The sequence below is a fragment of the Serinus canaria genome, chromosome 5 (assembly GCF_022539315.1).
Source record: "Serinus canaria isolate serCan28SL12 chromosome 5, serCan2020, whole genome shotgun sequence".
Classification (NCBI taxonomy): domain Eukaryota; kingdom Metazoa; phylum Chordata; class Aves; order Passeriformes; family Fringillidae; genus Serinus; species Serinus canaria.
Window position 1 is genome coordinate 45,864,032 of NC_066319.1, and position 111,238 is coordinate 45,975,269.

Genomic DNA, 111,238 nt, shown 5'->3' on the forward strand with positions numbered 1-111,238 from the left:
CAAACACAGCAGAAGGTGATCACTACACAAGGAAGTATCTTCTCCCACTGTGAAAGAGCAAGGGCTCTGAGGGGGGGCAGTGCCTTCCTCTCTTGTCTACACAGCCAGACAGACTACAGAGGCATAAACAAACTGAAGAGCTTGCCCAAAGTCATCCAGGAAGGGTGTAGCAGATGAAAAAGCTGACCTCCTGCTAACTCACACCCCTATTCCCACAGCAGTGAAAGCTGCACTGTGGGATATGTTTAAATTGTCTCGCTCAAACTGAAACACACTACTTTTAAAAACACAGATAAATATAAATTACACCATTGAAGCTGGAAACAAAAGCTGTTACAAGCTCAGGCTCTAAATTGGTGTGTAACTCACCTGATGCAGTGCTCTGCCATGCAGCTGTAGGGACACCAGTGGCACTGCATGGTCAGAGCAGCACCCAACCAGAGCTCCCTTCTGCTCACTGCAATGGGCAACAGTGCTCTGAGGACACCCAGACACAGTGAGTCTGGAAACAGAATCTTGTACAGGGAACTCCAAGATGTGTTGTTCATGTCCAAACTGGTGGAAAGCAGAGTGGCATAAGCACAGAAAAAAAATAGAAAAAATTACCCAAAACAGGGAGAAGACACAAGAATATTTAGAAAACTTGGAAATACTCCAGGAGTACCCCTGGCTAACATCAGAAACAGTATCAAAAATAACACCCCATTCCAAACACAGGCAAAGGGTTCTTCAGGTACAACAGGCTACCAAACGGCAGAGGCCTTCCTCTGGCAGGGCCTCTGGCAAATCAGAGATCTAAAATTATCTGCAGGGTAAGAAACATCGCTGAGTTTCTGAGGAGGGAAGCAGCAAAAGAAAATAGGAAGTTCTTGGATATGGTCATGAAAGGCTGCAACAAGCAGAGAACTGTCCTCTGCAGGCTCCCCGTGCTGCTTGGAGGATGTCAGAGGTCAGGCAGCACCTGGCTGAACAGGCAAGGCACAGTCTCCTGGAAGAACAGCCAGAGGCTGAACACCCTCTGCAATTTTAAGAAATATGAATGACTGGTGTCAAATTTATTAGGACTACTGGGAATAGTCCCTCTTCTGATTACTTCTTCTTGTTTGCGGTTTAATTTTTTTTTATTTTGTACTAATTTAATCTTTATTATTTATTTTAAAATACATATATAACATTTTTTTAGAAAATCACCCAGACTGGGACCTTAAGGAAGGGAAATAAAAACATTTGTTTCAATACCTCTTAATCCAAAATTATGTGCCCTTGGATACTGCAACACTTTTATTGAAGAACTTATAAAACATGGTATTAAGAAAATGAAATGCAGTAACTTCCTTAGAAGTATGTGCACTGTTCTTCAGTAAAAAGCAATGGGGCATTATACTGGGCTACTTGCCTTCCCTGAGAGACTGTCTAGGGCAGAGATCATGTGGTACCCAGTTCTCACTGGTGGCTGCAGGGAAAGAATTCCATCTTCTGCAGGGTCCAGGCTGCAGTTGTCTTGTCATGCTGATATGTGTACATGCCCAAAGATGTGTTACACCAATGCTGGATACAGATGGACAGATTATCCAGAAAGCACTGGGTATTGCCAAGCCTGGACCTTGCTCATCAGACACAATACAGGTCTATCAGAGCAGGCTAAAAGGCAGCACCTCACCCATGCAGCTGGTAAATTACACCTTGCAAGTGGACCAGAAACAATGACTTCCACAAATCTCCCTCTCAGAAAATTATAGAGGAAAATGAACTCCAGAAAAATCCTGGGTTTGTTTCTTTTTCATCCAGACATTCTATTTTCTTTGTCTCAGCATGCAGATGCTGAAAAGCAGGTAACTAAAATAATGGGATTTAGGGGCTTGGGCTGTCTGCCCTCATCACTTCCAAGGAGGCAGAGCCATGTGTTGCCACCTCCATCACACACAGCCACAGCATGTTGGCAATATTTAACATTCTCAAAATGAAAAGAAATAACATTTTTTGTAGCCTTTTATGTCCATGAATTATACAGTAGTTATTAAAGCTGACAAACAGCTATTACTCGCTGCAAGTAGCAATTCTAGCTTTTCACTCACTTTGGTCAAATCATTTTAATGCATGTGATGATTAAGTAACACTGTTGAACTGAATTGCTCCTGGCTTGTGTATGTCAAAACCAGAAGCAGCTAGATTCAAAAAGAATGGAGCTAAACTGGTGTTATAAATGCCACAGATGCCACGGAAATGCAGCAAATGCAGCAGGAAGGAGGTAATCTAGACCATTTCCTTATCCATTGAGGAAAGATAGACTAGCTCCTCTAGTGCTTTAGATTCTCTTAAATTGCCATTAAGGAAGATTCTGCCTTGCCTCTTGCAATGTCTCCATTCCATGGCCAGGGCTGCTCTTAAGAAGCTTGCAGTAATATAAAAATATTTTCCTTCCATGTTTCCAATTAATTTATCTTTTTATTGCCCTTCTGTGAATGTACATGAAAACAGACTATTGCTACCTTTCTCAGTAGCAATCATTTAAATGTCTGAGGATTAATCATGCTGTCCCTCTTAGATTTTTGCAGATTAAGCAACCCCACTTTTCCAGTGTTTTTTGTAGATCATGTTTTCCAGGCCTCTGCTCACCCACACTGGTCTCATTTCCAGTCATCAGCATCCCTCTTTAAGCACATTCCAGCAGAGGCCCTTTCTGGCAGTGTCAGCCTTGATTCCAAGTACCTGATCTATGCCTTGCCTATGAGGGTCAACTTTCTGATGAAATTTGATTTAAATCCTTTCAAGCACCCATTTTGGTGAGGAAAAGAGGAAAACAAGTACCTTCTCTCTTTTGCAGTGACAAGCCACAGAGACATTCCCATTTTCTACAAGTAACTTGCTAATGCTCTTCCTGGTGCCACCCTAGAATCACTGCTGGGCAGCTTTTACACTGTCTGGCAGGGTGGCTGTGCAACAGAACACGTCACTTGTTTCAGAGGTTTCACTGCAGCCAGGCATCTTGCTTTATCCAGCTGTTCTTCTGCTATTTTCCTTTGCTTCTGCTCCTGTTCCCATCTGCTCTGTACCATGTGTTATTTTTAACCTTTCCCTCAAGTTAGAAGGGCAACAGGTTGTTCACAGGAACATGTGACCAGCAGGAAATCCTCTCTGTCCTCACTATGCTGGTGTTTTCCAAGCTCCTTCAAAATTTAAATTCAAAAGCACTCAAAATGTCCTACTTTTGCCCACCTCAGTAGAGGCAGAAACCTGGAAGGGCAGCAAGGACTCAATAAGCTAGACAGGGACAGCAAGCCATTCCCACAGGGTTGGGGTTTTTTGCCAGGTAACATATGCCTCTCTACATGTTCCATTTACACTGAAAATGCAATTTAACAATCTTTTGCACCTAGACTGCAAAGAGACAGAGAGACAGAGACTTCATTTTGCACACTAGAAATGGGCTGATAGGGGTGAACTTGACAACCAAGTAATACCAAGTATGGTGGCTACATGTGGATTACCAGTCATCATCTGCAGAGGATTAAGGGCCTGTAGAGGATCAGCTGGCCTGTCCTAGAGTGCTCTGTGGTACAGCTGCAAGCACCCAGTTCTTCCCTTTGCCTATAAAGGCAGAAATGCCTCACTCTTATAGAGGAGGGAAGAGTGAGGTGGTATGAGCATCCCACAGCTATCCAGGAGGTCTGCCTGTTTCTGTTGGCAAGACTCAACAGCACAGATGCAGACACAAAGGAAGTGGAGAATGTAGAAATTTCTATGCCAAGATTATCAGAATGAATAAAAAAGTTTTTTCAAAATCTCGGCGTCAAGGGCAGTGAAATTATTGGTAGGCATTACAGCTGCTCCAGAATCCAGACTAAAATACCTCTGCTCTTGTTATCTACAGAAGACTGAATTAATTCTTCCCCAGTTATGGTGCCCCTAGAGACACAGGCTTTGGTTTCAAGGACCCCTGGATGATTTTGGATGTGTTGGTACACTATAAACGTATGCATGAACTTCCATTCAACTATGGAAAAGAAGGCTGGTCACAGGTAAGTGGAGTTCATCAAGAGGGACAGCCATGTGGGCTTCATCTCCTGTGCTGCTCCTCTTCCCCCTATTAACATGGATGTGGGAATTTTAGCTTGAGATGAATTGTAGTCATAAGGTAGTCCATACACCAGTGCCCCAATGCAGTGAGGAAGTGGGGCCTAAATGCCCTTCAACCAGTACTTCCAGGACAAAATAGTCCCCAATCTTCTATCAAGGTATGAATGTTCATAGTTCCTCAGATAATGGTGTTTGCCATGAAACACTGCTACAGACATCATGCTAAAAACAACAGACAGGAGTCACTGTTCACTTTTTGCTTACCTTCTCACATTCAGTTTTAGATTCCATTCTAAGCATATGGTCCTTTTCCAGATAAATCCTGTGAAACAGATATAACCTGAGAGTTTAACATGTGAAAGGAACATTTCTTCTGATTTTACTTATAAAAATTCATGTGGATGAAATTTGATACAATAAAGCCTTGTTGGTATCTGTTTTCATTGATTTGCCTGATTACATAAGGAGAGAACAAGCACATGTTCATATAGAGCAGGGTGGGAATTCAGGATCTGCCAAATGGGACTGTGTTACCATTGATATGGCTGATTAAATAAACAAGGAAAAGGATCTGTGTTCATGGGAGCTAAGTGTAGGTAACAGAACTGGGCTTCAGGAATTCCAAGTTTTTTTCAATCAAAGAAGCCAAAATAAGCAAGGAAGGAAATTCTAAAACAATGAAAATGATGTGGAAACTTGTACTGTTGAAAATACTGAAGACTAAATAGAAACAATATTGCCTCAATATGCAAACAGTGACATGGATCTTCTTAAATGTATCATTCTATGAGTGTTTTTAAGTGTTGGCTATTTCCCACAGAGAATAAAGATAATACTCTGGGGTGAAGAACAGAAAGATGTCTAGTGCTGGCAAGAAGTCACAAAGGAAGGAAATTTGCTGGAATTGGCCAGATTGTAACTGGTTGCACTATCTGAACTGTAGGACAGGACCTAGCAAGAAGGTTCCTTCAAACACTTGATGCAAACAATTTTCTACCAGCACACCATGTGGTGGTTGTTGGAAGAAGAACTTTTAAGAGCACACCAAAACACTAAAAATATACTGTTCCCCATCAAACATACATAACCCCACCTCATCTAAGCCTCAGCTATCCAGAAGCAAGATGCCACTGTGTAGAAACACGAGACAAAACAGCAATAGCAGAGGGATCCTCCTGCCACTGAAGGTACCAAAGCTGCGCTCTGGAGTGCACACAATGGTTCCCTCACTGGATGCTGCTTTAAACTTTTTGTGCTCCAACTGATCTAAAGCTACTCTGCATGGAGAAGGACCAACTGTCTCAAAAAGCTGGGAGGCATGATGGAAACAGAGTACATAAACTGCACAGTCCTGCTTACACGATGCTCTTAATACACTTCCTAAATTCTGCCATACATCATTTACTGAAGGACCAAAAATGCTGTGAGCAAGCTCAAGAGACTGAGATAATTTAAGGTTACCAACTTAAGCTTAATTTTAGTTAAATCCCAACTAAACTGACACAAGGTCTATCCTGTACAGTTTGTGCCTCTCTGTTTTCTCTATCTGCCTTTTCACAGAATCACAGAATATACTGGATTGGAAGAGACTCATAAGGAATTGAGTCCAATTCCCTGCTCCTTGCAGGACTATCTAACACTCAGTCACATGAGTATCATTCAGATGCTCCTTGAACTCTGACAGGCTTTTACAATCAGTGAGAAAGCAGTCCTTGTTCAGAGGATTGCAGGGGTAAAAAAAGGTCACAAGATTTTTCCTTCACATAAATTTTCCTGATTTGCATGATTTCTTTTACTTTCACTTATAAATAGCTATATGGGTCCTGCAGGGGCCCACTCAAACTGATTGGGAGTTTTCCATCCTGTAGAAGGCTGAAATACTGCAGCTGAACATCCTCAGCAGCTCTAAAACACACTTATCTGTAGATTAGGTATTTTGTAGGCTCATAGTGCACACAAATGCAAGCCATGTTTTGCATGATTAGAGAAAAAAATTATCTTGCAAAGGTGCAAGGAAGAAATGTTTCATGGGTTTAACAAGAATGGGATAATTTTGGTTAGAGAAAGAGGACATAGGTTTCCAAATCACATAACCTCCAAAATACCCTGCCAAATAGTAAAACAATCACAGCAGTAGCCCTGTGAAACACTCACCTCAGTTCTTCAGACATACTTTTCCACTTCTTGCAGAAAACTCCCTCTTCCCTCCAATGCAAGTCTCTAGAGATGCCTCAGCAGTCCACTGGCAAGTTGTGCTTCTCCATCTGGAATATCCTTCTCAAACTCTCATGTTCTTCCTTAGCAGCATGTTCCCAAACAAAAACGGTACTTTTCTTGCCATTAGTGCATCTTGCACTTCCAGACCACTCAACAACTGCAAAAATGAGCTGATCTTTGACTTGTGAAAAGGGGGTGCTTTCTGTTCAAGTGTGGAATCCAAAGGCAGTCAACACATGATGTTGGAGAGGAAGCAGGAAAATTTTATACTTTTATCTGATGATGTTTTCTCAAAGCAGAGGCTGTTAAGCTCTCTTATATGATAAATCAAAATCATTATAACACTATGATATTCTATTAATCTATTTCATTTCATTAGAGCCTGGTGCAACAAATCTCACAAACAGCTTCATTTTCCCTTTCCTATGCACTCTCTCCTTTAGCAGAGTTTCAGATAAATCACAGGGGGTCACTCACTGCAGAGGGAGCTGGGCTGCTTTTGGTTTCCCTCATGCATTCAGCTTTTCACAGGATCTGAGATCTGTCAATGCTCAGATCTGCTGCTCTTTTTCATTCTGGTATGCAACACACACATCACACACTTTGGCACGGTCTCACCACCAGAGCCACATAATCCTCAGTTATGATAATCTTTGGATAAAAATGTTCAAGTATTTTAACTACAACTGATTAGAACATCTGGGAATGATGAGCTGACAGTTTCCATGGCATTCTGTGTTATGTTTTGGACATGTTTTACATTCCTAGTTTCTGTGGAATAACCACATTTTCATAGTCCTGTTCCCAGGAGAAAACCAGTTTTGCTTCCCTACCATGACATCCTAACCCCCCCCAAGAGTCAATAAATAAACTGTCTCTTCCATGTTTCAGCTGAGAGAGGCACAAGTACTCTTCCACTGGGGCCCCTTACTCATCCATGTTACTCTAATGGGATTCTTCAAAATCCTTCAAATCTGAACTAACCTCAGCTTTCTGCCACACTTCACCAACTCACATTTCTGTCTCTAGGACACAGGTTAGCCTTTTAAGGACTTTCCTACTGGAGAAGCTATTGAACAGCAGCCCTTTATTTCCTACTGTTCTCTTCATACTTTCAATAAAAATCCTTGTAGCTGGAAAAAGACCATTTTGTTTTGCAAAACTTGCCATAGCTTCTCCCAGTAACTTTAAACTCCTGTCAGTACTCTATTAAATCATAATTTTTTTCACCCTTTACCACTTGATGCCATTCTCTCCTAGTTCATACGGCAGCCTCCAGCACCAGCCTTCAACAAAGACCTTCACAGCCCAGTTTAATTCTCCAGTCTAGCAGCCCTTCAAAACAATAACTTCATTTGTTATTTCCAGTAACTGAATTATCTCACTCTGCACTGTTACATCGGGTTAATTCTGCCTGGTACTGGTGATTTGTAAAAATATTCCCAAATTTTCCACCTTGTCTTGAACATTTTCAGTGCTGTTGGGATCTGATATTCCATGATTGTGATGGGCAGGGAAGCAAATTTTAGGACAAACTTTTTTGGTGGAATCTACAACTGATTCCACACTCCATTTCCCCCTTCACCAAAAAATGCAAATCCATAATCAAATGCTCTCTGGACAGCTGGGTTCATGTTCAACCAGAAAAAGAAATTAAATTTGTTGTTCTTTGTACATCAATTTAATATCCAGGCTGTAATCCTTTCACATGAACTAACAATTTCTGTGTAAATGTCTTCCATGTTCTGTGTTAAAGTCATTTACCTGTAGCTGAGCTAGTATGTTCCCAAATGTCTGGACAATCAGAAATAATTTCTGACCACATGCTGATTTTTACAGTATCATTAACACTTAGAACTTTCTTCATTATAGAAAGAAAAAATTAAATTCTATTTTATCAAATTCTTCTTCTGGTGGTTTTAACCTATGAACTCAATTAACTGAAATCAGGAAAGGTCTGCTCACTTCACAATCAGGTCCTAAGTCCGAGAACAGCGGAAGAATATCTAACGGGAAAAAGGTTTCGGTGGCACGCTACCAGTGTAAGTGACCTCAGCTTTTTGGCAAAGGACCTTCTCTGTCACTGCAGAGCACGCAGCCCCGGCACCTATTCCCACAGCAGCCATTTATTTCAATTCAAACGCACACCGTCATTTGTTTCCTTGAGTCAAACAGCTTCACTGACTTCAGCGGCTGAGCCCACAGTCACAGCCCTTCGGCTTTCTTGGAAAAGTGCTGCCGGCTCAGCTGCCTCCTCGGGATGGATCCCCTCGAAACCCGTCCTTTAATAAAAACTCCATCTCGAGAATTAGCGAGCCACTGAACGCTTGAAGAGCTGAATCCAGAACCACTCGCAGCAGCACTTAGCACACAATTAGCAACCTTCAGAGAGCACACCCTTCCCTCCTGTCAGGAAATATCAGCAAAGACAGTGTGCCGAAGGCTGTGGCGCCGGGAGATCCCCTTTCCCCGGTGTCCCAGAGGCCGCGGCGGCGGCTGTGGCCGCAGCTCGCTGTGCCCCTCCCGCAGCCGGGCCCGGCCGCACCCGCTGCACTGAAACCGCTGCGAGCAAGGGTCGGGCAGCTCCGCGCCATCCTTCACCCTCCCAGGAACACCTCCCCCACAGTTTCCGCCACCTCACGGCACCTCCACCTGCACAAACCCGGGAGTCTGTGTCTCTCTAAACACAATCGCTTTCTGCCCCTGAGGCACAAAGCGCGTTTTAAGCCACCGCTGGCTCCGGGCGCCTGAGGAGGCCGAGGCGCAGCAGCCCTGGAGCTGAGGGCAGGCCCGGCCCTTCCCTTCCCGCCCGGCCCACTCCGACCCGGCTGGGGCACGGCCCGGAACAGCTCAGCACCGACGAACCGAGCAGGTGGCAAAATCACCGCACCTGCCACGGCAGGGCAGGCACCTCTACCAAAACCTCCCTTAACATCCCCAGACAGGCCCGAGGGCCACAGACAGCACTGTGTGCTTCACAACAGCTGTTCCATGATAGAACCTCTGTATTTAGAATTATCCCACGTCTGAATGGCACTGCAAATGTACTCGGTACTTTTTAATTCAAGCTCACTAGAACTGAGAAGATAAAGAATTGTAAATAACTCAGAAACTGTCAACTAAGGTGTGCCACTGGGCAGGTATTCCTAGCAAAAGCAGATCTACAGTAACTAACAAGTCACAGATCACTTCCTCAGCAGCCCCAGCCTCCAGGTGTCCTCCAAAAAGGAGCTGAAACAAGGGGGAACACCAGTCTCAAACCTTTAGTGGTCTGGCCAAGAATCCATTTTGAGATAAAATTTATGGAAGAAGAATGTCAGTTTACTAAAAACATTCACTATGTTCTAAAATTGACATATAGCACACATTAATTTTAAATTTGTTGCAAAACTATAGTTCACAATTAAAACAAGAGAAGGCAGAAAGGGTTTTTTGCCATTCTCTCCATGTTGAAAGATGAATAATTTCTCACTTTCATAAGGCATCCTGAGAGTTAAGTACAAACCAGATTGTATAAGATGCAAGCTTGGTCCAAAATGACAACATGTTTGCCCTTGTCTGAAGTGGTTGGAGAAACAAAAATCAAACAGACCAATTATAGAGTGAATTGTAAGTCACTTATTTTTGCATGTTCAACCATTCTGTAGTCTTCAGTGAGAAGGTTTCAATTAAACAGCAAGACTTCTGGTACACCTTTTATATTACAAAAACAAATACAACTTCACCACATAGACATGAAAATCAATACTGAGGCTTGTGCAGAGCTGTTGCAGACAGATCTCCAGCACTGTGAATCACGTTTTTGGGGGTTTTTATTTTTCCAAGGACAAAAAGTAGAACATCAATCTATTTTACTTAAATCTTTATTATAAACAATTTTGTAGTTTTCAGAATGGTATTGCTACATATTAGGCAACAAAAACATCAAATGAATCAGTTTTATCTTTTACTAAATTAAATCAGAACCAGCAAAACAAGTATTTTGTTTAAGGATTTAGTCTATTGCAAGAAGAACAGCTTTACAAACATGGAATTAAAGATACACATTTGATCATATATACATAAGCAGCTGATGACAGTCTGGACAGAAACATACAAAGAACTTCTTTGCACATAAATAGATTTTTTTAAAGTATATTTCTTTCACATGTGTACAAAATTATTTTGCTTTCTATACCCAGAAAAGTTCTTGGAGACAAACAAGGATTTCTAAGAGACAAAAGCCCACACAGGATGTGGGCTGTCATGCACACAAGAATGTAATAATACAATTTACACAGCATTCTTATACAGTACTTGAGCTTCTTATATACATACTTACAAGACACTTTTGTACACGAGATGCCACCTTTGCAATTGAAATGGCACCTCCCCTGAAAGGCTGCATTAGTTCCAGTGTTTGTATAAAAGATAAAACAAGTTTCAAAAGGCAGCACCACTCTGCAGTCAGGGATCCACTGAGCTGCAGCTATAGTGAAGGCAGTGGGGTAATTATGCTGGCTTCTGTGTTTACACAGCCCAAGTGGGAAAGGTTGAGATATGACCCTTGAAGTCTATACAATACCTTCTACAAGATGAGTCTGTGGCTAGAAAAATAGATTTTACCAGCTCCACGGCTAAAGCCACACAGTTTTGCTCTTCATCTCTATGCTATTTAAGTCAAGCATTTGCTTCTGTCTTTGTGGGAGAAGTTTGGCTTTCACATGACCTTTTCAGTATGGATATTTACTGATGGTTGGGCTGAGTTTAGCACACACAGGACCTGTGAAACATTTCTTTAATGCATGCAGAATGGGTGCACAGTGCAGCAATGACAGGGGACCCTGCTAAGCTTCTGCTGGACTGGGGAATGCTCAGAACCTGTGAAAAACAGGTGCCAAGCTTGCTGTGAGATTAGGTCAGGCTTCCACTTTGTTTTAGGCACAACAGTGTCAGAAGGACTGGGATTTTGCTACTTGATTTTCTTTATCACACTTTGTCCAACTAGGAAACAGTACCCAGAGAAAATTCAGAGCAACCTACAGGTGATGCCTTTTAAGACCTGACAGTGTCTAGATAAATGGTACCTGGACATCAGCCATACCAAACACACATATTACAGCTACACCTGTGGCTTACACACAGCCATACTCATACCAAACAGTCTGCTGATCCCCCTGGGGGTCAGGAGACCCAGGAGTGCTGTTGGAGCTGCTTCTTCTCACAGGCTCCTCTACAGCCCCAGAGCTGCTTTCCAACAGCTTACCCTGGCACTTGGTAAGTAGGGCATCACCCTGGCCTTGTCCTGGGGAAGTATTTGCCTCAGTGCTGCTGCAAACAGCTCTGGCAGGGGCCTCCTCAGTACGAGGTGCTGACTTGGGTTTGACTTTTGAGGGAGTATGGGATGCAGAGGAGTAGAGCTGCCCAGCGTTCACACACTCTTGCTGCTGGACATTCAGACTGCTGGTGGATGCAGTGGGTGAGGCAGAGAACTGATGGAAGGAGAGTGGCCTCTCATCTTTTGGTGGGACCAGGGAAAGGCGCCTCGCTTCAAGCTGCCGACTGCGGGAATCGGCACCTTGCACGGAACCTGCCACCTTTGCGGACTGCGGCCTCTCTCTTAAGGGTGCCTGGGAGCTCATTGGCACAGAAGCCCTGGTGCTCTGGCAGACAGTGTCCTTGCCCCCATGCAGCTCTGCTCCTGACTTCTGAGGGCTCTCCTGCCTGTAGGCCTCTGGGCCAGCAGCCCTGAGCAGGTCTGCAGAGGCCAAGCTGAATGCCCTGTTCAGTGATGTACTCCTCCTGCTCACGGTTCCAGGCTGCTGAGGCTGTGCCATCTGCCGCACCCCGCTGGCAGACTGGTGCTGTGCCGGGTGAGGAAGCTTAAGGGACCCCTGGGGGTTTGCCAGAGCATCAGGTTCAACTTGTCTGAGGTTTGGCTTCATGTAATTGTCAGGCTTAGACGTTCTTCCTTCTTCACCAGGCACGGCCATCTTCACAGTTGGAGCAACAAGACTAGTGGGCATCTTAGCAGCCTCCTTTCTGGATGGCTGAACCAGCAAGTTTCCAGTAGCTGAAGGCTCATTTGCTTTCCTAAAATAATCGCCAAGCAAGTCATCTCTGTTTGTGGAGGTGTCCTGGTGTGAGAAAATATGCACGTCACATTAAAGACAACACATTTTGTTTAAAGAATCATGCAGAACTCTGTATTCACAAAATCTTCCTTCCCACTTAATTTAAACCAAACACAATAACAGATTTTACATAGTGGAAACAGAAGAGATGAATGTTTAAAATGGGTATAAATCCAACTCAAGGAATAATGTGCTTATTGTAATTAGACTGTGACAACCTTGCTTGCCAGGTTAATTGTCATAATTTTAAAATAATTTTGGTTGCAACCTGGACAGCAGCTCTTTTGCTTCCTTTCACATCAGCCACTGTCACTTTAATATCAATATCATATTGATGACATCAGACATTTGTATCAATGATATTGAATATATCTGTCATAATCCAGAATACAGTTCATCTGGATAACTCTCTACTGTAACTTCAGGAATGTAACAGAAGTTAATACCTTGGGGAGATGTGCTAGCATTACAAAAAATGTCATTCCTTCTTCATTGATTCCCTTCACCTCTCCCATTCAATATACTATGGTTGCTAAGAGCTGCATGTACAATACAATGAAATGTACAAAAATCATTACAAAACTTGTTTGCCTACAATGAACTTGGAAATTTCAAGTCGGACAATTAACCTGGCAGTAAAAGAAAATACACAGTGAGTATTTTATGGGGATGGTCCATGCAATCCAAAAATGGTGATGTTTGATCAGCTGCCATTGTACTATTAGTAAAAGACATGCTCAGAACAGTTAAGGGACATGCTGTCATTACAAACAACAATGCTAAACAAGCTCATGAAATTTACTTCTTTACTCTTCTCTAGGGAGCATGTTTAAAGCTTAATACGCTCATTTCACTAGTGTTCCAAGTATTTCTTCCAGTCAAAAACCTCATTTTCCACAAGCAAACACCATCAATGGCAATAGTACAGTGTGAAAATTTCTAAGCTCAACTAAGTGTTAAAGTGTTAAGGTTATTTTTAACTTTATTTAAACAGCTGTTACGGACATTAGCATTACAGAATGACGAGTCCTCCGAAAACACATGTGTTCAAACAAACGCTGCAAATACTTTATCAGCAATTAATGCAAGTGATCTGGCAGCCTTTAAAGTAACAACTAGCAGTTACAGTATGCTTCTATAGGTATTAATATGCTAGCAAAAGCTGTGGTAAGTCAGGAGCTGTTGCCTTCGTAATAAGAACAATGGATACCCTGGGGATATAGAATGAAGCAGATCTCCTATTTCCCCTGCCTGTTCTGTGCCTCATGCTGCTGGGATATGAAACACTGAGGACCGATTCGAGTGACTGCGAATGTTCCTGATGAATGGAAGGACATAGGGAGTAGCAAGAGGGATACAGTGCATCAGCTTCTAACAGAAATTGGTGTAATGAAATCATTTCACTCTCATTTAAACTGCGCCGATGCTGAAAAGGAACAGGATGACAGAAAGAATGAAAATGGACATGGTCAGGTAGTTACAGACATACAAAAGTAATAATTTTAAACATCTCAATGCTAAGAATTGTACTCAGGGTAATGAGGGAGTAGGAGGTATATTTCAACATTACTGTAAAAATTCAAGGACCAGAATTTACTGATGCCACAAAATGGCACAGCTCTGCTGATTTCAATACTTTTACCAAGGCATTCATAAAACAGAAATCTCCATTTACTTACACTATCAATTAACTGGTTTTAAGACATTAACCTGTTCAATAGTGCACTGCCTCACTATTGTACAGCATGTCTGAGCAGTGAAAGACAAATGCCATCTTGAAAACAAACATTTAGTTCCTGAAAAAAGCACTTCAATGAGTGACATATTCTTGCAGTCACTGAACCAACAGGGCAGTGTCAGTCAACACACAAACATGGTGAAAGTATCAAAAACTTCCCTCTGCAAGAAGAGCCTTTCTCAAACACAATGATATTTTCAGATTATGAGACGGTTTTAACAACTGCATATTTTGCACTTTAGCTGAAAATTATTTTAGGTTTCATTCCTAATTATAGATTTAGCAGCTGAAAATTACACAGAAAACTTACCAGTTTATAAATAAAGATACCTGGAGCTGATGATACGAAACCTTGACCACAATTATTTGCTAGCAAAAAGCCTCAGCAGTCCAATACACAGTACTTGCAGTGAATTATCTGACTTGCCAAAGCTGATAAACAAAAATAAATTAGCAGAGTGCTATATGAAAGCTAATTTTACCTTAGTTATTGAAACTCTCTCATTTGTTTTACAAGATTTGACAGTACTTGAGTATATGAACAAGGATCATCTTGTCTTTCTCTGTTTCCCTATGCCCTCATCCTCCTAAATCAGCTTTAAACAGTTTTTTGACATCTGAAATGGGCTCTCTAGCTCTATTTACTTACACTTGGTAGAGACAGCCTGTTGCTCTCTTCCAAGAACTCTTCCAAAGTTACCATCTCACTGCCAGGCGAGGCAGATCGCTGCCTGCCTGTGTGAGAATGGGATGGATTGCTCCTCTGAGGTATATCACAGGACATCAAACCATTCCTGTGGGAGGAGGACTCATGCCTGCTGCCAGGGCTTAAGAAAGCAGCAGAAGAATGAAGAGAATACATATCTCGGAGCAAGACTGGTGCCTCTCTGCTTGGCACCATATCTTCACTGCTGAGGCTCTCAGTCCTACCATGGATATGGTCTAAGGAACCTGAGGAGAAGCATAAATACCATTAATGACAATGCTCTGACATAATTTCAGTAGATTTCACACTCAGGTGGGAATTTATCATCCAGGGCTGTTTCCACACAGATTGGGTGGCATTTTTTATCTTCATTTTTTTTCCCTACAGAGCTTTGAAAAATCAGGACTACTAAATATCTTACAGCACCTTAAACAAGCACAATTACTTCACCAAAGAATAAAAATAGCATTGGGGCTAATAAGCCTTATTTTAGTAAGATAATATTGGGGTGCCTCTTTACAACCTGTGTGTCACTGAACAATCTCTCAGTCTTGGCTGTGTGATCTGAGAGTTAGAACCTGACAGTGGAAAAGCAGAAAGCAGATTGTTCCACAGTATCAGGTCTCTTGGCATCCTTCAAGGATGCACAATTTGCAAAAGCAAATCTTCAGAGCACACTGATTCCATACACAAGCTGTGTGCAGAGTAAGAACCACAGAGATCTCTTGTTGTAGAGAGTCTGAGAGTGGCCTGATATTTCCCACAATACGATGCCAGTCAGACTGAAGCAAAACTCGACTGTCTGCCTTAAAAGCCACCCCTTGCCAGAATCAATCTCGGTAAAGCACTTCTTGCCAGCAGTTTTGATTCCCAAGACAGCCATGTCCAGATTGCATAATCACTACCATTTCAAAACAAGTCTTCAAAATTAATTGGAAGGAAAATGGCATTTTACACACAGTTTCATGGAATTTCACTTCCTATTTGTGACAACTCAGCTGTAAAAGCTTTACCTTTCAAATTGAGAGGTGAACTACTGCTGGAAGCGTTCCTACTGCTCTCTAAACTGTTTGGCCTGGACACTGAAAAACACAAATCAAACATTGAACAAACAGATCTTAAGTTCCTCTGATTCTCTAAAAGACTTGGCTACAGTCTCTCTTCTGAAAATAGGACCTGTGCAACTAAATCAGTTAGAAAACATTAACAACATAATTCGCACAGGATGCCAAAATCTGGACAGAGTAGAAAACATTTTCATTTTTCAAGTTGTTTAGGATCCATCTTGTTTATCTCATTTTTTGCACAAAGAAATACGTTTTGGGTTTTTACAGTAACTATAAAGTAATGCAGATACTGAAAAAGTTCAACAGTAAGTTGCTGTCTCTTTTTCAGTTTTCTTTGGAAGGAGCTGGTGGCCAGCTTGCAAATTCAGTTTTCTGCAGTCTCTAAGCAGGCACTGCTGCTGCTTCAACAGCGTTCCCACTGTGCATCCACAAGCCCCACACCAAATTTCTCTTACTGCTGATTCACTCCCTTAAGGAAGGAATTAAACATTCTCCAGAAAAATCAACGACTAATCTGTAGGACATGCATTAAAAGGTCTGTTGGTGGTGGAAAGCAACTTGCCTCAATGCCAGCATTGTTTTGAAAATTCATTTTGGCAAAATATGCATTGAAAGCTTCAACAGAAAACCAGAAGCAGTTAGAATCCCATTCCCAAAATGGTGCTGAATTACTACATCTCCTTCTGTAATATAAATGCAACTAAACCACTCTGGGACAGCTCATGTGGATGCAATGAAACAAGTCTTAATGCAGATGTTTAGAGCACTCACACATGCTACAAGCTTACCGTGCCGTCTGGTGCTTGCAAACTCCACCTCTGGGGACTGTTCACACAGATTATCTTCTGAATTATAGCCTGGAAAAGAACATAGAACTTAAAAGGCCAATTGAACACAGAATCAATTGGCCTTTTAGAACTTAAAAGGCCAATACATAGAACTTAAAAGGCCAATTGAACACTTAATCCTTCAGGTCTGTCTCCAACACATTCTAGCAGTGTAGAAGACTGAGGTGATCCATAGGGTTTTATAGGCCCATCTTCTAAGCATGGGGTAGGGAACCACTGAAGAACTGACACTCAAATACGCTCTGCCAAGTTGATGACACTACATGAGTGAGTAAACCCCACACCTCATCAATTAAACCATTCAGACGATAAAGTAGGAGTAAAAATATCAGTGCTCTGCTCTTGCACTCCAATGGCACTAGAAGCCTTGCAGGAACTGTGAAGCAGCCTGCCTGGCATTACCAGCTGCTGTATCAAATGCACACCCACCTTTTGGCCTGCTCTGGAGCCGGGAGATGGGGGTGGAAGTGTGCACGTGAATGGCTGAGGTTGAGTAAGTCCTGGGACCCATTTCCACACAGCTGGCTTTTGTTGCAGAGTCTGCTGAGATTTCAGCATTATCATTGCTGCCTCCGTGATGGGAATTCCTTTTTTGCTTTAGGTCCATTAGCACTGGTGGGGAGAAAAGTAAATGAATAAGACTCAATGAAAAATAGCATTAGGGGATTTGTATTTATCTGCCTATACAAACATGACAAACAGGCACAAAGAAACTGCACAACAGAGGCGCTAATTTGGCAAGCTTTTCCATAAACAGTGCAATAGCGGATAGGAAATTTCTGCCACCAGCTTGTCAATCATGTGTGCTCTCTGTAAAGTGTGGGAGTGACAAGGGCTGCTTAGTGCCAGTGGGAGGGTTGATATTATACATGCAACAATTACTGTGAAAGGAGGAAGAAAAGGAGCAAAGACATGAATCCAGAAAAGATAAGTGAGGTGTGAAATTCCCATAACATTATTCCTCGTAGGTGCATTTTATAAGAACTTACTGAAGTAATAAAATAGAATAGGGAAAGAGTGACAGTAGTCATGCTCTTACTCAAAGAAAAATAATGCTGATTTGAAAATTATCTATCATGATCTGTGCACTAAGCTAACCGCTTTCAGGTTTATATCTTTGCTGTGGATAAGAGCTCAGTCTTTACAAGGCTGAAACTCTGCTCTTACGATGTCCTGGTGCAATGATTTTTGAGTGGAGTTCCTGGGATCTTAGCAGGAGAATAACAAACAATGTCTGCTAGAATATTATTTAGATTAAGAATCTGAAAAATTATTTTCTACTGATGAAGCATGTTAATTAATTTCTTGTAACGTCAATGCAATGCTTTAAGGCACACACAGAACAAAATTTAAACAATTTACTGCTGAAAACACACCTAATGAGATGCAGGATTCTAGACTTTATATATTTCTACAGAAGACTCGATTAAGTAACAGAAACTAAATGTTGAAAATGCAGCAGAGTGCAGCAGTCAAAATAAACAACTTGCAGAGACAATGGACAGACAGTTCAAAGCACAGAGGAGCTGTGAAGTTGTATTAGAGAAATGGACCAATGCGCTGTCATCTTAGGTGGCCCCTGGAAGCTGACTTCATTCAGGAACAGTATTTCCTCCCTAGGTCTGCATGGGCTCTACAGACTGGGCCAGCACTTGCACTCAGAATTGAAACATATGCCACGCCTGCAGGGGCAACTAGTGCCTAAAGCTTCAAACGCAAAGCTCTATTTCTAATTGACTTCGTAGATACACCTAACACCTTCCATGGATGTAAAAAGTATTAATTGCCCCGGAGACTAACACTCTCCACAAATCCCCAGATGGCAACAAAAACCAGGCTGTTCTGCCAGAGTCCATGATTGTGCCACTGGGGACAGTTCTCAGAGTGAGAAGGGAAACAAGATCTTTTGGCCTTTGCTGAGCCCCCAGTAGCACACTGCCCGTGCTGCATCCAATTCTCTAACAGGTGGGGACTGGACCTGCACATTCATTTCAGAAGCCACAAGGTCATGAAGATTAGGCAACAAGAATTCTGGGCAATGGATTAATGAAGGTTATTCCCAGCCTTAAGAGAACAAATCTACATTCTTCTTCCAAAAAATCTGTTGAAATTGAAGCAGAAGGAACTGAAGTGTCAGCTCAATTCAAGATGAACTTCCTTAATTAGAAGTACAAAACCTTGCTAAATATCAGGTCTGAATGTGAGCATCAAGACACTTGGCTGAGAATAATTTTTCCAGTATCTTCCATTCAAAGCAAGACTACTTAAAAGCAGAAAAAGGTGTTATAAAACCTTCCTTTTTGAAATAGTTTAGTAGCACAGACTATTGGAAAAATCTCTGGCTCTTGAGACTGTATTTTTATTTTAGTAGGACTACCACACTGTAGAAAGCATAGCAACAGCAAATCAGTTCAACACTTTAACTGGACACAATGCAAGTAAATGACTGCAAGGAAATACTGAAGCAAATAGCAACTTCACTTACTGACAACATGCACCACAGCCAATATACATACGCAAACTGTATGCCATGAGGTCCCCTAAAGTGTGCTGCATTGAAGAAATGATCCACAGTGTGCAATAGTGATTCATCTTCTACAGGAAAAATTAAGTCCATGTTCACTAATCTTTGCTTGTATTTAGAGTATTGTATAGACGTGCTGAGTGTCTCTATCAATGTGTGTGTTCTTTTATGGCATGTGAGGTTTTTTTAAAATTTTTTTTTAATATTTGTCAGAAATAAATGAAGATAAATGTTACAGAGAAGGTGTTAGAAAACTCCCAGTTCCGGGAAAGAAAGAATTTCATTAGGAGAGGATGGGATGTCGGAAGAAGCCCAGAACCGGAGCCGATTAGGGAAAGACTGATGATTCGATGGAGACTTAGGAGACTTTTCTTTATCCTTGCTTTTGCTTCTCAAAAAGGCAATCTTTTTGCGCTGTGCAGCTAAATTGTTATCACCCAGGTATCCCAAAAAGAAGAAGAAAAAAAAAGTAAAAAAAAAAAGCCTTATAAATAAAACTTAAAATGTCTTAACAGATTAAAGACTACACAACCAGTAAAAACAGAAAAGGGTAAAACAATGACCAACACCTATAATGGAGGACTGATGAATGCATAGCTAAACACATCTAATCTGACTCAGATTAAGGCATAGATTAACACATAGACACAATATTTAAGCAAGTCCACTAAGAAATTATTGTTAGATCATTCAAAATATTTTTGCTTTATAATATAAAATTAATGTTACTCAGTGATAACACACCCAAATTTCCTAGATGTCTCCTAGGCTTTAGTACCTAGGAGAGGTGAGCCTCATCTCCACTCAAGTGTGGTTCACGAAACATCAAAATGAATGAAGCCCCAAAGACCTTCTGTTGTCTCTGGCACTCTACAAGGGCCTTGTTCTGTGGCAACCCAAGCTCAACTTCCCATGCTGAACTTGGGATGCATGTTAAACACCTGGAATCATATGGATGATCTTATTCCATAAAACATCTCTTTTTACTTTAAGTGAATAAATGACCTCAAAGAATTAGAGCAGAGAAAGGGTTTTACCTAATCAAAACAAAACCTCTGGACAGACAGGTACTTGCAGTAGTTTATAATAAGAGTTCTTTTCTCAGCTACTCCCCTTCTGTTTCCCACCCCCCCACAATTGGAAGACAGGAATTATTATTCAAATATCAATTTCAAAATTGCTTCTTGGAAAGTATTCCTAGAGTATAACAATCTACATATAGAAGCTGACAGAATTATCTCAATGGAATAAACAGAGCCTGGGACATAATATATTACCTTTAATAAGGGCGAAGAGTATTTCTTTTGAGAAACTTTTAAATTTCCCATAATTAGGAACACCTGATTTAATGTATAAACTAACTTAACAGAAAATCATTCCATCTTCCTTACATATTCCTTAGTGTCAAAAAAATAATTTCATCATTTTATAAATTAAAATATTTCCTAGATTGATTCTAAATCAAAATATGGTATTGTCTCCAAAATCACCACATTATGATAAACTGGTTATTTACAATAAATGGGTTATTTGTTCTGCACGTGCACCACCTGCTGGCAGTGGCTGTCAGCCAGCTCATACGCCTCAAAGCCTGAACCACACACTATTCCATAATCCAGCTTTAAATGCTTTGCTGCAAAACCCCAGTAAATGAAGTGTTAGCACCAATTTATTCAGTAACAATGCATTATGCAATACATCTGGGCAAACAGAGGCTGAAGGGAGAAGTAGCAGATAAAAGGAAGAAAGCAAACTAAAACAAAAACAAACCTATTATCTTCTAGAGTTTACTCAAATTTCTAGCTTAGGGTTTTATGTATACTAAAACTTCTATTGTACTAAAAAAATATCCAACCAAACAAACCCAAAACCAACCAAACAAAAGAACACTAAAAAACCCTAAAACAAACAAAAAAGGACATAAAATATAATGTGACTGGGCATTAATATATCCTATATATTAAATCTTCTAAAAAAAATTTCAGCTCATGAATTTAGGTTGGGGATTCCTTACCTTTGTTTGAAGAACACCCAGGGCTCTCTCTCTCTTCCACAGGATTTGATCCTTGAGAGGTATTATCCTGAGCCTCGTGTTGATGCTTCAATTTTTGGGAAGCAGATGGAGAGTTTACCATCTCTGGGGATTCAGAATGCCATGTGGAGCTTTCTGCTGCTGGTTTCAACCGCTCCCTTGGAGTCTCCTTCTTTGGCTTGATAAATTTGACTAAGGCTCTGGCTCCAATCCAGGGGTTTTTCCTGATAAAGCAGGTTTTGTGAATGGAATTCAGAAAATGCTACAAGAAATACTCCCCAAAGAAGTTTACAGCTGTGCTAAAGACATCAAGCCATCCTACATTTTTTGTTTACTATCACAAATTGGTTCAAGAAATGCACCATGAATTTCACAGCACTTGAGATCCATTTCCCTAGTGAAGTCAAATTTGCTTTTACAGAAATATTTCTTCAGCATAAGAAATGTGAGAAAGACAACTGTTCCCTCTGCTAGAAATCTAAACTACACATATGGGCCACATAAGACATTCTTACAGTGTGACAAACTCCACTACAGGAACACACTGAGGAAGAAAAATGAAAGCTGCTTTGAAGCTTCTTTGCTAAGGTTATCAGTCAGAACTATGTACAGTGGAATTAATTTGGCTCTTTTTTGTTGTTTTTAGTATAATTTTAAAGTCCTTCTCTCCAACAGACTCGTTATCCCTTGCTTTGAAAGAGCAGCTCTGAAAGCTCCTAGTGCTGCTTAGTCACCATACTGGGAGCAAAGTGGTTCTTTCCCAATTATTTTGGGAGGTTCAGATTCTTGTATTCATACAGAGGGTCCCACATGAGGCCCTGTACTCTACATTAGCACAACCTGCTGCTTCAGGGAATATTTTGCAGAGTAAGAGGGAAGACACAAGTGGAGACAACACCACCCTTACTTCAGGTGAAGTTTCTGTTATACCCAGTTATGGAAAGCCCTTTCTTGCCTTCATTGATCTGTACAGCAGAACTGAATCCATGAGGAACTTACTTTTTTGGAGCAGGATCATAGAACTTGTACTGGTCCATTATCTTCTCTTCAAGTTTTTCCTTATGTCTTCTTAAGGCATTCAATTTATCACTGTGAGGAGGGAAAGCATATTCTGAGTCATCTGTATGAAATTAGGCATAGTCAAAAAACTGAAGACCAAAAGCCACCAAGAGAAGAAAGAGACTGAAATATCTTCCTATCCTGAACCTTCAGGATTCACAGTCTGTGTGGAGAGAGCAAATGCAAAAGCCTACCAACCATGCTGATGGGTGATTTTTGTGCAATAAACCATGAAAGGTGAAAAAACAACAGTAGATGGTAGTGCAAGATTGCTAACCAATATCTCAGATTTTGTTTGGTGGGTGTTAAGACTAACTGTGGCTCTTACCGATTATTTTGTTAACCTACACAGGAAAGTTGGCAAATCCTATTTTCATTCAAGTAGTAAGGCAAGTATATCTCCATCATAGACCAGTCAGACACCAGGATAAACAGATCAGAGAACATCTGAACTGTATTCAACCTATTTCAGCAAACAATTTCTAACACTTCAACCACATAAGGCAGTACTGCTATAAAACTCAACTCAGTAACTCCCACATCATCCCAATATGCTTAAACTAAAATTCTTGGGATAAGAACATTTTTCTTCCTTCTTTCACACCTACAAGGGAAATTCACTGCAGTGAAAACAGGATTCTTTGTAAACACACAGCATCTTTAAATAGGATATCTCACTTCAACGTGCCAACCTGGGCATGAAGGACACAGCAATGTATGTTGATGTCTGTATCCTTAAAAACAACATCAGAGCAGGTATTTCTTGAAATGCAAATGAAAAAAGCAAGAATATTTGCTATTCTTCAGGAACCTAAATACAAAATAACTCTCATAAGACTATATTTTTGTTGCAACTTGGCTGTTTTCCACAACCTTAAAACTCTTTCCTAGCCTCCTCTTCTTTGAGAAGTACCACTGGGTTTAGCTTTCCATCTTTGCTAGCTGTATTTTCCACATGGGTTCATCTGTATTATTTGAAAAGAGCTGTGTTTGCCCAGGTGTTTTGTGAGCAACCCTTTGCAGTAAGGCAATGTGGAAACATTTTGTGCTCTCTTCCATTATTCTTATCTCCTACCAAACATCCCCTTTTCCAATAGATATCAAGAAGACCTATCATTCCACTGCCTGCTCTTCTAGTCCTGATAGATTATTTGTATTTTGTATTTGTCTAGATTACTTAAGGTTTCACAATTCAAATCTCTTTTATCTTACATGTACTGTTTCTGCTCTTCATGATACTGCTCCTTGCTCTCCATGTTCTGCTCCAACAACATCTGATTCTGCTGGCTCAGCATCTGAATCTGACTCAGGAGATGATGGTTTTCTTCTTCCAGATTTCCCTTTAGACGGGACAGGAGCTATTAAACAAGACAAATTAATCTTTCCTCTTCATCTGGCTTCCCAGGAGTGCACCATAGTCAAGATAACACAATAGCATGGCAACCTAAAATAAAAACTATACACTTCAGACTATATGGGGGTGTTGTTACACAGTCTGACCTTCTATGTACAGCCTGTCCAAAGCTTCACACCATGTATGGCAGCTCTCTAACCCAAAAGCAGCAGTAGCTGGGTATACACAGCTACTCACCTCACAGTGGTTATCCAGCTTGGTCAGAGAGATATCCATGGATTGGTGCTGTTCTTTCAGCTCATCATAGCGAGCTTGCCAGCGATTCAACTCCAGCTGAGAGTTGTTCAAGGAAGTTTTCAGCTCTTTAGTGTGTGAATGGAGCCCTTCATACTCTGCCTTTAGTTGGCTGTGCAAGAAATTCACCCTAAACAGGAAGAAGACAGCCTATGAAGGACACTTCACAGAAATGACCTCACATTCAAAGACCACACCATCAGTCTGCAGCTCTCACTAAATCATAGTTCCAAAGAGTAATTCCTAAGGACATTTTTTATTCTAAGCATTTAATAAAATCTGAAGAAGTAGTGGTAACATTACAAAAAAGTTCAAATTTACAAAATAACTGAAAGGAAAATACATGAAAAATAAAAATGCTATTTCTTCATTATGTAAGAAACATACCACAAATTTCTGAGGCACAATGTATTTAAGAGCATTGGGATATAAAGACAGCTCTATTTGGCACAAGTAAAGAAAATTCACATGCTATTTTTTTTATCCTGATGCATGAAATATAAGCATTTAAATGTCGTGAAGTGTCAAACACTGTGGTGTTCTAAGAAGATACTGTGGCATTCTTTTACACTTTTAGGTAAATCTAAAAATGTCTACAAATCATGAAGGCATAACTTTAAATAACTAAATCAACAGATTAAATTCTGTATCTGCTAACAGATAAGCCTGGCTCTCTGCCAGCCTCTCTCTCTCTGCAATCAACGTTATGCAACATCTTTGTCCCTAAGAAAATAAATTAGGAACAGCAAACTTGAGAAAACCTCTTGAGAGCCCTGTACTGTTCCCAAGTACACTTGAACAATTGTGGCTCAACTTAAAATGTGATTTTCAAATGTGATTCAACCTGACATTGGCTCCTATTTGTACTAAAGAGATTCTCAGAACACCTTTGTAGTATGAACAAGGCTACAGGGAGGACTTTGGGTGTGGCTCTCAAAAGGGGCTCTGTTCTAAGTTAACAGTTACCCACTGATCAAGAGTCTCTGAGACTGCTTTTAATAACAGGAATGGCAATTTTCTCTGGGCAGCAGAAAATAAACAATGGTAACTCCTAGAGCTAAAATCATATTGTGTAAAAACCACAAACCAGTGCTCCTCAAGGGGAAAAAAGCCAGTATAATTTGGGGGCTTAGGCATTTGTAGTTCTGCCTAAAGGCAAGTGCTTGGAAACAATTCACTGCAGAAAATGCTTTTGAACTGAATCAACCACATGTGGAAGTTTATTTTGTATGAGCAAAGGTCCCAGGTCTGAAGCACCAATTAACAGTATTGTAAAAATTACCAAAAGTAAAGTAAAAGTAAAAATAAAGTAAAAAATTACCAAATCAACAAATACAAAATAGAGAAAAAAGAACAGACACATTATATGAAGGTATTTCAGAGCTAATAAAACACGTCCATGTTTTGCATAATTAACTTTTAATTGATATATATAACAATTTAGCAAAGGAACCATACCTATCCAGTTCCTCCCTCAGCTTCTGATTTTCCCCAGTGGTTATTGCATTTGATCTTCTCTCTTGTTGCAGAACCTCTCTCTCAGTTTTTAAAACTAATTCCAACTCTTCCAATTCTGCTTTGTGTTTTGTTAAACTGTTGTATCTGCAAAAGGAAGAATAGCATACACTCAGCTTTCATTTAAACATTTTTCTTCCTCTGGGTTAATATTTTTCATAGGTAATATCACAATGATTAGAAAGCATCTTTTTTTCTGGCTTTATTTATTTCATACACATTTATGTGGTTAAACAACAGAGAAGACTTTAGGAAAAAAAAAGAAAAAGAAAAGCATATTTTCAGGAAACTGAAACACAATTGTCAGAATCTTACTTCAATTTCAAATTCTGGTCATTTAGTAAAAGCATGAGATTCTGCAAAATAAGTGGAAACTACACCACTAACAAGAATCCCAGTCACAAATAACTGACAGTGGCAAGAGTCAAAAACCTGACTAGTAGCTCCCAAAAAGCAACAGGAAAACAGTGCAATGAGCAAGGGTTTGTTAGGTATTACCTGTGCATATAACCTAATCCATATTAGGTTATAAGCACAGGTAATAGCATCCTGCACATCTACTAATCTCTTGCATATTTCAGACAGATGATGAGGTACCAGTGAGTTGACAGCAAAACACCTTTAAGCAGAGACTGACTCACCTGCTTGAGTTGCTCTATTCGCTCATTAGTGAAAAAACCAAGAGCAAAACCAGTGTTCACATCCAGGCTTCCACTATTATTTGGTTTAATTTTGATTTTAATTTTGATCTCTGGAATGCTAAAGTAATTGAGGTGTGGAACAACTTCCCTGATATTTAGCACAGACACAGATGAGGCAGGCTCAGCCTCCCTGAGGTGCTACACCACCTGCATCCAGAAAACTGAGAAGAACGGGGTGGACTGACATCACTTCACAAGGCAGCAAGCTACTCCCAGATCTTTTTTCCCCTCTGGTGGCTTCTGTCAGAATCTGTGCCCAGACACACCAGCAGAGACCACTGGGGCCATTGGTGCAATCAATATCAAAAGTCATCAGCACAATTTTGGTCACTGTAATAAAAGGGTAATGCCCCAAACTATCACGTACATCTGTATCAAAAATGGAGAAATACTCTTCCAAGCACTTTTAAAAGACAATCTAGGCCGAAAATGCAGCATTGCTTATAAAGCCAAAGAGAACAATCATCTTTCTGTGACTCTCATGCCAGCAGAGATGAATGCAGAGCAGTTACTCTGCAGTCATGAAAACTTCAAAACAAAACCAAAACCAGCAGACAGCACCAAATACACTTACTCCTGCCAACTTGTTTTTCTTTCAGGCTACCATTCCATTCATCCCAGGGTCAAATTACAGCCTGTCCCAAATTCCAGTCCATTGAAGGGCCACACAGGAAAGTACCTGTCTCCCAGACAAAAGCTGCTTTATGCTACTCATTCCCAGTAACAGCAGTAGAGTTTAATTAACCTTATTTATTTGTTTTCTCGCTCCATTCAGCTCTGGGACATTTCAAGTTCAATGTCCATACAACAAATGGAAGAATCTGAAAGCAGAGGAAGGTTTCACATCCAGCTCCAAGAAGCATTTTAGACAAACTGTGTGCCAATGCAGAGTCTGAGAAGACAAACTCCAGTCAGTCCTTTGGCAGAGATTACCATGGCTGTCTCTGCAGAAATTGCACTGTAAATTCTTTTTCTGTCTCTCTATGATAGGGCTACTCTGTTCATTTTTATCCAAGACCTCTATGTTTTAAAGAGGGCTCCTTAGAGAGAACCAGGATACTGGTCCGGTGTTACCAGCCAGGCCCAGCACCACAGGCTGCCACATTGAGCCTGAGGTAGACCACAGCTGCTCCCCTAGCTGTTAGGTGAAAGGTAGGAAAGAGGAGAGAGACTGTCTGCAAAAATGGAAATGACTGTTCATGTCCGATGAAATGATTTTGCTCTAATGAAATCCTCAGGCAAAATCTTCTTGTAGTAGAGATTCAGCCTGCAGTCTACAATTTGAGCACAATCTGTGTGACCTGACAAGCTCTACCACCAGGGACCAGGTTACCTTTCCTGCAGATTATTCAACACTCATGTTCACTTCACTTTTTATAGCATCAGGCTTTTAGACAGAAGAGTTTCAAAAAGATTTTCTTATACATGCATATAGAATTCATTTTGGCTCTGACACAATCCATTCCTAGGACTGAGGAAATGTAGTCCTCTTTACTTCCTTTGGCTTTTATTATTTCTCCTGCTTTTTGAGGAGAAATACTATGGGTAGATATTTGTGACTGAGACAACTTTGAAAATGCTCAGCTATCATAAAAAGTGTGACAAAGGAACCCAGAAAAATAACTACCAGGCAGCATTGGTAGCATAATAATACAACTCCCTGCAATATATAACCCTACAAAGCAGGGATTCTTTTTCCAGTGTGTCTGCAGGATTAGACTTCTCCAGCCACAAAGAAATGCTCAGAGATCTGTTGATCATCTGTAGCTACAAAATTATTACCTTCCCCTAGTAACATGCAATATGTAAAGAAGTTTCAAAAAAGCAGAAGAAGCCAGCCTGTGTTCACTGAGACTGTCAGACAGACACCTCAAAGTCCAAAAACTGCTATTAATGGTAAATGACCCTAACATACTAACTCTCCTCTTCTTGCTGAGCCAAACCCACACATCTGTGTTTTGCTGGGCTATGACAGACCATTTCACTGCAGTTACAAACAACCCATTATTAAATCCCCACTGCAGTGTTAATATGTGCAGACAGAAGCAAAAGAGGTTTAATGACGTTTACTCAGGTGCAGAAAATATTCTGTGGTTAGAATGCAGTGGAATGAACTACATAAACTTTTGGGACCTTGGCTGTACATGTTACTGGATGTGCACCAACTAACTAAAGTTGCTGTGGATCTTCCTACTCAAGCTGCAGTCAAAGGTTTGTGTGGAAGTGTAATCCTGCCTTAAGCAAGAGAACTCTGATTACAATGCTGTCACCAGCTGAGGAAAACCAATCACCTTGGAGATGTGACATGCAAAACCCATCTCCTAAACACCACACAACAAAACTTCTTGGTTGCACTGAGCTGCTCTGGGGAAAATTTAGCAGGTGGTGCATTCTAGCTGAACTTGAAAGTGAAATATTCCATCTTAGCAGTCAAATACCTTAGTTAAAAAGAAGAGGTGTAAGAAAACTTTTCTTATGTTACTCTTTCTCCCTTCTGCTTCCTCAATAGCACATGATGGAGGGAGAACAAATATGCACTAAAAAAGTAGCTTGTGGCTTTTTTCCTGACAGCCAAATGGAGCCCTTGGACAAATCACCTTGATAAGCATCTTTTAAGACTGATCTGCTGAGGAGGATACTGCACACTTAGTACTGCCAAACTCGACTTGTTTTGAATATTGAGAAGGCCACCATCTGCTCCCCTGCAACACCTCTCACTAGGAGTCACATCTCAGAAAGAGAGTCCAAACTCTCTTTCTCTCTGTTAATGATTACAGTGGTGACCCAAGCACCTACCTCTACAGATAACCTATTCTTTTGAAAAACACTTTTTCCTTAGGCTAGAGCTGCTTAGTGTTTGGTACTCATCAAGCAAAGAAAGAACACAGCAAATTGCCTTAACACACTGCAGTGTAGTAATCTCAAGCAAAGCCTGAATCAATGAGAACCATTAATCAGTCTGAGAAAGACTTGGTAAGCAGGAACAGTGTCTGTGTAATCACTTACAGCTCATTTAGTTGACAGCCAAGCAGCTGTCCTGTCACACAGCCTCAGTGGATATTTTAATCACAATAGTTTACTTCTGTACTTTATAAAAATCTACCACACATTGTATTTGCCAGCTCCATAGTCTTTTGGGAAGAAAAGTTTGGCACCAGTTTTCAGTCTACTATCAAGGATCACTACTCAGCTGCTCTGAACCCAATTAATGATCTTGCATAGAAATTAAATCTAAATAAAAGTGTTTTGAGGAAAATCACTGAAAAATATAAGAGACGTCTGAGAGGTAGGCAGAGCAGCATTTTTATAGTAGTACATTATGTATATTGTTCAATCCATGCACAATTGTCAGAAAATGACAGTGACTAGAGACTAAACAACTAACAGCTTACTGATTTCCTAATTCAACTGAAGGGCCTGAAGCAAAAGCTATAGATTATGAAACAAGAAAATTAATAATACATCATTATCTCATAGTCAATATAGCTTCCTTCAGAGAGCCTCCTTTGACATGACATGGATGTCGCAAGGTTCAATGACTGAAATTTCTCAAGATACACGCTAATCACACATAGGAGACCTGCAGACTTTATGGTTAGGAGAGAGACTCCACACAGTAGAACTGGAGAATGTGTTTAAGGCTGTATGTCACTATACCACAAATCCTTAAATGTAGTAGAAGCATTTAAGTTACTTCTGACAAAGCATCCAAGATCTAAGCCCATGTTTGCTGAATATCACCAGAGTCACCTCTGTTCTGCCACCTTTAGAGCTTTGCAAATATTTTCATCTAATATCCCAATGACAATAGGAATAACTAGGCACTTTTTAAGGGCAACAACTTTGTAATTTCTGTTTGTAATTGGAGACAAGATTTAAGGCTAAAATTGTAACATAGGCACATTCTCGCTACACTATACCCCTGAGCAGCGAGCATACCTCTCACGCAGACCTTTGTGCTCCAGATCCAGGGTTTTGTGTAATGTTTTCAGGCAGCTGTGCTGATTTATTAGCTTTTCATACTCTGCAGACTGCCGTTCATGCAGTGAAGCAAGGTGTTCATGGTCCTGAAGCAATGATTCATACTCAGCTTTCAGCTGCTCCTTCTGTTTCAGTAGATTTTCATTCTCGTTCTCCTTGGCTGTCTGCTGATTTTGCAGTAAAGCATTCTGGGCCGTCAGTGAAGCACTCTGGGAGCTGAGAGTTGAATTTTCTACCTGAAGTTTTGCAAGTACAAAGTATTACTTATTCACATCTACTGGTACATATAACAAACATTTTCTAGCAGCTTCCATCCATATAGAGTTAGTCAAGAATGCCTACACTGCCTTGCTGACTTAAGACATCGATGTACAATTTGGCATCATTTTGGGATTACTGCTGGCAGTATGCACCACATAAAGTTATACTGTCAGTAGTATGAAAATTATCACAATAACCTCTAAATTGAAAATACACTGTTTTACTAGAAGCTCTTGAGCCCAAAGACAAAGATGATCACAACTCAACTGCATCTCTGACAATCATGATCAGAGTCAAAAGTTATCCTGTATTTGTGTACAAGTAATGAAATTCAAGTTCACCCAAACTCAGAAACATTAACTGCACCACTGTGTATGTGAGCAGTACTCCTAACAAGTCTGGTTTCAGTAGAGAGATGGTGCACTGATTTTATATAAGTCAATTACAGATGGGAAACAGTTAATGAGAACAAAAAACCCCCATCTCTCCATCTCTGAACATGCAAGAGGAAAACCTTGAAAAGTGAAAGTCTAGCAAGAGAAATAGAGTTAATCCAATGTTGTCCTTTGAAACTCGTCTTCTTCTCAAAGTGAGTTTTATTTTTAAGTCAAGTAATTTTTAAGAGTATATTTTCCACTGGCAACTTTGACATTTTGTCTGAAAGTCTGAAAACTGTTATTGGATCTCATTGCTACAACACCTAAGGGGAGCTGACTTGTGTCTTCTTTCCATTTCTGCTGAGCTCTTTTCACAAGCATAGCATTAACACAAAAAAGAAAAGCTTTTTTTTTTATTTCAGAAGTGTAGCTTCTGGAATAACACATTTGGATTTTGTTGTATTAATTTTAATTTATTGTCTCTAAATAACCACCTTCTTGCTGAATGCAGCTACCAGCCATTAGCTACAGACCCAATTCCCCTTCTAGCTTGGAGGAATTCAGACCTCAAATGGAGCTCCACCTCCTGGCCTTCATCTTTCCATCAGCCTACCATCACAAACATTTCATTATTGGCTGTCATCTCCTCCACACTACTGTAATCAAATCCAACCTCCTGGCACAGAGGCACAAGGATGTTCTAACCTGGAGTTTGGCTGTCTGTGTCTGCAGGGCAGTGTTATGCTCTTGAAGGAAGACATTTTGCTTCTGTAGTGTCAGGATCTGATTGTTGAAGGAGACATTCTGTGATTCCAAATGCTTTAGCTGTTCCTTAAGCAGCTGCTTCTCAGTATGCAGGGCTGCATTCTGAAAGAGAGATGGCATTGAAGGGGTGACAGGAAGAAAAGAAAGAGCTGTCCTGATTATCTGGAGTCCTATCACAGATGAGAACCAATTAATGATGATCATTCTGCAACAAAGGCATAAAAAAACCTCTTTGCAGCATTAAACGAAGGTAGGACAGATGTTAACACACAGGATTACTCTTTGCAAAGATGGAACAAGATGGACACAAGACACATGAAGCATTTAAGTCCCATGCAGTCATAAGAGACACCCAAGGAATCTGGTAGACTTGGGTGCTCCAGAAAACCTACCAGACTCCTTTAAGCTCAAAAATCCAGTTTCCACCAACCCACTCAAGAGCACAAGAGAAGTCTATGAGCTAAGAGGAAACAGGGGAAGGCTTACATTCCTTTCCAGTTCAATGGCCCTGTCCTTCAATTTCAGCAGCTCTGTAGTGGCCTCTTGGTGCCCCGTTTCCAATTTCTCATTCATTTGCTGGTTGGCAATGAGCTTCTCTGCTGAATTCCTCAGTGACTTCTGAGCATACTGCCCATCCTGCTGAGTCTGCTTGAGTGCATCAAAGTCCTTCTTTACCTACAAAATCAACAAGCAACAACCTTCAACACTGAGGGAACTGGAATAATGCATTAATCATGATGGGATATCTCACTCCTCTCTTGCACTGTACAGACTTTCAGAGAACCAACAACCAGTACCCCACTTCACAGAGAAGGAAGCTGAGGCACAGTTGGAAGAATCCACATCTCTTGGCCTCCAGTCAGGTGCCTCTAGACTCAAGCTCACTGTCACCTAACAAACAGGCTGTTCTTAGGGGAGATGTTTCACCTGCAGTCTTTCTCAGCCCATGTTTCCACTAAACAAGGCAGAAAAACACAGCCATGCCAATGAAAAAAAATCATGGGAAAACAGAGCTACAAAGAGCAGTTATCCAAGAAAAACCCTCCTGATGTGCCCCTAGCCCAAAATTATTTTTATGTATTTAGTATCATTACATAGAAAGGGACAAAAAAAATGGCTGTCCAGTGAAAAAAAGGCTCTTAGGAAGGATGTGTATAGGGAAGGGCAATGAGAAAAACAAACCTGTTCTTCAATTAAAAAAAAAAAAAAAATCAAACCTCAAACAAAAAAATCCCCAAACATGTGAATGTGCAGAACTGCAATGTGAAAAATTAAAATTCACTTAAGCTCTTACCATATTTAGATCATTCTGTAACTGCTGGTTCAAGTTCAGAAAGTCTTTCACTTGAGCTTCCAGCATTGCAATCTTCTCCTCTTTCACAGCTAGAGTTGATTTTAGTGCTGATTCAGTTTTGCTTTCCAGAACCTTGTATTTTCTGAAAAATATGATAATAGCTTTCTGACATCTGCCACTAGGATATGAGCCACCATCTAAACAGCAGACTTCACCTTCACCCATTCCCAATCTCACTGCATGTTAAATTATACATGCCTGCCTCTTCAGGAAAATTATTTCCTCTACTGCTGCAGATTGCTACTGATATATTATAGCTGGGGAATTCACTTATGGAAAATCCAATCAATTTTAATAGAGATTAACACCAGCATAGTTCTACAGAAATATCAAAGAGTTACATAACTTGAAAGAAAATAAGTTTCTCTCTTTTCCCCATAATTACACTTACATTCTCATGAATTAAATTCCCATAATTACAGAAAACTCTTTGTATGGCTCTTTTGTAGATTCTTAACAAGGAGGAAGAGCCACAGTTTAAAGACTGCTACAAGATGGGGAGGTTTCTCTAAGGAGGTCTTACCAAGAAGCCAATATACACACAGATTGTTGGGATTTTCTGTTCATTGCTATAGAACTTACAAAGGAATTCCTTGCCGTCAGATATTTTTTAGGCAACATCTGTGTTTATATTAACAGGTATCTAGATCACCAATTAGATGAAGTAATGACAGACACTGTTTAATAGACACCATTCTACATGAAGAGAAATACACACTGAAATAGCTACCCAGCTACTCTGCTGGGGAGTACAGAGGAACTGTAGTAACACTGGTATAGTATGGAGACAGAAAGTGACATTTCTTCCTTCCACTCAAGAAAATGTTTTGCAAAACTTACAGTATGCTGCCAAGCTTGCCTTAGAAAAATGTGGTTTGTGTCCAAAACTGTTAAGGGTAATGGCAAGGAGGAAGATGAGAACCAAAAAGAAAGGCAAAGGGCTTCAGTTAGGCTGAGTCAAAAGAATGACTAGAAGAGCTCAGTTTCCTTACGTGTCACCATTGCCATTATCATCCTCCAGCAGCAGCTCTTTGTTCAATCCCATCTTCTCCAGCTCCTGGCTCAGTTTGTCCAGCTCACTAGACAACTTTTGACTCTTCAGCTTCTCCAGGACCAAATCCTGAAACAGCATTAACACAATTAGCTGCTATGCAAAGGGTGGTGGTAATTATCCAGCACTATACGTTTTTTTAAGAGTACTGAAAAATTCATTGGAAAAAATCCTAGTTTCAAGTAGGTCAGCTATAATTCTTCATCAGTGACAGCTGAGTGCAGAATTAAACTGATTGGTTTTATTTATAGGTCATTTGAAATAAATCTGCAGAACGCTTCTTTTGGCCTTTGTCTCACTCACTGTACTGAGCTACTTCTGCCAACACTGGCTTTGTGCCTGCCTGCTGAAGGAGTGAATGTGCAGGCTAGGAGACACCACCTCATCTCTGTGCCACACAAGGATGTGTGCAGGGCAGGGGACACCAGCAGGGGGAGTTTCCACCTCTCAGCTAGGACAAAAAGCCCTGCCAGCACTGGTACACACACACAGGAGCAACAAGACTTCAGTAGGGAAGTCTCCTGAGTTACTGTGGCTATGATGTTATTACCAAGGGACTTGGTAACAGGGTCAGCAGTGAACAATGCACTGAGTTTCTTACATATGGTAAATTACTGCCCAAAATTTCAGAAGTGCAACTACACTGTAGAATAAGAGACAGGACAGCTCTGGACATGAGAGCTTGGTCACTCATTCTGGTATCTCCTGATGCAGCCTGGTTTCATTTAGGTTTCTTTGGGAAGAAACTAAAGCAGACCCCAGCAAGGAAGTCATGCAAGGAGATGACCTGGTGGTGCTGTATCAGAAGGTTTATTGGGACAATGCTTTGCTGTCATGCCAGTAAAGTGCTCTATGTGGAAATGGCCTGGAGACACATAGTGCCACCTGCATTTCTAAAAAGGACAGATTATTTATGGTGCATAGCTAAGTGTGAAGATCCCTACTATTCAAAATTCTCTGAAATACGAATGCACCATAGAGAGCTACATTGCTTGTGTTTCTCCTAAAAGTTTTCTTAGACACATGAAGAACTAAAAAGCTACTGAAGAACTTTAAATTAAAAAAAATTATCCTGAATATCAAACAGAATTAAAAAAAAATTATAAAAATACTATGTCAATTTGTAGGTATTCAATAGTCCTCTGACACCAAAAATTGTGAGTGAGTGCCAGTCCAGTGATCTGTACACAGATCATCAACATCCATGAACTCCTTCTGCAGGATCCATAGAAAGTAACTACAGAAAAGAAGATGGGCTACTGTATAGGTGTGCACCACTGGAAATCTGCAAAATTCTGAGAACGGAAAGATTATAGAGGAGCCTTCTCAGAAATTATTTTGTTTTAATAAATTTTAAGGAAAGTCAGATAGAAACATAACTTGGGACTGTGTCAAGTGTTTCTGACAGACTTTTATTTCTCCTCCTCAAAATTATACTAATGCTTCAAAAATTGAAATAAAACTAAACCTTGAGGTAAGCAATTGTTTACTGTATTAATCTTGCTAAACTCATCTATTTCACTGAGCTACTGCAGCACAACCCTTTTTCATTTTAACAGTCCTTCACAGAAAATCTGGTGGTGGCAGGACAACAGCAGCCAGGACAGGCAAGGAGAGCAAACTGCAATAATGTCAATCTGCTCATAGGCCACTTATAAGAGTGTCAGGCTCTAGCACACACATCCTCAGACTGCCAATGTCCTAATGCTTGGCACAGGGAGAGATTACTGCTGCTTAGCATGCTCTCATCCAGCAGGGAAGCATTTAGGGAAAGATGCTGTAAGGTAGCTATAAAGCAAAATCCTGGTGCAGCTGGTTTAGGTTGGTCATTTGGGATGGTTTTGTCTCTTTCAGAACAGGGATGTCTATGTGTCCTCAGCAAGTGCTAGAAATTTCTAGACCTGAGAGTCCATCTCCCCTGCTGGAGCTCTCAAGTTAGCAAACAATTTTGTAGTCATTAGAGAAAGCATCAAAGTGTTTGGTACCACATAAGAGCTGTTGTAAAATTTTATTCTGCTTTAAAAATTATGTAATTTAGAGACTGTACTGTGGACACTGCACAACTGCACCAAGTGCACAACTGCACCAAGTGCAGTTCTTGGCATGCTCCACTTTCCAAGTCAACACTTTTGAGTGACTGTTGTTAGGGCTGTGAAGATCTCCTGTGGGACAGATATATCCCTTTAGTACTTCACTGAGCTGAAAAAAAAAATAGCAGCATTGAACCCAGTAGAATTAACTTGCTTACCTCTCTCAGTGTAGCTAGTGTTCTCTTATCAATTGTAACTTGCTTTAGGAGGTCTTTATTGTCCTTTTCAAACTCTTTCAGTTTACAAGATGACTCTCTGAATCGAGCAATTTCCTTTTCTAGTGTCTTGTTTTCCTTCTCAGCGACTGCTAGCTTTACTGTACTGTCGTCCAAAATGGCATCTTTCAGCTCCACTTGCTGCCAAAGCCGTTTCGTTTCTTTCTCTAGCATTTTTTTGTCTTTTTCCAGCTGAGACATTCCTTGTTCTAGGGCTTTGTTTTCCTTTTCTAAGCTCTCTAGCCGTTTGGCAGAAACCTTTAGCTCTTCAAGGTTCCTCTGGAGGACCTGATTTTCACTCTCCATTCCTTGAACTTCTTTTTCTAATTCCTGGATCTTTTTACTGCTGCTCTCCACAATTTGCTGAAGTCTCTGGTTTTCAGAACTGATACTCTGATAGCTTAGCTCCAGCCTCTCTGATTTCTTGTTCATTGCTTTTAACATTTCCACATTCTTTCTTAAGTCCTCTTTCTCCCTCTCCAAATCTCTATTTTCTGCTTCTATTTGCGCCATTTTTGTGCTAGTAAATCTCATGGTCTCTACCACTCTTCTAAGTTCCAGATTTTCTTCATCCAATTGCTTGTTGTCCCTTTCCAGGTCACTAAGACGGATAGAAATATTTTGTAATGTGTCCAAGGATTTTCTTAATTTCCTATTTTCCACTTCCAGATCACCATTCTCTTGCTCAAGAACTTCCACTTTTTCTGTCACTATTTTCATCACTGCTGCCTTTTTTGTGAGCTGTTCATTCTCCCTCTCCAGCCGGTGGAGCTCTTTTTCCATTTCTTCCACTCTTTCCACTTTTTCTCTAACCTGGTCAAAATCCTTTTGCAATTGTTTCTTCTCAAATTCCAGCTTGCTCAGTTTGCTACTTGTCTCAGTTACTGTTTCATGAAGGATTTTGTTCTCTTTTTCAATATCTTTCACTCTTGCCTCACTGCTCACTTGTGATCTTTCTCTCAGGGATAAGACAACTTGATTAAGGTGATCGTTTTCCTGTTTAAGGTCCTTTATCTACAGAAACAGTTGAGCAAATGTTATTCATCTACTTACAAGTGTGGTACAAATTAGTCCTAAAGCAGAGAGATAACCGTTAACAAAATCATATCCATTTAATCCAAGACAAATTTCTCAGTAAATTATTGACTTGGTAACCAAGAACCCAAACTATTAAAAAATTTATTTTAATAAATTTAAAACTGCTACATTCCTGCTACTATCCAAGAAGACTGGGGCAAAAGGAGAAAGCAGACAGAGGACATTCATAGAATGCCTTAGAGAAGATGCTTTGTTACAAATCCTTTTAAAAGAGGGTATCTTTCAATTTAGGTTTACCTTCATCTTGGGGACCTGAAGACTGAAATTATCCCTGGTAAGGTGCCAGGAACCTCAGAATACTTGAAAATGTAGAGCAGTTAGAGATGCCATTAAAGACACACTTCCTCTAAGGACAGTACACTTACCCCACTGGTAAAATTTCAGCTGATGGAATTGTAATTTAGACTGCAATTTGCATTTGGTTATTATTCTAGACAACTTCCACACAAATCAAAAGGGCCTAGACTTGAAAAAACCACAAACTACTTTTTTTTTTAACAACTGGGAATAATTCTGGTTTTACTTCCTGCCCTACCTTCAAACCATCTATTAATTCCTGCCACAAAGAGTCTGTATTAGTTCTAACTCAAATATAAGACTTGGTTGGTAAAGTGCAGCTTCCCAGGGAGAAGTCTGGGTAAAAATTCTTCAAGATGAAAAGAACTACACAAATTAGACATTTTGCTATTTAATTTTCACCTCACCAAAACTTAAGAGTAGACTTTAATACAGGTTGAGACTATTCAGACCAGTCTCTAATGATCTGTGTCTGTATTTTTTCATTTGTCAAATCAGTACAGATGATACTTTCACAAACCTGTAATAGGAGAGTTTTCAGGCATTGCACATGAACTGCAGCACAGTGGTAAAAGCTGAAGGACAATTAAAATATCAATCCAGAAGACATTAAGTACTTTCTCAGCATCTCTTTTAATAGAGCAAAAAGGCTGGGTGGCTAAAGACCCTCAACCAAACCAATCATGCCAAGCAGGCGGTGGAAGACCAACCTTCAGCAACAAAATGGGGATTTATTTGCACATCCTAAAACCAGTTGGTATTCCATTTAGTAAAATCCAAGGGCTTTTTTCCCTTAAGGGGGAATGTCTATTCATATAATAGCCTGAAGATGCCCTTACAAGAGCAGGAATCAGCGAAACATGCTGGGCTTTTACACTTGAAGATTTTAACCTAGATTTGAACAATCTCAACCTGCACTTAATAGCACAAATTGCCTTATCTCCCTGAGAGAACCAGATGCTGTAAATGGCATCACTGAATTACCATCACTGAGCACATGTTGCTCTATTACATTTGAGAAGTTCGCACCTGTCTGTCTTTGTCGGCTTTTAGAGTCTCCATGACAACTTGTAGCTGCTCTTTATCTTTTATCAGCTCCTCACTCAAGGTTTCCAAATCTTGATTGCTTTGCTTCTCTTTTTCAATTTGATTTTGCAACTTCTCAATCTGTGTGAAGAGAAAACACCAAAACACATCAACCACAGCTGGACACAAGGACTGTCTGCACTTTAGGTCATTCTGAAGACCAGAGAGAAATGAGATGGGGACTATGGCTAAAAGATTAAATCCCTCTCTCCTGCAGTTACCAGTCTCAGAGGAGGAAATGGACTGTCTTGTTTTTCTCACAGTGCTAAGAATCTTCTTCATGCCTTTTAAGATCAGAGCATATAAGGCACAGCAGTAAGAAATGCTTAGTTCACCTGCCTGCAGAATGCCCTGTTGTGCTCCTGCCAACAGGGATTAAGTTTCTGGTGCCCCCCTCCTGAGGAACCTGCCTCCTCCTAGCCTCTCCATCACTTATGGTCTTACTCTACCAGTTAATGCAGGCAGTTATTAAGACACTTCAGTGAGCAACAGCACTAAAAGACCAAAATAACAACCTAAAACAGGAACAGAGGAAAAACACTGAATCACTGGAGTGATCAAGTTCATGTTCCCACTCCCTGTGTTCTGTTCTGCTTTCTCTTTTCCCGAGCAGGTGACAATACCACATTGGAAAGATTTGTGAATAAGGCTCCAGTCCTACAACAAACAAAGTTTTCTTATTATTCATTTTGAAAGTTGTACTTGTAATGCATGAGAAGCAGAAAAGCAGTAGCTCTTCAGTACTTAGAACAAGAGGTTCTGGGAACTGTACTTCCCAAGTCAGGAAATAATTCCTTTTTAAACTTGCAAAGTACTATGAGCACCTACAGCTCTGCACAAGTATCAGCTCATTTTTGTTTTGGTATTATCAACTCTGCCAACAGTGAAAATGTCAATGAAAGGGGTATTAAACCTAATTCTTACAAGTGGGAAATAGCTGGAGGCTGGGCTCAGCCTATGTCAACATGCCCCTCATTACAGGAAGTGTTTAAACAAGCAGGGGCTGCCCAGATTGGAGATAAGGAGGGCTCAGCAGCCAGAAATGTAACCATGTGGAGGTTCACTGGTCTCAAAGGAGCTGTTCAGAGAAAGCTGCAACAAACTCAGTAGCTCAGCAATAGCTGATCTTCATCTGCACTTCCCAGAAAACTGGAGGCAAGTAAGACATTACTATTTACAGCTCTTTTCAGTAAGTCAGAAAGGCACAGACAACAGAGAGGTACTTGGACTGCTACTACTTGAGGGTGCCTGAAAGGAGGGTTTTCTATTATCAGCTCCTCTGAAAACCCTGCAAAAAGGAAAAAAAAAATGTACATAACTTCTTTATAGCATCTCCTCTGGTACTACCAGAATAATCCTGTTTTAGCTACATGATCCCACCAACCACTAGATCAGCAGATAAACAAGCATAGTCAAACAACAATTTTTGAAAGTCTCAGACAGTGGATGAAATCTCAGCTCAGTTAAACAACTTCAGGGAGACAGGGTTTTACTGTAGCTATCTCAGGAAAGTTACCAAAAGAACCCCAAAGACACAGAACAGTTGAGAAAAATACTTTATCTCTTGTCCTCTGACTTACACATGCTTGACTTTAACACTCCTGCAGAGCTCTTGCACTCTCCCCTGCCCACTGTAGCAAACATTTTGTAACAAATCAGAGACTTTGCCTATTATTTCCCCTGGCACACCTTACTGCATTCTAGCTGGGGGGAATCACAACTGTTGGCACCAATACAGTAACAGGAGGTGTCCATAGGAATCTGCCTGGGGTAAAGCCAGAGGTTGATCACAGTTGTTCAAGTGACTTAAATTGAAGCACACCACAGGTATCTGCTGAGTGCCTTCTATGCCTCCACCTCCAGTTTTAGGCATGTAAATTAGAGCTGGAGTGAATTACTTATACACAACAGGTCATAAATGGAAGTGTGGAAGGAAAGTTAGAGTAAACTGAATCTTTGCAGTTTTCCTTTTTCACAAAATAAAGAAAAAAAAAACCAGAACTGATCTCAACTTAGCAAATGAATCTCTGCAGAAGATGGAATGATCCAGTGCTGGACACTGCTCTCCCTAGCAAAGAAATGGGCTTGTTACAATCTAGGAATCCACAAGCAGTATTTCATATATAGGTGCTTTCTCCCCTTGTCCTTTAAGGGATTCAGCTAGCTCACAGGCAAGCCAAACAGAACTGAAATCCTGGCATCAATTTCTCACACACACAAGTGTAAGTAATGGGAAAAGGAGAAATGAGCCTTATATTCTGGATAATTTATGAATAGTAGGAATGTGGAAAAATCCAACATGAAAATGTTTTATACTTTAGAGTAGGAAGCATCCTTTTTTCCCAGCAGCATTTGGCTCAATTCATCAGAACTGAGGAATCAAGTAACTAGCCAGACAAAAATAAGGCTGGTAGTTGGAGGTGAACTGAGCAGTGCATTTCACAAGGACGTGGACTGAGCTGGCATTTGAGCTAAATGTGATCAAAGTTAATAACAGAGTGCAACACATGTACATGTAAGTAAATTTACGAAGTGATTACCTACATGTTTGTTACAAAGATGGAAAGACCTGAGGTCTTTACAGAAAGAATTTATAACATCTAAGAGGACAAAAAAAGAAAAAGTAGGTCCAGGACTCTGGACAGCAAGAAAGACATTTAGAATATACTAACCTGAATTCACCTGTGTAATTTATTTGACTTACATGTAAAAATTGTTTAACTTTCAAAAAACAAAAATAGTTCAAATGTGACCATGGCTTCCTTTCTGTGAGACAACAGAGAGGGACACAATCAACAGTACAATCTGACAGGGGCAAAGAGGCACTGAAAACCAGCTTTAATTTAACAGGAACAGTCACTTTTTCTTAGTGTGATGCACATAAGCAGGCAGTGAAGTAGAAGGCATTAAATAAAATTATTAGAATTCAATTGCATTAGAATACAATTAAATAGAGAACCAAAATCATGGTCAGTCTTATGGGGGATCATAAGTGAACTCCCTGAAAACTCTCATCATTCAGGAATGCTGCACAGCCCTTTGTGCACTGTGTTTAAAAAAACTAAGAGCTCCATTTGCACCTGTGAGCAAATTACCTTTTTGCTAAGCTGCTGATTTTCCTTTTCCAGTTCCACAAACTTGAGGCTGCTCTCTCTGGAGGTCAAGGAGGCATCTCTCAGCTCTTGGATTGTGTTCTGCAAGCTCTGATTATCCTTCTCTAGCTTCAGTATTCGACTCGAAGCACACTCATTCAACTCAAACACAAAAGACTTTCTGGCTGTTGAAACATGAGAAGCAGAAGGTGGCACCAATCAATTCACCAGTGTCTCCTGAGGTGCACAAGATCCACTTGTATGAAGATTATTGCAGTCAGTCTTGCAATTTCAGCTTGACTGCTAAGCAAATACTTGGTTAAAACCAGAACCCATTTTCACAGAAAACCATTAATACCTTCAATAAATATCTGAACAGCCAGCCATCTAAAAAGTTGCTTACTTTCTTAACTCATCTAAAATTTGCTTTAGTCATGTTGAGAGCATGTCTAATGTTACTAAAAAAATATAGTGTGATACCATCTCAGACTTTCATCACAGAAATAAACTGAGGCAGAAAGTAAACTCCTGCTAAATTTTTGCTAAAACAGCAAGGTGGTGCACTTCCAAGAGCTAGTGAAAACTCAGGTATTCAATCACATTCAGTCATAGAAAAAAATCTTACAAAAGAGAATTCCAGTGCTTATCTTTATAGCTTCTTCATCAAGAGTATGCTGAAGCACAGAGAATAATTCACTACAAGTTATCCAGGCACGGGACACCCATCATAATGCTGATCTGAGAAGTGTCTCATGTTGACATCTCAGAACTAAATTTATTCAAGTCTTGCAACAGAGATGTTTTACTCAATGCTTGTAGATCAAAAGCCTCACTACTTCTCAGCCACAAATCCATCACCTGAGCCTCACTGCTCTGGTAATTTCTCTGCCCAGCATTTGAATAATTACAAGGGCAACCTTCTTGTATACATGAAATAATTGCTACCCATCACCTCAAAACCACATTTCATATGAAATTTACTTTAGCACTGTCTTTAAACCTAAGAAAATTAGTAAGCCCTTCTAAATAAGCACTACAGCACACTGAGTACTTTAAGCTGGCAACTTTCTGAGATTGGTAAAATTCTGTTTGTCCCTTTTGTAGAGCATCACCTGGATGCTTTGGTCAAGTGAATACTCAAATACTTAACATTTACTAACTAAATATTCCAGTTGAGTCTGTTCTGAAGTGAAGTCCACCTAAATTACTTTTTTCCATGCTTATTTTCTAAATTATTTTAATAAAAAATACCAAACTAGCTGGTAAAACCTTCTATCCACCAGCCTTGCATATTCAACTTGATATCCAGGAACGGGAGATTTTCCAGAAGAGTTTTGCAGTCTGACTCTATTTGTACAAACAAGCTGCATTCAGAACAGCAACATGGATTGAAATAAAACTTCTTACAGAGAATTACTGTAAAGTCAGAACAGCACTTGCATGAAATAAAAGTTCAAAGTTAAATGTTCTTAAAAAAAAAAAAAATCCGCTTCCTTCACCATTTTATTTTCCTACTGAATACAAATTTATGGATGTTCTCAGTTCCTCATTCTTTTTCTTTGGTTAATCAGAGAGCTTCTGAAGCTCCAGTGCTAAAATGCTACACATCAGTGCAGTGCTTGCTAACTCACGCAAATTTCTAAAGTTATGTTTGATAGAAATCAGTAATAAGAGGTAACTAGCATTCTTCCTTCTATTACATCAACAGTGAAAGCAAATCAGGAAGGGAACAAAATGTGGTATTTTAAACGGGCCATAAAATTTAGGTATTTTTACATTTTCCTGAATTACTCTTGATCAAAATTTTTAAAGTTTTGAGGGAACTGTGTTTTTCCCCCACTAACACAATGAGCAATATTGTTGATTACACAGAAGGAGTAATAGAGTGACAATTATTTCTCAGGCTAACATAACCTGCTCTGCAAGATTATTATTTAGAAGTAACAATTAACTAGCCATTAATATTAGTGAAGAGAACTCGGATCCTGGACAGCAAGAAGATTGCAGAATTGGTGTCAGCCACACACACAGCCGTTTTACAAAACAAAGCTATTCTAGACAGTTTCACTGAAAACTTAACATCTGCTTACTCTAATTTATTCCATTGTCTTCAAGTTCAACTGTTCCTGGCTCACAAGGCCAAACATGCAAGTCTTAGCAAAATAGGGTGAATACTCAATACTCAAAGCTGCATGTTGAATTAGAGGAAATAGCTTGTATTTCCCAAGTTCCACTTAGAATCATTATTTAGGCTGGTGTAATAGAAGAAACGTTAAACACAGGAACCAATGCTAAAACCTGTCCAGTGAAGAAAGAATAAGCTATGTTTGTGATAGCTACGGAAATCAAATCAACCACTCAAAGAAAAAAAATCAGCCAGTTATTTTAACTGCACACATTTTTCACTATCTTGTAAAAATAAATGACTTCAGCATACATTACTTCCTGGGACTTAAAGACCACATAACTGTCTGTATTAACTGTACTAAAGAATACTAAAGATGACAGACTCCACCCAACCATTCAGTTAGAAATATTCAATGTGACATTTCTGCTGTGTCATTTACAAAGCTTTATTTTTTAATTTTTATTAAAGTATAATACTTAAAAGTCCTTCTCTCAGTGATGAACATAACACAAGGAAAACATTTTGAAGCTTTCAAAAGAGAGTTAAAGGAAGAGGAATACATTTTAGAAGCTCAAAAAAATGAAGGTCAAAGTCAAGTGGCTGAATGAGAGAAGCTTTCCAATCTTGGATTCAACTTCTGTCCCCATCTCAGTCAACCAATCTGTTTATTCTGAAACAGACCACAAAGACCATAGCTACCCCAGGTGGTACTCACTATCTGCAAGATCAGTGCTTTTAGACAGTTGTTCTAGTTCCCAGCCTAGGTGTGCAGACTCATTCATGCTCTGTTTCTGTGCAATCTCCAAGACCATGTTCTCCTCCAGCAGCTCTTCAATCCTCTTCTTGTCTGTGTCCCGGTCCTGTGCAAGACACACGTGAATGAAGAGTGCTCAGCTCATCTCTAAGACTGCAGGCTGAGCTGCTACAAGCACAGTCTATGTTGAGGGTGGAAGAATCTCCTTAAACACTGGGGTTTTATAATGAAATACATCTTCAGGATTAAATGTCTGCTGTGGGCTACCTGTATGAGCCCCAGAAAGCAAAGCCCAACTGGCCCTGTTCAGCACCAGCTCTGGTCCACAATACACTTGGAGAGAGGGGAATGGCAGCAGGAACTCACTGGGAGATGACAGGGCCACTACAAGCCAGGACTAGTATGGCAGACTGGATTCAAGATGTCTCCAGAGCTAAGCTCTTCAAAACCATGCAGCATCATGGTCTGACACACTGGAAGTTCTTCAGATAGAACCTTGAATTCTGCAGAGCTTCAACTCGTCTCATCAAACTTTATGGATCAGCAAGTAACACCTGCCTCATAATTTGAATTCTAACTCCTGAAAACAGACCTGGAAAATGAATCTATTGTTGCTTCTTGTGACTATTTGGGCCATTTGCTTTTGTGCTAACTGAAATGCTGCCTCAGTGGTTCTCAGCTTTTCAGAAACCAAAACTCAAAAATTCATCAAGTCACCAGAAAAGCATGCAAAATCTCCAGCAACTTTGGAGAAGCTGAGCATGACATGACCTTTATAATATCCTGAATCATAGAATCGTAACATGGCTTGGGATGGAAGGGACACTAAAGATGCTGCAGTTCTTGCCAAGGGAAGTGACACTTCCAACTAGACCACATTGCTCAAAGCTCTGTCCAACCTGGCCTTTAACACTTCTAGGGATGAGGCATCTACAACTTCTCTGGGAAACCTCTTTCAGTGCCTCAACACCTTCGCAGTAAAGAATTTCTTCTTCCTACTATCTAATCTAAACCTACACTCTTTTAGTTTGAAGCCATCCCCTCTGTCCTATCACCACATGCCCTTGTAAAATGTCTTCTTAAAATGTCTTCCACCATCTTTCTTTCACGCTCTCTCCAGGAGCTTGGTGCCATCTGCAAATCCACTGACAGTACACTTGACCCCTTTGACAATATCATAAATGAAGATATTAAGTAACATTGGTCCCAGTATGGATCCCTGAGGGACACCCCTTGTCACTGATGTACATTGAGATTCAGTAATCCCACACAGCACCCTCCACATTTTTATTTCCAACAGAACCTGTTGAAAATCCTCTATAGATAAACCACAAGAATTCAAGTCATGGTGGGATACAAGGAGGACTGTTAAGTAACATACAAGAGATAAAAGAGTATTTATTATTTCTAGTGGGATTTGAGGAGGACTGTTAAGTAAAATACAAGAGATAAAAGAGTATTTATTATTTCTAGTGGGTTGCTTTTTTGTTTGTAGACAATAGTCTCCCACTTATTACCTTTCCTTATTTATGAAGCAATAAAACTCAAAAAATAAAATATCTCTGATTTACACATAAAGAAATTCTAGAATTTTGTGTCTTTTACAGTGGTAATGGATTCCTAAAGACTCTGCAATGGCTGGGGATTTTGTTCCCAACGAGAAAGACTATTTACTAGAGTAGATTTAATTTCCTAATCTAAAAGATTTCTACTTAAACAGATTTTAGTATCTCAATTAACAAAATGTATGAAAGCAGACTGTATTATAAAATTGTGATGTACCTTCTGCATAAAAAACCCTCAGTCTCATACAGTGTAACAATGGCAATAACTACACTGTTAACATTACACTATTTCAAGAAATCATGCACAGAAAGTTTAATCTAAAAACCTCTTCAAAAGCACTATTGATTTATTTGCCTGTCTTTACCAGTTTCTGTGACTTGATTTTGTAATGTAAAGATAAAAATGGAAGTTTAAAAAATTAGCATAATGAAAAAGAAAGTGCATACCAGCTCTACATCATGAAGTTTGGATTTCAACTGCAAATTTTCTTTCTCTAATTCATGCAGCTTATCACCACGAGCTCTTGCTATGTTCAGCTGTTCTTCTAGCATGGCTTTTGTTTCAATTAATACAATATTGTCTTCTCTTAATTCCTAGGAAAAAAAGTAACATTATTAATTTCTTACTGACTTTTCATAGACCAAGGGATTTTAATAAAGTGACACTGGAAAAAAACAAGAAGAAAATCTGACATGTTTGCTTCATAGCAAGACTTTTACTTAATATTTTAATGAGAGATGATAGTATTTTTTATTACCTTTCAGTCACTATGCAAGTAAATCTATATTTCTTAGGGTTTTTTTCCTGAATTTTACAACATTAACAGAGCTTCTTTTGCTTTATATGAGGCTAGAGCAAGAAGTGCACACAAAAAAGCAACTGTTCAATTCCACTGCTGTAATTCCTTTGCCAATTGATCATAGTTCCTTCTTTTCCCAGCTTCAAAATAGATTACTTACTTTCAAGGGATGGGGAACAGTATCCATCAATACATTCAAGATCCACATTCCTGTTTCAGTACACTCATGTGCAAATGTCTGTTTAATAAAGTTTGTCTCTCTCTCTCTCTCATGAACAGAATTTTAATTCACTTGAACAGCAGAAGTTGTTTTATACTAAACACTTTATCACTTAACACTCCCTGCCACTTCCCCACTAAACACATGAGCGTGAACTGCACAAGCCATGTCACTTATTCATTAGAGCTTTGGGATCTGGTTTTAGTGAGTAGAAGTTTAATTTATTCCTTTGTGGTAGCCAACAGCATTAGAAACAGGTGAATTATACTGCACTGCAACTGTTCCTTGCAAATGACAAATCAAATGGAACTCTATTCATTCAAGTATCTTTTTCTGGAAACATGAAATATACAAAGCATGAAATCTGGCCATGAAATGTTGGTCATGTTTTAAACACATTTATCAAAAATGTCTCATTTTAAGCTAATACCTCACTGCTAGCTTTTACTTTGGTTGAGCCTCAGATAAGTCTCGAGTCCAAGACACGTTCTATGACAGGAATTCATCAGCATTTCAAGATTAAATGGATACAGTAGGGAATGTTCCCCAGATGAGTTACAACTGGGCAAGAAGTAGATTGATTCTCTACAGAAACTTATCATTCTCTCTCCATCCACCCTGCTGTTCCAATGAAATATAAAAAACCAGAAAATGTGCAAACAGGACAAACTTCTAGACAAGTTTATTCCTGGATAATTGACTTCAAATGTGATGTCTCTGCTGACACAATGTTCATGTCTGGTCTCTCAGACCACAAACATCCAAACTAAGTAGATTCCTGAAAGATCACCAGGCATGAGCAAATCACTTTCACAACTTAATCAGTAACTATCTTCTCAGTTTTTGGGGTGTAATCAGCCTTAAGCAGCCTTATATAAGCTCATTTATTTAAAAAGCAAACAGAAAAGAAGGAAAAAAAAGAAAGAAGACAGATTTCAAGAATGATTTAAGAGTGTCTGATGACAGCCACTTCCCCTGCCTTTTGGTACTACAGGGGGCCATAATTTAAGAGCCTTCCATAATCATAGTTGTTTGTTGCAGCTTGACTGAATAAGGCATAATATGGAAAGTCTACCTTATGCAGTGCCATACTGTCCTTGATCTCTCAGTGGGTCAGCTACCAACTTGCAAATCATGAGAGAAAATATTTCCCTACTATAGTAGCATTAAAAGGACAGTATGTCAGTGCTTGTGAAGAGATTCATCTTCAATTAAAATGTCTGAGTATGCAAGTAACTAAAATAACAATACTGAAACACTAAGGTTACAGAACCTGCATTTTGGGCCAAGTCTGATCTAACAGGGTCACTTCAGGGTGGGCAAACTTAAAAGGCTGACACTGAACAGATGACAGACCAGAAAAAGTACATGGCACAAAAACTGCTGGGTGTTATGGAAGCTGCCAGAATATCTGTAATGAAACAGCAATGTGCCAAGAGTTTACTTTGCTAGATCACCACACTAAATCTGGACCACAGCCCTAAGAACTGAAGTGGTGTCTGACCTCAAAGACATGACCTCATAACTATCCTTAAAACTGCCTACTAAGCAAGAACTAGTTATTTTAGTGTCTCATCAAGAGCCAAACTATGTGCCAAGTACATACACATACGCAGGCTCTGGTACAAACCACAAACCAGTAGGAGCTGCACTATATGGAAAACTGAAGCACTTTCCACTGAGCACCCAGGATGGGCAGTCATGCCAGTTCAAAGTAGTTCTGATGAAATATTAAATTAATAACCAGGTGGAAATGCTTGCTGGGATGAGGTAGACATTGCTCACTCTCAGATCTGGGGTTGTCTTAATACTGAAAAATTCATATAATTTAAATAATTAGTCCATGGGAGCTTTCCATGAGAAGAAAAGCTGTCCTAACTAACACATGTCAGCACTAACATCTCCCAGAAGTTGCTGGAATAACACAGCTGACCTAAAAATCTAACTGGCTACAAATCACACTTGTTAGACAGTCAGCAGGTGGTCGTCATGGGGTGGTGCTGCTTCCACTGGAATTAAAGCTAATTTTTAATCAAATTAACAAATTCAAATATAAAAATAACCAAATATATAATTCAAATATAAAAAACAACCAACATTATTTTATAACTATAAGGTTATTTTAAAATCAGCACGAAAAACAGCTGGCTGTGGATTTTTTTTTTTTTGTTTAATACAGTGGGTATAACTCAGCTTTTGCACTTTCTAAAATGGATTACATATTGTGATTTGATGACCTATCAACTGCAACTTGAAATAGCTTTAAGAATGTGCACTGTGCATTCAGATGGTTACAATTAACTCTGTGGATAAGTGGTTGCACAATCAGGGTGTGTTGTCATTGGGGAACATTTTAAGAAACTAAAGTAGCAATAAGATTGTTTAAATCTGAAAAAAAAGAACTTTCACATGCATCTGGCCCAATTCAAACCCTTGCCATCAGTCTGTTTAGAAGCTGTTGCTACTGAGCCATAACGCAGTTAACATTTTGTGACAATCAAACACTGAACACTCATATGACAACATACAAGACATGCTTTTGCTTTTACTTTCTTTTTAATTGACAAGAGACTCCTCCCATCATCCTGCATAGAAATTTTATTATGATGAGAAAGAGAAAAACTGAGCAAGGCATACTGCTTGGCCTTAGAAAATAATCTCATCTCAAGGAACAATGAAAGGTTCAGTGGAGATGACCCTGGAAGGGAGCTTAGCACTGCAGAGAAGCACCTCCATGGTCCTGCACTGAGCTGCTCCTTCACATTCACACTCGTGACCTCGTTAAGCAACCCCCGCAGGAAGGCTCCAGAGGACATTAATGTTCCTTGAATGATGGTTCAATTAAAATGTCACTCCTGAACAATTTGCCAAGAGACAGAGAGAAGGGAAACACCACACAAGTCTTAAAAATGTTACACTGACATACAGATTCCAACCTTTTGCACACCTCCTGCAATACCAGGAAGGAAAAGATTTTAAGGGCTCATTTAATAGCTTTCTGCATTGATGCACAACATTAAATCCTCTTTTTTTTCTCACCTACCAATCTTGACAACCCTGTCAAGACCCTAGGAGCCCTAAGGTATCACATTACCACAGAAAAGCAGCTGATGCTGAACACAACTACATTTTCACTGCATGCCCTGGATGATTTGCTCAGGTCTTAAGGGTTAGAGCTTAGCAAGCCATTGGCAACCAGTAAATGCCATGAAATGAATAATCACTGTACTGTCTAGAGGTAAAAATCTCTACCATGTTATATCCCTGAACAAATCTAAGCAGAGACTATACTGACCCCAGACATTAATTCTTCTTTCAGAGGGGCAGAGGACTTGAGTCAGATTTGATAGAAAACTGAGGCCCCATGGAAAGCTGGATATTGGCTAGTATGCACAATCTTTGTGCTACTCTATGACCATAAAAACACAGAACAGGGCCCTGTGGAATCCTCTGAATGCACCAGCCTGACACCAATGGAGTTTGCCTGCTGCTCAATGCTGTCAGTCCATGGTTGGATTCAAAACCTGATCAATGAAGCAAGAGGGGGTGGTGAGAATGTGAAACTCGCTGTCTGTTCTAAACCACACAGCTGTGCAATCCTGCTGCCTGTTAGAAAAGCTCAGCTGCTACAAAAGTGACTTTTGCTAAAGGCCACACTACGGCTCCAAATTAGACATGCACCAGATCAATGGGAAAATATTCCTGGTCCCACTACTGTATCTGTGCTGGTTTTGGCTGGGGTAGGCCAAATGGCTAGTATGGGGCTGTGTTTTACATTTGGCTGAACACAGTGTTAATAGAGAGATGTTTTTGTTATTGCTGAGTAGAGCTCACACAGAGCAAAAGCCTTTTTTGCTTTCTGTGCTGCCAGGATGGCAAGGAAGTTGGGGGTGCATGGGAAACTGGGAGGAGACACAGCCAGGACAGGTGACTCTAACTGACCAAAGGGATATTCCAGCCCATATGGCATCATGCTCAGTACATAAAGTGGGAAGAAGAGGAAGGAAGGGGAGGACATTTGGAGTGACTGTGTTTCACTTTCCAAGTCACCATTACATGTGATGGGGCTCTGCTCTCCTGGAGATGGCTGAAAAACCTGCCTGCCCATGGGAACCAGTGAATTAATTCCTTAGTGTGCTTTGCTTGTGAGTGTGGCTTTTGCTTTCCCTACTAAAACATCTTTATCTAAATCCACAAGTTTTCCAGCATTTACCCTTCCAATTCGCTCTCTAATCTCACTGGTGGGGAGTGAGTGAGTGGCTGTGAGGGGCTTGGCTGCTGGCTGGGGTTAAACCATGACAGTATTGCAGGGAGGTATCCCTGGAGAGCCAGCACTAATCTTTGACATTCTGCAGTTCCACCAAAAACTGACAGGATGGAAGAGAGAGCAAGGAGAGTTAGAAGAAATTCGACACTAATATGAAGGTCTCTTATAACTGAATGCTATGTTAAGCAAGATTAGCAGTGCAGGACATGCAGACAGCAGTCCAGGAAACTGCTGGCTCTGGGACAATCAAGAAAGCTACTCCCTTGATCGCAAATGAAGGGGACACAAAAACTCCTCTCTGAGCTCCAGGTAAATGATCTGAGCAGCAGGTAAAGCTAAGCACCCCTAGTGCACAGCCAGAAGGGGAAACATCAGGATGGCTCACTGATAGCCAGTGTGCCAGGGCACAGCATGACTGATTTGCCAGCTTGAGGGAGGAAAACAGAGAGAGGCAGAGCTTCATTCTTCCTAATGCAAACTGGGAATTACCGAGAGGCAAGACAGGCTTTTACAGTCTATTACTACATTTAATAACCATCCATTTTAGTGAACCTATTCATAAGAAACAGCAGCTAGCTGGCCCCTTAGGTTAAAGAAGGGGAAAAAAAATAACCTACAAAGTAGAGTTTATAGAGCAGAAAAATAAGGTCTGTGCTCTCAGCCAGAGGTCTGGCAACATCACTCTTCTACCTCAGACGTGGAATGTTATCTAATTATAGTGAGGCTGTCAATTACTAAACCTCCATTTGGTTCAGCAGTCTGGATATTTATTTGATCTTGGCTGAAGTGTTATGTATATGGATTACTGAGACTTTTGGTGTGAATTCCTCAAAGAACTGAAAGAACAGAAAGAGAAGTCCTTCCTAAATTTAACATCAGCCATGCTGAGCCAATGAGTTTGGCCAGATGATCTTGAAGGTCTTTTGCAACCTAATTCAATTAATAATTCCTGGATGGGCATAGCTGCAGGTGACTAAGCAACTGACATTACTACTGGAACAAAGCCACACACTTCTCATTGACATACCCCATTCATGACACTAGGGAGGATCCAAAATTTTTCTCCTTTCTTCTACAAGTAACATTCACAAAAAGGGGTTCCTAGAATTTGTCACCTGAGGTCATCCTTATAAATTTTAACAATTGCATCTGCTCCAAAACCCTAAGGAAAAACACCCAGAAATTCACTTAACTAATTTATAAATGCTATTTAAAATGTTTGACTGAGGAACAACTTTGGAACAGAGGGAATTTACCTAAAGCTAAACTAAAGATCTGCACTCTAGCAAAAGCATCCAGAAAAGGTCTGTCCTGTTTAGCCACATAATGCTGAACTAAGCAGAGTTCTTTAAAACTAATGGCCATTTATTTTGTGTGCACCAAGTACTTCCTCTACTGAAAGAAGTTTTAATAATGCTCAGTCAATAGCTACAATGCATGTTATGAAACTTCTACTTGCTCTGATGTTCTGCTACAGTCAGCTCAATGACAAATGACACATGAACCAGTAACACAACAAAAGCCAAACATTAAGGATTACTCAGCAAACCTTTCTCCTAATTTTCACTTGCCTCCATGCGAGCTTTGTAGAACTCCACATCGTGAAGTTTCTCTTTGCACCGAACCAGCTCCATCTCGAGCCTCTCCACGCGGTTTGCCCTCTCTCTCAGAGAATCCAGCTCATCTCTGTAGGCTCGGGCAGAGCGAGCATCTGAGGCAAGGTGCATGTTCTGCGAGGGATAAGCACGGAGAAAAACCTAACTTAACACTTTAAAGTGTGTGCTCTAAACTTTATTTTTTTTGTACTTACTTACTGATTGTAAGCATAAATAAATAGCATTCCTCTGGTTAAGGAGTAAGAATTCTCCTAGTAGCCAGTAAATTCTTTACAAGACCAAGAGGTTCTTCAGCCTCTTGGACCTCTGACATTACTAATGCCTCATGCTGCATAAGCTTCAGGCACTACTAGGCTATTGGCAAGCTGAACAGATGAGACTGCTCTCAACAATTAAGTGGGAAGCATAGCACTGCTATGCCACTACCATAATCTTTAAACAGCTTGCTGGACTAAGTTGATTTCCTCATTATAAAACAGACATAGTAGTAATTTTAGCCTCACACTGAAACAGGATTTTTTTTTTAAATAAGGAAAATTGTCACAGTAAAACGAGCCCATCTCACCTCTTGCTTTATTTTTTGCAGCTCTAGGGTGAGCTGCTCAACTTCATGCTTAGAATCTGCAAGCTGCTCAGACTTCTCTTCCCTGAAAAGGATTAGAAAAATCTTAGTAATTTTTTTCTTTCCTAAAACAATATTGATTATATGGACATTGCCAGGAATCTGTAAAGAAGAGAAACATCTCCCAGCATATTCTTTGTTATGACAGCTTCATCATTTTCTCATGGTACTAGACACATATCTTGGATCCAAATTTGCAACCCTGTTTTTATACTAAGTTCCTGTGTTCAAACCTCATAGGTGCACTGGCTGTCATAGATAGCTTCCACTTTAAGTGAAAAAGCAGAGCTAGCAGCTGGTATTTTGAATGGGGGAAGAGAGAGATGAGACACAAAAAGAAGAATGGAAGTAGCCTTCACTCTACAGCTAAAGGCCAATTATGAAAGAAAAGATACACACTACTAGCTTCCTACTGCTCTGACTTGAAAGGTGTGATTCTGAGAGTGCCTATGGAAGCCAGTGTATTGGAGCTCCTGCACTTTCAGGATGTACAAGACTTAATATGCAAGTCTCTCTAGAAGCACAAAATAATGGTGACTTACAGCTCCTGACGGATTCTTCTCAATTTAGCCTTTGTGTCTGCCAACTCAACTGCAAGGTGCTGCTTTTCTTCATTAGAAAGAGGGTTTGCAGGGTTTGGTGAAGAATCTGGACTTGGTACTTTCACAGGGCTTGGTGGTTGCTGAGACTGCAGATAATCTCTTTCTTGAGTGAGATCTACAATCACCTGGAAATATAGAAGACTATGTAGTTCCAAGAGATAAATAGTGTATTTATACATTGTTTTAAAAATACCTAAAAATTATTTTTAGATTTGGGAAATTACTCATCTGGCATGACAGAGAATTCAAATGACAGCCAGGAGCGAAGGTTTCACAGAAAAGGAAAGGAATCTCCACTATGCTCCAACCAATAACATTCCCCTTCCAAAGCTCAAAATAAGTAGTCTGTTTCCCTTGAAGAATTCATAAAAGCCTTAACTTTTATGAATTAACTAACACAATCGCAGCCAAAAGCATGACAGAAGATTAACAGGCAAAAGAAGAGGAGAAGGTTTCTCCAGAGATCTGAAGGGAAAGGAACTGATGAATCGAAAAAACTAGAGAAGACATTGGAGCCCAATGGCTAGATACCAACAGAGAGACTAACAAGCACTGCCTGAATGACTGGACAGACATGAGAGACATTTGGTCTCCCCTTCATGGAGACACTGCTCAACTGCTCTTTACAATCATTTCACCTCATCTTAGTGCTTACGCAAGAATCAACGGAAAAGTTGAAAAATCTTTCTACAATTTTTCAGAGGTGTAGTAGAAAGGTCCAGAAGAAATAGAAACCTAGTGCACAAACAAGACAACAAGAGAAGGAATGGAGGCTACATCTGCTGCTTCTCATGAGCTCTATATGGGAGAGATATGTCCTCATACTTCTGTGCATTCATCTCTCTCATCAATGAGCCTCCTGAGGTGGAAAACCATATTCCTGGAGAGAGACTCTAGTTCTTCTGGGGCCATATCTGGGAGCTCCAGCCACTGCAAGTCAAAGACATTCTCCTGATTGTGAGTCACCTAGGAATAGGAACAAAAAAGTATGTATTTTCACTGGCTGAGCTGAAAATTTGTTCACTGTATATGCAGCATCCCTCCCTTTTTTCTACCCATAAATTAAAAAACATATCCATTTTACCGAATCCAGCCTGGAAATAATAAATGCAACTACTTCAACTGTAACACTACCCAGAAATTGTTGGTATTTGCATTTTTTATAATTATTACATCTGATTTTAAAAAGTGATCAGATAAATATTAAGATCAATAGCATGCGCACTCACATATTAGAAGTGTGCAGCTGTCCTACTGACCCAGAAGTGATTTCCACACAGAAGGGACTTATTCCACACTGAACATTACTGAGAAGAATCCCTGATGTCAATGAATTTGCAGTTTGCAGCTGATACAGCTGGGAGGAGTTGTATCAGCTGCAGAAATACCTCTGGTTGCTGCCAGCAGTGCATCTTTCAACTGTTACCCTACCTAAATTGATTTACTCTGAATCATTTAGCAGAAACATCAGGCACGTCTCTCAAGCTCAGTTAATGACTGTTCCAGCTTTTGTTACAACCATGTGCTTAGCTCATCACAATTTTTTTTCTTTCCTAAAAAATGAACTATTTTTTAAATGTTAATAAAAAAAGTTCCTGTCTTAAGACTTTTCCTATTGGTTCCTCAAATTTGAGTGTACCAGGCTTTCTACACCTGCATGCACTGACACCTGGGCACAGTCAGCACACATTCCCAGTGAGGGGCACCTCCACTTGGCTCACCAAAGTAAGAGACTTTCTGTATTCTTTGGTAAGTCATTCTTTCTTCTGAAGCCTCAGAAAGCCAAGAATGTTTGTCATTGGATCAAACACCTTTTTAAACAGATCATATGTCCAATTTCAGCTCTTCAAGATCATCTAGCTCGGAGGTCACTGTCTGAAGCAAGTCACTGGGCAGACTGTGCCTTCTCCCACAGGGCTTGGGGAATGTGCAGCTTCTAAGACACACATACGTTTTGTCACTATTCCACATGGATCCTTACAACAACTCCTTCTGTATACCTTTAAGTAGCAAGCAAGGCATTTACCACGCCATCTCTTTAAAAGACCACTGACCCAAGTAATGATCCCAACACTAATAATGTTCATCTTACAGTTTGAGTGCAGCAGCATATTTCATTTTCTTTTTTGTGAAGTTTATATATCCATTATGAAACTCCAAGCATTAGCATTTTATAGCCAAAAAAAATCCTGTTAAGTCAAGGAAGGGAGAGATAGAACACCAAAATAGACAATACTAAGAATCCTACCTCTTGAATGTGTGACACAATGGCAGCTTGGGTTTCAATATCCAGTTGCTTTATTCTGTCAATAAACTCTTCTTTTCTTTCACACTGTTAAAAGAAAGCACACCCTGAAACAGTGCTACATACCCTAAAACTTACTGCTACGTTTTTCATTTAAATTAAAAAAAACCACCAAACTCAAACAACCTACACTGCTAATAAAAAACTGCTCAAGATTTACACTTTATCACACTAGAAGGTATAACACTTCACTGCTCCATATGGAACATGAACCAAATTATGCATTAAATTATTTAAACTTTTTAGTCAGTAAAATCAAGGCTAACTTAAATGGCTGATTTTGCTCTTTAAAACAAGTTTCAACATGCAATGTGATCAAGAGGTGGGGAAACAGCCAAAGGAAATCATCACAGCTTCATTAATGGAGCTGCACAAATGTAAACCTTCATTTACACGGCATCATTTAACCTGCCTGCCTTGCTGTTTGCATTTGGTTTTGGCAATGAAAAGAGATGCATCACTTTAGATACGATTTACATCAACACCCAATATTGTTTGTTGAAATAAATCAACATATGCTTTAGATAAAAACCAGGAAACATTCTGGATAAAAATGAGTGACATTTCAGACAAACAGATTTTAGTAAATCTTTTACTTAAAGCTTTAGAAGAGGCAGACATCTGCTATCTCTATATCTGTGATAGTGCACTAAGAATGTTATTGCCTTCTTGTAACAACACTGCACTGTGAAGAACTTAAGCAGTATTTAAAAGGATGTTTTTAAACTCATTTACAGTGCCCTTCTGGGGCCTGGTTCTGAGACTCAACCATTTACTCTCTTGGGAAGATCCTCAGACCAGCAAATGAGGACTGAGGATGCTCAGCAGCCAAAACAATCCTTTGTGTTGCAATGCAACACTAACATAGTTCAGAGCAGCAATACACAGACAGCTTTACCCTGACATAATTGAGCTGACATAGCTGAGCAGGGTAAGTGTCCCAAAGGCATGGCAAAAACACAAGGCAGACCTACAAACAAGGTCAATTATCAGCAAAGACCTTCCTGCAACGCAGCCATTGTTTACTGCCTTGGAGGTCTGGTGGGCAGAACACTGATTTCTTTATCTGGTAACTGCTATGCATTTCTCCAGAGTTTCCCATATACATTGTCTCTCTATTTATTTAAACAAATGTCACATCAAGATCCCCACACTAATAAACAAAGTCTCTATTAATCTGGTATTTTTGACACATAATATTAAATCAAAATATTGTGCAAATAAAATCATGATTCGTTAAACAAATGTTTAGACTTGTTAAACTATTTGTTTGGCATTAACATGTACTGTTCCACTTTGTATTTTAAAACAGTAAGAAAATAAACAAACAACAATCTTGATATCAAGAACACTGTTCAAAACTTATCTTGTCCCACTGTGTTATGGAAGTGAAAAAGTACACATCCTGTGTCTGATTAAGCACTGGCAACAAATTGAGGTTGCTGTTATCACACAATGTGCTTCCTCTCCCCTGCATTTCTTTCCTTCACATACTGTGTTTCTCACAATTTAGCCATTGAGCTCAAAATCTGTTCATACAGTACTGATCTTTGGGAAGATTTTCTCATTCCCGGAAAAAAAACAGATTTAAAAAAATCTTAATTTCCATGAATTATCACCTGCACAGCACATCCCAGAACCAACAACAACAGCTTCTTGATTTCATCCATACTTTTACCTGGAGAGGAAAAAAAGTCATCAGTACATACACATAACAGATAACTACTTGCAAGTGATCCTCTCCAAAATATGTGCCTAAAACAAAAAGATCTTTAAATACGTGCCTGAACAATATATATATGCCTGTTATGAAGTTACCATATTTTCTATGCAGCAGTACAGTTCTTAGGGATTAGTTTAAAATCCAGCAAGACATTTTTCCCTTGATGTGCTTCCCTCACCTATAATTTTCTAAGGCTTTTCCGATCAATATATCACACAAAAAAAAATACTTTAAATAGTTCAACACATATGACACCAGTGCTTGTCTCTTGTGTTTGTGATTAACAAGGGTGCAAAAAACCCCAACAAACTACCAACAGCTCTCCCCCCTCCAAAAAACCCCATCAAAATAAAACAAAAACACCATGGGTGAGGCAAAGGAAGGTTACTCACAAAGAACTTGCCCTAAATTCTTCTGTAAAACAGTTGCCACTCAGACTTCCCAAAGCTGAATACTATTCTGTGCATATAAATTCTCTCTGAGAGATAGATGTTGCAGCAAATAAGTTCTGTCCATTCTGCATCAAAGCCTGTTCACACTTTGAAGCTAAACCCCATGTGGTAAGAGGGCAGAGAATGAGGGATGGCTGACCATATGCTGGGAGGCCTGGGGAGAGGAGACACAGCCCTGCTGCTGTAGGGAATCCTGCTGTGACCAGCAGCCCTGCCTGCCATTTCCTACTGTTAGGAGAGGGAAAGCCTCAAGTTCCTCAAGGGGAACTGGTGCAGCTTAGAACCAGCTTGTTTCAACAAAATTTATGTGGATTGTTGGATGGTGAAGGAAATTATGCATGTCAAGGTTAGACAAAGGGCAAGACAAAGAGGGCAAAAGGAAGGCAAGGAGTTTCAATGAGAAAATAAAACATCTTTACACAGCCAGGTTCAAGAAAAGTCTGTCCTCATCCATACTGGGGGAAGATGAAGAAAGAGAAACAAAGAAACAAAACAGGCCACATGCCTGTTTTGTTTGTGTCATCCCTACACATTTGCATTCTTCCTGAGTGTGTAATTGTGGGACTAACGCTGTAGTTTTATACCCCGATTTAATTGCTCAATTGCTCCTATCAGTAAATAGATACTAATTTCTGAGTGCAACTGTGCTCCTCCACCAACACCATGCCCTTGTGAGGCTGCCCTGGCAGAAAGTCAGAGGTATGTGTGCAGGACCCAAGGCCAGGGAAGGGGAGTTAATCTGACTCATCAATTAAACTGCCACAGCCCCACAGCTGCACAAAGGCACTGACCTAAATTACCACAGGGGCTCCTGCCATTCCCACAGCCTTGCAAGCCAGCACAGCCAAGTGCAGGCAGCTTAGGAAGTAACTTGTTTCCTTATTTCCAGGCACACAAACGTCCTAAACCACTCTTTAAACATACCTACAAAATTTTCAACAACTTTTAGGTAAGTTCATCTTTATAATGACTCAAGAATGCCCTACAAAAATCATCAGTAGACTGTATGAATGAGCACTACAATTCTCAATATCCAGGCCTTGCATTAGTAACCACTAAGATTTTGCAAGCAGAAATTCTTCTCTTCAACAGAAACAGTCATCTTTAAGACAGGCTAGCTCACACTTCACCCTGTAAATACAAGCTTATACCCCTGCAGAATATTTGAAAACTGGTTTTGGAAGACATACAATCATTCTTACTCTTCTCCCTGTATGAAGAAGCACACGAAGCTTCCTCTTTCCTGGAAAGCTACAATTTAATATACTAATTCCACTTCAGTCTGTGAAAGTCTGATTGCTCTGTAGAATCCTCAGTAACACAATCTTAAGCATAGACAATGACACAGAATCCTTCACCAACAGCAAAAAAAAAAAAAAAGAAAAAGAAATCAGTTGCTTCATGAGCAGTTCCTTTGAGGGCCCTACTGGGACACTACTAGTTTGGTCAGAAGGTATTTTTTCAAGAAACTGAGTTCTCAGTAGTTTCAGCACATTCTACATCAGCTTTGAAGCAAAGCAGACCAGGTACTAAATGCAGAACATGCCTGTAGGACACAAAAATCAAGTCATTAAGTTATGGAGACTAAGTGATGTGAGCATCTCTCATTGACCTAAACTTACTCAGGCAGAACATCTCCATGGAGAGATTGAAGGAGTCAGACTGCTTGCTCTGGATCATGCCAGACACAAGATCTAACCCTTGTGCGCTCTGGGCACTTTCATCTGTCAACCATAAATTCCAATCTGTGCACCATAGCATCCCAATTCTCCTTGGGGTGAACACAGTGACATGACATCACTCATTTTAGGAAACATCAGGGCAACTTCCCTACTGTGACAGCACCTATACCATCCTAAAGACATGTGAGCTACTTGAAGCCATTCAAACCACCCTACCTCTCTGCACCAAGGCTCTGCTATTTTCTCAGTGAGATAACAGATGGTTATTGGTGTTGCTGCATGACCCTGTGAGGTGAAACACCTTTGGCTATTACAGCAAAGTAACTTACTAAGGTCAACCCTGGTCTCCCAACAGGGTCTGACCTTGCCTGGAAATAGCCCTTTGAGTGACACCTTACCCCACTCCTGTCCTCCCATGAGGAAGTGAAGTGGAGGCAGACATGGCAATCCACAGCAGGGATGGACAATCTGGACAGCTTGGACAAGCTCTTTTATAGAAAAGACTGAGAAATTAAGACTTGAGATAATCATGAATTATTAGTTTCTTAATGCTTTAAACACAGCATTTGGCAGTCTGTTCTCTCCCCTAGCAGCTTGCAGTGAAAATTTAGCGGTCAGGATTATTTTCCTAGGTTTCCTTTTCAATGATTTTTTCTATGCTTGCAGACAAGCTACATCACATAATAAAAATGAGCCTGTACTACCCACTAGAAGTACTTCTAAGGCTTGAAGGTCCACTGAGCAGATATACCAGCCACACAAGTGTTTCAGAAGATCGTATGTGATTGAAAGTTCCATTCCTTGGGCTTTCATTCAGAAGTTATTTCCCATGAGGAGGAGACAGTTTGTTGACATAAAGGCACTCCCAGATCAGTCATTCTCAAGCTAGGTTTGAATAACATTTTAAAGCCTTGTAGAATAACACTATTTACAGAAGATTCTTAGCAAAAATAGGGTATGAGTATGAGAAACCTCTCTACCAACCTAAAGTGCTTTGGAGAGAGTTTTCAATTAAACTTCAAAACAAGCCAGGAAGGGATTAATTACCCCTCTGCCCTTTCATCTCACCCACAGGAGAGCTGAGCTACCACACACTTCAGTGGAATGCCCAGGTTGACAAAGTGAGTCAGAAGCACTTCTATGAGTGCCTCTACTACTTCTACATTCCAGACAGTGCCTCTGTCCTGCAATGAATGCTAAAGAAAAGCAAGTGACCTTCATCCCCGATTCAATCATGCCTTCTAAACAGCTCCTGTGTTTTTCAAAAAGCTTGATTTGCGTCCATTTATAACATGGTAAAGTTCCTTGTGCAACCTCATAAGCAGGAATGTCCTGGCTCCCCTATGCTGGCTCGCTGGGATGACACAAATCCTTCCCAGACAGCTGGGAAGAAAGTCTGCTGAGTCTACTCATGCTTATCAGCTGATCTTACCAAGACACTGTCCTCCTTCGACCCAGGACGCAAAGATTTCAGTCTAGGGTAGCTCCTTGCAGAGAGGTACCCGCAAGAAAAATGGACAAGAGTCAAACTATCTCTTAAACAGAAACATGCTAATTAAGAAATAAACACTTTTCTTTTATTCCTTTTCTTAAAATTCCAGGGCAGTTACTCTCAGGCCTCGTGTTTGTGCTGCAAGGGAGCCAGCCAGCCACCTGGAGCATTTGCAGAAAGCCCATCTGCTCCCAGCCGTGAGAGAGAGCCAGCAGGTTTCCTGGAAAATAAAGGAAGGGAAAGCCCAGACACCACTTGTGCAGCCTGGGAGCCTCCCTGTGCCAGAGCCAGAAGATCCCTCTGCTCACATGGGGCTGGAGGCTGGGAAACAGATGGCAGGACTCAGGGAGAAGGCGGGCACAGGGATTAGGAGATGCAACAACAAAAAAAGGAGGATCAAGGTACAGAGAGAACACAAACAATGATAAAAATGAGGGGGGATGGGAAGATATCAGAGGAAATGGGAACAAGAAGGTCCAAGCAAGTGCAATTCTGGGCATGTCCTACCTGTTTCTCCATACTTCTACTCTGGTGTTACTCCATCCAGCACAGGAGAGGGAGCGCTGAGGGTGGCACACATGGCAGCTGGAGGGTGTGCAGAGAATGTGGGGAGGGTGAAACATGCAAGTGCTGTTTTTCCCAACTCCAGCAAGATCCTCAGTGAGAAAAGTTTGAATTCTAAATTTACACTATTGAGGCAGTGTTTTACTATAAACTTGGTATTTTATGAACCATTGTGCCTCTGGAGGACTGTGGAACAAAATGAGGAAGGAAACCATACATGAAACATACCCAAGTGAGAGTAGACTTTTACAATTCTAATGAAAACTAGATTCCTATAGGCACCTGTTAGCAGGGACTTTGGGGTCCTCTCATGCCCAAACTTAACATGTGATTTGAAAAGCATATGTAAATAAGTTTTTTGAAGGGAAAGAAATGAGCCTATTTTAGGCAAGTAAAACCTCATTTCCTTCCTTGATCCTAAACAAGCTAAAATCTCTCCCCCCTCACGATTATGACTGTTCCAGAAGATTAACTGCCATACGTTTCCAAGTACACCCATTAGCTGGGTAAAACTAAGCATGTCTAGAAATAGAGAAATGTTAAAATAAATCTAAATGGAGGTTCACAACCATTACTGATATTCCCCATGTGGCCACATGAATGAGTGGCCATTTATAAGGCATGCTAAAACCAGACACAATATGAAGAAGTGATTACAGCAATGTCATATATGATAAGCAGGCTGATGATTCTCTTATTGAACACAGGGGGATTTGTGGTGCAGTAATGAATTGAAAAAGCTGTTCAGCAAGAAAAAGAATTGAGAAGAGACAGAAATTAAGAGGAAATTTAATGGTAGTAGCTGTCTACCACACAGTGCAGTGAAGAGAATAAATCCTCTGACATGAGCTGCACCATTCCGCAAGTCAAATTCCTGGGAAAAATTTTTTTTAATCCTTTAATTAAACTTTCAAGTTTATTTTTAGCTCCCTATATTCTAGAAAAGAGTCAAGCCTTCATCTTCTAACAAATATTTCTGCTATTTTTATGCCTTTAGACAAATAAAGTAGGCAAATTTGCCATGACTTGGAACCAAACTTACAAAGCAAGTAAATAAAGCTCATAAACCCAGCAGACGTGTACCTTTTCCTATGCAAAAGCCCAAGTACTACTTTATTTTTTGTGATGGCAGTTCTGTTTTTCCAATAATCTCATGTTCAAAGCAGAGCAGCAGAAGCACTCAGCAGTCCCAACTGGTGAGTGCCAAACAGAAGCTAAATAGCAAGAACAGCATTCACAGCCTCAGCGCTGTTCAGATTATCATTTAATGCCTGTAACATCCTTTTGGCTGTGTTTTAGAAGGCAAAAGTAAAATTCCTGAAAAGTGTGCATAGCAAAACATCTCATGGGCTTGTTACAAGAAATAAGTCACTGAAATTGTACACAGTGCATCACATCTAATGGCTCTCTGGTCTTGGACCTGTGGAGACAATACAGTCATTAAGAGCCTTCCCAGCTCAAACAGTACAAAGCAATCCTGGATTTGTTCCAGGAATGTGACCGTGGGATGGGATCTTCTTCCTCTGATCAAGAGGGACCTTTCAGTGAGATAACTTAGCTACAGGATTGGGAAGACAAAACTGGGGTTTCATCACTGCCTCACTAAGAGAGAGAGAATATCTTAGTTTTGCTTGTTTTTCCCCTCCCAAGTGTTCCTGCCTTCCACTGACTCCTCTCTGCGCAGACAGTAACAAAGACATCATCACCTGGTCATCCCTCACACTGCTCATCATGGCCTATTCCTTCATTCAGCTTTTTGCATTGGCTTTACTACCTTTGCCTCAGCCATCTCATTCCTGTTCCCTCTTCCCATTAGCACTCAGCCAGGTTCTTCTTCCTGAGGGAAGTTCCAGTTCTCCACCTCTCTAACCATTTCCCAGTGAATGCCTACCCAACAGTAAGATTAAGATGAGCTTTTCAGACACTCTCCTCATTAAGTACATTATTTAAGGAAATATATCTGGAGTCTTCCTTTGCTTACCACCTAGTCTGTTGTGTCTAAGCTGGGACTGGTTCTCCACAATCGTTATATAAAATGGCTAAATGAGAAATTTGGGGTTTTTTGTACACATATCCCACCAGTTTTAGACATTACAATCCAGAATTACATTTCTGTATTTTTTATCCTTTCTTCTCATGTTCTGTCCAAATAATGCCAGTGATAACTCAGCAATGAGGAAAATAAATTTTAAAAGATCATATTAAAAAAACCAAACAACAATCCCCCTCAAAAACCAAACCAAAAGCCCCAAACCACCACTTTTTTAAAAGATCTCAGAAAGAGAAGAAAGTTTTTTGGTTGTAATTAAAGGATCTAGAAGACAGCAACACATGTATGACCAAGTGTTTTTCCTACAAGAGACACAGGTACTTTCCTCAAAGGGAGATCTGAGGTGCTGACAAAAGCCAGCAGGCCAACTATAGCAAATTACAGCTGAATACAGGACAGCTTTCAAATGTGCATTTTCCCAGGAACCAAAACTGTATTTACCACATTATGAGTCTCCTGCCAGCTGTCGCTCAGGAATGGCTGTGACATGTGACAAGAAACCAGCCAGCCTATTCCATTGATGCTTAGCCAGCAGAGATACTGCTTTGCTGGCCCAGACACTTCTATTCAGAAGCACTCCTGATGCTAAGGAGCCCAGTATTACCAACAAGAACAACAGCTCTTGTCTTTTGACTTCTTTGTCCATAACAGTAGCCTGGACAGCCCAATTAAGACTTGCAGACTTTATTCTGCTTGCTGAAGAAGTGGATTTCTTACTCTCAGCTCCATTTTTACACAGAAGTGCCAAGACTATGAGATCCAGTTATTCAACATCATATTCTTTTCCTACAAATGTTTTTTTGTACCTATGCACTCTACAGATCCTAAGAGCAGCAAAACAGAATCTTCTGCCAAGCTTTCTGCCATTTGTTTATTCTGGAGATGCTGATTAGCATGCCATTGCCCATCACTGCTGACAGGGTACATTCAGTTTACCTTCTTTGGTAAAAAAAATTACAATGTCCTTGGCACTAGCACTGGGCTTAGGGAGAGACAGAATGGGCATGCAAAAAGAAAAAAAAAGTAAGAAACACAGCAACAAAACTTTTCATTTCAGATATGTGTTTTAAAGAAGTTAACTCAATTTTCAGGTTAAACTGCTTTCTTTTGTCTCACCAAAAGCACTGGACTCTGGACATGACCTTACTTCTGATGTGATACTTCATGCAACAGATATCCCTGTCTAAACAACATAGTCAGACAAATGTTTTTCTTTTTCCATTCTCTTCCTCACTTTTTCCTTTTTTTTTCATATATGTATTTTCCTCTCCCTTCTCATTTATATTTCTTCTCACATTTCATTTGCAACAGTTCCTTCACACCTTATGGCAATTCTGCAAGACTCTGCTGTGTACATACAGCAAGAACTAAACTTATTATACAGACACACAGAACACCTGGAGGACAGCACATCTTTGTCCTATGGCAGACTACATCCTGGGTCACTTGCAGTAAGGGGTGAAGAGACAACTTTCAAACAAACAAACAGTTGCTCTTCTGGCTTCAGCAAGAACTCACTCATCATATGTACATATGCATCACATGCAAATACACATGTATATTTATATGTACAGATCTATAAATACCTCAGTGTTACATTCTAGATACATAAAGCTGTGAGATTCAGAGATGCTCAAATACTTGTAGTTTGCCTACTAATACATACAGTTTACTAAAAATCATGTTTGTGTTATGGCCTGTTCAGGAGACTGGTTGCCAGACTTAAATTCAGCTGGTGGCCAGTCACAAGAGGGGTTTCCCAGTGCCCAGTATTGAGATAAAGACATCAGATAAATCATCATCCCTGACTGATGTCTTTATCCATGATCTGGACAAGGGGATCAAGGGCACCATCAGTCAGTTTGCAGATGACACAAGTGTTGATCTGCTGGAGGGCAGGAAGACTATACAGAGGGATCTGGACAGGCTGGATAGATGGGCTGAGGGCAGTGGTACGAGGTTCCAAGCAATGAAGGTCCTGCCCTTGGACTAACAAAAATCCTAGGCATCACTATAGGTTGGGGACAGAGTGGTTACAAAGTGCAAAAGGACCTGGGGGTGCCATCTGACAGCAGCTGAACATGAGCCAGCAGTGCCCAGGTGGTCAAGAAGGCCAATGGCACCTGGCCTGTGTCAGCAATAGTGTGGCCAGCAAGACCAGGGCAGGGATTGTCCCCCTGTACTTATACATCTCCTTGGCCCTGTTTAGGTCACACCTCAAATCCTGTGTTCAGTTCTGGGCCACTCACACAAGAAAGACACTGAGGTGCTGAAGCATGTCCAGAGAAGGGCAATGGAGCTGGGGAAGGGTCTGGAGCATAAGTCTGACAAGGAGCTGCTGAGGGAGCTGGATGTATTTAGCCTGGAGAAAAGGAAGCTCTGGGGGACTTTATTGCTCTCTACAACTACCTGAAAGGATGTTGTAGCAAGGTGGGCGTTGGTTTCTTCTCCCAAATAACAAGCAATAGGTCAAGAGGAAATGGCCTCAAGTTGCAACAGGGGAGGTTTAAGAATACTCATGGATACTAGGAAAAATTCCTAGCTGAAACAGTGGGCAAGGATTGGAACAGGACGCCTGGGGAAGTGGTTGAGTCACCATCGCTGGAAGTATTTGAAAGACACAGATGTGGTGCTTAGGGACACAGTTTAGTCTAAAGGGCTGGACTCTTTAAAGCGTTTTCCAACCTAAATTAGAATGGAATTACAAAATCGTTTAAGAAAACGATTAAGAAAATGATTAAGAAAAATACAGACTTTATTTGGTATTACAGAGAAGATGTAGAATGAAGATGAAGAACCCAATGAACTACTCACCAGAAAGAGGATCTTTTCCAATCATTAAAACATTTGGTAAATTCATTACAATCAGCTGCTGAAGGACCTCCTAAACAAGAGAGAACAAGAGACAAACTTCAGTGTGAAGGAATCCAAATCAATCCCACCACAAAGAATACAAAGCTCCATCAGTTACAAAGCTTTTAACATACTGGTAGGTCAGAGGTCGCAAAAGGAAGCCCCTCTTGAGAGAGAAATCACTATTTGAAGATAGCATCAGGTTACACAGCTAATATACACTAATCACCTCTTTTAGCAATGGCTAATATGGAACTTAAAGGGTCCCATGGCACTAATCAGGATAAATGCATGACCATGCCAGGCACACCAATCATTCATGCCTTTACCCCAGGCATGACCTGTATTCATCTGATGTGCAACATACAGCTGCTGTCATGGTTCAGGGCATATAAATGCAGCTGGTTCAAACACACCTAAGCCACTCTGTGAAGTCTGAGTAACTCAAATAATTGGCCAAATTATTTCATGGGTCTGAAAATTTAAGGATGGGCTGGGGAAGTGGGTGTGGGGAAAAGCACTTGACCAGGCATCTGGCACTGCCCAGAGAAGCTGGATATAACATTCTAGATTTATTTGCATGTTTTTAATCAGGAGTAAAACAATTAAATGATGTTCACTACATACTTAAGGGTCATTTTATTTTGGTGGAGATGACAGAAGGGAGATGTACATCAGGGTCCACATCTGAATGACCATCTGTTTGAAGCTGCTCTGAAATCACAGAATGGTTTAGGGGGGAAGAAAGACTAGAAGCTCCAGGGCAGGCAAAATGTCTGAAGTTGTTCAAATAAATACATTGCAAAGGAGATTCTGTACAGTAATACAATCAGCCATGCACCCCAGAAACAAAGAGCAGAGCAGTACAGTTGTTAGCTTTGACTTGCAGTTACCAGCACCCCCACTTGCGATGATCTGGATAAAACATTTTGCAGACAGGTTTTTATTTCACATAGAAAGCCAGGGAGGAAAATGGCTGTATGACTGAAATGCTGTGCTGAGATTCAGGAAACAAAAGTTCAGAGATTCAACTCAACCAAATGTTTGGCAGGTGTCTTTTTCCGGCTTGTCTCCACTTCCCAGACTACCCCCAGGCCACTGGAAGGGCACATGCATTGATACTCGCAAAGCATTCAGACCAGGGGAAAAAGCACCACAGAGCAGCAAAGTAACACACTTCCTGAAACAATCACCCATTCACTCAGACACTTCCCCTCCCAGCTACCCATTGTTATTTCTCTGCTTTTAAACTCATAGCACAGGAGGAAAATTAAGCCTGATTAAAGGAGGAAATAATTCACAGAGCCTGCAGCCTTTGATAAGCAATCAGAGTGCATATTTTAAAATATTGGTTTGGACAGAACACATTTCATTTTTTTTTTTTTCTGATCCATACCAAAACACGCTCCTTGTTGGATAAAGCAGAAATATCTGTGTCACAGCTAATAGGATTTCTGGAGCTGTTCAAGAAAAAGATTCTATAGTCCTTTATGAAATGTGAAGCTTGGCTAACGCAGATCAAACATTCACTGACTCATTAGCCAAATGCATTTTCTATTTTGGGCATTTGAGACACATTAAACAAAGTTTGTTTACTGTAACAGGTGCAAAAACTATTGGATGTAAGAGCACATGGCTGGACTGCAACATGAGCTATGACAACACAGCATGGCACTGAGGCTTCAAACAAAATAATCAGACTTTGCATATACTGAAGTATTGAGCTTTAACCAGCAATTTCCATGGCAAAAAAGAGGAGAAAGAATTCTCCTTCCAGTCACCCAGCACGTGGAGCAGCACTGAGACAGGAATGCATAAGGAATTTGTGTTGTCTTTGTGTAACCATCAGATCCATCCCTAGCTTTTTAACTGGCAGGCACAAAAGACATTACTGCTAACCTTTATGCTGTTAACATTCCCATGAGCTCCTCCTGCAAAATTATTTGAGTATACCACCCAACACAACCATGACTGAACTCCCTCATAATTGTTTGAGCTCAGTATCTTCTGGCAAGAATCTGACAGTCACTGAATAGCTGAAATGGCCCCAAGCTGAAATGGCCCCAAGCCTGGAAGAGTGATTTGTTAATTCAGATTGAAAGATTCCAATTGTTCCAAGAGGTGATACTCTGACCCGTTTATTTTTAAAGTAAAATATTTAAACAGATAATTATCTGTATTATTCTAAAAGCTTTTGCCTTCAGATTAGTGCTTGTGATGATAACACCTGACTTACAGTACAGCTCACCAGCAGAGCTCAACACTTTATAAAGGAAGGTCAATGCCACTGCTCTCCATTTTCAAGACAAGGCAAGCAAGTCAGAGAAACAGAGTTACTTTAGTTTAATAAACTATCATCTGTGAACCATCCACTCACACAACCACAAGCACAAGATAAAAGGTGTCAAAGGAAAGCCCCTACACTGATGAATTTAGCTCAGATTTTGTCCAGACTGAAACTCCAGAAAGTTAGTGAAGCTCAGCTGACACTCAGGGACTGACAGGGATAATGTGACCATGTGTCAGACGGATTGCCCAAAATCCCACATCTGGAAGTAGAACTAACATCCCCCTCACCTAAGGGCAAATCAGGAATTCTTCAACTTCTATAATTTATCATTTTTCTTGTTTTCCTTCTCTGAAGCAGCAATAACACAGATTATTACATGATAAAAACATTTTACACCAGTAAAATGCTGTGCCTCAGCCTGGCCTCTCAGCTCCCCTCAGATCTTATAAATCCCCCTTGAAGCCAAATTTTGGCTTCAGGAAGGGAGCTGGGCTGTTTCCAGCCTGTGAACTGGCACTGAGAATCAAAGGGCCCCATGGACCCAACCATCTCCCCAGTACAGCTACTCTGGGCATTGGGTTAACCTGGACAAAAAAAAGAAATAGTAGATAAAATGACCCATTTCCCCACAGGGGCAGAAAGCTATATTATTGTATTACATATAAATGTTATGCTTGAAATCAACACAGCTGTAAGACTCGGCAGCAGAGGCAGAGATGGTGTGTGCATGTCCTTCTGCCTCAGGCAGCCAGCTAGGGGCAACACATCCAGGCAGGAGCTGCTGGAGAGAGAAAGCAGGGTTTTCAAACATTTTAAATAGCCCAGAGCAACTCAGAGTACCCTGGAGAGCAACTGTACAAGCAAAAAGTCTAATTCCTCCAGTGAGAAGCCTTTTAATCATTTTTACAGGACAACTAAAGCTTGGTTAAAACAGTAAAGGTTACAACAACAACACATGGTAAAAATTCCCCAGACTATTAAAACCATTAGAAACTGAGTTGCCAGATTTACAGCTTAACCAACTCAGAAGCCAGCTACTGCAAGTCAGCAATCACCTCCCTCAGACTACAGTTTGTGAAAAAATAATGTTGGTATCAGAAGTGTTATTTAAGGAATCAAAACAAAGCCCTGTCAGTGCTCAGTGCAGTGCCTGTAGGTTTCTGAAATGCTCCTCACCCAAAGATCAGGATACTTTAAGCTTGAGGAGATTTGTCCAATGTCTTTTGACAGCAGCAATGGCTGCAAGAACAGATACTCCTGGGTAGTACATCCAACACCATGATCACAAAATAAAAGGATCAGCAGCCAAGTCTTACACTCCTTGAGCCAGGCACCCAAACCCAGTACATAAAGCCCACAAAGGTTTGAGCAAGCAGTTACATGACCCTGTATTGACAGGGAGGGCTTTTCAAGTGAACGTCACACTGGGTGTTCAGACCTTGACTGCAGTGCTTGCTCACACAGACATGGAGCCTGAATCTGGCTGGGACAACTGTGGTGCCCCAGCAACAAGAAGGATACTGCCTAAGCCAGAGGCAAGCTTTGCTGAAAGTACCTAGGACTAGTACACCAAGAAACATCAGTGAGTTACCTAGAAATCCTAAGGTAAACATAAATGCTGTTTCTCTCAGCAGCCTTCTGGTATCTAAGCCCCTGCTATGAACTTGCTTGACATTTGCAAGCTCTTTGCAATCACTTTTTAAAAAAGAAGCTTAAGACAAAATAAAGCCAAAATTCCTCCACATTGATTTTAACAGTCAAGAGCCTTAGGAAAAATCAAGACACATACAAGATTAAGGATAAAATTCTAAGCACCAAATAAAGCATTTAGGCTTACTAAATGCATGAATAAACACATTCATTCCCTCCATCTGAAAGTTTCTAATCATTCCTGGAGTGCTGAGGCATATTCTACATCCTCTTTTTATCCCTCCAAGATCACACACACCGGATGTTTGCTCTTTGCCTTAGATCCTCATCAGAGATGCAGCGGAAGCTCTCCCTCTCAAGTCTCCATGGTCACATATTAACATTCTGTTTACCTGTAACAGGGTAAGTGGGCCTCTTGTAATTTTGTATGAACAAAGTCTCCTTGGTCTATACCACAATACATATTTGCTTCTTAAAAATACACCTGCAACAACAGCATGGAATAAAATGGTCTTATGGTATTATTCTTGGATGCACTATTTTAGTTCCCATATAAGTGTGCCAACAGCTCTTGCAATGAATAGATTGCTAGGAAAGGAATAGGTAAAATTGTTCTTTCCACGGCTGAGAGACCCAGCAAACACAAACTTTACACAAAAACCTTCCCCTGAATCACCATACAGCACAGCGTTAATATATAGTAACTACTAGTTTCTCATGCAGAATTAAATTAACCTCTGCCTGAATCCCAAACAAGAAGCAGTACTAAATAAATTATGTAAGGAGAGAGGCAGTCTAACAGTCATTGTAATTCAATGCTCAAGCCAAGCAATTCCATTTAAGTATATTGCTTAGCTATAAAATGCTAATTGCCCAGCTGACTGGAAGCCAAATGGTGCTTTCCTACTTAAAATGCCCATGAGGAAAAACCATCATCAGCTTTATTTATACCAGCAAAAGCAAACAGTACCTAGCCAGGGAATTTGGCTTACATTTTATCTGCAACTCAGGCAACAGAGGAGGAAAGAAGAGTCCTATCTGTGCAGCACAGGCAACACCTTACTCTGATAACCTCGGTATGGATCTGATCTCACAAACATCCTTGGAGTGGGAAACATTTGGTGTAACACTGAATCCTAAGAGAAGGTCTCAGCAGGAGTCAGTGGCCATCTGCACCAGCCCAATGCCTCCTAGCAGCAAGATGGGGCAGCAGCTTTGCCCCTAGACATTTTAGGGGTCCTTTGGATGCTGCCACAAAGACAGGCTGGGAGCTGATTTCCCAGGCAAAGTGCACTCCAAGGGACAATCAAACCCAAATTTTTCTGGAATCAGAATTCTAAGGAAGAACAAACATGCTAATGAACAAGCTTTAAAATAAAACACATTTTAAAAAGCAATTTCTGACACAAGGGTTGTTTTTTAAAGTTGTTTTTTTTTTTTTTCAAAGTTCCCAGTTTTGTATCAAAATAATAATGAAAAGCTATTTTTCAGCCGACAAAGAGGTTATATTTTAGACAAAAAATATATTAGTCTTCCAATAGATATAAACTTCATAAAGGTTGAGGGGGGCTGCTGTAATTATCTGAGGAGTTATTAATGGTGTCAGAGAAATCATAGCAAGATTCTGTGAGCTGTATGGCAGGGTCTTACAGAAGATTAGACAAGATGAAACAAGTTGTTACCAGAAATTACAAGGAAGTGAAACACAAATGGTTTATTGACATGTTTTTCATGTACATCTTACCATGCAAGCACGCCTGATGACACCATGTATGTGAGTCAGTACTATTTCCCTGCCAACACATTATATACATGACAAAATTTGATTAAGAACTTTGCTCATCTCTGCAACAATTGTACTCGTTATGTGATGGACTAGAGGATTAGCTGGCTTTAAATGGATTTTTTTTTCTTCTGAAAACCAGCAAATTACAAAGCACATTTCCAAAGACCCTTCAAGTGGAAACCCAAAAGCCACTAAAATAACTGTGGCCTCATCTGCTGAAAATAATCAGTTCTGACAATTGTAGACTGGAATCTCAGTAGGAGGGGACGTGAAGGAATCATACCTAGTCTTAATTGTGCTCAGTCTGTGCAGGGTGCAGACAGCCAAATAAATGACAAAACTGTAATCAGTGTGTAAGTACACCATGTAAAACAGATTTTATTTTAAAAAATTTCACATAGGAGATTTGGATGGTATATAATAGACTATCATATAAAACCTCTCAAAATAACTAGAAGGACCCAGGCATAACCATCCACCCAATTCATTGCTATTGCTCAGGTTGTTATTTGTATTCAAGTAGTGCAGAGGTCCCATCCAGGAGCAAAATCTCATCCACTGGAGCTGTACAAACAGTGAGACATCCCTGTTTGGGAACAAGGACTTGTTATATATACCCAAGTATCAGTAAACTAGTAACAAAGGGGAGAGGGGGAAGTAACAAGCAATGGAGGAAGGAAATGAAAATAAGATTCTGTGGCTATAATATGATCCATCGTGTATTTTCTCACTGCTTCATGAACTGGTTAAATCAACTCATCCAGGCTGGAGAGAACTACATCTCTCCAAATATCAGAGGGCATGGAAAGCAAAACAAGCCCTGATAAATACATTTTGCTTTAAGATGAAATTGTTGACAATGCACTTTGTTCACATCACCCAAAAAAAACCCCCAAAAAACTATGTGTATTTAAATAAAGGTATTTTCATATATGCAGAAAGCATTTTAGGACACAATTAGTTTTACTTCTAGTTTAGTGGAATAAATAATGGAGAAGCTGACACAGTCACACAAATTTTATTTTTTAATCAATCTAAATACAAAAGTGTACATTTACTTCTGACCAATGAAATGTATAGCAGCGGATTTTTTAATCCTAGTTTCACTAACTCCAGGCTGAATCATCTGTGTTAATAAAACATACAGCTCTATGGTTGTGGCTAGTGGCAATATTGATTTGACCCAGAGAAGAGAAAATCCAATTGTGGAGCGCTGTGTTTTCCTGCTGCTTTTATTGCCAGCAGCACCTTTGACTAATTTATCTACTTTTGCTGCAAATAAACAGCCTATTTGATTTATCCTCAACTTCTCTTTTCAAATCATGTGCAAGTGAATAGGCATGTTTGTAACAGTGTCCTGACAAATTACTCTTGACTTGTATTTTATTTCATCTTAGATTTGTCCTGCGGTGGTTTATGCAGTAACAGGGAGTATGCAGTGTTCTGTGTTAAAGGCTTGTCACTTGACATTACAAATCTAACCAGCTAAAATGCAACCCATCTGTTGAACACACTTCCAGCTAATCAAAAGTGGTCTCTAAGGACCGAATTCACCTTAACACCGTAAAAAAAACACCACAGGGCATCAGAATAGACTTAAAGCACTATTGAATTCCCTGAAACTCAGCATCAAGCACACTTGCTTGTTTCACAAGAAAGTCAGTTTTTCCTATACACTGGGCATATTTTATTGGGATAATCAAAACATTTCACATCAAACTCTAAAACTGAGCAACTATATTAAGCTTAACACTGAAGTCTGTTACCAAAACACATTAGCCATGCAGTGCTCCGAGTTACAAACTCTGCTCCACTGCCCTTGATCACTGGAGTGAAAACAACAGAGAGAACAAGAGGACACAGTCTCAAGCTGTGCCAAGGGAGATACCGGCTAGAATTAAGGAGGAAGCTTTTCACAGAAAGAATGATCAAATACTGGAATCATCTGCCCAGGGAGGTGGTGGAGTCACCATCCCTGGATGTGCTCAAAAAAAGACTGGATGTGGCACTTAGTGCCATTACCTAGTTGAGCTGTTAGAACATGGGTTGGACTCGATGATCTTAAAGGTCCCTTCCAACCTAGAAATTCTGTGATTCTGTGAATTATATTAAAATACAGCTTGTTATCAAGCAACAAACACCAACACAATAAAAGCTTCTCTAAGGAAGACTTATATGTAAGATCTGTTTTTTGCCATTTCTCCTATACAAGCATTTCTAAAACTTGGGGGGCCTATGTGTTTATATGAAACATACACAGCAAACACCTAACTGGGCACATGATACCAGTTCACAAAATACACTGCATTTCTTAACACAGTTGCTATACTGCCATGAAGAAGATCAAGCTTAATTAACCCAAGGCAAGTATATGGCAAGTTGTGAGGTTCAGAACTAAAGATCTGTATTGCAACTTCAACATTGCAATGGGGATCTAGGCTCTGAAAATGTGCCAAGACTCTAAAAAAGCGGCAACCACCAGACTGACAATTAAGACACAATTTCTGAAAAAGCAGCAGCCAAAAGTAGAGGAGAAAGGGGTCAAAGATAGAATGCCATCTACACATTATAGCAATACTACTTTCCCAAAGCTGAATAATGAGCAGGAGCTAAGTGGCACAAACGTATACTTTTGTAATTTATTAGTACAAATATTGCTTGAAAAAGAATGTGTTTTCCTGGGGAAAATGCTAAAACAGTTACCCCTGTGAGGGCACAGGGGCATGTGTAACAGGAATAATTTTGAGGTTTCTTCAATACAAATATTGAAAAGCCAAATCAAAGCTGAAGTTTAAATATGAAAACATATCTGTCAAGCTAGAAAAAATTAATAAAGCAGAGAGATGACAAAAAATAGGATAATTTCATTATTTCTAGTATTATGAAAAATATTTTAGTTGCAAACAAAAGGCCTAACAGATGCAAACAATTTTAATGTGAATGTATGAATCAAATTTCATCAGTGACTAAGGGTAATAGAAGTAAAACAAACATCAAAGTTGACTGTTACCAATCTGATACTCTCATGTCCTGTTTGAAGCAGGAACACATGAAAAATCTTTGATCTACCTCTCAGTTACCAAACAAACCAAGCTGCTTTACCCTGCCACTCTTACTAATGCTGAGTAACATCCCACTGTCTCAGCCATCTTGACTGCCATGGGGTCAGACCTCACAGAGAAAAATATTTCTTGTTAGAAAAAGGCTCCATGCTTTGCCTTCGCTGCATCCAAACATCCTCAGAGCTGCTCAAATATAAGGCAGTTAAAAGCTCAGAAACAAGCACAAACATGCTTGGTCTTTCCAGGATAATACTCCCTGAACAAACAAGATTTAATTAACGTTACACTGGTAAACCATTTTCAGAGATCTGAATGGGTAGCACTGGAGAAACACAGAAAATGACACCTAGAAACTAAGAAACTGTAAATACATTGATAGTATTCAAGAAGTGATGACCAACAGGAATTTTATGGGATAAATATTTAGGTTATTGTTAAGATGATTTTGAAATGCATGAAAATCTTTGTCTCTAACTCAGGAAAAACAGTGTTTTCAGAACTTTTTTTTTCTTCCAGTGAAGAGAACGGTTGTGACAGTGCTTGAAGAAGACCTGTTAGAGAACTGAGCAACTGGTGCATCAGCACTTGTCCTACTTTTTCTTTTTTTATAAATATGAAGGGGAAAAAAATCAATTAAGTTCGAATTAAACTGACTAATTTTCAGAAGCTAATTTAAAGATTTTTAACCATGAGTTTCCACACAAGCTTGAAACTTGTGTTTGGGCAGCTTACATGCAACCTAGTATTGGACAACAAATTAATGTTTCAGGAAGCATGCACACAGTCACTATGCCATCACTTATTATCTAACTGCAACAACGAATGCAGCCTGGGCAAGAGAGGTTCTTGAGGTATTTGCAGATGACCATGCAAAAACCCATGTTGGATTTACAGAAGAGGGAAGTTTCCAGCTGGTCTGATAAGGAACAAGCTGTTCTACCCTACAAGGATGCCTGATCCAACAGTATGGCGCTATGGGACAAATGAGGTGATTGGGGAAGTTTTTTTGGGAAGGTCTGTAAGTTGAAACAAAAGAGTCCATACTTGCTAAACATTTGATTATGTCAGGTGCTTTCTGCAACAGCCACCTGATGGTCTCTGGTAGGCAAACTCCCTTTACCAACCAGTTACCAAGGGCACTAAAAATTTAAGTACCATTAATGCAGAGAGAGAGTCCTTGCAGTTCAGACATGCCCTTCTCAATACCTGTTAGAGGTTTTTTAGGAGTATTTATTGCAGGTTAATGTTATAAGCTTCCAACTACTCTGAAGCAGAGTTTATATACAACACATTATTACTTCAATGTATCACTGCATTATCACTATCATCTAATTTACCCAATATTAACAACTTCAACAAATACCCACACATCCCTCGCCAGATGCTTTGCCACTGCAGTAACAGTCTCAATTTTTCTCTTAAGTTAAGAAAAGGGAGAAGCTTCAAGGCAGATCAGATGAGGCTCTCATGCACAAACGTACAGTGATGTTTCTCTTTACAGCTAGCAGATTGCCCCAGGCAGGGAACACGCAGGGAATCTTCAAGACCGTCAACACTTCTTGCACTGTACAGGTGGAGAAGCTGCAATGAATTTCACGAGGCTTTCTCAAGGTAACCCAAGCACCCTTTGGAAGGAAAACTCTCCCAGCATTTACTGTGATAATCATCAGTTTTACCATTAGCACTGAATTGCAGTTACAAGAGAAGAAAAAAAAGGAGAAAAAGAAAGATGACCACGGCATCTAGCAGTGAATAAAAAGAGAGGGAAGGAAAAGGAAGCAGTGTCCTCAAAACAGCCTCTGGGCTATTCGTTCCCTTTCTGGATTTTCTATGTCCATTTGTTTTGAAAGGCAAACCTTTCCATCTGGAAAGTTACTGCGTCCCCCTCGGAGGGGGGTACGGGTACCTACGGAGAGGAAGCACAGTTGTTTGCAGTTGACACTGGGCTATTCACAGAGTTTAGTGCCAGCAATTTGCACCTCGGCAAAGCCAGGTCAGGCGCAAACCACAGGCAATTACCGGGTCAAGCTGCCAAGCACAGCCTCCCTGACTGACCCGACTTGCAGCCAGCGGGGAGGTGACACAGGAGCTCGTCCTCAGTCCCATCCCACGGAGACCCCTCACTGGCATCTGATCCTTTGTCAAGTGCCAGCCTGGAGCTGCCAGGACAAAAAGCGGTGGTGCTTCACGATGCTGAGTGCTCAGCATCCACCCGAAGCAAGCGGGTCCAGGAGGGGACCTGGGGCAGCCCCAGGACATCCTCCATCCGAGGACACTGGGGGACTTGCCCTCTCCTGTGCCATCCCCATCTCACCTAAGTTCACTTGCTGCCCCTGCCTTCTGGGCATACCACAGTAAAAGAAATACTGTCCTCTAACAAGAAATGGATATACATATTTGTATCTGGATACACGTACACATAGTGAGTTTTGTGTGTACGTGTTTCTGCTATTTTTCTCGCCTACTACGCCCGGGATTATTCGAACTGCTCAAACCTGTAACAGCAACATCCTTCTGGAAGCCCCATCTGATTTGCTATATGCAAGACTGTCCCCCACATTCAATCATTTGGAGTCCCCACAGCTCAACAGCAAGAGCATCAGGAGTCTTACCCCACATCACACAGCAAAAAGGTGGCTTCTTAAACACACAACACTGAAAAGGCCGCTAAAGGCTGGAAAAAAAACACCCCAGTGACATATGTATACTCGATAAAATTTGACGTTAGTCTTTCTTGGTCAGGTCAAGTTATCCAACTTACCTGAAGTCTGAGAATTTACACCAAAAATTAGTTACTGTAACACTGGCTTTAAAAAACGTGAACACACAAACACTTTGAACAAATATGGAAAATAATAGCACAAGGGGCTATGGTACATCAAGACTTTACATCTGCAATTATCAAATTCTTCTTTTTGATTAATTCACCCTCTACACACAAATCCCACTGACCTTCCACATTCTATTTCACAGATTTGCAAGAGAAAGCCATTAGAAATTCATCATGAAAAGCCATGAAGTCACACTGAGTCCACAATTCAAAGAGGAGTTAACATCACAGGATAACAAAGATCTCCTTACTGCACAGCAGGGGAAATATTTCACAAAAAGAGAGTTATGAGCAAAAAGAGACAAAAGGAAAAAGTCCCTTCCAACAGCAGCCAGGATTTCACCTATACACAGACACAGAACAGGAAATAGCCAATATCCCTGGGTGGTAGCCGTTAGGTAAAATTTACTTATCAATGGTAATCCAAGCTATGCATTCACACACATATGCATACTTGCTCATGCAAACACTCTCAAGAAGAACTTTCAGTCTTGCCAGCGCTTAACAGTGCTCCTTTAAGTATCTGAAAGGACTGATTAACCCTGCTTAATACAATCTGTGTAATATACTGCGAATCTTGCAGATAACTCATAACTGTTAACATTAATTAACTCAGCAGAGCTTTGCCCTTCTTGCTCCCTCACCAGCCTCATACCACAGAGCTCAATTTAAGCGTTCTTTCACTACAGCCCTAGCAGACAGCTTCCACAGTTAAGCAGCAAGGGTGAGCTTCTGATAAAGAAAACTGTAGGTAATGTTACAGTTTAAAGAGTTAAGTTATGACACCATTTTAAGAGAAGACTTTCCCCCCCATTTTATACTCTTCTTCATTACCGATCAGTAGTCACAGCTCACACTCAAAGCATACAACACCCCGGAAATACCCATGATAGGAGAAAGTGTGAAGGATACTGCTGCATCCTAGAAAATCCTGTCTGTGAGAGAAAGAGACATAAGCTGTGTCACTTTGTTATTACTAACATTTCGGAGAAATTAACTTCTAACACTACTATGTCAGTTTTTAGGCTTCTGACCACTGGGGGTTTTTGTATCAACAAAATACAGTTTCCTTCTAAGCTGTGATGTTTGGCATTTTCCTGAGAGAGGATGTCAATCTATGATATGTTCATACAAACATATGTAAGAAAAAGAAAAAGCAACTTTCAAGACCTTTATTTACAAAGGAAAAACTTTAAAAAATGGTCACAAAAGACTCAAAGTTAACAAGGGCCCCCAAACACAAGGAGACACCTTGGCTATAGGTAGAAAAAGCAGAACTATGCTAACACCCTTCTTTACAACTAGCATAACTTTTTAAATCATATTACTTAATTTTCAGTGTCCTTGAAGGACACACAAAGGTGGAAGGCATGTATGGTTCTCAGCAATTTCCAAGCTGCCTCACATGTGTCTCATATCCCTTACCTCCACCAGCAGAGCTCAGGTTATTATTTAAGCAACATAATGGAGGGAAACCCAATATGAAGTATCAAGTGACTTGGAGCTCCCTATCAACCAGATCACAAAACAACAGCAGCGCAACCTTATGAGCTGGAAGCAGAGGAGGGGACAGTAACCCCTCAAAAAAATTGCTCCAGGCAAGAGAAATTCAAGCCTCAGGCTGCAAAGAACAGCAACACCTCCCATCCAGCACATCTGGGCTGCACTATTCTGTAAAAATAAAGATTATTAGTATTTCAGAAGATATGGGTTATACAAATGTTTATATTGTTGTTGCATCTACTGAGTACCAGATATAAGCCTAGCAGCACTCAAAGCATGCTGAACCCTCCTTGGTGGTCTGGAAGAAGTCTGATTCCTAGAAGTAGCTTCCAATGAAATTTTAAGGGACACTACAATCAGAAAAATGTAGCACAAGCAGTATTTTATCTACAAAGACAGTGTTTACACCCTTCACCTCAGTAAAGTACAAAACCTTGGCAAGGAGTTCCACTATAAAACAAAAAGGAGCCATGCGAGCTCCACTGCAAACTCTGGAATGACAACGATGTTAAATGCTGGAATAAGGACTACCTTATTCTGGTTTAGCAGCAGCTTTTCTCAAAACTTATTAAAATGGCTCTGCATCATTGTTTAAACATACTTCGGTGGAGGCATCGAATTACTCTGACAAACCTGTTTGTCTCAGAGTGCCACGAATTAGTTCAGTGATGAATGGCCGATCAGAAACTGGAGCCCTGTGAGAACTGGCACAGTCACTCACCAAAAGAATGTTACAGTAAAACAAGTTGTGCTCTTCAAACCTATAGTAACAGTCTGCATTTTGAAGCTAGGAATCCAAACTAATGGTCTTACTTCACATTGCTCAGAAAACATGCAGCTCCCACAAATTATAAAGGGATAAATAGATGCTTACTATCTGGAGGAAGCAATTAGAGAAATCCAGCAGTTATAATACAGCACCTTAACAAAGTCTAGGTACTCTGGCACCTCAGTTGCAGTACCCAAATCCACTGTTCCTCTAAATATCAGAAAATGCAAAGTTGTATTTTCACAACATTAAGATACACAATAAATATAGGGTGCTAAAACCGGGCATTTTAGTTTGAACCTCCAAACAGAGCCAATTTCTTTTGACAGTGGAATATGCAGATGATCTGTAAAGTTGAACACACAGTAGTAAAGACCAGAATTTTCCCCAAAGTAAATTTGTATTCACTGATGTTACTTTCTAAGCAGCAATACAAAAACAGGCACAACTGAAACTAAAAAGAGTACCTGCTGCATTTCAGACTAGTAGATACATGATTCCTTGTGAATTTTGACTGGAAGTCATTCTCACGAGGTAGAGGCAACAGGCCCTTTGAAACTGGCTCAGCACAATGCAGGCAGGAACTAAGGAAACTTCTTCAAAAAGCTCTGCCAACACCATTCAGCTCCAAGCTGCACAACTCCTGCTGTTTCAAACTTAGGGCCTCCTGTGAGCAGACTGCTGATTACACCAGGTTGTGCGGCAGGTTTTTGATATGTGCTCAGGACAGAAGAATAAGAATGAAACCTGCCCAGTAGTCACATTAAATACAAGATTTCACACCAGACTGAAAGAAAAGGACACTTTGCCACCTATTCATTCTTTTGCCCTCCATTAAAAGGAAAATTCACTGTAGTACACTGTACACATGCAGTGTTCAGAGTGCATAACTCACACAAGCATTACCGGGCACACTGCTATCACAAAAGATAAGTGGGAGACAGCACCTTCCAACATCTTATCTCCAAACAGAGGAGATATGCACAATCAATAAAGCCAGAGTGCTGAAATGCAGGGCTGCAGCACATTTAATGGGGTTCTTTATCCCCAGTTATGCTTGTACATTACAGAACATTTGGAGTAGACAAGGAAAACAAATTATAACAATTCCACAGGCATCTTTCATATTGATTTTTATTACAGCAATCCAGAGGAATCAAACTTTTACAGGTTTCTGTGAAATTTTGCTAGGGGAGAGACCCTTGGGTATCACCCCAGGCAAGGAAAGAGCAAAGGCTACCATAGCAAGCAGCAGCCAGGTCATTGCACACCTCGCTGCACACACCCCACCCCCCCAGCATGTGCCTGGTGCCATGAGGAAACAGCAAGGGAAGAGGAGGACACAGGATCTGTAGAAAGCTCTCCCTTGTTCCCATAATACTTGTTTTTTTATTTATGAACTAGAGCAAAGAGGCCTTTTCTGTCTAATCAAGTGCAACCCCCTTGCTGCCTTGTAGTATCACAGCTGTGAATCTCCTAATTGCATCTTTAGTATGCAAAAGGTAAGAAATGTTCATGAAAAGATGACAGGAAAGGCTTTGCCGGTTGGTCAGAAATATGGACATGAGGGTTTTTCCTTAGGGAATGGCCAGTACAGAAATCAGATGTTCAGAATATATTTCTGGCCATATGGTTCAAAGTGATGAATAATGTGCTTCAGAAAAGAAGGATGACAAAAATACAGCGTTGCAGTAAAGCACCAAATTAAACAAATAACAGGTGGTAACTAAAAGTGCATTTTTAATGAGCCCCTCTTTATGAATGCACACAATGCAAAGTGCTTTCCACTGTTTTGTAACACACCACTCCTCATTATGGATTAAAAATACCTCAGTTATATAGAGCCAGATGTATAAGCTCTTACTCTTTGGACATTTCATAGAATTTATTTTTGTGAGATTTGACAGCCAAGCAAAAAGAACTTTAAATTCTGAACTCTTAATACTCACAAATTCTTTAATTAACACTAACCTTTTTCACTAGGCAATTTTTTTTATTAAATGTTGATGTGTGTTTTAATAAACTTTGATGTGTTTCCAGTGCATCCGCCTCATCAAGCTCTGCTCTTCACATGTATGTAATTGAGGAAGACAGCAGTCCAGTGGTTAATACAGAAACAGTGTTTGAATTCCTGAGTCCAGACAGACATGGAACACAGATCCACCACAGCTCTTCAAAGTGAATTATTGCACTCCCAAGCTCTTCCCAAACCAGTCTGCGTAAAATCCACTGGCCATGAATGAGACACGACTCCATACCAAGAGGTACTGCTATACCATAGGGTATTAAAACATCTTAAGAACCAGGGTTACTTATCCAACTGAGAGAAAGCTAGAGAAATCATTGCAGAGATCAGTTATCCAAGAAAGCAAGACTAGTTTAAATGGCCTATTTCTGCAATGGAGGAAGTCTCAGAAAGAATGCCAGGCAGTTAATGAGAGTTTGAGAGTTTTCAGTCAGGAAATGAGAGTTTGTGGTGTTAGAGCTACAGGGTAATGAAGTATGTTCAGCTAAATCTGTAGCCTGCTTTGTCTCACCAGAAGAGCAATATTATCTCAAGGATTGTGGCAGCAGTTTAAGTGGTTACTCAAGCCTGAATCTTCCTGCATGAAGGAAGGTCAGTGTCACAGAACACAAAAACAAATGTGTTCCTCCTCTCAAGCGCAGCTGTCTTGTTAATCTCAAAAATGACATATTCCTCATGTATCAGTCACCACTTTAAAGCCCTGATTCATACTGAGAGACTTAGGAGCACATGGCAGGTTACTATTTCAGCAGGTTGCTTAAATCTGCAATGCATAATACTCCTTGTAATTCTTAATTGCTTTACTCCTCAAGGGCATACAGCCTATGTTTTGGGAACTGGAACAGACTTGCTCTGAATATCAAAGAAAAATTAATGACTTGTCATTAAAAAGGTGAGAGGTAGTAGTTAAACTCTACCCTCTTCTAGCTGGTTCCTTGGAAGGACAATAATTTTTAAAAATTATTATTTTCCCCTCTTAATAGTTGTTTTGATGATATGCTAAAAAAACAAACAAAAAAGGCTTGCCCCCACTCTACAAACAGAAATTATTTTAGGTGCCTGTATATTTAATATTGTATTACATTACTCAGTATGGTTGCTCTGTTAAGCACAAACTTTGATGGCTTCCCAAGTGCCAGGAAACCAGTTCACTTCATTCATAATTTCTCTGATACAGCTGCAGTGTGTGCCAAATATGTGGAACTCAAAAGGGCCTGTATCACACAGAGAGAGATGATTAAACAAACTGGAAGTGCTTAAACTGACTAATAGTGCAGAAACCTTCCTCTGCCCCCCAATAATAGCAGTGAGCTGATTTCAGTTAACACTAAGAGCCAATTTCTAACTTTTTATGAACACAGCTTCCCTAAGGCCTTAAGATCCACACCACAGCTTACAAAAATTTTAAAATCCTTTCCTAATTTAAGACTAGCAGAAGGAGTCTAGAATACCCTTCTAGGAGACTCCTTGGAACACCATGCAAAAAGCACTGCACTTCCATCATGACATTTGAATGCTGCTTCACATAGACAGGGAGTAATTAAATGACATGCCTTATGCCAGCCAGCTAGATACCAAAGGGACAGATTATTCTGAGATAAATAAACTGAGGCTTATGAGTGTTTGTGAGGAGGAGATGCCTTGTTGAAACAGCTGTCCGTGGCTGCAATTCTCAACCATTGTACTTAGGGGAACAAAATCTACTCAGTGAGAACTTCCTTTTGTACTGCAAGATGGCAAAGCTGCAGTTTCTAGAGGTAGGTGGGTGTCAGCACTTCAAGGGAACGCACACAAACCGAACTCCCTGTATCTCACTGGGGTCTCTGCTTCCAGGCATGGTCCCTATGCCTGAGGTCTTGTGCCCTACCCCACAGGAGCCCAGCTGGAAATGCTTTCTGCCTACCACAGTCACAACACACCCAACAGACAGAAAACCAGTCCTTAGAACATGGCATTTATCTGACAGAAGACTTGTGCTGCAAAGTCTCAGAATTTGGGAAGCTGTACCTTTCAATGTACAGATTCATGCTTTAAGGAAGTCAAAGTCACCATGAACACTAGCACACCTACCTGGCAATAAAGCAAAGATTTCAAAGTTCAAATTAAGCAAATGGCACTCTATCTCAGACATGACCCTTCTCCTAGGTAAATCTATCAACATCTAGAGTGCAGATATTCTGGGGTCTTTTCTTCTGACCACTGCTCCATTTATTTTATTTCATGTTCTTATCTCACCTGAGTCACACAGATGTACTTTAATACCACTTTTTCTCATTTTGTGAAACTACCTCTTTTCTTACCCCAAATGAAAGATTTCAGCCACTTGTAAGTTAAACTTTCATCTGATGGCTAAGAAAGTAGGAAATGTTTTTTTTTTTAAAAAAAACCAAAACCCTAGTCCTAGTTGAAAGTGGAGTTAGACAATGATGAAAACAAATTACACTGCACGAAAATAGTTTTAAAATCCATCCTATGTACTCATACATTATTTTTGTTCTGTAGAATCAAAGAGATGTTTGAAACACTAAACAAGTGTTACATTTAACACCTCAAACACATCTAAACTGACCAGTATGAAATACTGAGCAGTACCTTTCTGCAGTTTAATCTCCCTTTCTTTACAGTCAAGCACCCCTTCCTTGTAGCTCTGACTAATTTGACAGGACCAGAAAATTCCATTTCTGGAGTGGAAGGAGTTCCAGGTATGTATCTTCAGACCTGTACACTTGTCCCTTTCACAATTTGTTGGTACTGGGTTAGGCAGGACTCATTCCTTATCATCTCAGCAAAGCAAAGACAAAGGTTGTACAGATCCCAACAAAGGAACTCTGTGGCAGTCAAACACTCCCCACCACAGGCACCAAAGAAGATAAACAGGGAACCAGCTGCAAGGTCACAGCACATACCAGCAGCATGCATTTACTCTTTAAGTAGAGAAAAACCAACTACCCCAAAAACTACACACACAAACGCAATGAAACCCACAGTCCAGAAAGCTAGTCTTTGTTGTAAGTTTATGGGCAGGGAAGAATGTGTGTGTGAGATTTTATTTTCAATATGGCTTTGTTTTGGGGATGAAAAACAAGGACTGAGTATTTCCCAGCCTCTGCTTACACAGATATATCTTTCAGCACCTCTTTACCAGTTACACAAACTACTCAAAAAACAAAACAAACAGACAAACACCCCACACAGAACAAAAACAAAAACCCCACACACAAAACAGAAAACACCCACAACTGTAACGACTTAAATCTAGTGTTGACCTGATAACCTCCTTTTGGCACACTAGTCAGACAGCTGCTTTAAAATCCCAGATTCACTGATTCAAAATTATCACACATAGAAAAGCTTATTTAAAACAAATGTGCTGAAGGCCAATCAGCTTCTCACCTCCTTTGCATATTAAATATAGTTGGTGGAAGCAACTGATGTATTTTACTTGAGTTACTGCTGAAGTTTTGAGCTGGGAATTATATGCTACCTATTACAGAAAAAGCAGGTGTTCAAGAACTTGTTTGTGTTTTAAGCACCATTCAGAGGCATTTAACCAACTAAAAATAAATCACTCTTCACCATTAACTTTCTTAACTTACAAAACACTTAGGGGAATTAAGATTAATGCACCCTGAAGGGAAAGACTTGCATGAGTATCACTAAGATCAGACTTGCATGAGTATCACTAAGATCAAAGTGTCTTGTGGGTTTGGGTGTTTTTTTTTTTTTTGGTTGAAGTTTTTTATGTATTTGGTATTTAAGATTATTCCTTTACAGTCTCAAGAGTTATTGGTAATAACTTTATATCTACTTACTTATAAGTATATTTTCTACTTGTTTAAAAGCCTACTGAAAAGAAGCTTTAAACGAGTTGCCCTTTATAAATGGGTGACAGTACAAGCCTGACTGCAAATTCTGTGTGCTAGAAGAGCACAGCAATTTACTGGCTTATAAAAACAACTGCTTTTTACTCTCTCATGCCAACTCAGCTCTCCCATCTCAGTCTGTCTCTCTTACAGCAGGTTTGGCAGAGCACTCAAAGCCTCCAAAATTAGGTGCCCTGCTAAGCTCAAGATTGAGAAAGCAAGCCAGTGTATCTTTAGATATTCAAGCAGCTGCCATAAACACTGCAAAACCTCTAAGTGCTGATCAAGTGTGATATGTACCGACACTGGTAAAAGCTGCAATATGCTAGCAATATGTCAAGAAGAACCAAAACAAATCATGATCTGGCAGACAGCTCTGGTTTCACAATATCCAAGGGTTTCAAAGCAAAACTGTTTGAAGACCCTGCTATGCAAGATGCTCTGCACCTCTAGTCCATCAAGTCAGTGTCACTTAAAATCAGGTCCTATGCCATACAAAGAAAGGACAATTGCAAGTTAACTGAAATGCTTTAGGAAACAAAAGGCCAAACTGCAGCTGTGTATAAGGGAAGACAAATCTTCAAGCAAAAATAAATTATTTGAAATCTGAATCCCTCAATTGCACAGAATTTGGACCTAGCAATTCATAAAAAGAGAATGGGCTAAGTGAAAAAAGGGGGATGAAAATCACCTCTTCAATCAAGAGTTTGGCTCAGGCTACAAAGGAAATGCATACTGGAAGAAATGTGAGACAGCTCTAGCAAGTTTGAGAATTAGAGCACTCTGGTTTAGTTCCTTCTGCATGACTGGAAGCTGGGAGCTAGCTTAAGTGCCAGAGCACTGAAGTGTAAGCAAGGCTTCTAATAATGGCAGCTTTTGTGGTCCTCTACTACAGAATCATTCCTTCTGCATGTAAAACTGTAAAAATACATCCACATGCTGTTCAGATAAGCATTTGCCACAAACTCTGAAAACAAAGAGAAAGCTTTCAATACTGACACAGCTTTTGAATATTCAGGAAAACACAGAACAAACACACAGAGCAAGGCTTTTCTGGTTTGGTTATTGGGGGTTTCTTTCACTTTTTAAAATATCAACATTGAAGAACTGGCTGTAAGACACTTATTACCTTAAAGGGGCAGCTCCTTGTAGATGAATTGTTTTGCTTTGAAGTAACTACACAGTCTTGAGAGACTCCAAGTAACTCCGACAGGTTACTAGTCAAACTAGAAGAGCTTTGACTGTTGGAGTTTTTTGGTGATTGCAGTTTTTGATGGATTTTTTTGTTGTGGGTTTTTGGTTTGTTGGTTTTGCTTGGGGTAATTATATTTTTTAATTTTTTTTTAATGCTTGGTTGGTTTTGGATTTTTTTTAAGTGTTTTTTACTTTTAGAGTAACTGCTTCTTGGGACTGACACTGTTTCTTCAGAAACTTCATCCTGACAAATGACCATTTTAACAGACTTAGTAGCTCTGCCCACAGTATCAAAAAATTCTAGAAGAAATGCAGCCCCTTCCAGTTGTTACCAATAAATGCTCGTGCCTTCCTTGGGACCCCAGTCATTTACCTTTACTGTAACACAGCTGCTCCAAAATGAACCAGGCATTAAACTCAGCACCAACTCCTCTCACCCTATAAACACAGCACCAACTCCTCTCACCCTATAAACACACACTGCACACCTAACAGGTCTTACTGAGATATAATTTTGATGCTCCACTCCCTTGCAAATACTGTTCCAGTGGACAGATTACAATAGGAGAACCATTAAAAACAAACAAACAAAAAAACAACAAAAAAAACCCCACCCCACAAACAACAAACCAAGCCACCCCCAAGAACTCTAAGGTTCCAAAGGGAACTTATCCTTCTTTTGCTTCTTCAACATACAGCAAACACTTGGACATTTTTGAAGTCAGTTTGTTTAGGCAAGGTAAATAAAAGCAAGTTCTTTAGAGAAAGATGATCATCTACTGTAGTTTAAAAGTATTAATAACCCACTAACTAAATATCTTCCTCCCTGTGAAAATGGATACGAATACAGTACTTTTCCTTTGTGCCAAGGCGAGTCTTTCCTACCAGCTCCCAAAGGAGCAGATGTCTATCACAGTTATCTTGATCACCTAACACACACAAATGATGTCATTTTAAGTCTAAAAAACAAATTAAATAAACATCTAGAGACTTTTAATAATGCTAATTATGAAAGAGAACAGACAGTGGCAACTCCACAGGGGCCATTTCTGTCTGCTGAGCAGATTTTTATTTAGGCACTTTTACTGGCCATATGAGGACCCAGCAGAATTTAAACACTTAACTTCTCCTTCAACTCCATCTCTTAATCATAATGGAAAACAGAGAGGCACAAGCTCACACAACTTATATTCAAACAGCCCATTTAAACAGCTATTTCAAAAAGTCATTCTGCTTACTCAAAGTACAATGTGCACACACTTTAATTTTCTGCTTTATTTGCTCCTTCGAATTTGCTCATTTTATAAATCCTTTTCTTCAAAAACCACCATGTGCAAATGGGAGATGCATGCAGGAGGAAGTGACAGCATTTCAATTTCTGTGCATTCACGAGCAGGTGCCTTTCTTTACACCAATGTAAGTTAAGTCCATGCACCATGTGAAGCAGGAAATAGCTCACAGGAGAGGGTATATCTTTAGCCAAGAAATTAGCACACAAACTCCCTCCTGTCCCCAGGTTTGTGACTTTCTCTGGTCCAGCGACCTGCTCAGCAGGATAAATCCCATCATTCTAAACCAGGATAGGTGTCTCCACAACCTTCACACCCATTTCTTAGCCCAAGAGCACTCACATTTGCCAAAATACTGGAAGTCAACATAAACTCAAGCAGACCTCTACAACACAAACCACAAAAGCTTCCAGAAGTAAATAAAACTCTGCATTAGATCCATGATCTCCCACACAGTTCTGAAACTCAATACTCCTTCAAAAGGACAGCGAAGCATTGCTTTAAAAGACATCTCAAATACCTGTCTGAGATGAAAATGAACTGTGGAAGAATTGCTTACAGGTCTAATAAGGCATTAAAAAGAGCAGTGTACAGAAAGGTGGAAGTTCATTACAGAGGTTTGTATCAGCAGCTGAACTAGGATGCTGTTGAGTGGAACAGCCAAGGCCAGCTGAGTTACAGGCACAAAGAGACACCTTTGCTTGCTCCATAGATCACTGCCTGGAACAAGCCTGGACACCAAATCTTAATCTGGAGTCAGAGCTCCATGAAATCAAGGCTGTGGACTGAATCCTGTGTATCACAATACAGAATGCGACAATAACCTCAATCAAAGTGACACTGGATTAAATACCACTTTTACAGGCAGAACATGCCAATAAAATTTAAATATAAATCACTTTCCTTTACTACCTGCCATTAAAAAGCAGAAGTTATTTGCTTTGGAAACTGGTATGTAATTAGGGGACTGTTTGGCAATCATACTTTATACATTTGTGGAATTCATCTTCTCTCTTTAAAGACTTTCTAATGAAAAGTACTAAATGACATTAGTTACAGAAACAGGCAATAAAGTAATCTTTTTTGCTGAAAGATAATTTTTTATTACCTTTCACCAAAAAAAATTAACCTCAAAGCTATTTTCAGCTGTAAGTAGCATGCAGGCTGTTTTCTAGCTTACCCAAAATTGGTAGGTTCTACAAAACTTAATTCACCCCTCTGCAAAATTTCAGCTAACAAAAATAGAACACTTGCCCAAAATTGAGGCAGGAGTGAACATGGATATCTGAACAGCAACTTACATCTCAAACATAATATCCAAAACTACATAAGTAGTAGAGGACTGAAATACTCTGGGGCTTTATCATTGGTAATAACAGCAACAGGCAAGGAGATTAACATCAGGCCTTGGCTTTCCTTTAGGAAAGTCACACACGCTCTCACATTACTCTCTTTTAAGCCACATAAAGGACATGGTGGGTGAGTTCTGCAGTTCAGACATCCCAAGAATTGCTCTCCATTAACATGTCAGAGGTTAAGTAAATGCTGCTGTATGGGAACCAAACAGCTATTCCATACTGTAAAAATTTTACAGGTCTCCTCCATCTGCCACTGTATGTTAGGACATTGCTCCTCTCTTTGCTCAGTTTCTTCATTTGTCTGCACAATACATTCATACCCCTCTAGCCTATTAAGCAAAACAAAGACAAGACTGCAGACATATGTCAGACTATTCTGCCCTTTCCCATATTCTAGCTCCAGGAGAAAGTAGTTTAAAAGTCAAACCATTCTCTTCCATCTGTTTGAGGTCACTATTTCGTTCTGCATTAAAATGCACATAGAGCCTCAAGGAAAAAAAAACAGGTCTCTAAAATCAGTCCTCCCTTGAACTTCCAGATAGAGCTCAATCTATCAGCCAAAATGCACCCTGGAATCAAAGCCAGTAATCTCAGTCAGGTGTCCAACAGCATGCTACTAAGTCACTTGAAATGGGGTACCTCTCACCAGCCTGGGAAAACACTTAAAACTGACCTCTGCAGAAACTTATTTCAACTCTGAAGCAGAAGTGTTTGTTTAGTTCTTCTGGAAATGATCAAGACCATTTTCACTAACAAAGCATCAGACAGTCTGGCTGCTAGTGCTGAGTCACTTGTCTCTTTTCCACTGAAATACTTGATAACAGGACCTACACAAAATGATCATGATTTTTGTGATTCTTGTGACTGTTCCATTGCAGAAGAGTGGTACCCGTTTCAGCTGAAGAACGAAATCAAAGGCTAAAATCACTGGTTCAGCATCTCCCAGAATGGCAGCACCAAGGTCAGTCCTCCCTTGCCCTGCACACAGCACTATAGTAAGTGAATGTCTTCACTATCCACTGTGGACAATACCAGTCTTACAGGCAAGCTTCATGTCTCATGATCATGCTCCTGCAGAAGAAAAAGCCTAACTCGAAATATTTTCATCACTGCAGAACCAAGAAAGCTTCATTAAGCTAAGTACTGCATAAATACATGTAGACAGTCTGTGCCTGTAGCAAGTTTAAACTAGCTAGAAGCCAAATGAAGAACAGAAGCAGAAGCAAACACACAGCTAATAAGGTCTACTCCAGGTTGTGCCAGTGGCAGAATCTCAAGTCCTGAAAGGCCCACTGCCTCACTGAAACACAGACCATCCCTACAACAGTACCTTATAAATAATTTTTTGTCACAGGAGTTGGCTTATTTATTGTAGACTTGTGAAAAACAGAGGCTTCATGGCTGCTCCCTGTTGCTTTGTGCAGCTGTAACTTCAGCCCACAAGAACAAGCACACTACCTCTGGTAGGTGCAACAGCATAATTGCCAATGCATAAAATTTTGGAGATTCAGCCCACTGAACTGTACAGAAAAGGGAGAGAACTGCACTTAGGAGTACATGACATCAGCAAAGCATTTGAATTAGGAAGTTTCTGTTGAAGCTTTGGATACCTTTGTATGGATATCTTTGTTCATGAGAAAGTTGACACTCAGTTAATAATTTTGGAATTTAAAGCTCAAGATTAAGAAAGGTTGGCCCTAAGCCAAAGCAGTTCCCATAGGGAATAGGAGTCAAAGGAAAGCAGTCACTCAGGCACAGTATAGCTTAACCCATCAAACCGACAAAGCTAGCAAAAAGAAATTCAGTTTTATCTTATTTTAGCAGGCCACTGCTGGTACAGACTTTCCCCTAAGAACAGAAAAATACTTTTTTGACTTCAGGGTGTGTGCATTTATGTGCATTTCTAGCATTTTGTTGTTTACTTTGCCAAGGACTAGATTACTAGCCCACTGAAGTAGCCTGCCTAGTAGAGAAAGATTCCAGCTCAGAAAAGAGGACACTGCTACTTCCAGCACTTTATTTATAGCTTGAGTACAGTTGCCAGTCCCTAAGCTGTGCCCAGATCTGGAGCTCCAAGTTGGAATTTCTCTTTGCAGTTCAATTAAGAGCTCTAAACCTGACTCAGTGCTTCAACTACAGAAACGGGAGTTGTTCACTGATCTGGAAGCTATTGGTAATTCAAGACCTTCACTGATCCACAGGGAAAAACAGCATTTGCCTCAGCCTAAAAAACTCATATCTATTCCAAAGGTTAGAAACAGCCTCAGCAACTCATAGGCAGCTAACATCCTTTAACACACCTGATAAAAACGATAAAAACTGTGCTGCTTGCACTTGTTTTACACAAATATAGAGCAGTGAAGCCAAAGGAGGACACATGTCTGAAGAAATACGCCTTAAAAGTAAGGTGTCCTTGCTCTCCATGATCTCTGGGCCCAGCTAAGTGATTTAGGTGGGGACAGTAGGATTTGTGGTAATAGAGTCTCCAAAAATTCAACGAATTGCTTCCCTTTACCCATCCCCCTCACTTTAATGAGAATACTAAGGGTTATTATGAGATTCTTACTGAAGTTGCACATGTCACACAGTCACAACTCTTGTCAGAATTGTGCCGCAGTACAACTTATTTAATAAAGAGATATTTCCAACCTTTTAGAAACACGAGGTAATCCACTAGGTATTTAATAGCCACAGCTGCAGGGAATAGAGGCAACAAAAATACAACCATGACCACACTGTAGCATTTCTTCCAACAGCACTTCTCATCCACATACTCCAAATGTGACCATAGTACCCATCCAGGCACAGCCAAGGAATGATCACATTATTTTCTTTGTCAGCTTCAAGTTTTTCTTGTAAATGCAAGGAATTTTTGCTTGAGAGTGCATTATATACTGTTGGAGTGATTACTGATATTTTTGATGGTTAGGAAACTAGCTGTTTTGAAAACAGACTCTTTCATAGAACTTTTTTTATTTACTGGTATCAAAGTGATTTTTTGTTCCTTAGAAAAAAACACTAAATCAAACGATTGATACACAAGCAGAGGAAGTTCAATAAAGCCAGTTCAAGCTTCCCCTGCCAGCCTGCCTTAGGTTCTTTCAAAACTCTACAGGTGTGAGCGTATTATCCAAGCATTGCAGATATCAGGTGCTGCCCTTACATGGAATCTTCATGTAGCAGCACCTACAGGATTTAAATATTCTCTACAACACAGCAAAGGGAGAGGCCAGCACCCTTCTCATTTTCTAGCATTCTCCCATCTTCTCTCAGTTTAAAGACAGACAAGCATTATAATTCAGAGTAAAAGAGTCACATAAACTTCACACTGTGAGCAAACTTTCTGCTGTGTTCAGCCTTTTCCAAGATATGGCACCAATTCCAGAAGTTTTATGATCAGCCATTTCTCTAGTGAACCAGTAGTGGAACTGTTATTAAATGCAATTAATGACATTATCTTGAACACTCATAAAATCCCACAGCAAAATGAGTCATATGCTTGGTTTCAAAAGAGGGGCCCTCTCAAGTCAATAAAACCTATGAAGGTACAACTGTTGAGAAAGTTGGCAATGCAAAGATGTTGCATGGTACCACTGATAACACTTATTACATAGCCAGCAAATAAATTTAAAAATCACCAAAGCCAGCAACAACCAGTTTTGTCCTCTGTTTTAAGGATACTGAAACACAGACCATGCATTAAGAGTCCTGACACTTTTTCTTAATAGCCACCAGCAATAAAGTCTCATGCAGCTGAAAGTTGCAAGATGGCAACTTTTCAGAAAATTGCAAATGGACAAATTCAGTTAGCAAATTTCTAAAATAGAGAGGTTTTTCAAACAGGAAAAATGCCTTTTTGTTGCACTAACCTCTCCCAAGTTGTGTCTGGTGAAGCACATACAGGGGCTGATGTGCCTTTAAAGCTTAAATCAAACCAAATTTCACCAACAACCTGGCTTGCTCATATGTATCTACCTCCAGCAGAAACCTTCAGCTTATGAGATCAGGAAAGGACCAACACTGTAATACTTGGAATTGTGCTTCTGGAACAGACATGTCCTTGTTTTCTGAAGCAGCATTATCTGTATTAATGAGAATTTTGCTTTAATGAAGAGCTCAGTGATACAGCTATACAGAGAAATCTGATAGTAGACACAGACAGACAATTACATGATCTGAAGTGTCAACTACCTTCTGAATGTCAGCATTAATTTTAGTAGGCACTTATGTCACCTTCCTCAGATACTGTTTACAGTACCATGAATTAATGTCACTCTTGGTTGCTGCTGCCCAGTACAGAAAAGGGCAAGTTTTTCATACCTACCAATGTCCTTCAAAAAAGGAGGAGGGAAATGCCACTTCATTCTAGATGATCTGGTCTTCCAAATTCAGCAGTTATGCCATAAACTTGACTTTGGTCCATTAAGCAAAGAGGAATGTAAAATGTCAAGGCCAATATCATGTTTTTAGGAGTTTTTGTTTCTCTTGAGCAAGCAGAAAATTTATGTTCCTATTGTTTGTCAGAAACTTCTCCCTCACAGTCTGCAAACATGTTTTCAGTCAGTGAGACACCACCCCTGCTTTAACTTAGGCTAATGTATTTATACTGCTTCATTAAACAATGACCACAACTTCAGCCCATTTAAAAAATCTCTACTGTTCAGGAGATAAGTAGCATAACAACATTTAATTATTAAGAATATTTAATATCCCAAAGCACCTATATACTTGCATGTAAAAAAAAAACCTAGTAAAACCTACTTAAATCATATACTAAACAACAAGAATACTCATGTCTGTTAGATGTTTGGAGGTTCAGATGCAACATTATACTCCACATCAATCTTACACAGAGGTCAATTACAGCATAGATGGCCTCAGCTACCCCCAGACGATGGAGAGTTGAAAGCTGCACACACCACATGAAAGGGAATCTCAGATTAGCATCAAGACCTTGGATTTGCCCTGAAGATATGATTGTGTCAAGGAAAAATAAGTTTCTTATATAATCTTATTGCCACAAAAAAAGTTATTTTATTTTAAACTTTGTTGTAATTACATTTTCAGGACCAAATACAAAGACTGATGAGCTCTCTCTCTCATGACTGCTTTGTTTACATACTGTATATATAGTCCTCAGGCAGCAAGATTCACAGTATTTAATTTCTGGACTACAATAGGAACATCACTGTTACAGCTGCTAATACAAGCCTCAGCTACTTTTTCTCATTGAAAATTCGGTGTCTTAACCTATTTTACTTGTTACTAGCTTTATTGGATTAGCTCAACAGCTAGGTCAACAAGCAACATAACACATGACTCTGAATCACTTTTCTTTTTTCCTGACTCTAATCTTGCTCCAAGCACCTTTAAAAGAGATCAGAGTATCAGCTTCAAGAAAGAAGGAAGAAAAAAGGAAGAAAAACGAAGAAAAGCTCATGAGTGAAAGTTTCAACATCTGAAGCACCAGACTCTCAGACAGCAAATCTCGTGCGGACAAGGAAAAAGGTTAGGACTAGTCTTTTAGACTCCATATACACTTAAACTAGCCACTGAATAGCAGAAACAGCAAGACAAAACAAAAAACCATCCCACTAAACTCCGAACTTCAGCATCTAGTTATGACCAAATGGAATTTCCCCTTAGAAATCAGAGGTCTCAGGAATGACATCACATTGCATCAGCATCTCCAGATCTCAACAAGAGACCTGTACAGATCAGTTATCTTGAGAAATACATTACATCCTCCCCTATACCATCTCAAACCTGAGTTACTTTGTTTTCCTAGCAGGCTACTGGAACTTGCACAGATTAGTCACACAGCACATCTGACTTAGTCATTTTCATATCTCTCTTTCAGACTTCCCTAAGCAAGTCCAGGAGCAGAGTTGTGGCAATCACACAGAAGAGCAGTAGGCAAACTTGGGCATGAAGTAGGCAAACAGTAGGCATGAAAAGGCACTACTCTACATATCTTCTGTATTTTAAAGACAAAACCAACATAGAGTCTCTCCTATAAACAGAGAATAATGAAGCGTCCAGGGTAAACACAGTGGCATCAACCCCTACAGATAATCATATAATGAACAAGCCAGCTTAAGACACACAGAAGCATTTTAACAATCCCAACTGGTTTCAGCCTGGTTTATTTACTGCACAGCATTCAAATCTGGCAAAAGGAAACAGCAGAAGGAAACAGCAGAACAGTTACCTCCTCAATAAGAAGTCCAAATATACACAACAGTGAGCATACAGAAATTCTATTTAGAGTAACAGACTTCACGTTATGGCTCTCCAGCAGCAGCCAACATGCTCGTAACTCTGCAAAAGTGCTCAGCTGTCACCACCCTGGTTTTAGGGGAGCACTGTTACAGTAGAGGAACACTGACAGCTCAAGAATAACACCCAACAAGTGTGGTGTGAGACTCTGCAGTCATTCCTGCACTTTGCTCTCTTAGAGGAGTTCTGAACAAACAACTACTTGAACACCAAAGTACAGAGTGTAAGAAGTCTACCTTCAAGCTAAGCACAGACTTATTTTTCCTATCAATTAAAGATTTATATTCTAGTGATAAAAAACACTAGAATATTTCTTCATCAATATTTTATTTTCTAGCAGCTCCTTTAAGAAAAGGTTTCCTGTTTTAAAAAAGTCTTATACCTAGAAACACTACTACCATTTCAGCAAACCCCTTCACATGCACAGCCCTACCACAAAACAGCCTTTTTAGTACATACATTTCCGAATGCTGACAGCCTTTGAAGACAACAACTTCTTCAAAGAAAAAAAAAAGAGGAAGGCAAGGAAGCAGCCTCTGGCCACGAGGAATAGATGAAGATAACCGTATTGTCATTTTTAGAAGAAAAAGCATGGCTGAAAGTACTTTACACGAACACAATTTCCTCTCCATTTCCTGTAGCAAGCTTCTTTGAGCCCCCAGCCCCTGCACTAGCTAAAACAGTACAGCAGTCACCACAAATCAATGAGCAAAGAGCAGAAATCTCACCTGATAGTAAGTCTTAATGTTTCTGATCAAGATGGTCAGGTTTTGAACCCGAAGATAGGTATCATTATTTACATGCTTGTTGACACGTTGGTTGGTTGGTCGAGGATCTCTATTAAAAAGGAAGAAAATAAGTTATTACTAAACTGGTGTTAAGACTTAACACCTCAATAGCACATTTAAGTTTATGAATTAAATACACTGAATTATACAGTGTAAATAAGCATTAATTCATGACAGAATAAGCTCATTATCTTTGCACCTATGTGTAAGTTGAAAATACTTCCTGCATGTCACAAAGCACCCTACTGCAACCCACACAGAATTTCAGGTCAGCGTCCCCTCTTACCCATATTTCCCTGAAAAAAGAGCATATCTAGTTTGTGCAAGCTAGATCAAAGCAGTCTGTTAATATGGGGTTTTCCTCATCCAAATAAAGGTAAGTCTAGGAAATACTATCATGCCTTCCTCAGCTTTGGAGTTCTATGACAAGAAAAGGGTATTAATACTTGATTGGTGATCCGTGTAAAAACTTTAAAGACCAGATGTATCCTAAACTGAAGGGAAAAAAAATACTGCACTTATTACCCCATACCATCTTACTAGATCTGTAATTAAATTAATTTGTTTAAAAACAAATCAAAATTGTACCTGAAGGAATTTTATTTCTAAAATAAAACATAAGACAAAAAAAGCTGCAAGCTATTTCATACAAATGTACACCTTCGGATCATCTCCATACACTAACTCTACGATTTTGGGGGGAAAAAAAAGGAACCTGAAAATCTTTATCTGCCAATAGCACAGATCAAAGATTTGTGTTTGTCCTCTAATAATGACTCTTATCAGCAGACTCCTACACAATCCAAACACCTGCCTCCCAGAGCTCTGCTCTGGCTGTTAATTAAGCCATTTACAGCTCTTCCAGGGCCAACTACTGAACTCAGGCGTTGACAAGGAAATAAAAGAGGAACTGATCCAATATTTATTTTTAAAATATATCTGCCAACGTTTACATAAGTACGTCAAAGAGTTTGCATATATATGTTTACTTTTTTTAAAATGCACAACCAGTCCAGAGCACCTCTTGAGTGAAAGCAATGTTACGTGAATAAGTATGAAAAAATACATAGATATTCCAGAGAGGAGAGAAAACTGCCTTGACAGCAGGCAACATCTGACACAGTATTTATGTACATGCATTTAAGCAGATGTCCAATACTGGCATAAACTAGCGAGACACTACACAGCCTTTCCAACAGCAAAGGGCTTTGTATACACATTTATACTATAATAAATTATGAAAGGAAAAAAAGAGGCAATTGCAACAAGCTTTTACAGTAAAATTGGTAGTCAGTATTCTGTGTTACTGCTGCTCAGACACAGGAGTGCAGAAGCCATACTTGTAACAGTTTGACAGGATGGGTCCTCCTGTTGAGGGAGAATAATAAATGCCAACTGGACTTGAGTTCAGACAGCACCCTGCCTTCAGTACACTCTGAGCAGACACTGTACCTCAGAGGAAGCTGGACACAGCTTTTTTAGGCAAGGCCATGACAACAAAGTGGGAAGCTAAAAGCGAAGAAACATTCAGTAAAGAGAAGCTGGCCAAACAGAAGGGTCAGCCTACAGTTCTCACTTCCACGTGAAAGCCCCTGCAGACAGCACAGTGCCACGCCACTGGTCACTGTCTGGCAGTGTTCCCAGGTCTGCGGCCAGGAATTGACATCTTTGACTGGCTAGCAGTCACTATTCCACAATCCTTCCAAAAACTGCACAAAATGGAGCAACAATCCACAAAACACAAGACACCAGCCACAGAAAAGCAGAGGCTATTTCTTCAACAGCTGCAGCAGTGGAACTGCAGGACTTGGATGTTTTCTAAGGCACATAAGACACAGAACAACTACTTCCTAGACAAGATCTGCTCATTCTTGCACAGTGGAGACTGTGTTACAAGAATATAAGCACTAGCAGGACCAGGCCCTCAGGAGCAATTCCAGAGCTTTTATCCTATCATCTTCATTAAGGGTAATTGATTGCTCCAAGAGCCCTTAATGCCACTGACCTCAGGGTCCTCTTAACCTCCAGCCAAGCTGCAGCACAGCATAGCTCTGGCACTCCTGCCACTTCTCCATCACAAAAAAATGAAAAGCTTTTCTGCAAATAGAATGTAGCTCAAAAACATGTTTTCTGAACACATTGTGTAACCAGCTTCACAAAGCACCCCAGCTTACTTCAGAGGACCCTCTGAACAAGATGTGGAAGTCCAGCACAGCCTACACTTCAAACTGCCACAGAGCTTATTGTCTTCACAGGAAAATGGAACAATGCCTCCTCAACAAGCAAGATCCTATTTCTTCTTTCTGTGCTTAAAGGCAATCCTACCCTAAAGAAGACAGGGCCGTTGATACTACACTTTGAACATTATAGACCTTGACTGTATGGTGAAATTTGTTAATCAAGAATTTTATAGAAAGAAACTCTAAGGATCACACTGAAAATTAAAGGGAAGGGTTTGGTTTTTTTTTTTTTTTGGCAATACTAATCAGGTAACCCAAACAAATTCATGTCTGGATTTATCTGAAAAAAGCCCTGAACACCTCAGATGCCTTTCAGTCCTTTGATGTTTGGTCTTTCCCTTACACACAAATATAATGAAAACTACATTGCTTTTTTTTTTTAAACCACCTACTTTTCAAGATCAAAAAAGTTACCTACCTCTAACACTGAGACAGCATAACTGAGGTGTGACTTAGGGAAGTACTCCACAAGCCAGTAAAAACCCACCCAAGCCAAATAAACAGGAAAAAAGTCTCAAACCTCACTATATACCCGGACATTTTAAAGAAGTTGTCTGGTTCATACATGCTCAAGTCTTCTAGGAACAGAGAGGAAAGGAAGGTTCAGGAGACAAAGATCAAGCGACAAGTTCAGCAGGCATGGGGCCACCAACACAAACAATCCCTTAAGTCATAAAACTAACCATAAAAAAAAAAATTAAAATCCAAAATGACAATTCCATTCTTACAATTTCTGACAAGCCATTTTGAGCAGCAAGGGGGAATCCCTCAAGCCAGGCCCAAGGGTTATGAGATGCCAGAAGGACCTGACTGGCCCAGCATCCTGCAGCACTTTGCTCTGCAGGCAAGGCACTAACCAAAAATACATCACACTGGGGCCAGTCTAACTTCCTCTATCAAACGAGATGATGCTACTAAGGCTAGCAGATTCCTAAATTGCCTAGAAAATGGTGGAAGAATGCACCTCTAAATAGCATTCTTAAATTTTAAATTAAGCAGATGCACATCTCTAACAAATCTTCTGGTATTTGTGCCATTTGCTACAAACCACGAGGAGCGGGCACTCACAATGTGGCTGTTCCTGTCACATGGCCTAAATTAAAGACAACAGATCAACAGTACCACAAACCATGACAGCAACTGAATGGAGAAACCTATTATTGTGCATTGTTATAACAGGATTTTAACACAAATAGCATAATCAGCAGTATTCCTAAACACATTCCTGTTTGCTAAATGTTTTGACAGGAGAGCAGTCTATTTTCAATTGGAATAATTAGAACAAGCCAATGTGAAAACACTTATGTGCCTGCATAAACCTCCACATAATTTCTTACAGGAAGTTTTATTTGGGAAGTTAAATGAGGCAAATATTTGCTTATGATTGTAGATATTATGCGACAGCTGCAACTGTAACACTGAAGGCAGTCATTGCAGTGCCACCACGTGCTAATTTCATACCAGGAAGTGACACACAGCCATTTGAAAAAAGTTCTTTAAAGTATGTCTGCAGAGAATATCATTAACCTGGTACACATAAATCCATCAGCAACACAAGCTCGAAACACAGCATTTCCACTTTGAAGATTAACATTTTTGTATGCAGAGCATTCAGCCAGTACTGCAAGTCTGCAAAAATCAGCATTGTCCTTCATGCACAGTCAGGGTGGGATATACACTTGAGCAGGACACAGGCAAAGGAAACCATTCATTTTCAACAGAATTATTTCAAAAATCCTTTATCTGGTTTTAAAATCTAATAAATTCGGGGAAACCAAACACTGCTGTCTGACTCTTGCTACTAAATTTACTCATTTAACAGCGAGGTGCCCTTATTGGGAACCAAACAATGCTCAGCTTTCTTAGAAACAGTCTTGCTTGTTTTAGAAATCACTAGTAAGCAAAGGGATCACCAGCAAAGTCCAACAGCTGGTGTCCTAGAGACTACAGTCTGCCTAAATCCAGGCCATGTTACCCTCCTCTGCCCTTGTGCCATGGCTACATTTGGCAAGCCTGAGCAGACCACATTTTATTCTGGACTGGCATTCCCAGGGGCAGTTCATTTCTGAAGAGGATGAAGTTAAGGCACAGGCCTATTTTCACCTCCTGTCACAAAGCCAGCAGGGACCTGGCAGGCTAGAAAGGCAGTAGATAGCTGTCACATATCTCTCTGATGACACAGCTGCCTTGCTGAGATGAACCTACCACCTAAAAAACATTGCCACTGCAACACAAAGCAGCCGGGATCTTCTCCTCCCAAAGCTGCCAGACAGCATTTTGGAAAAACCTGAAGTATTACAGAAGAAATTAGGGGCTGACTGAACCCCTACAGCCCCCCCCATGACTCAAGCAGCTAAAGCCTTACTTTCACACAGCAACCTCCACTCAACAGGTGTATCTGGATTTCTTCACAGATCCACCTGCCCTTTTTTTTTTTTTCTGTGAATTAAAATCTGCTTTGCTGCAGGGCAGAAATGTTTTATTTTTAGTAATGAATTTCCCAAGAATCTGGCTTTCAAAATCGTCACTGAAAGAAACAGCTTGACTTGCAGCAAAGCACTGCATCACACCTGGTGTTCAGATGCAAGATCACATGCCCCTGTTATTTCTGTTCCCATAATCAGGCAAGCAGGATAAAAAAAATTCAAAATGAAACAACACATAAGAGGAGCCCAGCTCTTTCACCATGCCACCCCCTACTCTCTACACGTGTGTGCATGCCTGCATCTGTGCTTTCAAGCAATCAACACTATCATGGCATGGCAAATCCAATTCCAGATTTATCAAAGCCCCTCATTAAAAGGCTTTTAGCAGGAAGAAATCTCTGGCCAAGCACTGAAATCCATCTTCAGGAACCAGGACTTAAGAAAACTGATGAGCCAAGAATTTTTAAAAACCCTTTTTTTTTTAATTCTGAAAGCTTTGTGGGGCAGAAACATGCCTTGCAAGACTTGCCTGACTTACATGTAAGCAGTAATTGCATTGCAATTTCAAAAGTTAAAATCAAGGAAAAGTAAAGGTCAGTCAGCACCTTTCCTGAGTGCCTTGCTGGGTCAGGATACGCTGACCTAAACAAAACTGCAATCCTTCCTATATTAAACAATCTCGGGGTCTCAGTACAAAGCCTTTGGTTTCAAGCTCTTTAGTCACCATTAGAAGCAGTGCTAAAGCTGCCTAAAAGACTCCAACACTTCAATTTCTGAGACGCCACTGCCAGAGATGTTTGCTGGGGAAAAATGCAAAGAAAGAAAAACCAAAGCCTCACCAGCTTATTTACCTGACAGCTTAACACTTGTAAACATGCCAGGGCACCTCTCACAATTCCAGGAGATCAGACAAAATGCCAACTAGTGTCACTGCACTCAGCCAGCCTGTATGCTTATCTTCCTTATTTCCATGAGATCTTAGAATTGTCTCCTTGTCCCCAGACCACTGTTCAGTTGCTCCCTTGAGTTAAACAAACAAGAGTTTACCAACTCTTAACTTCTTAGACATAGTTCAATGGCCAATTGCAAACATTTAAGTTTGCACACACCACCTAATAAAATTCCACAGTCCTTCAAATTCCACAGTCATTCAAAAGCCATATCACTTCATAAACTCATTTACTATGACTTGGTTATTTTTTCTTGTTTTGAAATAAAATGACTATTGCACATATAATTACATAAATGTATTAGATAACAGTGCTGTTTAGTTGAACCTGCAGACAACTCACCTGCTAGTTTGATAGTTAGGTTGGTCATCATTGTGCCAAACACAATGGGTCAGGAATCAAAATTTAACTTCTCACCTCTCGGAAAGCTGCAAGCCTGGACCTAGATGTTCATATTTGAGGCTCTAATTTGCAGAAATAATATTTTTAAAGTATAATTATTCCTTTAAAAATTCTGGAAATTATGCCTTCTCTTTACAAGAGGCTTCTTGCCTCTTGTAAAGAGAATCCCTGCTAGTTTACACCACTAGTTTGTTATCTCCATGTACTGGCTGATCTGAATCTGGATTTTCACCAGCTTCACTGTTTAAGCTTCAGTTCACAATTTTCACTCCTGGTAACATCAAATCAAAAGAAAATTTTATTACCTTCTCACGTGGAGCAGCCAGGTACCAGAAGATAACAAAATTTCACAATCTGAGTGGGTGAGGCATTAATTGACAGATTTAACGTTATTTCACAAGATTTTAAAGGATTCTAACACGAATTCTTCATGTAAATGCTTGAACTAGCACTGCAAACCACTGGCCGAGCTTCAGATGATTTCGGTCACTTAAGAGAGCACACTGCCAAAACTAAGCGACTTCCAAACTCTCCTCTGAAAGCCAAACACTTGTCCCTACAAACTCTCTCTCAGATGGATTACAGAATATTTAAAATAAAATACAGAGAAAAGAGAAAACAGGCTCTGCATGCAGCACAGTAGATCAGCAACAGGAAAGGATGTGGTTAAAAACATAACGACAATTCAATTCGGTGTTAGGGTATTTTCAGCACTCCATCTTTTAACCAGTTTCTAAGTTCCCTCAACACATGGCCTTACAGTGCCGCCGGAAAGAGGTAGCTCTAAAAGGCTTTTCCAAATTATGTATTTAGTATCGAAGTTTACGCAAGAGCAGACAAAGTTCAGATGAAATCCTCCTAGTAAAGCTTTATTTGATACTGTACTTTCATTTCCTTCTTTGTACTGCCACACACCTTCCATAACATTGACTAAGATAACTGGGAGGATAAAAAGGAAAAGAATATGAAAACCACACACATACCACGCAAAAAAAAAAATAGGAAAACAAGTTAAAGAACACTGGACCTAGATTAATCCGGAGCTTTATTCCCCTATACTGTTTTTTGTTAATTTCAAAGAACAACCACAATGAGAATTGCCCCGGCCCCTGAGGAAAGCTCCGGGCCGGAGCCCCGGCACCCGCGGAAGGGGCAGGGCTCCCCCCTCCCTTCTGCTGCCCCCCGACCCCACTCACATTTGCAACATGATTTTGTTCAGGACGACGCCATCCACCAGGTCCATGTAGACGCCGAGGTTGTCCTGGTCCCCGCTCCCCAGGTCCCCGAAGGTTTTCACCTGCCGGAGGAAGGACAGCAGGGTTGGGGGATGGCGGCCGGACCCAGCCACCCCCGGCAGGACAGGGCTGCCCCCTTGCTCCCCGCCGCCCCGCTCTGCTCACCCATGTCACTAAGGGGCTCTGCAGGAAGAGCTCCAGGAGCTCGGAGACGGTCACGTCCATGTCGCCGAGGCTCGGGCGGCGGCGGGAGGCTGCGGGCGCGGGGCTGGCTCACTCGGGAGACAAAGGCGCGGAGCCCATGGCCCACCGCCCCGCTGCCCGCCGGGCGCTGCCTACAGGGCAAACAATGCGCGGCTCATCGTTCCCCCGCCCCGCGCCGCGGGCACACGCGGGGCCGCTCTCCACGATCCCTCCTCCCGACGGCAACAGGCCGGTCTTCCCCGCCGAGTTCGCTCCGCAGCTGCAGAAGAGGTTCCCCAGGCAAGAGCGAGCCACACCGGGAGAAGAGAGAGCTGAGCCGCCACAGCGAATGCCCGGGAGGAAAGGTGCGGAGCTCCGCCGGGACAGCTCCAGGCAGCCCCGCAGCCGCTCCGGCCGCCCCGGTACCTGTGGTGGGGCGCGCCCGAGCCCCGGCAATTAGACCCGGGCGGCGGCGGCGGCTTGACGGGCAGCGGCTGCGGCCAATGGGAGGGGCGGAGGGGCCCGGCGCCGGCCAATGGGCGGCGGCTCCGGGCGGCCCCGGGGGCGGGCCGCGGTGTGGGGTCGGGGCATCGCCCGCACGCGGCTGCGAGAGCGGCTGCGGCCTCTGCCCGCCCGGCGGGGGCGGCCTCGGGGGCGGCCGTGGCTGCGCCTCATTCCCGCTGTAACCGGGGTGATGCGCGGCCTCGCGAGCAAACTTGCCCGCGGGGGCGCGCCGGGGGCGGCTGTACCTGCTGGGAGCCGCCCGGCGCCGCGCCCTCGTCCGCTGGGAACGGCGCCAGCGCCGAGCGGGAACGCGTGGGTCCGAAGTTTAGGGTTTAAAAGGCACGAAATTCTCCACAAAGTACTTCTCAGGGGCGCTTCCAGACGTGCCGCGTAAAGCCCTTAGTGCAGCTCAAAGAAGTAAGAGGGAAAACTCGGAGCAAGGCGAGCGGCACAGCCCGTTGCGCTCCCGCTCGGAAGGAACCCGGAGCAGGTGCCCGTGGCGCTCCCACCCGCGCCGGGACGGGGCCCGCGGGGCCGGGCTAGCCCCGCCAACAGCCCCGACCGTCCCTTGGCCACAGCGCCCACCAGCTGTTCACCTGCGGGGCAGAATTTATCCCGTCTTTAGTTAGGAAAATAAACAATGCCAGGTAATCTGGATGATTGCTGCTTTATTTATAGCAGGCTCAGAATTTGAAGAGAAATAGTTTAGCCATGAAGCTGAGCAGTGTAATGCATGCTGTCACCCAGCGGGGCTTGGTTGTGTCAGGGTTTCTGTTTCACAGTTTGCTCTGCTTTTCACAGATGTATTCCTTTATCTCTGGTATTTATCAGTCTCTGCATCAGCCACTGCTTAGTGCATTCTGCCTGTTTCTTGTTCGATCATACTGAACTCACAAAAGAAATTTTGGACCTTGCACAGTCAGACGAGACATCTGAAATTCTGGTTATTATTACCACCTGCCTTCGATATGTATTTTTGGTAAGGGGTTGTGTACATATGTGTTTGTGCATCGGCTGAGGGAGGGACATCTGTTGTTGTGACTGAGGGACCAGAGCAGTTTGCAAGCAAACTATTTCTAAATGATAGACACTGGTGTTCATTGTAGAGGCCTTTTTGTCCCACTAAAGATCGGGTTTAATGGTCTGCTTCATGCAGATCCTCGTTTTAGGCAGTCCTGTAGACAAGAACTGATAACTCTCACTCCTATGAATTGCAACTGGTTTCAGTTTCTCGATAGGATGTACCAGGAGGACACAAGTGGTTAAACTAACCCTTTACTATGCGAGTCATGTAGACCAGTCGTTTTGGGACCTGAAAAGAAGGAAGTTTTGCAAGCAAATCATCTGTTGTAGTTGGATGGAGAAATAAGTATGCTTTTGAGTGTAACAGCTATGGAGAGAAAAAGATCGGTTAATAGTTTCTCAACACTTCAGAGAGATGGACTGCCATACTTTGATTTCTTGAAGCCTTTTGATTTCCTGTCCTGTGGGAAGATTTCATTAAATAATTTTTCAAAGCATTTACTGCAGTGCTAACAACAGATGTGAGTGTCAATAGAATCAAAAGCAAAACATCTTAGTATTTGAAAACTATATAGAGCTATTCACGGAAGACAGATGCAAGAATGCTTTTCACAACTTGGATGCAACTCATTTGTAGGACAGACTCCTGAAAAGAAACAACAGCTGCATAGTCCGATCCAGGTGTCGCCAGTAGTAACGCAACTGAAGGGAGGGCGCATCATGGAGCACGGTTATAAAACCCCAATTTCTTATCCAGGAAACGTTCCTGGGGATGCTGTTAGCTGCCAAATGCTCGGGCGTTTTTCAAGGTGACTGCCTGTGTTACAGGAAACATTTGGCCTGGGGCAGTATGGAGGCGGGTGCTGGAGGTGCCGCCGCAGCAGCAGGACGGGGATGGGGCCGGGAACGCGGATGCCGCCGGCTCGGCCTCAGCGGGCGGGGGCCGGGCGCCCTCTGGCGGCAGCGCGGGAAGCGGCTGCGCGCCCTGATCGGATGCCGAAAGCAAAGCAGCAGCGGGCAGGAACGCTTGGCTTGCTTTGAAATGCGCTGGGAGAGTGATGTAGTCCGAAAAATACTGATGAGCTGCTTCAACACGCAGGGGGCAAGGGGATGCGCTGTTGCGAAGGGCTGCAGGCCGCACGCTGGGAAATGCTGAGTAGCTGCAAGTCTCCTCCGCCCCCCGGGCCGCACGGCGAGGGCGGTGGAGCGCGGCTGCCCCGGGCACGAACAAGCCCAGGCTTGCCCGGAGCTCCGCCGAGAGCAGCCCTGGACGCGGGGGGTTGCGGAGGGCAGGCTGCCCGACTTGGGCAAGACACATACCCTGGCTACGAGCCCCAGAATGCGTGCGGAGGGGTTTCCCCTCGATAATTCTGTGTCATACCTGTCAGCCCCAGCTGGGTGTGTGCTTCCTCCACGTCCTCGCCAAACTGTGCCTTGGCATTTATAGTGGGAGCACTTTTATTCACCCACCTGTGTTCCACCGAAGATGGATCTTGTAAAACCTCATCTACCTGACCCACAGGTCAAGTTCTCCTTTCTGATGGTACCTGAAGCTGCCGCCTTCCCAGAGCAGAGAAAATAAAACAAATACCAATGAAATATCCAAGAAACTCCAGATCCAGACACGTACAAGCAATTGCATTTAGAAATCCTACTTCTTACAGTAGAGCAATGATGAAAATTTGTAGTATTTAAGTTTAATGTGACTTGCAATAATTATGATTTGATACCATTTCACATGGTCAGCTTTTAACTAAGAACATATTTATCAAACAATTAAAAAGCACCAGAACTGTGATTTAAGACACCTACATAGGTACAAGCTACTAAAGACACCAGTGTGTTTAATGCTTTCGTTATCATCATGTCTATTTCTAAAGCAGTTTTCACAGCCACAAAGCACTCGATTTCTAACGACAGACTACAGAGGGAACTTTCTAAGCTCAAACATTTCCAAATGTTCCTTTAGGCTGACTGTAAATGGCATGATTCACCCCCCTCAGACTGTCCCCTAGCAACGAGTACAACCATCAACAAAGCTCCACCATTCATCTGCTGTCTGAAGTGTGAGTTGCTGAGGGATGGGAATAACAGAATTCATGAGGTTACAATACAAGAGTTAAACTCATGGTAATCAGGAAAGGGCTTTTTCTCCTCCTTTGCTTGGGACTGTCGTTAAGCAACTTTCTTGTAAATATGACTTGACTGTTCATCTCAGCTATGGAGCAAGTTTGCTTTAAGTAGACTCTGGAGCTGCAAACAATGTGTGCCAGGAGAAAAAGAAGGTGGTTGAAAGATAGCTTTGGTCCTTGCAATATTAGATTCTGAAATGCTGTTTTCAATATTGTTTGTTTTGTTTAGACAAAAGTGGTAAAGAAATTCGAATGAGAGTAAAAAGACACAAATCTGTACGTGCTACCAAAACACGAACAAAACCCTAGAAGTATTTGCTAAAGTGCCTTGGATCAATCTGAATGTGGGGGTGGAGGTGGGGGGGGGGAGAGGGGGTCGGGATTCCAGTGATTTACAGTCTATGGCTGGTATCTGAAGCATTCAGAGAAAAACTCCCAGAAAAAAAACCCAGAATTAACCTTCGGCACATGTTTGTTCAGTGCTGAAATATAAGCCAGCTGCTTAGGCTCCTGAAGAGGCTAACATAATACAGAATTAAAAATACAAAGAGAGAGAGTTTGGGCAGAGTAAATATCTCCTAAACCTCTGAGTCCATAGAAAATAAATAGAGAGTCAAATGCACAAGGCAAACAATAAAGAAAAAGATATGGGGAGGAGATGAAGGGGCACCAGCAGTTTATGGCTCTTTGCATGAACTTGAAAGCAAAGTAGGAGTACTCAACATCCCAGGCAAACACCAAATGGCGACATAACCTCCTTGACTTGAACCCTTCAGAGAGCAATGCATGTCACAGCAGTGGAGGAATGCCCATGGGCCTGCAAGAAGAGAGAAGAAATTAATTTTAGTTGGATTCACCACCTAAAGAGGTGCTAGAAGCAAAGGCTGATCCCGGTGATCTAATGCAGTGAGTTCAGGAGATACAGCAGGGTGGAAACTTCAAGTCCAGCAAACCTAGAAAAATGTCCTCAGAAGCAGCAGCAGCAAGGGGAAGGTGTCTTGCAGGCTTTAAAGGCACGATAGGTCCTGGTCTGTTGAGAAGGTGATTACTGAAGAGAATAATGGTGAAAATGCATGGGCACCTTACCCAAAACCTTGTGTTCTCATCAGGGCAGGGAACATACCCAGGCAGAAGACTGCCATGTGTGTTTCTCAGTTTCTTTTGCTTTGAAGAAAAGAATTACATCAGCAGCACTAACTGGGAATCATGAGACAAAAAAAAGAACCAGTAGGACCACACTAGGAACTGATCTTGACGTTTTAAAAGAAAAATAGGGAAGCATAGAAAACATAGAGCAAACTAAAATGTATTAAACATATTTTGATTATGTTTTAATATTATGAAAAATATTTGAAATAATAAGTATCAGTTCCTATCAATCATAACTAGCAAATGTCCTTATAAAAACAGAATGTGATTTTGAAGGTTTGATTCCACTTCTGGGAATTTTAGGTTTTCAGGCTGCTGTTTTGCCCCTTTAGTTTACAAGAGTGTACCAATATCTGTATTGATGACACTGGGAGTGAGGTAAAAATAATAGGCAAGCACAGCTGGAAGTTTTATAAGCAGCTTTGGGAAATACTTTGGCTAGAGTTGAAGGAAAGTGTAAATTAAAGGAAGGAAAACACTCCAGAGAGAAGTTTACAAAGCCTCAGCAGGGAGGTAGATGGCAGCAGGGCTGGGACCACCACCTCTGATGCCTACTAAGGGCAGAGTCATTTCTTGGAACAGTGAACAATATGGCAGTGAGGAAATTTGGGACCCTGCTACCTGCTCAGATAGCACCCCAAATTCATTTCTGTGTGCAAGAGTCACAGATGTGGAAAGAAGAATTCAAGGAACTAATGAA

General features: G+C 40.7%; 1 protein-coding gene across 3 annotated transcripts; it reads right to left on the reverse strand.

Moving 5' to 3' along the window:
* Positions 1-10,088: 10,088 nt before the first annotated feature.
* CCDC88C (coiled-coil domain containing 88C) lies at positions 10,089-106,171 on the reverse strand. Of its 3 annotated transcripts, XM_018907305.3 has the most exons (31): positions 105,713-106,171; positions 105,509-105,609; positions 98,235-98,343; positions 67,569-67,638; positions 58,411-58,469; positions 56,735-56,818; positions 55,312-55,452; positions 54,427-54,611; positions 53,828-53,909; positions 53,218-53,376; positions 46,807-46,953; positions 44,756-44,900; positions 41,916-42,097; positions 38,764-38,901; positions 36,283-37,353; positions 33,976-34,103; positions 32,924-33,065; positions 32,116-32,304; positions 31,570-31,731; positions 30,185-30,462; positions 25,488-25,631; positions 23,973-24,159; positions 23,594-23,739; positions 22,322-22,411; positions 21,305-21,546; positions 17,196-17,378; positions 16,707-16,775; positions 15,865-15,933; positions 14,795-15,096; positions 13,618-13,833; positions 10,089-12,410 (listed from the first exon to the last, which is right to left on the reverse strand). In XM_018907305.3, exons 1-31 carry the CDS (start codon positions 105,770-105,772, stop codon positions 11,409-11,411), a joined length of 6,282 nt encoding a protein of 2,093 aa, XP_018762850.2. In that variant the 5' UTR covers positions 105,773-106,171; the 3' UTR covers positions 10,089-11,408. The 3 variants fall into 3 exon arrangements, with proteins under 3 accessions (XP_018762850.2, XP_009100058.3, XP_030095845.2); XM_009101810.4 differs by lacking the exon at positions 13,618-13,833; XM_030239985.2 differs by lacking the exon at positions 10,089-12,410 and having other exon boundaries at positions 13,823-14,577.
* Positions 106,172-111,238: the final 5,067 nt, after the last annotated feature.

Excerpts from the sequence above, each read along its gene's own strand:
- CCDC88C (XM_018907305.3), bottom strand. The coding sequence starts at position 105,772 with ATGGACGTGACCGTCTCCGAGCTCCTGGAGCTCTTCCTGCAGAGCCCC. Across the intron at positions 44,901-46,806 it reads AACTTCATGATGTAGAGCTG|GACCGGGACACAGACAAGAA; the intron begins GTATGCACTTTC and ends TGTCTTGCACAG. Across the intron at positions 24,160-25,487 it reads CTGAGGGAGGAACTGGATAG|GGTGAATTTCTTGCACAGCC; the intron begins GTATGGTTCCTT and ends CTTCCTGTTTAG.